The sequence below is a fragment of the Tursiops truncatus genome, chromosome 5 (genome assembly GCF_011762595.2).
Source record: "Tursiops truncatus isolate mTurTru1 chromosome 5, mTurTru1.mat.Y, whole genome shotgun sequence".
Taxonomy (NCBI): domain Eukaryota; kingdom Metazoa; phylum Chordata; class Mammalia; order Artiodactyla; family Delphinidae; genus Tursiops; species Tursiops truncatus.
The window spans coordinates 97,788,828-97,912,965 of record NC_047038.1 but is presented as its reverse complement, the minus strand read 5'-3'; the positions used below and the strand labels follow the sequence as shown (position 1 = coordinate 97,912,965).

Below are 124,138 nucleotides of genomic sequence, written 5' to 3'. Positions count from 1 at the left end.
CCATTTTCTTTAATTTTGGGGGGTTTTCCTCTCTTATGTTTCCCACTTAGAGAAGTTCCTTTAGCATTTGTTGTAGAGCTGGTTTGGTGGTGCTGAATTCTCTTAGCTTTTGCTTGTCTGTAAAGCTTTTGATTTCTCCATCAAATCTGAATGAGATCTTTGCTGGGTAGAGTAATCTTGGTGGTAGTTTCTGCCATTTCATCACTTTAAGTATATCATGCCACTCCCTTCTGTCTTGTAGAGTTTCTGCTGAGAAATCAGCTGTTAACCTTATGGGAGTTCCCTTGTATGTTATTTGTCATTTTTCCCTTGCTGCTTTCAATAATTTTTCTTTGTCTTTAATTTTTGCCAATTTGATTACTGTGTGTCTCGGCATGTTTCTCCTTGGGTTTATCCTGTATGGGACTCGCTGTTCTTCCTGGACTTAGGTGGCTATTTCCTTTCCCATGTTTTCATTAAGTTAAGTTTTCAACTATAATCTCTTCAAATATTTTCTCTGGTCCTTTCTCTCTCTCTTCAACTCTGGGACCCCTATAATGCGAATGTTGTTGTGTTTAATGTTTTCCCAGAGGTCTCTTAGGCTGTCTTCATTTCTTTTCATTCTTTTTTCTTTAGTCTGTTCTGCAGCAGTGAATTCCACCATTCTGTCTTCCCGGTCACTTATCCTTTCTTCTGCCTCAGTTATTCTGCTATTGATTCCTTCTAGTGTAGTTTTTATTTCAGTTATTGTATTGCTCATCTCTGTTTGTTTATTCTTTAATTCTTCTAGGTCTTTGTTAAACATTTCTTGCATCTTCTCGATCTTTGCCTCCATTCTTTTTCCAAGGTCCTGGATCATCTTCACCCTCATTATTCTGAATTCTTTTTCTGGAAGGTTGCCTATCTCCACTTCATTTAGTTGTTTCTCTGGGGTTTTATCTTGTTCCTTCATCTGGTACATAGCTCTGCCTTTTCATCTTGTCTGTCTTTCTGTGAATGTGGTTTTTGTTCCACAGGCTGCAGGATTGTAGTTCTTCTTGCTTCTGCTGTGTGCCCTCTGGTGGATGAGGCTATCTATGAGGCTTTTGCAAGTTTCCTGATGGGAGGGACTGGTGGTGGGTGGAGCTGACTGTTGCTCTGGTGGGCAGAACTCAGTAAAACTTTAATCCACTTTACTGTTGATGGGTGGGGCTGGGTTCTCTCCCTGTTGGTTGTTTGGCCTGAGGCAACCCAACACTGGAGCCTACCTAGGCTCTTTGGTGGGGCTAATGACAGACCCTGGGAGGGCTCACACCAAGGAGTACTTCCCAGAACTTCTGCTGCCAGTGTCCTTGTCCCCACGGTGAAACAGAGCCACCCCCTGCCTCTGCAAGAGACCCTCCAACACTAGCAGGTAGGTCTGGTTCAGTCTCGCCTGGGGTCACTGCTCCTCCCCCCGGGTCCTGATGTGCACACTACTTTGTGTGTGCCCTCCAAGAGTGGAGTCTCTGTTTCCCCCAGTCCTGTCGAAGTCCTGCAATCAATTCCCACTAGGCTTCAAAGTCTGATTCTCTAGGAATTCCTCCTCCTCTTGCCAGACCCCCAGGTTGGGAAGCCTGACGTGGGGCTCAGAACCTTCACTCCAGCGTGTGGACTTCTGTGGTATAAGTGTTCTCCAGTCTGTGGTCATCCACCCACCAGTTATGGGATTTGATTTTACTGTGATTGCACCCCTCCTACCGTCTCATTGTGGCTTCTCTTTTGTCTTTGGATGTGGGGTATCTTTTCTGGTGAGTTCCAGTGTCTTCCTGTCAATGATTGTTCAGCAGCTAGTTGTGATTCTGGTGTTCTCGCAAGAGGGAGTGAGAGCACGTCCTTCTCCACCGTCTTGGTTCCTCCTTCCCCATGTCTTTTTTAATGTGACTAGTTTGAAATCTCCTGGAGGGCCAAGACCTTTGTTACCATCTTTGTATCCACACAGCACCTACCCCAGTTTATCGCACAAAGTAAGAACCTCTGTGAAAACAGAATTCTACTCAAATTAATAATTTAAAGATTCTCTTTAAACACAACTTAAATATTGGCTCTCCCCCCTCCCTTTTCAGATTAATAGTTCAAATGTAGATGACTGGTTAAACTAGAAAAAAAGTAATAACTAGCAATATTTATAAGTACTGAACTGGTTTAAAGTTTTCCTCACCTATCTGAGAGACATCCATTGGAAACTTTGCAAATAGATCCACAGTCTAAGTTCTTTGTGCCTTACCATTATAGACCATTATGATATGGGCACACCTCAGAAATACTGTGGGTTCGGTTCCAGACCACCACAAAAAAGCAATTATTGCAGTAAAGCAAGTCACATGAATTTTTTGGTTTTCCCATGCATATAAAGTTATGTTTACACTCTACTGTAGTCTGTTAGGTCTGCAGTAGCATTATGTCTAAAATAAAACAATGTATATATCTTAATAAAAAATACTTTATTGCTAAAAAGTGCTAACCGTCATCTGAGCCTTTAGTGAGTTGTAATCTTTTTGCAGTAGTAACATCAAAGATCACTGATCACAGATCATCATAACAAATATAATAATAATGAAAAAGTTTGAAATATTGTTAGAATTACCAAAATGTGACATAAAGACACAAAGTGAGCAAATGCTGTTGGAAAAGTGGTGCCGATAAAATTAGAGTAACTTGCCCAAGGTCACGTACTGTTAGTGGCAGAGCAGGGATTCAGACCCAGCCAATCCCAATCTAAAGTCTCTTTACTTAACCAATATACAGTATTGTTTTCGTATAATTTTTCCCATTTTGTCCTTCCTGAATGTCCCTTTCACCTTGCTTGATTTTGTCCCTAGCATGACATCACATTGTCACACCTCACCCCTCCATATGAGGCACAGTATGGCATCCTAATGTCCTGGTAGAATCCTGGGCTGTACTGCACATATTCCATTTATTGCAACTAAAAAGATTGTAAAAGAGCAGCTGGCCCACCTACTGGCTGCTTGGGTACAGCCACTGAGGTGTGCCCCAGAGGTCCATAGTTAAGCCTTCGGTGTTTTAAAATCTAGAAACCCCAGTATGGTTAGTTTGCTCAAGTGAGCAAGTCTCTAAGTGAGCCCTGATTCTTGCTAACCAGTTTATAAGAGACTGATCAATAATCCCAACTTATTAGTTTAAGATTAGAGATGGCAAGTTGGAGGGGTACCTTTACGGAAACTAGAAAACCTGTACCTGCAGTCTGGGACCATCTCCCCCTCCCCCAATCAGTGTCTCTCTAGGTCAATCCAACTGAAAGGCTGTAACCAAGGGTAATGATGGGCGATTAGCCCTGAAAGATATTAAAACGTAAAGAAATTGAAACAGTTCAGCTGTAGAGAAGAAGAGAAAAGTAGATTAGTGGGAACAGAGTGGAGAGTAAAAATAGATTCAAAAACATTTAAGAACTTATATATAATATATAATAAACATGGTTTTTCAGTTTTGATTGATAGAAACTCAGGTATATCTAGCTTAAACAAAAAAGAAAATTTAGTAGCCACATTCTCAAACGATAGCAGTCATAGAACTGGCCTTGGAGCAACTGGAGCCAGAGACTCAGCACCTCAGGACTTGCCACCTCTTCTTTGTCAGGCAACTCTAGACTGACTCAAGAGCTTCAAGATCAAAGCAAAATGAGCTCTCTGCTGCCGTTCCAGGTAGAGAAGCTGCTGGGAGGGATTCTCATTGGTCTAATTGGTCCTTTGCCCACCTCTGTGGCCAGGGTGTAGAGTTTTTGTTTTGTGTTAGTTTTTTCAGAAGCTGGAGGGGAGGGATGATAGGCAGAGAAATCAGTAGCTACTACAGGTGACACTTGAGTCACAGTGGAGAAGTTGGATAACTCAGTGAATGGAATTCAAACAGTGGCTATCTCATGTTTTAGGAAAATATTAAGCTGAATCTCTACCTACCTATGTTCCTAAACCAAGTTAAATTCTAGGTAAATGAAAAGATTTGAATGTGGACTTTTTGATGGTATCATCTGACTGCATGAAGCATCAAGGAGTGTACCCACAGTTCCTTTGTATCAAGCTTCAAGACATTAAAATTTCAGCAAGTCCAGGAAAAAGGAAAAAAATTTTCCTTTTTGTATTTTTTTCAAGCTTGCCCATTTCTAGAATGTTTAATTTCACCAACATCTTTATAATGTCCTGGCTTCTTTGGATTTGCATTATAAGCTTAAATAACCACCACCAAAAAAGAAAAAAGGATTTTTTTTTTTCTATTGGGTACATCAAATTTTGGGTCAAGTTTAAGTGTTTCAAACCCAGCTATCCTCTCAACAAATATCAAAACTGATATTTCTTCAGTCCTTTCAGGAAGGACTAATGTAAGACTCTCCTGGGCTTTCTGCTTCCATTTGTAAGAACCTTCCCACACAAGAATCACTACAGCTTTTTAATTCCACACTGTTTTCCTTACAGCCATCTGAGATACATGTTTTTTACCCTATGTTACAAATGAAGAAAGTGTGGCTTGCCCAGGATCACTCCATTAATAAGAGACAGAGCCTAGGTCACACCTAGGTCATGCTGATAATTCTTTCTCTGATTGTGTTTATTTGCATTATAAGCTACCCTATGTGTGTTTGGAAAGGAGTTGATCAAGATGGCAGACAGCATGTATCAATATAATAGCCCCTCGTCCTGCCTAAAATCCTGTGAAGTGATTAAAAATACAAATTTGCTGTGATGAATTACATGCTTCATTTTTCATTTTAAAATAGTCTTTTGATCCTTTTCTTCAGTAAGTGGTTTCCCAAGTGATATGTGGTCACTTGGAGTAAAACTTAAGATGTGATAATTCTCTTTCAGGAGAATTACATACATCTCTTTCAGGATTTTTGTAATGTATAAAAAATTTGCTATTAGAATTAAAACTACCACTTTAGAGGAAATGAGTGATTTTGCTCCAGCTGAACCAAACGTATTAGATGATTAAACCTCCCCAAAATGATCCATATGCACAGAGAGGGCAGTAGAAGCTTTAGTCTAAGGGCTGCGCTAAAACATGTGAACCTGGCGGCACAAGTTAATACACTGATGGAAGGGGCCTCAAGCCAAGGCATGCAGGCAGCCTCTAGAACCTGAGAAAGGCAAGGGAACAGATTCTCTCCTAGAGCCTCCAGAAAGGAACTCAGCTCTGCTGAAACCAGCTGTTAGCGCGTTGAGACCCTTTGAGACTTCTGATCTCCAGAACTGTAACATAAATTTGTGTTGCTTTTAACCACTAAATGTGTGGTACTTTGTCACAGCAGCAATAGGAAACGAACACATCTGAAAATAGCCTGGAACACAATTGGGGAGCTACCATTCTGCAGGACCCCTTCTGGATCTTAGCATATGAGCAATCTCAGTTAAATGTGTTAGGCCCATTGACAGGATTATTTTGTGTTCCTGAAAACTATAGAAATTAACTGTGGTGAATGCCTACATTTTTTTTAAATAAATATATTTGTTGTATATTTTTGGCTGTGTTGGGTCTTCCGTGCTGTGTGCAGGCTTTCTCTAGCTGCGGCGAGCAGGGGCTACTCTTTGTTGCGGTGCACGGGCTTCTCATTGTGGTGACTTCTCTTGTTGCAGAGCACGGGCTCTAGGTGTGCAGGCTTCAGTAGTTGTGGCACGAAGGCTCTAGAGCTCAGGCTCAGTAGTTGTGGCTCGTGGGCTCTAGAGTGCAGGCTCAGTAGTTGTGGCGCACGGGCTTAGCTGCTCCACAGCATGTGGGATCTTCCCGGACCAGGGCTCGAACCTGTGTCCCCTGCATTGGCAGGTGGATTCTTAACTACTACACCACCAGGGAAGTACCCCTACCATTTTTATTAATTGCATTTTCTCCAGTAAAAAGATTTCTTTTTATTTTTCCCTTCAACAACTTAAGTAAAAAAGTCCTATCCCTAGTTGACTAAAACAAAATGACAACAAAAAAGATCCAATTACCACAGAGATTGGAAGTTTGAATCCCTAACTTCTGAGGAGTTTTGTGAGCCATCTAGTCTATGATATTTCCCCAGACCTTGTTTTCTGTCTTCAAAGGGGCATAAAAGTATGTTATCATGATAAAGAGATATGTATAAAACTAGGAAAATGTAGGCTAACTGCAATGTAAGTATAAAGAACTAGCTATTGTAATGCTGCATGCTAAACGATCCTTCTTTGTAGTTAAATATAGTATTACTGTATGATCACACAGAAAATTGGAAAAAAATCTACAGACAAGACTACTCACTCTACATGAAGTACAATAACACTAGTTTACTTTATAAATGTGTAAGCACTTTGAGAGTCTACTGCCCATCCTAGAAATGATGAAGGAATTCAATATCATTTTGCTGAAATTTGTCAAAGTCATCTGAAAGCTCAATGAAAATATTTACATGCATTTTAGTGAATAGTTTTGATGTGCTTAGCCTGATGCTAGACGCTGGTGGAAAACAAGAGGGAATATTTGGTTCTTGTTGCTTTTAGGAGCAGTAAAGCATAAATACATGAACCATGAGCCACTGATGGTTACATCATGAAGCACAGTGTACAAAAGATAAATGCTTATAGGCACTAGAGACAGAAGTGGGAGGTGATGGGAATGTCTGAGACAGAGGGAGAAGGGTGGGTGGGAGAGGGGAGAACATGATCGACAACAGGAAGGTTCTCTTCTAGCTGAGCTATACAGAGTGAAGGCTGCAAGCACCATCTGTATATTTGCACTCTTAAAGCAGTAATGAGGAACCAAAAAAGCAGCAGCAAATGATTTGTGCTGAGCCATCTCTATGTGCTCATCTGGTTCACCTTGTGATCAATGAAAGGCCCTGGTGAAACACCTGACGGGTGGACACGTGTGACCACAATATGGACAGAGCCATATGGAGATCAAGTTCATAAGCTTGGCCTTGTTAGCACTGTGATCTGTCTGTCTAGTCCTCGCTGCCGAGGACAGATAGAAAATGTAGATCTGAGCTTTGTCAAACATAAGCTGGACACTAGGTAAAGCGTTAAGGATAGACTTTATTCAGTACTAAGTGCAGAGGTGATGGGCGTTTTCAAGGAAGAATGGGGGACAGGAGGGGAAAGAGCGGGCCCTCCAGCAGAGACTGGGTTTATTGATTGGTGCTTATCCAGAGGAGAAGCAAGCTTCTAGTATCTGTATGACAGGAGGTAGTGGTGTAAGTCAGAGCAAGCCCCCCAGAGCCTACTAAACGGGAATGGGGGCTGTGCAGAGGCCTGTCTATTACCAGGTTTGGGCTGGAACAAACAGTAATCCTCCTGGCAGTTTTCTCAGGCAGACAGTTTAAGGGGGGAGTAGAGTCATCCTAGGGGTGCAGCCTTGAGCTGTTAGGAGCTATGTTAGTGTTTGTTCAAATCTTTTAGTGGGGGCTTGGGACTGGGCGGGGAGTGGGGGGACGGAATCATTTGTGCTGAGAGGCTTCAGTTTTTCTAGGCCAGAGTTAAGGCCTGGTCGAAAAGAGGGCTCAGATGAGCCTGTTTAAAGTTTGGTCAAGAAGAGAATCTTTATCACTTTCCAAGGTTTGTTCCACATGCACCACTTAGCTCACTTTAAAACATGCCATCACTAAGATTGATATTTGGTTTCCTTCAATCTACGTTATGAAACCTAGACCTTGGTCTTTAATATTAGTTCTTGGTTCTTTTTCTCAGCGTGATCACAGAGGAGTAGGAAGGGGGTTTTGCATGAGTTATTCCAGCTCTTCACATAGCTCTTAAGTTCACCTTTCAGAACTCCTGCAGCAGAAGGAAGCCTTCAGAAATTGGAGCGACCTTGAAAAGCTTTGTCTGCCAACCACTTGGGTTTGAGCAGGTGCGGTCCAGAATGACCTCAAGGGGGCTTGAACTTTTATAGGCAACAGGCTGCACTTTAGTTGTTCCAGCCTGTGCAGATGTACTAAATCAAAATTAAATGTTAATGATGGTGGTGTCTGTGCCACTCTGCTGGGGAAACTAAAATGCAGAGAAACGAGGCTCTAACAGCTGTCAGTAATTGGGTCATAGCCTTCCCCTGTGCCCTGGCTTCCTAGATTTACGCCGGCACCTACTATCGTTAATGGCCCCGCTGCCAAAAAGACTCACCTTTGCCAAGATGTTCACTGGAGGAACACGTGTTCTTGCAGGAGAAGCTGAAAGTTCTTGAGAGAAGCACATAAGGAGGACATGAATCCACACATAGAAAAAGGTGAGCATGATGTGCTGCCTCACCAAATGGTCCCACATGCAGAAGAACAAGCTCGGCTGTGGCTGCGTCTGCCCTTCTGTTACCAAGGGCACTGCGTACTTCCGGTGGAGACTGACTTGTGGTGACCTTTTTGTTATCTTTTCCTGCGAAATGAGCAGATTCTAGCAGATGCTGCTGAAACCTCTTTCTTGTCAATTCAGCAGAGAGAAAGCATCTTTCCCATTATTTATTCCAAATGCATACTTGGCATGTTCCTGATTCATAATGGCTAGTGGTTTCATTCATACACAGTGGTCAATTGGGTTCCTGTGTCTGAGGCAGGCCACCAAGCAGGCTAAGATCAAGGCATCCCATCCCAGATTTCTGCTCCTCCACAGTGAACTTCAGTGATCTCTGTTGAATGAGAAGCTTGAATTCTACTCCTGGAAACAGGTGCCCTGACTGGCCTCTGCTGGAACTGTAGGGAATTGTTCTGAGACAGCCTGGGACCTGGGACCCTTTGCTGCAGTGCTGCAGTGCTTGGACCTGGACACACCTCTCCTTGAGCAACAAAATACAAAGAAACTCTATGGGACTAAAAGCAACTGCATGCATGCCAAATTCTGGACCCAAAAAATGCAAAGAGACCAAAAAACCCAACTGCCGCTTTTGAAGAGCCTGGAGCAAAAACAGGGTGTTGGGAGCAAAAGCAAGGTACTTCTCATGCCCCCTGCACACAACACCACCTAAGGGGTGGGTAAAACACCTAAGCCACCCCTCTGGCCTGACCCCTGGACACACCCCTACTCACACCCCATATAAGAAACAAGCTTGCCTCACCCCTCCCCCAGGGAGCTAGCAAGCAAGGGAAACTGTTGTTTGTTCTCGCTCCCCACTGCTGCAGCAGGGGCCCCACTAAAGCCTCGCCTGAATGTCTTGTCCAGCCTCTTATCAATTTCTATTGATTGGGGAAGGCCAAGAACCCTGGTTGGTAACAGTTCCATAGGTAACTCAAATTGTTTGGAAAAGAATGAACTCTATTCCTTTTTTCTGGGGCCACTTGTCACATCCATACTGTGAGTTAAGAGGCTTCCAAGTGTTATTTGGGTATTTTATTTAAGCACGTCAATTTGATGTTACTTATAAACCAACATAAAATTATATTGATAGTTTTCATGCATGGTGGAGGTCTCTCAAATGCAAAGAAACATGGACTGGCTGGCAAAGAAAGTGACAACTGAGCTGTTTGGCCATTGTGTCTGTCCATAACTATGAGTAAGGAAGACAGACAGAAAGGAAAGATGGAGTCCAGAGGGCTAAGGGGGAATAAACAGGCCCAGCTTCCGGAATCTGAACACTGCTGAAAATTTCCCTCTAATCTTACTGTGGAAACCAGAAGGCCATCAATTTAAGAGACATGTCGATCACAGAGTTTGGTACCTGCTGAAGTTGCTTTACACAATCTGTACTTTCTACTGAGGGGCAGCTGTGTGCTGCAGGGGATGTAAAGGTGAATCTGATAGGATCTTGTCCTTAAGAAACATGTAGCTCAGTAGCAGAGAGAAGCCATCTGTGTAAATAACTATTACAAAAGTGATTAGGAGAGGAACTTCAGAGCAGAGATAGAAGCACACTTCTGAGCTAGATTAGAAGAGGATGTTAAGAACCCAAGCTCTTCCACCTCCACCTCCCTGATTCATTTGGGAAAAGAGGAAAGCATGGAGAGTCTGTGAGTGCTGTGTGCCACCTGCTTACTGAATCCATGTCTTTGATGGCTCACATAAACAAACAATTCAGAAGATGCCTTCAGGCATGGCTAGATCCAGGACTCAATATTTCTCCCCAGGATACTGTCTCCTTTTATCTTAATTCTGCTTTCCCCTGAATTGCTTCCATTCTCAGTCAGGCTCATCCTCACAGCTAAGAAAAAGAATTCCTCTTTCACACTTTTTCATGGTGGCTAGAAGGATAAGCAATTGACTAGGCCTTGGATACGAGACAACCCCTAAAGCTACAATGGTTTGGGTCATAACCCCCCTCCCTGGACTAACTGAGAAAGACAATTAAGGTGTTGTTTTTACTTTAATTAAAAAAAAAAAAGAGGTTGACTCTGGGCTGGTCAGAGATGTCTTCCACTAAGAGGACTGACTCTAAGTTCCTCTAAGAATTGCAGTGCTCAGCCCACAGCAAACATTACTGCAACATGAATCAGACAGGTGTGGCTCATGGAGTGAGAGCAGAAGGCTTCAATTGGCATCCCAGCCCAGTCTGGGCTCAACTATCTGGGCTGTGTGTCTTGATAATTTGTCTAGGCCAGGACTTTTCAATGGAGGATGGTTTTCATCCCCACGCCACCTGGGACATTTGCCACTGTCTGGAGACATTTTTAGTTGTCATAGGTTGGAGGGAGGGGATGTCCTACTGGCATCTAGTGGGTAGAGGCCACGGATGGATGCTGCTAAACATTCTAGAGTGCACAGGACAGTTCCTACCACAAAAAATTATCTGGCCCCCCAAATGTTAATAGTGCCACACTTTAAAAACCCTGGTCCGGGCAATCAGAAAAGAGTGTATTTCTTCTGTTTTGCCAAGAAAGGAAAAACTATAAACCAGAATTACTGAATTATTTATTTATTTAATTTTGCTCATTACTGGATGTAAATTGAGTTGGTAAATTACCCCATAGTATGTGTGAAGGCAAATAAGAGGCTTAATTCTTGCTGGAAAGACCCCCCCTACTTTTCCCTTTTCTTTAAAAATTTCTTGCTTTGTTGTTGCAGTTTATCTTATGACAGGGTTTCCGAAAGCAAGCTCATCACTCGAGATGAACTGTGCCGAAGCACAGCAGTAGAGGGCTGCCGCTCGCTCAGGCAAAACAGCGCCATCTGTCCTGCAGTGGTAGCTTTTATTTAAGCATTATCTATGTTTACATCTTAAGACTTAGTTTTCTTAACATTCCAGAAATGCCAAAGCAGCAACATATGCTTTTATTTATTATACAAGCAACAATGGGCTTTCTTGAAGACATGCCGGTGCTTCGTCCTTGAGCTCATAAGCAGCACAAGGACATCTCCTTGTGTTCCCATCATTCTGATTATACTAAAGTAGCACACGGACGTTTCCTTGTATTCTGATTATACTGAGGTCATTTCATCGATCAGTGCCCAAAGTATCCAGGACTGCCTGCAGTCCTGGCTTATTCGCCCGCCCTCGGTTTGCCAAGGGGTGCCAGCCCCTTGCCTTGCAGAGGGGTTCTGGTCTATTGGTCACGTCTCCTTTCCATGTCCTCAGTTTTTCCACTACACTTTGTATGTAAATCCTTTTAATGGCTAAGATAAACCTCTTCTTGGTCTCACAACTCGGGAGTATTTCCCAAGAACCTGGGAGCCATATCTAAGAAAGTTGCATCAAGGAAGATATCACCCCATCTCCCACTTTCCCAGGAGGAGGTGGGCCTAACGTCAGCTGTCCCCGACTGCAAACTGCAAACCCAACCTAACACCCTGGGCTGCACCCTCTCTGCTGTGAATGTGAGGTGACTTTCGGTCTCCATCTCTTAGCGGATGGCCCGACATGTGAATCGCATTCTGGTTGATGCTTATTCAATAATAACAATTGTTTTCTTCCTTTTCTTTGTAGACGGATTTTCTGGGCTGTGAAGATATTTTGCTTTTAATTATATTTCCCCAATAAATGCCAATTGATTAGTGAGATTAAAGGGCAAACTATTTAAAACTCAGACATGTGGACGTACACATTTCTCCGTGGTTTTCTAATAAGGATATTTCACACCAATTCATTGTGATTTTCTTTTCATCTTGATTCAATTCAAGATTAAGTTCTCTGTTGTTTAAATGTTCTTATAAGCTGTCCTTAACCGAATTATAATGTTAGTATTATTTTCAAATAACTTATATGTGGTCTTACAATCACCTTTGTTTCAAAAGGAAGTTTTACTGTTTCATATTCCTTTCCAAGAAATCATTCTATTCATTTCTTTTTAAAATTTCTCCTTTTCTTTATTAATAGGAACTATACTTAATAAAAATAATTCCCATAGCTGAGCTCTAGAAAGAAGTAGTGATTAGCTGGCGTATTTTTTTGCAAAAAAAAAAATAAAAAGTTAAATGAGCTCTAGTTTCAGATTTGGGAGGTAAATGTTGAACCTCTGCATAGACTGCAAAATCCCAGAGGAAATGACTTTACCTTCTACTACTAATGTAACTATCCAAAGAGTGAGGAGTGCTGAATATGCAGTAAATGCTTAAAAAACAATGTCAAATCTGGGTAGAAGGTAAAACAAAAACAAAACAAAACAACAACAAAAAACCAGCAAACAAGAGTGATCTAGAGGACATTGCCTATCTTACATGTTTAATCATTTATTTTTGTTTTTATTTATTTATAAAATTTTACTATCATTTTTTTTTTTTTGGCTGCATCACGAAGCATGTGGGATCTTATTTCCCTGACCAGGGATCGAACCCGTGCCCCCTACAGTGGAATCACGGAGTCTTAACCACTGGCCCACCAGGGAAGTCCCGATCACTTACTTTTGTTTTTTAAATATTTATTGTGGAGAAAATAGCTTTTCAAAATTATAATACTAATATTCATTGCTGAAAATTTAGAAAATAAAGCCCAAAAAAGGAAATTTAAAAATGGTCTCATCCAGAAATAACTCATGCTGGTATGTATTCTTTTCTTTTTCCCTTGCAAGCATCTACATTTTAACACTGTTAGTGAATGTGCTGCCTATTAGTCCTGTGTAAAGGAGAGAGGTGTCACTGTGGACATCTGTGGTTCAGACATGGTCCAGCCCATCATCAAAAAATCTAGAAACAATAAATGCTGGAGAGGGTGTAGAGAAAAGGGAACCCTCTTGCACTGTTGGTGGGAATGTAAATTGATACAGCCACTATGGAGAACAGTATGGAGTTTCCTTAAAAAACTAAAAATAGAACTACCATACGACCCAGCAATCCCACTACTGGGCATATACCCTGAGAAAAACCATAATGCAAAAAGAGTCATGTACCACAATGTTCATTGCAGTTCTATTTACAATGGCCAGGACATGGAAGCAACCTAAGTGTCCATCGACAGATGAATGGATAAAGAAGATGTGGCACATATATACAATGCAATATTACTCAGCCATAAAAAGAAACAAAATTGAGTTATTTGTAGTGAGGTGGATGGACCTAGTGTCTGTCATACAGAGTGAAGTAAGTCAGAAAGGGAAAAACAAATGCCGTATGCTAACACATATATATGGAATCTAAAAGAAAAAGAAAAAAAAATGGTTCTGAAGAACCTAGCGGCAGGACAGGAATAAAGACGCAGACATAGAGAATGGACTTGAGGACATGGTGAGGGGGAAGGGTAAGCTGGGACGAAGTGAGAGAGTGGCATGGACATATATACACTACCAAATGTAAAATAGATAGCTAGTGGGAAGCAGCCGCATAGCACAGGGAGATCAGTTCCGTGCTTTGCGACCACCTAGAGGGGTGGGATAGGGAGGGTGGGAGGGAGATGCAAGAGGGAGGAGATATGGGGATATACATATATGTATAGCTGATTCACTTTGTTATAAAGTAGAAACGAACGCACCATTTTAAAGCAATTATACTCCAATAAAGATGTTAAAAAAAAGACATTATCTAGCAGTTGCTAGAAGCTGATGAGAGTAATAATGATCACACTTATTTTGGCAGAATCGTCCATCCTTGTTAAGATAATATGCTGGGATGTTTGCATTTATACATAGTCAAGCCACACAGCCACAAATGAAAAAATAGCTCTTTTCCAAAGCCTTTATAGGGAAGGAAAAAGTTTTTTTCACTACCCTCTTATGTTTAGTGCCTGGGGCTTGTGAATTAAACTGACAGACAATTAACAGGAGAAAAAAGGTTTATTGGTATACACACAGAAGCCAATAAAAGAAGCAGCTGGCTAGTTAAGTGGTTAAAGTTAGAGGCTTGTATATCTAACAGATTCTATGGGAAGAACAAATATATTTCTTTAGGACAGACAAATGGATTTTTAGGAGAAAAATCAAATGGGAGATAAGAAAGTTTGTGCTGTTTGTTTATGCAGCCAAAGAAAGATTTTAGGGCAGCCTCATTTCTCAGACGTTTCTTCTTTTAGTCAGATAAGGGGAAGCTTGGAGAAGGCTTCTTTCTACATCTGTTAAATCTCAAATGTCTTCAGCCTAAAATAATCTTTAGAACGACTCTGAGCATTCTGAGTGGGTCCCCACACCTTCAGAAATGGAAAAGCAGCAAAAGGATGTACGCCAACCCTTTCTGAATCATGGCACTGGGCTGGGTTCTTTACTCACAGAAGTTCTACCCGGTTGGATTTGATTAATCCCATTTTACAAAATAGCAAACTAGAGACTAAGAGAAGTTAAGTAATGGGCCCAATGATCTGAGCCAAAGTGTAATATTAGAGGGTCTTAGAACCATTCTTCTTCTATTCAACAAACATTTGGTGAGTGAATCCTATGTGGCAGGTTTCATACTGGTGCTGAGGATGCAAATAATAAATTATTCCTGCCTTCAAGGCATTGCAGTGTAAGAGGAAATCAAAGCAGAGTGAAGATTATTGTACAGTGTACCAGGTGCTGTGCTAGAGACGGGTACCCTGCACACACAGGCAGGTGCTGTAGTAACACGGAGGAGGAACACCTGTACCTGTCAGCTGGCTGACAGCCTTCTGGCTGAATCTGGCCTTCATGTGCATCTTATTTGACCTATACAGTTGTTACAGGTTGAACTGTGTCCTCCAAAAAGATATGCTAAAGTCCTAACTGCAGTACCTCAGAATGTGACCTCATCTGGAAATAGGTTATTGCAGAAGTAACTAGTTAAGACGAGGTCATAGTGGAGAAGGCTGGGCCCTAAGTCCAGTATCACTGATGTCCTCATAAGAAGATGATGTGACGACACAGGGGGAGAACGCTGTGACAGAGGCGTTGGAGTGATGCGTCTGAAATCCAAGGATTGCCCTGCTACACCTTGAGTTCTGACTTCTAGCCTCCAGAATTGTGAGAATAAATTTATGGTGGTTTAAGCCATGCAGTCTGGGGTACTCAGTTACAGCAGCCCTAGGAAACGAATACAACAGTGTAACATTTAAAAAATAATAGTTTGGGGATTCCCTGGCGGTCCAGCAGTTAGGGCTCGGCGCTTTCAATGCCACGCTGGGGTTCAATCCCTGGTCAGGGAATTAAAATCTCGCAAACCGCCTGGCGAGGCCAATAATAATAATAATAATAAATAATAGTTTGATGACGTTGGTGTTGATGCTTCTTCCTCACACCTGGTCTCCTCTTCCCGTGGAAGGAGGGAGCACTGAAATTCTAACATTCCTGAATACTCCTGCCTTCTCCACCCCTTACTCACTCTTCCCCCTGCTGAGTTTGGCATAAGGAACAGGGCTGGGATCCCATATCTGTCTTCTCTCAGTTTCCTCTTTGGCATGATCCTGCCCTCAGGGAGCCTCCATCCTGTTCAGCTCTTGCAGGCTGTGAATGGTATCAGGCTGACCTCCCTTTGGAGGTGGGTCTTTTGTAGGGTTCTCCAGAAGCAGAACCTCAGTTGCGAATTCACGTACAATTGCTGTATGGGGGCAACGCTCTCAGGAGAGGCAGAGTGAGGGGAGCCGGGCAGGAGAGGGGAATAAAGCGAGGCAAGCATGTGGTCTCCACTGGAGCCTAGCTCAGTCTAATCCCACAGAGCAGCTCGGGAGCACAGATGGCAACACAGGATTCGTCGTTTTGAGGCCGTTTGTACCCTCCTTCATCAGCCAGTCACTGGACAGCTCAGGGGCAGGTGAGAGGATAGCAGAGCCTCCTGGGCAGGCTGAGGCAGCCCTATGTGGCCGAGGGCAATGCTCTGGTGAAGGCAGCAAGTGTGGGGTGTTATCGGCCACCACTGCCAGCAAGCAGGGGGCGGGCGCACCTGATGGCAAAGCGGATCTGGGTCCCACAGCCATCTCCACCACAGGAAGCCTTTTGCAGTCCGGGCAGCTTCTGCCTGAGTGAGCAAATATGTGTAACTGGGGGAAATAAAATGGAAAAACCAGAACCAGGAGCAGCCCCTTCCTCCTGCGCGTCCCTCCCGTGTGTCTTTTCTTGACAAAGCCTAACAATGCACACTCTGCAAACGAGAAGTGATGCAAGGGTCGAGCCCATTATCACAGAACAGATAACTGTAGCTTTCGAGCTGATGGGCAGTAAATTGATAACTCACACACACACTAAGATCACATTTGGACACTAAACCTTCCTGGGCTTTTCTTCTTTTTCTCCATCCCTTTTCTTTTAAAATTTATTTATTTATTTATTTATTTTTGGCTGCATTGCGTCTTTGTTGCTGCACGCGGGCTTTCTCTAGTTGAGGTGAGCGGGGGCTACTCTTCGTTGTGGTGCACGGGCTCTAGAGCGCAGCCTCAGTAATTATGACACACGGGCTTAGTTGCTTTGTGGCATGTGGGATCTTCCCAGACCAGGGCTCGAACCCGTGCCCCCTGCATTGGCAGGCGGATTCTTAACCACTGCGCCACTAGGGAAGCCCTCTCTGTTCTTTCTGAGTGTTTATAATATTTACCCTCAAATTCACAAAAGAGCCTGCGTTACCTCGCCTTTTTGCTCAGGCCTGCAGTGCTGGCAGGATGGGCCAGTGTTGCAGTCTTCCCACTGCTAGGAAGCTCTGAGCCACCCAAAGGAGCAGAAGTGGCACGGTAAACAGTACAAGGAAACCGTCTGGCACAGCCCTGAAAGCCAGGCCCTTTGGAGGTGCTGGGAAAAGTAGGGTTGAAGCCAAACAGCCAAATTCTACCAGACCTAACAGTGATGGCTGCTTGAACTGTATTGAAGAAAACAAAGAAGTTAGGTTGCTGTGTTTGGTCTCAAAGGCCGCGATGTTGATGGCTTTCCTGGAGTCTAAGGCTGTCAAAGTAGCCAATGTCTCTTTTGGCCTTAAACAAAGCCCAAAGATAGTAAATTTTGATGATGCAAACATGGGAGTAATACATTCTCGTAAAAATATATTTATATTTTATATTAAAATATATTTGAAAATAGATTTTCTAAAACTAGCAAAAGAAAATAGAATAACACTATATTCTCCAAATAATGTCTTTTTCATAGTCATAAAGAGAAACTAGTGTCATTATTATCCCCAGAAGATATAGAGGAGACAATGCGAAGCACCAGAGAAGGGTTTTTTTTTTAACATCCTCTTGCTTGTCTGTGTTGATTGACCTCCAAACTCAATTGCAAATACTGCACTCAGTCTTTAACTTATGACTTTAGAGCTGAGTGAACCTGTCAGTCTCGGCGCTCATTTGTATTCCTGAACCTTGCAAAAAAAATCCAAACTGCTCATTGGTATTACATACTTCCTATTTCTAGATACTAGGAGATAGATTTACATTACCTGTATAGCTGGCTTTTTAAAATGTTTTCATTGTGCACTTACATGTATCAGAAAAGCTATTCATTTTTTTCCAGGGACCAATAGAAAAATGTACTGAAAATCAGCAAATGGAGTGATTTTAGAAATTATTATTATTATATTCTTCCATTTCTGGGAACATTAATATTTAGAAGATTAATGGTAATTAATGAAAACCATAATACAGTATATTTAATGAAAGATGTCACTGATGTTATTCTATTTATTTCTGTCTACTTTTGTGAATGAAACAAATGTTTTAAAATGTCCGTTTAAAAAGAATATGTAAATATACATGTATGACTGAATCACTTTGCTGTACACTGGAAACATTGTAAATCACCTATACTTCAATTAAAAAAAACGTTTGTTGATCTGATGGTATAGATAAGTCTGGTGAGTAAACTAGGGAACATTGAGGAGTCTTTGGACACCAGTGACGTCTCGGTAGCTGCGTTAAATGGCCTGTTCTCAGTCCTCATTCTGTTTGACCTCTTTGAAATGCCTGAGTCTGTCAAGCAGTCCCATTGTCTTATTTATTTATTCTCAGGCTTTGTAAAGACGCCGATTCTTTTCTCTGTGCGCTACTCCATACCTTCTATTTGTGACTTTTTACCCTCTGAGCTGGTGCACACCAGATAGAACTCACTCTCCCCCTCTTCACTATAATCGTAGGATTACAATGCCTCTTGCTGGTCCTAAGTTCCAAATTCCTAGCCCCAAATTACCTTTGCCCAAAGGTCTCCATGAACACCCAATGAAACTCTCCTATCCATCTACAAGCCTGCAGCCAGGGCTCTTAGACAGCTGGTCCACAAATCAGAAAACCTGGACTCAAACCTCAGATTCACTCACTCCTTGTGTGAGCTCGAGGGTGTCACCTTACCCCTCTGAAACTCAGTTTCCAAATCTGTGAAATGGGGATTTCTACCGTGCCTTGTATGAAGGTCATGTGAGATTACACACATAAAAGCACGTTGTGAAAAAACAACTGTTCTTCATCAAGGCCTTACCGAAATGTAGGTATTTTTGAGGCTATTTTACACTTATTGTTTCATTTGATCTAACAACAACTCTGTAAGATACATATTCTTATTTTACAAAATGAGAGAAATTGGGGCTTAGAATGCTTAAGTGTCTTGCTCAAGGCTGCAAAGCTAGTACCAGGGCTGAGATGAAAACTTGTGCTTAGTTCCAAAGCCCACCCCCAAGCAACAGTCAGGGTTCTTGGTTGCAGGTAACAGAAACTGACACTGACTATTATAACAGAAGGATAGTGGGGGGTTACGATATTGGCTTCAGGCCTGAGGACCAGACTTGGAAAATTAGCTGGAACCAAGGCAGCTCTGGGGAACAAAAAAGAAAGTATATAAAGTCATCTTTTAGCCGCAACAATTGGGAGAGACACTGTGACACCAGACACTGTTGCCACCTCAGCAGAACATCACTGCAGTTGCAAAGAACAGCTGCTTGTTCCAGATTCAAAGTCCCAGGTCAGCATCAGATGGAGGGAGCCTGGAACATATGACCTGGTCCTGGTTGCAAAGGGATGGGAGAGAGGTATCCTCCCATTTCAGCTGCCCCTGTCAGAAGGAGGGCACTGTGACATGTCAGGCAGGGACTCCCTCAGTTTCTGCACATGCCCCCTGCCTGACACACACACACACACACACACACACAAACGTACACACATGTACATGCACACTCCCTTTCCTCTCCTCCCTCCTCAAAGAGGGTGAAGTATTTTCTCTCTTGTCCACTGTCTCCATCTCTCCTCTGATTTCAACCTCTCCACTCTGCTTGTTTTCAATCCCCACACAAAAGAATTCAAAGCTCTCCAGTCCCCACTGAAGAGATGCACAGGATGGAGTTGCTGGTTTCCACTCTAAATTCATGATCACCAACCTCAAATGGTCTCAGCCCTGCCCAGAAATCACACTGCATTTCTCTGATCAACTCCCTCTTGCACTCAACAGAACGGCTATTTCAAGCCTCCGTACCCATCAGATCTCTGAAGGTTGTAAGGATGCATCGCCCTCCAGGACAATGGGGAAAAAAATCCATCCTACCTGTCTCAGATGTCAAGAGCAAATGGTTCCACCAACCCCAGCAGCTAGCAGTGAAGTGAGGTGGAGTCTGGACCCCAGGGGGGCAGCAGAGGAGACCAGGCAAGGAGGGAAGTAGGGCCACTTGCAAATGACCATCCTCAGCTGCCTCCAGACAGACAGAGGGATGTGCCGACTGAAAACATAAAGAAGCATTCTGCCATTCATTCTGATGAAGGTTTGAACCTATATACAGGTCTTGGGTGCAAAACAACAGAGTTACATAAAAATACAACTTTATTTATTATTTATTTTACTATTCATTTGTTATTATTATTTATTTAGTTATTATTACTCAACTGAGTAAAGGAAGGCATATTCAGAAGGTGATGGTGGGATAATTAGTTAAAAATTTAGAGGAATAACAACTAGGTTCTCACTTGAATAAGCTCAAGATACTTTAAAGTTATATAAATAAACGGAACAAAAAATAAACTGTAATTGAAGAATTGGAGGAAAGATGGGCATATTTGACTACATAAAATGTTTTATCCCTTACATGGAAGAATAAAATTAGATTTGGAAAAAAATGTATTTGGTATGAAAAATGCTGAGAGCAAAATAGTTTAGTTGGCAAAGGATTTGTTATGGACTGAATTGTGTCCGGCTAAACTCAAATGTTGAAGCCCTAACTCCTCCTCAGAATATGACTGTATTTGGAGATAGAGTCTTTGAAAAGGTAATTAAGGTAAAATGAGGCCATTAGGATGGACTTTCATCCAACATGAGTGGTGTTTTTATAAGAAGAGGAGATTAGGACACAGACATACAAAGGGAAGGACACCTGAAGGCACAGGGAGAAGACAGCCAGCGGTCTACAAGCCAAGGAGAGAGGCCTCAATAGAAACCATCACTGTCAACACCTTGATCTTGGGCTTCTAGCCTCCAGAATAGTGAGAAAATATACTTCTGTTGTTTAAGCCACCCAGTCTGTTGTACTTTTTTACAACAGCCCTAGCAAACTAACGCATACACGTACAGGTATTTTACAGAAAATAATACAATTAATAAAAGTATGCAAAGCCAGAATGGAAATCTTCACAAAAGAGATGACTTTTGACTTTGGTTCTGAAAAATAAAGGGGAATTGTTGACACCCAATGAGCTTGTAATCATTATTCAGAGTTGGTCTGCTTGTTTTTAAAGAAAAACACTTCATATTTTGCCAAAAAAATGTGTAAATCTGAAGCACCAAACTTAAGGCTGTAATTTTGTATCAGTGAAATAAACACAAGCAACACACTAATTTAAGCCTTATTCAAACAGGAATGCAGGTCAGATACAATCTAGAAGCTGTCTGTATTGCTTTGCTAGGGTTTTGTGGTGAGATAATTTTAGGGTAACAGATGACAAAGAGATTAGGTGTATTGAATCAATTTGCACTGAATTACTGTTGCTGCAGCATTTTTACCAAGTTCAGCCCTGGGTCTGCAGCTGTCTCAGAGGCATGGATGTCGTGGACATCGACGCAGCATAGCCTGACTGCCTTGTAGTGTGATCGTGAAAGCTCCAGAGGTGGGAAAACAAAAACCATGCTTTGCTTCCTAGACTTCTTTGCAACTAGGGTCCTAGACATGAAAGAGGTTACACCATAAAATGCATGCGCACCTCTACTGTTACTACTACCTGCGTGACCAGGAGATGCTTACTCTCTCTACCTCAGCTTCCTTGTCTGTAAAATAGAAATAACAGCATCTACCTCTAGGTTTGTTATGAGAACTAGTGAATTAAATCCTATAAACTGCTTAGTCTGGCACATAGTATCAATAAATGTTAGCTCTATTATCATCTTTGTTGTGGTTATTTTGAAGGTGGAAGTGCAGTGCAGGCCACCTTCCTGCTATGTAACTGACTTTCTCTGCCAAGTACTGCCCTGGGTTTTCTACAGCCTGGGTCTGGTGTCCATCATTAGCTTCCTAGGTGTCCTGAGGCAGTTGGTCATGGATCAAGGCAGGGGAAGTGTGTCCTTGAAGTCAATGGGTCCTGCTTCAGCCTCTGATTCCCTGGTGGGCCAATTCTGCAACATGCTTTTGAGATTCATTGCAGAGGCCCAGCGTAGTGTACATGGAGTGGCATCTGTTTCCCACAACTGAATCTTGAGTGATCTACCCACGGGAGCCCCTTTCTCAGTCTCCCTTTTCCCATTTACAGTTGTGAAAATGAACAGGAAAACTGGCTTAGGAGAAGGTGTCACAGAGCTGTGTTAGTTTGGGTAAAGCCCAGCCTGAAACCCGGTGTCCTGCTCAATGCTTTTCTGCTGGATCAGACTCCAAGGATGGTTGGAGCTGATCCAAGGTGGGTTGCTGATCACGCCCCACCTCCCCATGGAGCCGACAGCAGAGAAGGGGAAGGAAGGGAACTTATATTTATTGACAGTCCCTCTGTGTTGGACACTCCTCTAGAAGCAAAAGACCATTCTTATTCATCTTGTATCCCTAATACTGGCACAATCTATTATATGCTCATCAAATGTCTGTTAAAGGTCTGAACTGAGCTGTTGAACAGGGTGTATTACAGAATTCACACATATTTACTTTAAGCTGAGAATGGAAATCCTTACACAGTAGAACCTAATTAAACTGGTGAAACCGTGACACCTCTTTCATTTAAGATTGAATTAACCAAATAAGTTAATTTTACAATGATATTCAGATTCTGTGACTACTATTTAGTAAGTGACTTTTCTTTCTTTCTTTTTTATTTATTTATTTATTTATTTATTTTTGGCTGCGTTGGGTCTTGGTTGCGGCAAGCGGGGACTACGCTTCATTGCGGTGCACGGGCTTCTCATTGCGGTGGCTTCTCTTGTTCCGGAGCACAGGCTCTAGAGCGCAGGCTCAGTAGTTGTGGCTCATGGGCTCAGTAGTTGTGGCTCATGGGCTCTAGAGCATAGGCTCAGTAGCTGTGGTGCACGGGTTTAGTTGCTCCGCGGCATGTGTGATCTTCTGGCACTAGGGCTCGAATCCGTGTCCCCTGCATTGGCAGATGGACTCTTAACCACTGTGCCACCAAGGAAGTCCCAGTAAGTGGCCTTTATTTCTTAGTCAAAGTTCTTTGTGTTACAAGTAAGAGAAACCCAAGCAGAGTAATGTAGGGTGAATGGGGGGGGATTTGTTATAAAATGCAGGGTCACTTTACAGACTCCAAGGACGGGATGTGCCCTCAGGTTCATAAGGGACGGAACCAGGGGCTAGAAAGCTATCAGACAGCTGCTCTGTGTCTCTCCCATGCTGCATAGCGCATATCTACCTTTGCTTTGCTCAGCACTTCTGCATCTCTCTCTCTCTCTCACTCTGCAGACAGAGTCCTTGGTCTCTACAGATGTGTGGTGCAGGATGGTTGCCCCACAGCCATAGCTTCAGAACCTCGTTCCTAGGACCTCTCGTCTGCAGGCCAGTAGACACTTTCCTGGCTCTCTAAGTCTTAATTTCCCAGAATGACCACGTTTAGTTTACATTCCCATCCTTGGTCAATCAACTGTGGCGGGAAACAGTGGCCATCACACAGGACAAATTTACTGCACAGAATCAACGCTGTGGATGGGTGGGAGGAGAAGCTCTTGGAGGATGGAGAGCAGATAAACACACTGTCGTATGTACATGACAATGTCCCAGGGAACAAGGACTTTGTAGCTTTAATGTGGAATTGATGTAACTCTTAAACTGCCCGCATATAGGAATATCATGCTTCACTTTTAAAAAATGATACTCTTTGCATATGAATGTGTATTCACATACAGCAACTTAAAATGACCCAGATTAGCTCTGTGGCTTTAATATTTCTCTTATCCAAGCAGTGTGGTATGGCTACTCTGAGAATAGTTATCAAAGTAAGTAGAAAGTTAACTAATGAGATAAATAGAAACAGAATCCTAGATGTTGCTGGGTGGCTAAATCATGCTCAGGATGCAAATTAGGCCATGTGGAAGGGGCCTCCATTTATTCAGGCCACCAGGGCACCATTTGAGGAATTATTATTCTGAGAAGTGAGGGTAAATAGGACCCTAGTGACTGAAAAATTTGAGGCTGCTTCCAAAAGCTCTAATTTGCACCCAGGGAGTACAAAGAAGAATCTGGGTAGAATAAATAGCTAGATTAATAAGCAGAAAAATAAGCAAAAGCAGACAGTCTGGGCCAAGGTGGAAGTCATATTTGAGAGATCGGATAATGATGGAAAGATTTAAAGTGTGTTTTGTGGGAGGGTGACCATACAAATTGATTGATACGAGGCTTTGATATTGGGGTGTCATTATCTAGCACATATGCCTTCATAGATACATGTTTGAGCTTAGGACTAAGCCCCCAGAATGGCAAGTCTGAGATCTGGGTAAAAGGAGCAGGCTCTTATTCTCACTGTGTTCCCGGCATCCCCCGCTTTATACAACCTGTTCTCCTCACCACTCAACTAAAGCAAGTTTCCTCCACTGTGGCAATATATATTGTCAACACGTTTTTTTTTTTTTTAATGTCCTCATGGGTAGTTTCTGTGCACAGAAAGGTATTTTCATTTAAAAAATTAGTATCTCATTTATTTAAAACCTGATTATTTCCTAAGCTTTTAAGAAGTCACAGTTTGTTTTTGAATTTTATTTATTTATTTATTTATACAGCAGGTTCTTATTAGTTATCCATTTTATACATATTAGCGTATATATGTCAATCCCAATCTCCCGATTCACCACACAAGAAGTCACAGTTTTTTTAAAACATATAATTCTCTTTATATTTCTAGACAATTTTAACACTCACCTTAAAGATGGATTTTTAAAGGGAGTAGATTCCCTTAAATATTTCCAACTATATTTATACTTTTAACATATTGGATTTACCTTTCACGTACTGTTTAAACAAACAAAACCTTCCTATGTTCTTAGGTGAGTTAAAATCTAATAAATTAAATTTATATAACACCTCAACTTAAAATCAGGAGCTAAATCAGTTGCTCAGTTATACATTTAATTGGGAGTTACAAAGCTAAAATACTAAGAAAAGAGGCCAAATTCCCTTAAACACTTAAATATCAAATATGTACAATTTCTTTAACCCAAAGATATTCATGTATAGGTGTGATTTTCCTAAACTCCTATACTTAATGCTTTCTGAGCTTGAGAGGTGCTTACCCACCAAGGAAAAGAAGATGTCATTCCACACTCTTAGGGAATTATCTTCTCAGATGCTTGAGAGGTTGCAGAACAACCAGAAGTTGCAACCTGACCAGCTTTTCTTACAATCCCAGCCTAGGCTGAGTTCCCATCTGTAATCACTGTGGTGTTTTATGCCATAATTTAAGGAAGGGGTGATGAACAACAGGGCTGAATTATCCATTAAGCTGAGTGGCACAGTGTCTAGGACCTACAATACTTTTAGGTGCCCACAAATATATTCTAATTTTAATATCTTTTAAAATCAGAAGAAAAATATTAGTATAACAGTAATGAATATATATCAAATCAAGCGTGGATTATATTCATCTTTATTCCAATGCAGTAGTAAAATACAAATTTTAATATCTTTTTTCCATAAAGGCAAAAGTGCCCAGAGTCTATGAAGTCATAATGGCACTCTAGTCACTTAGCACACTTCCCTGTGTGTGAGTTCTATCAGGACCTAATTCTTAAATCAATCTGCAGAACTCTGACATCCCACCTAGATGGGCCCCTCATGCCAAATGCATTTTGCATTTCCTTGGCTCTTCAGATATATGTGTCTGAATTCTCAGAATTCTGTGTTCTTTTTAAAATTTTACTACCTTGAAGGGCATACAACCCTTACATATATTAAAACGCTATACAGTTAACAAACTTTTGGGCAATCATTTCATAAAGGAAGCTATTCAAATGGCAAATAAGCACATAAATAACATAATTAGTCATCAGAGAAATGAAAATTGAAACCACAGTGAGATAGGATTATACGCCCTGTATGGGCATATAATGGGTACAATTTTTTAAATTGACAACACTAAATGTTGGCGAGGGCATGGAACAACCAGGACTCCCAAACATTGTTTAAGGGAGTGTGAAATGGTACAGTCTCTTGGGAAAAAAGTTTTGGCAGTTTCATAATGACCCTATGACCCAACAATTTCACTCCTGGCTATGTACCCTAGAGAAATGCAAATATATGTCCACAAAAAGACTAAGATAATGTCCTAAGCAGCTTTACTCATAATAGCCCCAAATAGGCAACAACCTAAAATGCCCATCAATAGAAAAATGGATAAACAAGCTGTGGTATATTCACACAGTAGAAACTGCTTAGGGCTTCCCTGGTGGCGCAGTAATTGAGAGTCCGCCTGCCGATGCAGGGGACGTGGGTTCGTGCCCCGGTCCGGGAGGATCCCACATGCCGCGGAGCGGCTAGGCCCGTGAGCCATGGCCGCTGAGCCTGCGCGTCCGGAGCCTGTGCTCCGCAATGGGAGAGGCCACAACACTGAGATGCCCGCATACAGAAAAGAAGAAAAAAAAAAGAAACTGCTTAGAAAAAAAAATGAATAAATTCTGATACATGCAACAACCTGAATTAATTTAAAAAACATTATGCTGAGTGAAAGGAGTATTACACAAGAGTATATAATGTATGATTCTAGTGATTCTTTTTTTAGTTCTAGAGCAGGCTAAACTAATATTTGATGAATATAGTCAGAGCAGTGATTGCCTTTGGGGATGGGAGAAGGGATTTACGGGGGAAGAGTTTGAAGGAACTTTCTGGAGTGATAGAGATTTGGGTTCATGCATTGTCAAAACTCATCAAATGTTACACTTAGAATTAGTGCATTTCACCTGTTAAAAAACAAAATTCAACTGAGTAAATTTTAAAGATCTTATTGGCTTTATTCAATGATTCATGAATCAGGCAGCATCCAATCTAGCAGACAGAAAGGAGCTCCGAGGAGCTGTACAAAATGAAAGACTTTTATAGGCAGAAGGGAGTGGGAACAAGGAAGTTATACTAGGCAAAAAAGCAGGTTGGTTACTGCAAGATCACTTTTCTTTAGGGGATGGCAGGGGTCTAGCAGGCCGATTACCTAACTAGTGCTGATCAAGTGATTCCTGATTGACTGGTTGAAGATTCCGTTTCTGGGAGATGCTGAAACTATATCTATCTCGGTTTAGTGACATGGGTTTTAGCCTAAATGACTCCATTTGAGGACTGTTGTTTTTAACATATTGTATGTAAATTTTTCCTAAAAATGAAAAAGCCATAAACAAATATTGAACTATAGGTAATAATATGCATATTGAAGTCTTTAAAGTATACTATCTGCAGCTTACATTGCAATATCAAAAAAATAAGATGACGGACAAAGAATTTAAGTAGACTTTTCTTCAAAGAAAATATACAAGTGCCTAATAAGAACATGAAAAGATGTTCAGCATCATTTTTCAATAGGGAAATGCAAATGAAAACCACGATAAAATATCACTTCACACCTCCTAGGATAAGTATAATGAAAAAAAAAAGACAGACAATAACAAGTATTTGCAAGTATGTGGAAAAATTAGAACCCTCATGTATTGCTGTTGGAAATGTAATGTGGTACAGTCACCATGGAAAAACATTCTTCAAAATATTAAACACAGAGTTATCATACGACTCAGCAATTCCACTCCTAAGGTATATACTTAAGAAAATTGAAAACATATGTCCATACAAAAACTTGTACATGAATGTTCACAGGAGCACTATACATAATAGCTAAAAAATGGAAAAAACATAAATGTCTGTCAACCAATAAATGGATAAATACAGGTGGTATATATCCATACAATGGAATATCATTCAGCCATAAAAAGAACAACATACTGAGTCATGCAACAACAATGAAGAACCTTGGAAACACCGTGCTAAGTGAAAGGAGCCAGTCTCAAAAGGCGACAGATTGTGATTCCTTTTGTATGAAATGTCCAGAATAGGCAAATCCATAGAGACAGGAAGTAGATAGCAACATAGAGTGACTGCTTCATGGGTATAAGATTTCTTTTAGGGGTGATGAAAATGTTTTGGAATTAGATAGTGATGATGGTTGCACAACATTGTGAATATATTAAAAACCACTGAATTGTACACTTTAAAAGGGTGAATTTATAATATGAGAATTGTACCTCAGTGAGAAAAATAAAATGGATTGATGGATGGGATAGAGGGATGGTTAGATGGATAGATACGCGATAGAACAAACATAGCAAAATGTTAATAGTAGAATTTAGGTGGTGGCTATGAGTGTTCACTGTATGATTCTTTCAACTTTTCTTTATATTTGCAGCTTTTATAACAAAATGATGAAAAAAACCCCGAATGATCAATTTATTCAACTTTTAAGATGATTTTACCAACATATATCAAGGACATTTTAAAAAATAAAAAAACAGAGTATAAATAGATGATAGGTGATAGATAGATACCACAAACCTTAGACCCAGCAAGTCTGTTCAGCAACTTAATCTAAGGAAATAATCATATCTTAACTGAAAAAAATGTATGTGGAAAGAAGTTTCCCAAAGTGTTGTTTATCATAGCAAAACACTTGGAAATATCCTAAACAAATACTGTGACAGAAATGAATCTCAGAGCACAAACTGAGGTGTGCCTTAAGTATAAAACTTTAAACATAGTACTGACATATATACACTACCAAATGTAAAATGGATGGCTAGTGGGAAGCTGCTGCATAGCACAGGGAGATCAGCTCGATGCTTTGTGATGACCTAGAGGGCTGGGATAGGGAGGGTGGGAGGGAGGCTCAAGAGGGAGGGATATGGGGATATATGCATACATATAGCTGACTCACTTTGTTATACATCAGAAAATAACACAACATTGTAAAGCAATTATACCCCAATAAAGATTTAAAAAAAGAACATGGGAGAATAGAGTTCCACCTTAAAAAAAACACAAAAAACTTTAAACACATTTTCTATGACAACTTAATTTTTGTTTTGAGCCCATTCCATAGGAAGGGTAGACACAATCTCAGTCAATTAAGAACTTTCCCTCTTCAGGTGTGGAGAAAAGAGAATCCTCCTACACTGTTGGTGGGAATGTAAATTGGTGCAGCAGCTATGGAGAACAGTATGGAGATTCCTCGAAAAACTAAAAATAGAGTTACCATATGATCCAGCAATCCCACTCCTGCGCATATATCCAAACAAAACTATAATTCAAAAAATACATGCACCCCTATGTTCATAGCAGCACTATTTACAACAGCCAAGATGTGGAAGCAACCTAAATGTCCACTGACAGATGAATGGATAAAGATGTGGTGGGACATCCCAAGTGGTCCAGTGGTTAAGACTCGTGCTTCCAATGCAGGGAGTGCAGGTTTGATCCCTGGTAGGGAACTAATATCCCACATGCCACGCGGCCAAAAAACAAAACAAAAAAATAATACTCATAGAATAAATGGCATTTTTTAAAAAAGATGTGGTACAGTGGAATATTACTCAGCCATAAAAAGAATGAAATAATGCCATTTGCAGCTACATGGATGGACCTAGAGATCATCATACTAAGCAAAGCAAGTCAGAAAGAGGAAGACAAATACGATATGATATCACTTATCCATGGAATCTAAAATATGACATGAATGAACATATCTATGAAACAGAAACAGACTCACAGACACAGGAAACAGACTTGAGGTTGGTAGGGTGGGGTAGGGTGAGGGGGAGGGAGTTTGGGGTGAGCAGATGCAGACTATTATATAGAGAATGGATAAACAGCAAGGTCCTATTGTATAGCAGAGGGAATTATATTCAAAATCTTGTAATAAACCATAATGGAAAAGAAAAATAAAAAAAGAATTTTCCCTCTTCTGTAGGATTATTCTGAGTTTGGGGATGCTTGCACAGTGCCAAGGTGTGGTATTTGGAGGGAGCAGGCAAGTGATGGATGGGACTGAGGTTCTGGGCATCCGTCCACTCTGGTGTCAGCTGGAACGTCTACTGGCCCATCTGCCTCTTGGTCATCAGCAAGCCCTTTCTGACAATTACAGGTTCATCAGTATTTTGAAATACTTACTATGAAAAGTTAAATTATATCTAAAAATCTATTCACTTTATCACAGGAAATTTCAACATTATCTTTGTCATGAAAGAAAAGGAATTGCTGTAAGATTCTCGTAATAGAATTACAACTAGTAAAAAAAATTTTTTTTTTATTATATACTGTGTGAGTAAAGTTTTTCTCAAGAATTTGAAGAGATCATCATTTAAAGCTTTTGACCAAGATGGTGGTCAGCCATTTCAAGCACAACATTGGATGTTAAAAATTTCTGTTCATGGAATCAAGCTCAAGTCTTTTGTTAAGAAAATAGAAGAGACAGTATTTGGAAGTTGTGTACAAATCAAATATTTAAGACGCATAAGCTCTGTATTTTACTTTTCTTATCATAATTATATAATATACAAAATGGAATGATTTTTCACCAAGTATATATAGACTCCCTCCAAAGCACTAGCTTTCCCTAGAGTGCCCTACAAATGCTGTAGTTTCCTGTGTATGTCAAAACAAGTACGAGGTTGGGCAGCTGCACTACGGTGACATGTTACCTCTGATGCACATCATATAAGCTCCTTAGAGGATTTAGGCATATGGTTTTAGAAATGAAAGCTTTTTTTCTTTCTTCTTTTTTTTTTTTTTGCCTTGTCACATCCCTACCATGGGGCAAAGAGCCTGCCTGGTTCCTTGTTCTAAAGGGAAGACTAGAAAGAAAAAACAAAACAAAACATATAGAGGGTGGTAAAAGGGTACAAACTTTCAACTATAAGATGAATAAAGTCTGAGGATCTATAGTGGTGATTATAGTTGATAACACTGTAGGGTATGCTTGAAATTTGCTTAGAGAGTGGAAATTAAATGTTTTCTCTCTCACACACACAAAATAAACACCTGAGGTGATAGAGGTATTAATTAACTAGAGTGGGAAATCCTTTCACAGTGCAAACATGTATCAAATCACTATGATGTACACTTTACTTCTGGCCACGATGCGCAGCTTGCGGGATCTTAGTTCCCCAACCAGGGATTGAACCCACACCCTCGGCAGTGAAAGCGCGGAATCCTAACCACTGGACAACCAAGGAATTCCCATGACATACACTTTATTTTTTTTAATATTATTTATTTATTTATTTATTTATTGTTTTGGCTGTGTTGGGTCTTTGTTGTTGTGCATGGGCTTTCTCTAGTTGCGATGAGCCGGAGGTTACTCTTCATTGCGGTGCACGGGCTTCTCATAGTGGAGGCTTGTTTTTGTTGCAGAGCACAGGCTCTAGGCACGCAGGCCTCAATAGCTGTGGCACTCAGGGACTCAGTAGTTGTGGCTCGCGAGCTCTAGAGCACAGGATCAGTAGTTGTGGCACACGGGCTTAGTTGGCACATTTAATGTTGTCCCAGAGGTCTCTGAGACTGTCCTCAATTCTTTTCATTCTGTTTTCTTTATTCTGCTCTGCAGTAGTTATTTCCACCATTTTGTCTTCCAGGTCACTTATCCGTTCTTCTGCCTCAGTTATTCTACAATTGATTCCCTCTAGAGAATTTTTTTTTTTTTTTTTTGGTGGTTTGCGGGCCTCTCACTGTTGTGGCCTCTCCCATTGCAGAGCACAGGCTCCGGATGTGCAGGCTCAGCAGCCATGGCTCACGGGTCTAGCTGCTCCGCGGCATGTGGGATCCTCCCAGACTGGGGCACGAACCCATGTTCCCTGCATCGGCAGGCAGACTCTCAACCACTGCGCCACAAGGGAAGCCCCCCTCCAGAGAATTTTTAATTTCATTTATTTCGTTTTTCATCATTGTTTGCTCTTTAATTCTTCTAGGTCCTTGTTAAACATTTCTTGCATTTTCTCCATTCTATTTCCAAGATTTTGGATCATGTTTACTATCATTACTCTGGATGCTTTTTCAGGTAGACTGCGTATTTCCTCTTCATTTGTTTGGTCTGGTGGGTTTTTACCTTGCTCCTTCATCTGCTGTGTATTTCTCTGTCTTCTTACTTCTCTTAACTTACTGTGTTTGGGGTCTCCTTTTCACAGGCTACAGGTTCATAGTTTCCTTTTTTTTCTTTGGTGTCTGCCCCCAGTGCACAAGTTTGGTTCATGTGTTGTGTAGGCTTCCTGGTGGAGGGGACTGGTGCCTGTGTTCTGGTGGATGAGGCTGGATCTTGTCTTTCTGGTGGGCAGGACCGCATCTGGTGGTGTGTTTTGGGGTGTCTGTGAACTTATTATGATTTTAGACAGCCTCTGCTAGTGGGTGGGTTTGTGTTCCTGTCTTGGTAGTTGTTCGGCATGGGGAGTCCACCACTGGTGCTTGCTGGTCGTTGAGTGAGCTGGGTGTTAGCATTGAGATGGAGGTCTCTGGGAGAGCTCTTACTGATTGATATTATGAGGGGCTGGGAGATCTCTGGTGGACCAATGTGCTGAACTTGGCTCTCCCACCTCAGAGGCTCAGGCCTGCCACTGGGCCAGAGCACAAAGACCAGTCTCCCAGCTTGGAAGTGGTGTTACTAGGGTTTGAACTGCTGCCTCTTCTAAGTCCAGCTCTTAGGCTCTGACAATACCCAGAAGAGCATGAGTCAGGAAATACAAACACTTATGTTCACTCTATCACCTTAAGAGCTGGGACAATTACTCCATATCTCCAGCCTCTGGTTTCCTTAAATCTTTTTTTTGTTTGTTTGTTTTCCTTTGTGCTTCATCTAGTTTCACTTGCTCATAGGGTGCTGCATGCAGAGGCCTCCACCTGGTACTTCAGACCAGAGTTCTGAGTGTGAAACTTTGCTCCCAGATGCTGCATTTTGGGCACTAGATACTAAATAGCCTCAGTCAGATTTTCAATTTTGCCCAAAGAGAATTTGTTGAGACCAACATTTGTGGCTAGTTTCCTAAGTCTCAACAGATAGACACACACAAAAACACTCCTGATTAGCTGCCTTCTGAGGATAAAGTGCTGAGCCATGGTCACCCTGAGTAATCTTCAGACAAAGCAATCCATGAAGGGAAGGGCTTTTAAAAAAACAGCTTCTTGTAAAAGTCAGTGGCAAAACATTTTGAAGACTATCACAGAAGTCCAAAGAATGTGCCTGGGAGTCTTAGCAAACTTGGTAGCCCTTCATTGTTCTACGGGAGATACAGCAATGCCCACGTAGGAGGGAGAGGGAGGCAGACGTGGCGGGGAGGCCCCAATAATTTATAATTGTGTAAAGGGTTCCTACGAGCAAAAACTTTGAGTACCACTTCCAAAGTTTCATTCTGCCACACATCTAGTATGGCAGAAAACTCTGCAACCACTGAAATGGAGCATGGAAACATATCTATTGAATGAAAAGATATCTTCTTTATTGTTAAATGGGTATGGTGTGATCCCATATTTAATTAAAATAAATGTGTGTGTGTGTGTGTGTGTGTGTGTGTGTGTGTATACCCATAGCGAAAAATGTATGGAAGGATACATGTCTATTAATGCTAATTATTTCTAGGTTATAAGATTATGAAGATATTTATTTTCTTTATTCCTTTTCTTTATATACTAATTTGAAACATTTTACTGTGGTAAAAAACACATAACATACAATTCACCATTTCAACCTCTTCAAGTGTACAGTCCAGTAGTGCTAAGTATATTCACATTGCTGTGAACCAGACCTCTAGATATTTTACACCTTGCAAATCTGAAACTCTATACTCAATAAACAAAAACTCCCTGTTCCCCCCAGCCCCCAGACACTGGCAACCACCATTCTACTTCCTGTTCCTATGAATCTGACTAATTTAGGAACCTCATAAAAGTGGAATTATAGAATATTTGGTTTTTGTGTGCGTGATTGGCTTATTTTACATAGCATAATATCACTTAGGTTCATCTATGTTATAGCATGTGACAGGATTTCCTTCCTTTTTAAGACAATAACATTTTATTGTATGTATATACCACATTTGTTTACATATTTATTCACTAATAGACATTTGAGTTGCTTCTAAACATACTAATTTTTTAAAGAACATGAATTCACTTTATAAATAGAAATAAAATAAGGCTATATCCATTTTGGAAAAAGACAACACATTCTCCCTCAAAAAGCACAGGTAACAAAGAGAAGGAAAGGGAGGTGTAAAGGTCTTTAACTTAGCTGATCAGCCTATTGTGCAAGACTCCTGGGAATTTAGTCAACTATGAAGGAAAAGAAAAGATTGTCCATAATCTTGTCAATGAAAAATTAAGCAGTCGATCTAAGCAAGAAATGGAATATTTTATTTGAGTCAAATTTGAGGATTATAACTCAGGAAAAACATCTCAGAAAGCTCTGAGAACTTTAGAAGTCAAGGCAGAGTTACATTAATTTTTTGAGACCAAGGGCTGTACATCAAATGACATATTATTGACAGTTCACACAGTCCAGATCTAAGCGTCATCGTGACCCCTTACATGATCAGGAAGGAATGTTGTCTTTTAAGGTGTTGTCTTATTGGTGCTGGGAGGATGTTGCTCTTTTATGGTTGAGCAGGTATTTCTGCCTACGGGAGAGGTTTGCTCACTGCATAATGCAGATACACAGTGCACAGTGCGGGGAGAGAAGAGGGCAAAGGGCAGAGAACATTTTTTATATTTAAATTTTTCTTGTCTTGCCATAAAATATGAACTTTACTTCACAATCTCAATATTCCTGAAGAAGAAATAAGGGCTTAGACAGCTTCTTGACACATAAAATATAGAAATCTACCTAGAAGCTTAGGATTTCCCAGGCGGTCCAGTGGTTAAGACTTCGCCTTCCAGTGCAGGGGGTGTGGGTTTGATCCCTGGTTGAGGAACTAAGATCCCACATGCCTCGCTGCCAAAAAGCCAAAACATAAAAACAATATTGTAACAAATTCAATAAAGACTTTAAAAATAGTCCACATCAAAAAAGGAAAATCTTAAAAAAAAAAGAAATCTACCTAGAACCTGCAATTTACTCTAATTTGACCTTTCACTCTGAATACAGGAGTCTACCTTTCCCACTATCTCCCCCACACTCTCTCCTCTCCAATTTAATACAAGAAATCTCATCTAGACCGTCTCTGACTTTCTCACAGGCTGCACGTGTATGATCAAGAGGTCTGAGAGTTTACCGTACCATAAGGGGGATGCTGTCCCCAGAGAGCTAAAACCATTGTAAAATCCTTCATTGCACCTCACCTTTTAGACAACCTGATGGTGTATTTCTAGCATTCTTTTTTTAAATGTCCATACAAACCTTTTCAAAGCTTTTTATTATGGACAATTTCAAATATATACAAAAGATAAAGAACAAAATGCCCCTCTATTTCATTTCTCTGTTGCTGCATAACCCCAAATTTTATGATAGAAATCAAGAACCATTTTACCATGTTCATGGATTCTAAAGGTCAGGAATTTGGACAGCACAGAGCAGAGATGGCTTATTTCTGCTTCACAATGTCTGGTGCCTCAAGTGAAAAGAACAGAATGGTTGGTGTGATTTGAATCACCAAGGATGGAATCATCTGGAGGTTTCTTCACTCACAGATCCGTCCAGGTGCTGGGGTGACTTCGAGGCTGAATTTAGGTGAGGTTGTCGACTGGAGCATCTGTACATGGCCTCTCCATTTGACTTGGGCTCCTCATAATATGGCAACTGGGTTTCCAGATGGAACATCCTGAGAGGGAGTGTCTGGAGAGCAAGTGTACCAAGGGAATCAGGTGGGAGCCATGTGGCTTTTATGACCTAGCCTTTGAAGTCACCTTGTGTCATTCCTCTTATGCCATATTGATCAAAGTCATTATAAGCCTGCCTAATTTTCAAAGAGAAGAAACATAGATCCCCACCTTTCTATGGGAGGTTGGATAGGTCAAATTACAGAAGGATATGTGGTTTGGGAAATACTGTTTCCATATTTAGAAAATAAAATCACATACCCATCACCCAGCATCAATAATCATTCACTCACAGTCAATCTTTTTTTTTTTAATTATTCTTTGTCCTTGATTTTATCTTATTTTTTAAAATATTTATTTATTTATTTTGCCTGTGCTGGGTCTTAATTGTGGCACGCAGGTTCATAGTTGCAACATGCGAACTCTTAGTTGTGGCATGCATACGGGATCTAGATCTCTGACCCTGGGTCCCCTGCATTGGGAGTGCAGAGTCTTACCCACTGAACCACCAGGGAAGTCCCATCACTCTTGTTTCATCCATACCCAAACCCACTTCCCTCCTCCTGCTGAGTTTATTTTGAAGCAAATCCCAAACATCATATCACTGTACCCATAAACACCTTCAGTGTATATCTCTAAAACATAAAGATTCTTGAAAAACAGCCACAATGCCATTATCCCACCTTAAAAAAATTAACAATAACTTGTCTTGTATCATTAAATATTCAGTCTGTGTTTCCCTAGTTGCCTCATAAATTTTTTAAAACAAAGTTTGTTTGTTTGAGTTGGGATTGGAATCAGGTTATTTCTAGCATTTTTTGAATAGAGTCTTTAATATAAATTTTTCCTTCAGAACTGAATGCACATTTGGCCTGAGTATGTCTGAAGAGCTTCAGATTGAGGATAAAAATTTGTATCTAGGTGCAGCCCCTGTGGGACACAGTGTGGGGATTCCTCAGAAAACTAGAAATAGAATTACCATATGATCCAGCAATCCCACTCCTGGGCATATATCCAGACAAAACTATAATTCAAAAAGATACATGCACCCCTATGTTCATAGCAGCACTATTCACAATAGCCAAAACATGGAAACAACTTAAATGTCCATCAACAGATGCATGGATAAAGAAGATGTGGTATATATACACAATGGAACACTACTCAGCCATAAAAAAGAACAAAGTAATACCATTTGTAGCAACATGGATACAACTAGAGATTATCATACTAAGTGAAGTAAGTCAGAAAGAGAAAGACAAATACCATATAATATCACTCATATGTGGAATCTAAAATATGACAGAAATGAACCTATATATGAAACAGAAACAGAATTGTGGACATAGGGAACAGACTGGTACTTGCCAAAGGGGAGGGGGTTGGGGGAGGGATGGAGTAGGAGGGTGGGGTTAGCAGATGTAAGCTTTTATATACAGAATGGATAAATAACAAGGTCCTACTGTATAGCACAGAGAACTATATCCAATATCCTATGACAAACCATAATGGAAAAGAATATATTAAAAAAAAGAAACTATATAAATATATATGCATTACTGAATCACTTTGTTGTACATCAGTAATTAACACAACATTGTAAATCAACTATACTTCAATTTAAAAAATGCAAAAAAAAAAAAAAGATTTTTCTCTATCAGCACACCTAACGATTTCCCACCTGGTTGCAAATGAAGTAAGTTAATGAGATGCATGCTTCTCAGCAATAGTATTTTCCATTTTCTATTCTTTTTATGAAATAATGACAAAATCTAATGCAATATTCAAATAATTGCACAATCATGCCCGAACCAACTATTCAATGGAAGTTGTAGAAGCCATTGCCCGCCCAGCTCATGGAGCATTCCAACATGCACTTTGGCCACAATCTGGACGCAAACAGTAGCCATTACAATGCCTAAGTCACCAGCACTAAATCAGTTCCATCACAAGGACAGTTTCCTACACAGGCCACCTTCCTTATTAACTGTTTATCTGGAGTCAACAAAGCAGGAAATACTTTCACCCCACTTCATAGCACTTATTTCTTGAGAGGGCCCCAAACTACCTGAAGCCTGGACCCAAGTCAAGAACATAGTAGAGAGTCTGTCTTACATATAGTATGGGGGTAGGACACCTCCTCCCTATCTCCCAACCATTTACTTATTTCCAATGCATTTGCTGGAAATTTCCTTCTTTGCCCATATTTGTATTGTTTATACTGTTTATAGAACCTGGAGATAATAATAAATAATGTCCACTTCACTCACTTCATTGTGCTTTTTTTGGCATAAGTATAATTAACAGGGTCTTCCAGGGCCTTCACCATCCCAGAGACAGGTGACCAAAATTGGGCTGTCAGCTTTCCTCTGGGGATCTTTGAATACTCCTTCAGCCTACACCACAGTAACCTACCTGGTTACTGTGTGTGACCATTGGGACTTATAAATCCTTATTCTAGGGACACTTCCTGCTTTCTCTGACACCCCTAGGCTCACTTCCTGGCCCCAAGTACCTACTTTCCTACAGACACAGAGTGAAATACATATTTATAAGGTATACATAGACATAAACTTAATAGAAAAAAACTGGGAACCCAGTCTAGAGCTATAGAGAAATGCACATCCATGTTCTATGAACAGACATACACACAAGAGAGGAAACAGAACATCTATAGTTTACTTTTTAAAATGTAAATCTGGGACTTCCCTGGTGGTGCAGTGGTTGGGAATCCACCTGCCAATGCAGGGGACATGGGTTCAAGCCCTGGTCCGGGAAGATCCCACATGCTATGGAGCAACTAAGCCTGTGCACCACAACTACTGAGCCTGCGCTCTAGAGCCCGCGAGCCACAACTACTGAACCCGTGCGCCTAGAGCCCGTGCTCCACAACAAGAGAAACTACCGCAATGATAAGCCCACACACCACAACGAAGAGTGGCCCCCACTCGCCGCAACTAGAGAAAGCCCACACGCAGCAACGAAGACCCAACGTGGCCAAAAAAATTTTTTAATAAAAAAATAAAATGAAATATAAATCTGATCATATCACATCCCCTCTCTGCCTGCTGAAAGCTTGAAGCCCTTCCAGAGCTTCAACCCCATCACTGCAAGGATATTGCAAGACCCTGCAATGCCAGTCCCCTCGCTCTCTCTGTCCAGCTTCCCTAGACTTCTCTTAACCTCTTCCTTCCTGGCTCCCTCATCCTTGCACATGCCATCCCCTTGGCCTTGAATGCTTCCCAGCCCCCAACTTTGCGAAGTTGTTTACTCATCTTTCAGCTCTCGACTTGTTTTATCTCCATTGGAACTCTCCCACCCACACAAATTCAAATCTTCCAACATACCCGTGTAAGCCACCATGATCATCTTTGAAACATCTGTCACACTTGCAATTTCACTTCTGTGTGATTTTTATGTTTTAATACCATCTGCCTCCCCAGGGAGACTGAGAGCTGCAGAGTGCAGGGACCCCTCCTGCTTGCTACTTCCTGCTGCCCAGCCCACTGCTTGACACATGATAGGCACCCAATATATTTTTGAATGATTAGATGAATAAACAAATATGTGAAAGCACCTTGAAGAGTAACATATGCTCAGTGCATGTTAACTTCCTTCTTTCCAGTCTCTAGCATATATTTGCTTTTAGTTTCCCCTTGTTTTAGAGTATAGTTTGATCGTCGAAAAATTAAAAGTAAAACTTTAGTAAGTCTTAACCCAATAACTGAAAACAACATATTATCTGTGTACTATTTACACAGTCTGAAGGGAGCCACAAATGCCTGAGAGATTGCCATCACTAAGGGATTTCTACATTAGGAAAATCTTAATTTTCTAGACAGACAAGTGAAAAGATTATTATTTTCTGAAGACGCCCTGCAGTCAGCTGTTGTCTTACAAGTGTTTGTAGTCGTTGACCTGGTAAACTTTCTGTGAGTCCCTTTTAGGCTTTTAGTTCGATGCCACTACTGAAAGTCAATCCAAGGCCACATGGAAATGATGCTACATCATAACTATTAAATGATTCGCATGCACTGGTCATAGTTCATTTAAAGGTTTTTACTTCTAAATCATTATTGTCACATAATTTGTGAGTCACTAAATCTGGGAGATAATAGTGGAAAACCTCTGGACCTAGAATCAGAAAGCTGGGTCCAAATCTACTTTACAAGATTATTATGAAGATTAAATGAGTAATAATAATAACTCATCTGTTGAACACGTACTTCATACTGCATATGGAGCTAGATGTGTTACATATATTAGGTTAAATGAGTCTTAAAAGAAGCACTGTGAAATATGTATTATTACACCCAGTTTCCAAATGAGGAAGCTGAGGCTCTGGGAAGTTGAAAAACTGGCCCAAGCTTCCACACCCTTCCAAGCTGCAGGCCTCAGATGCATGTAAAAGGGCTCTAGCTAGGATGTGTGTAAGCTGGACTTGCCATAAAAATATAAGGTATCTAATTATAAAGTCTCTCTGAAATGACAAGTTCTTTTAATATTACCACATAGCCTCCCTTCTATGTGCCTGTATATTCTTATCTGGCGCAGTGAATCAAACCAGCTTAGATCCAGGAGCTGGGAACTCATCTGATCTCAGCCATCATTTATGCAAGTCGCTTTTCTTCACTTCCTCATTTATGTTTTCTCAGTTTCCATATTAGTAACTCACATGGGGACCGCACTGACCCACATCTCACCATGTCACAAGGATTTACTATTTAGAAAACTTGCCATATCAGTTTTCAAAATCGCCCAAATATTCCAAAGAAATTGGTGTGATTTGCCCCATGACAACAGGGGCATGGGTGGAGTGGGGTAGGTTGTATGAACAAAGGCAGAAAAGGAGCCCAGGCATCTGCTTTTCCATCTTCATGTCTGTGGCCATATGATCCCCTGGTAGCTTGGTGTTTATATATGAATTTTTTTCTTATGTGTAATTGTAGGCTAGAAACCTGATTCAGATTGCACAGTTGCTAAGTAATGGATACATACACACAAAATCTCCAAACTGTAACCTTCTCAATTAACTATACATTTAACTTTTAATGGGAATTCTCTGGAATTCTGCAGTGGTTAGGACTCAGCACTTTCACTGCCGGGACCCGGGTTCGATCTCTAGTCAGGGACTTTGGGGGACTTTGGGGGACCTAAGATCACACGAGCCACGCAGCACGGGGGAAAATCTTTTAAATTGCTTAAGAATAGACAGATCTATGAAAATTAGACATAAATCTCAAAACAATCCATTTTTATTTATTACTTTATTGGTGGTACAATCTAAGCAGAAAAATCTAAGGGTTTTGGTGTCATTTGCTTACTCAATATTGACTGGATGCCTACTAAGTGCCAAGCACGGTGCTGTGAGCTTCGAGACAAGACAAACCCCATCTCTGCTTTCACAGAGTTTATAATCCAGGAGGTGAGGCCAACGTGGAACAATACAATACTAACAAATGTGGTAAGTTCTAGCAAGTTCAGGATGCTGTAAGAGTGTGTCATGGGGAGAATTCAGCTGTCTGGAGATTCAGGCAAAGTGTCTTTGAGGAAGTTACGTTTCAGCTGAGACAGACTGCCATCTGCTCCGGGTTGTGTAAATGCATTCCCATCCCAATTCTGACCCTTGGACATGTTAATGTCTCAGAGCTTGGGTCCTCACCTGTAAAATGAGGATAATGCCCACTTGTCAGCGCTGTGGGAGTGAAAGAGAATACAAGGTAAAGCACCTCCTGCGGTATCAGGCATGTAGTAAGCCCGAAGTGCATGGCGCTTGGTGTAATTACATACCAATGTAGGCATCAAAGGGAAACTGAAGAAAAGTTTGGCCAACAGCTAAAGGTAAATGTATGGAGGGGAAACTTGGCAAAGTCCCCAAATTCAAGGGACAGTCGTTACCCCACACTTGTATGGAGGCTGTATGTCCCGAGTTTCAGATATTGGGACACCTAATACTTTAAGGCTCTGCTAAATACTGTTTTCATGAGAAATTGATAAGAAATATTTGGAGTTAATCTCTTTCTAGGTGTATGTTAGCCAATGCTCAGATTTTTTTCCTGGCAAAAGATGCCTGGGAAACAGCAGTCCCGCCAGAGGACACATAGTTAATCAGATTTTGGCAAGCTCAAGGAACAGGCAAGTGTTCAGAAGCCAGATGAGAAGGGAAGCGATAAATGCTCACTGGAGGCTTTAGTTGAGGTCAGAAGACCAGGCGCCACAGGCGAGGACCTGGAAGAGGGCACCACTGGCGTTCTCACCAGCGCTCACCGGACATTGTGCTTCAGGAAGCCGATCCGGGATGCCCAGCGCTCCTCCCCGGGAGCTCCCTCCCCAGGCCTCCCGGGCGCTTGGATCCTAGCCACGTCCTCACCCTTTAAATAGGTGTGGGTGGTTTCTTAAGTGGACGTGACCACCGCCGAGGGGAAAGCGCGCAAGGAGGTGGGAGCGAGCGGGGAGGCGGGGCGGGTGGAGAGGGAGCAGTGGGAGGGGTGAGGAGTGAGAGGGCGGCGGAAAGGAGAGAAGGACGCTGTGGCCGGGCAGGAGGAAGTGCGCCGGGTCTCGACGGTCGCTGCGCACCCCTGGCGGGTGGGGCCGCCAGGTGAGCCCGAGATGCTGCTGAGCTGGAAGCCCGGGCTGCCGCTGCGGCTGCTGCTGCTCCTGGGGCCGCTGTGTCCCTGCTCCCCGGGCGCCCTGGCGGAACTCGCGCCAGCTGAGGACGTCGTGGTGCTGGTTTTCTCCACCGAGCGGCCAGTGCATCTGGTGAGTCCCGCGTTCCTGTCCTTCACCATCGACGCCAATCTGGCCACGGACCCGCGGTTCCTCACCTTCCTGGGGTAAGTGCGGGCCTGCGGGCCCTTGTCCTCTCTCCTGCCCTGCTGACATCACGCCCGCCCTGCCGGCCGCTCTCTTCTCTATACTCTGGGACCTTCTCATCTCTCTCTCTCTCTCTCTCTCTCTCTCTTTTTCTCCCCAGCCCACACCCTGCAGGTCCCCCAACCCTTGTTTTCTGCCTTCATTCATTCAGCAAGTGTTGCCTGAGTGCCAACTAAAGGCCAGGTATTAGGGGAAACTGAGGAAAGAAACTTCCCATCTGCCCCAGAAACTCGCCGGAAGGAGGGGGCCTGGCAAGTGCACCTGGAGGGCTTTGAGCATTTGAATTTGCTGCACCTTGTAGGACAAGTAACACTGTGCGCCAGGCTTCAGTCTCTTAAACTCTGTTAGTAAGGTTAAAGGAAAAAAACAACTTTTTCCTTGGGGGAGGGGTGGGGGAAGGAAAAGGCCACAAAGGAGAATAAGCTTACTTATTCTATAATAAGACTTTTAAAGAGCAGTTTTACGTTCACAGCAAAATTGAGCACAAGGTACACAGATTTCCCATACTACGCTCTTTAAAAAATTTTTTAATATCACATCAGTGAGACCTGGAAGACTATTTCAGTGACTTACAGAGCCTTAATAAAAAGCTCTCTCTCCAAGAGATGTGCAAGATGTGGCGCTGCTTTACTAACTGTAATTTTTTTTCTCACTTGAGAAAGACTGAGCCTAGTGCAGGTTCACTGGCCCCTGCCCATGAGTGCAGGCTGATTCCAAGATAGGGCGCCACAGGGACAGACCCAGGTCATCTAGGCCACTCATCTAGGTCATGAGAGCCTCCAGAGATGACCACACCTCAACCAGCACAAACAACTCGAATCCCGCCATTGCCAAACACCTACAGGCTGGGCTTTCTGTGCCCACACCTTCAGCTGCTATTGCTAATTTCAGTCACTTCCTTTGCAAATAAAAGCAGATAGTCTAAGGTTGCGAGATTGGCAGTGAGACCAGCCTTGGTTCCCAGCTCTGTCCAAACCGGTGGCTTGGTTTTTACAGGTTGCTTGGCAGCTCCAAGCCTCGATTTCTTCAACTGTAGAATGGAACTTCTAAAACCTTCCTGTAGAATTGCTATGAGCATTGGATGAGATAATAAATAAGCACTTAGTGTTTGACAGTGCTCAAAATTTGTTAATTGCTTCTTCCTGGAAATTGGTGAGTATTTGCTAACAATTCATCAGTTCTCTGTGCATTTCTTTCAATGGTAGTTAACCTCTATCTTTCCCCATGTGGCAAGAAAGGAAGAATTTCCTGGTGGAAAGGAGTTCCCACTTTTTCCCCTTTCCCTTATGGAAAGTGAGCTGATATCAGGCAGAAGCTGGCTGAGAGACAGAAGGATTATTCTGGTGAAACACTGAACTAGAGGGCTCCATATCTGAGGACCCCAGGCCTAGCTTGGGATGGGGGTGGGGGGTGGTGGTGATAGGGGAAGAGAGGGTGTGAGGTGCCTTACTGCAAACAGAAAGATTAAGTAAATGACCATTTATTGAATGTGAGAAGTACTTCACGTACTTCTTGAAATGTGAGAACTTAAGCCCTTTTCTGCTGCTGCAGCCAGCATATACCCTACCCCTCCCCAAGGAGGAGAGTTTGGGTATCCCTTCCTGGAGACACAAGTCCAAAATAAAAAACCTACAGTATGACTTTTGGGGTCCAGGCCTGATCACCCTGCAGGCAAGCTAACCAACTTGATAGCAATGCTCCCCATCCCCAAACACACACAGAACTTCCATTCTTCTGAAACACATCTCTTAATTTCCCATAGCACTCTTTCTTCCCCCCGGTCTCCACCTTTTTGTTAAAGGCTGGAGGATAATGAAACCAAAAAAGCATGGCATGCAATCAATAAGACTGTTTGTTTACAAAACACAATGTATTCCTGTTCATATGGGCTTCTCTCCAGGGCTGGCCCCTGACCCCTCCAGGTCCCTTCCCTGAGCAGAAGCTGTTTTCCATGCCTACTCCCCAGAGGCATCCACACAGTTCTCATCTGAGACCTTAAGGACTGCAGCTCAAAGAGGAATGAGCTCCCTCCCCTTCTCACCTGAGACGGAGCTTCTGAATTAGGGTTTGAGGGTCCATCTCCCCAGGATGGCTGTCACAGTGCCCAAAGTGACCTGGCCATCTCAGAAGACAGAATATTTAGCTTCCATCTCAAAAGACAACACAGGGCTTATCATCTATCACAGGAGCGGAGAGTCAGATGGGCATTGTTGTATTTCAGTTCCTCAAGAGTGAAGCTGCTTGGGTGAAGATGGCAAGAGCTGAGCAGATGAAAGCTGAAGTACTAAGAAGGGAAGGATTATAAAAATAGCTGGCACTAATTGAACCGCCGTCATAGGCCAGGCCCTGTTCTAAGCATCTCCTAGGCACTAATTCATTTAGTCCTTGCTACAAAACTGTGAGGTCAGTACTGTTATCATCCCCATTTTTAAAATGAAGAGATTGAGGCCTAGGGAGATTCAACAACTTGCCCATGGTCAGCCAACTATGACATGAAGGAACAGAATTTGAAGCCAGATGCTAATTGTAGACACACGAGTACACAAAAAGAAAATAAAGTAGTTCATATTTTTTAAAGGCAGCAGAGGAGGAATGGTAGAAAAAGATTGTCTGGAAATAAATTGAGACACTGATGTAATGAAAAGAAGCACTGTCTTGAGAACAGGAGAATCATGGCCCATATCGCTACGGTACTTCAAAAGAGGCCTAAGCAAATTCAGTCAGATGGCACGGTTCTGGTTTCCCATGGTGGCAAACAGATGTGTTTTGGGTTTGTTTTTTTTTTCCCCCACATTTGCAGTTAAAGAACATGGAGTACACAGAACTTAAATGCCAATGGTAGAACAATCTAGAATCAGAAAGGAGCATCTTTTCAGTTTGCCCTCTTCCTGGAGGTAACTCATCAACCCAGTCAAAAACTTCCTAAACCCAACTACATGCAGAGCTCCCAAGGGGCCCTGGCCCTCAAAGATGGGAGGACAGAGACCAGCAGGGCTAAACAGAAATAGAATGTGGGCCTCATGAGTAGGCCACATAATGTAATTTAAAGTTTTCTAGTAGCCATATTAAAAAAGGGAAAACAGAAACAGGTAAAATTAATTTTAATAATATATTTTACTAAACACAAAATATCCAAATTACTATCATTCAACATGTAATCAACACAAAATATTAATCAGATATTTTACATTCTTTTTCAAACCAAGTCTTCAAAGTCTGGTGTATGTTTTATATTCCCAGCACATCTCAGTTCAGACTAGGCACATTTCAAGCTGCATGTGGTTACTGCCTTGGCAGTGCAGCCACATTTCAATACAAGCACTGTTCACTAATTCAAGGTAAAAATTAGAGCGCCGAGTCAGTGGTAGAAATCACAGAGCAAAAACGGTGATGCTACACAGCGATTGCAGTGATAATGCAGCTGTGCTTGCATTTCATAAGGATTTGCCTATTTTATTTCAGCAAAGTTCATCCCTTCTTGCCAATTTGATAAATATTTATTATTAATAACTTTCAATAATCAGATTCCTGCATCTTCATGGACAAAGTTGCTTTCCATATTAGAAAAGCACTTATTATCAATGTCAAATGCATGTTTTGATAAGCAATGTTGGAAATAACCTCAGGCCCTCTTTGTGCCTGTTGCTGAGAGAAAGAACCACAGCCAGAGAAACAGAAAACTGAGAACAATCAACAAGCCATAGGCTCATAGTTTCTGACCCCTGAGACTCTGCGCTTCCCCCTGGTTGAGCAGCGCTCACTGTTTCCTTCCTCCACAAAGTCTTTCATTGTGCAGCCTAGAGCCCTTTGCAATGGTAACCCTGCTCCATTTTCCCTGGAGAATATTCTGGCCTCCTCTTTGCCCTAGCTAAAACTTGGCTCTTCTTTTGAAGACCCAAGTGGAGAAGTAGACGCAACTACTTCTCTGAAGTAGCCCTTTGGAGTAGAAGCTGTGCATTCTCCCACACTGCAGCCCTCCCCCATTCCCCAGTGTAGCTTCTAGATAATTGCCCACTGGTTTGAACTCCAGATTGCTGTGGTTCAAATCCCCATTGGCTTGTTACCTTGGGCAAATTACCTAGCCTGCTTTTGTTCAGGTTCCTTGTCTGTAAAATGAGGGTAATAATGACACCTACCTCTTTGGGTTGTTTGGGCATTAAGTGAAATAATCTATGCAAAGTGTGTAAAACACTCAGTTTGGATAACTTGATGCCTGCTAGAGATGACTGTCCTGATCCAGGGTGAGGTTTGCTATCTCCACGTCTGGCTCTCCTCCTACGCTCCTTGCGACCGAACTCTGCTCCCCTCTTATTCACTCCTCATTATTGACTGAAGATCCACATCTATCTCACAGTCTCCTCTGCACTCCCACGTCCCACCATCATCCTAGATGAATTCAAGTCCACTTGAATACTGTCTCTCAGTTTCCTCACACCCACGTTTTCTAATAATCTTCACTCAGTGTTTTACTGGAGCCAGTTTCCACCAGCTGGTGAAATGTGTGCATTTCTTCGCAACTCCATATTCAGTGACATCAACACCATTATCTTGAAATCAGCCTTGATGGGAATATTTACACCATGGAAATTGGCAAATGCAAAAAACAGGGCACTTTTCTGGGGGCGGCGGGCAGCTTCCTAGAACACACCATTTCACTCCATTTCAACCACCTGATGCCATGGCCATGCCTTGACTCTTTCTATCACTAAGAACCTTTCAACATCTGAAATCTTAAAATCTCCAATTCTTGGACTGTACTCCTTACCCTCTTAGCTTTTTTTTACTTTGTGGATCCCACCACAACTATTTTTTAAGTACCTCCACTGAACAGCCTCTTCCTTTTACTTCTTCCATATCTGATTTGGGCTTCTTGATTTATCACATGAATCATTTTTATGATAATATTCCCCAAACTCCTGCCCCATTTTTCTTCTTGCTAAAACCCAAACCTAGCTTAGTCTAACTATATTTTCCCTCTTTGGAATCTATAAGGTGGCCATAAAGTCTGGAAATGGAAAATATTATCTAATCATGTACTGTCATACATATTAATAAGCCACTTATAGGTATTTGCCTCTGCTTCCAGTCTTAGTGGCCACCCTGCATAGCAGGGCTGTTACGCTCTTGGGGGCAGAGGGGAATCTCCCAGTGACATGGATTGATGTCGTGCTGTAAATTCCTGGCCTCCAGACTTACTTGGCCTTTAATGCTACTCCTTAACACTCCTTTTCTGGCCTCTCTCGTTCTCCACTTCCTTCAAAACTCTGATCCCACTTCCACTTCATCACTCTTAGTCTATGACCACATTTCTCTTTCCCAAAGAAAATGAAGTCGCTAGATAGGAACTTCCTTTTCTTCCTGCAGTCGATCCTGCAGACAGCATGGCTACCTCTAGCTTTTTTCCTTTCTCTCTTCTCAGCCCAGTTCTTCTAGGTCTGCTGTGGATCCTGTCCCCTCCCCAAGGACTTTGCTCTAGCAATCATCTAGAGAGATTCTTCTCTCTCCAGTATCTTTAACCTCTCCCTTTTTGTTGGATCCTTCTTCTCAGCATAGAAACATCCTCAAGTCTTTCCCATCTCAAATACCTCCCAGCACGTGTGTCTCTGCATTCACCACCCTCTTTCTCCTCTCCTTTGCAGCCTTTCTTACTAACCATGCCTTCCTTAGTCCATCCTCATGATGTCCCCATCATCGTGTCATAAAATCAATCTCTCCCACATCATCAGTGACCTTTTATTGTGAAATCCAATGACTACCTTTCAATCCTTATCTTATTTGTCTCTATTATGGGTTGAATGTCTGGGTGTCCCCTCCAAATTCATATGCTGAAGTCCTAACCCCTGGTACCTCAGTCTGTGACCTTATTTGGAAATAGTGTCATTACAGACATAACTAGTTAAGAATTGGTCAGAATGGAATGGAGTGGGCCCCAATCCTATATGACTGATGAGCTTATAAAAAGGGGAAATTTGGAGACAGACATACACAGAGAACACCCTGTGCAGATTGGAGTTACACTGCTACAAGGAACTACCCGAAGTTGGGAAAAAGGCCTGGAGCAGATCTTCCCCCAGCACCTGCAGAGGGAGTATGGCCTTGCCAACACCTTGATTTCAGACTTCTAGCCTCCAGAACTATAAGACAATAAACTTCCACTGTTTAAGCCACTCAGTTTGTGGTACTTTGTTACTACAGCCCTAGCAAACCAATACAGTTTCCCAGAAGCATTTGACAAGGTTGACAATGGAAACACTCATCCCTGTGTCACTTCCATTTCTGGGGATTTCCCCAATCTCTCTAACAGTTCTTCTCCACCTCTTCTTCTAGTTTATCTTCAGTGTTGATGTTCCTCAGACTTCTGACCTAGGCCTTCTTTTTTACTTCACATAATCTGAGTGGTTTCACCCACTTCCGTGGCTTGAATTACTGTTCATGCAGTGGTGTGCCAGAAAATGTTTCACGACTGGCTCTCTGGGAGGAGAGGAGACTGATTTATGTTTTTTTCTGATTTCTGTAGTATAAATATCCCCACCATGGCTGACTTCAAACTGCCAACAGTTTAACAGCTGGTTCTCAGAACGAAACAGTTGGCTCTCACAAGCTGGTACGAGTCAGTGCAGGGTGGCTCCAACTCATCTCTGCTTTTGTGTCAGAGATAAGCAACTTATTTTTACACTTAAGGTAAAATAAAAATACCTGCAGACGTTTCTTTCCCCTAACAAACTGTTCCAGAAATGGAATATCTGCAGCTGCTTTTACGTGTTCTTTTGTTATTTCCACGTCGTTGTGGTGGCAGTGCTGATGCCAGTGGATTTTCCCCCCTTTCTTTTCACTGTATATGATAGGAATACTGTACCTTTGATCAATTTTGTTTTTATGAAAAGTTTGCAGCTGTTTTAAATCTGTTTTTTGTCAGAGGGCATCAAAATTGTATCTCAAAACAAGAAAATATTCCATTACAAAGGAGACAAAAAAGTCCTTCATACCAATACTTTGAAACATGTGATTTCCTTTACTTGGCAGGAGCCGTAGCACTGGGTTTTAATTTTGTTCAGAAAACAGTCTTTGTCTGGACCCACTTGCCCTTTCATCAGGCTGGACTTAACTGTTCATTCACTTGACGAATATTTATTAAGCACCAGCTGTGGGCCAGGTACTTATCTAGGTGCTGAGGAGATTCTGATGAGCCATACAGAGTCCCTGCTTTCACAGAGCTTAGCTCAGGGGTGGGGATAGATAGTAAACCAAATCAACAAAAAAGGAAGCTAATTTCAGAGAGTGGTGAACGCTGTGAAGAACATAAAGGCAGGGTAATGTGGTCGAGAGTGACCCGAGGTGGTACAGTCATGCCTTCTGGGAATCAGGCTCTGATCCTCAGGCATCTGAGCAAGGTCGTGCACAGACACACATCTTGTGATACCACAGCTCCTTCCTGCTGCTCACTTACCCTTCCTTTCCCAGACAGTGCCAGTCTCTCCTGTCTCAATTACTTACAGATACCAGTTACACAAATCTAAATGAGCTTCCTCTATCATCAAACACAATCAAAATCAAAATCGAGGACCAGAATCGGTGCCTGGACAAAAGCAGTGGAACAGGGCCATCCCAGAGTGACTCTGGGAAAGTTCCTTGTATCAGTTTTAGGGCCACATCTCTGCACCTGTGGGCTAGGGATTCACTAGTCACTGACTTCTAGACTGAGGACTCTCCATTCTACACCTCGCCTTTATGTGTCTTCTGAGCTCCAGGCACACGTGGCCAAGGGCCTAATGGCAATGTTTTTTGGCTTTTACTGGCATCTCAAATTCTACAGCACTGTGCCCTGCCCCCATCTTCCTCCCTATCTCCAGTCTATCACCTATTCTTCATCTCAGCAAATGATATTACCATCTTCCAGATGCTTCCCAGGGGTGATCTTGGACTCTTCTCCAACATCCAGTTAAACACCAAATCTAGTATTTGTGTCTCCACATGTATCTTGAATTTATCCCTCTCTTCATCCCCACTGTTTTTACCTTACCTCAGCCCATCACTTTCTGTCTACATTAATGTGACCACAGTCTTGGTCCTTCTATTCAGTTATTTACACTGAAGCCTGAGATTCTTTTCTAAAATAAAAGTCTGGTGCGGGCACTCCACTGCTTTAAATCCTTCCATGGCTCCCCACTGCCTTGATATAAAATTGGAGCTCCTGGACATGGTGGCTTACAAGCCCTCCATGATATGGTCCTGCTTGCCTCTCCAGTCTATCTTCTCCCAGCACCTTACTGTCCCCAATCTCTAGGCTCTCGCCACACCTGTCAGCTCTTCGGTGGTGCCATATTCCCTTCTTCTACCTCTGTTGTTTGCACAGACTTTTCTCTACACCTGGAACACTTTCTTCAATCCCACCTCACTATCTTCGATCTGGATAAAATTTTTTCCTTTTGAACATCTAACAGTGAAGACGCTTGCCCCTGGAAAACCTCTAACCACCTCCTACCTCTAGGACAAAGTCTGGGTTAAGATCCCCTTTGTATGTTCTGATAGCATTGTTTTAGAATTGCCTATTTACTTGTTTATATATATATATATATATATATATATATATATATAATCACTGGACTATAAATTATATGAGAACAGCAGCTGCCTGTGGCTTTTTTGCCATTGTAGCCCCAGCAACTAACATAATGCCTGACACAGAGTGCGCCTACAATGAATACTTATTGAATAAATTAATGGATGACTATGTCTCCTTTAAGTAACTCTTGTTTTTTTCACCTATTCTTAAAATGACAGAAACACACACACACACAGAGTCACCTTGTACGAATTAAAATATTATGTGCTTATTGGGCTTCCCTGGTGGCGCAATGGTTGAGAGTCTGCCTGCTGATGCAGGGGATGCGAGTTCGTGCCCAGGTCCGGGAAGATCCCACATGCCCCGGAGCGGCTGGGCCCTTGAGCCATGGCCGCTGAGCCTGCACGTCTGGAGCCTGTGCTCCGCAACAGGAGAGGCCACAACAGTGAGAGGCCCGCGTACCACAAAAAAAAAAAATTATGTGTTTATAGAAAATGTGAAAAATACATAAAATCAATAAGAAAGAGTCTACCATCCATTTCACCACATAATTATGACTCCTGTTATCTCCTTCTATATATATATTATTTTCATTGTTGAAATCATACTATGTCTACAGGTTGTTCCTTTAATAGTAAAAGTTGTGGTTATTTAAAGTGCAGAGTTCCCTGGCATTAAGTGTATTCACATTGTTGTGCAGCCATCACCACCAGCCATCTTAGAACTTTTTCATGTTCCCAAACTGAAACTCTGTACCCATTAAACAATAATGTGCTATTCCCCCTTCCTACAGTTTATTTATTTATTCTTTTGGCCATGCTTGAAGCATATGGGATCTTAGTGCCCCAACCAGGGATTGAACCCGTGCCCCCTGCATTGGAATCTTAACCACTGAATCACCAGGGAAGTCCCTACAGTTTAGTTTTATTTGGGTTCATAGCATAGTGGAAATGGCTTTCTTCTGAATCCTTACTCAGTTCAAGCGAACATTCCCATTTATCTTCAAGAGGTTCTGAGGATTTCCTGGCAGATGCCATCCTTCCCAGAGTTCTTTGGTGCTGTCAGGTAGTTCAGTCAATTCCATGTTGATAACATCCCTGAAGTCTCACTTTGTGCTACGTCTCCTCATGCCAGGACCCACAATAGGTTCAGGGGCCCTCGAAAATGTTTTAATATATAATGTTAACATATTTGTCTTTCCATGAATATCATCACAAAATATAATTAAAAAAATTTTTTTATGGTGGAAGAGGTTCATGAAGGCAAAAGTGCCTAGGTAGTACTGTAAATGCTTTCATGTTACAAACAAAAAAAATGGTGAGGAGGAATCACTGAAGTTTTTAACGCAAGATACTTATCCTTTGGTCAATTTCCACCTTTTAATTTCTCTTTCCTAAGCAAAAATAAAGAAATCTTACAGAAATTTTACATAGCACTATGTATAGTTAAAGCAGGAGCATGCATTGAAATTTTAAATTTTAGGTCCTGTCTTCAGTTCCTAAGATGTCAAGAAATACTGTCAATTAGATAGTCCTCCTGGCATGATTTTCCAATTTGAAATAAACCCAAATGTAAACTAATTAACTGGGCCATTTTGAGAATGCACAGCATTGGTTCCATGTGTTTTAAGAGCTTTCCAGAGAGCACTGAAGCCAGGATCACATATGTGAGGCTTCAGAAATACATGGCAAGTGTCCCCGTTACCTGGGTCTTCTGTTTTTTTAGTTTTGTTCACTTAAATATTCATGACATCTTCATCTCTCTGAGAGAAGGAATTATAAATCATTCTAATTCCATTCTATAGCATTCTGTACCATTCTGAGTGCATAATAGGCACCTATCAGGAGCATTTTGGGCTTGATGACATACGCATTTAGAATTGCTTGAATTGGAAGTGTCCTAGGTGGGTAGGAATTAGAATCTTACATCGTTCTAAGTCATTTGACTTAAATTTAAAAGGAAGGTTTTCCTTGGGGTGGAGGTGGGGCTTGGTTAAGGAGATGAAGAGGACTCCCAATCATTTATGAACTTCTCTGGGAACATAAATTTTTGAAGACAATCTATTTTTCAAAGAAACAGAGTCATCATTCCACTCTCTCACCTCTTTTCCTCCATGAATCACAAAAGGTTATGAATTTTTTGAAAGTACTGAACATTATCCTGCTTGTCAAGTTGAAATATAAGCTCTTGCCCGAGTCAGAGCTCCAAGTTTTCTCAGGTGCCTAGAAGAGCAGTCTTGCAATTAGGAAGATTCCAATTGAGACGATGTCCCTGTTAGAGCGATATTTCTCCCTCCAGGGCCTGTACAGCTATTAGGAAATGGGTCCACCAAGAGAGAAGGGAGTAAATCTGTTTGACTGCATTGTCTTGGAAAAAATAATTTTAATTTCTTGCTTGTCTTTATAACAGTTCTTCAAAGCTTCGTACCTTGGCCAGAGGTTTGTCTCCCGCATACCTGAGATTTGGTGGCACGAAGACGGACTTTCTCATTTTTGATCCCAAGAAGGAACCAACCTTTGAAGAGAGAAGTTACTGGCAATCTCAAGTCAACCAGGGTGAAACTTTAAAGATTAACCATATATCTGAGTTAACTTGATAACTTGAGTCACTCGTGGGCATTCTCAGAGGAGAGCTATTGCTCACATCTAACAATTAATAAGAGATGAAGGGCTCCCAGCGGACCCGTGGAGGCACCTATACAAAAAGAGGAAGCGGTGGGCAGGTTTCCTCCTCCTGATGTTTTCATGAATGTGAGACATTGGGGCAGGGGGGATGGTGTGCTGGACACAACATTGGGGCAGGGGAGAGTTAATTGTGGTGTAAACAGAACAATGATTGTAGCTAAAAGGACAGAGCTGCCTAGAGGGGCCTGTGGGTAGAAATGCACCAAAACAAAAAGAGTATTTCCTGCTCAAGACACAGCACTGATCAAGACCCATTTATTCCAAAAAATGTGGATGAAAGGTGTAATAAGGGGACATGGAGATATGCTCTGCTTCTAAGAATGGATTTCAAGACTTGATTTGTTGGGCAGTGGTTCTCAAACTTTATTGACTAGACATAATCACCTGGGGTGAGTTTGAATATTTGGATTCTTGGGCTCCAAACTTAGGTTACAAGTTTAGCAGGCTCCTCAGGTGATTCTGATATTGGGAGTCTGTGGGCTTCATCTGAGAAACACCCTGGGGCGCCACGAGGATTTGCCCTGTGTCTTTCATAAGTGCTATACAGACATCAAATGGAAGCTAAATCATTATCTTAACAGTTATTAAAGAACCATGTACATCATTGAATTACAATAGTGAATTATGATATATAAAAATGAACAATATTTTATTATTTTATATATTACATATTTCCTTCTGTTTATTTTCTGCAGTTAGGAAGTGTTTAGAACCATTAATAACAGTGCCAATTGATAGAATAGTGATTAGAAAAAAAGAAAAACGCAGGAGAGTTTTCTTAGTGTAACACGTTGGAATATGTTTAGACCTGGCCCTTTCTCACCAGTCATATGCATTCAAAAGGTCCCATAAATTTAGATAGGAAACTGTCCTTTGCTCATCAATTTTCTTCATCCTGTAGGGAGGGGGGATCACTGGGGTTATCCAAGTGCTTCAGAAACATCCTTTGTGAGCACAGGGGTAGATGAGGCACCCGCTGTCAGAGAGCCAGAATGTGCAGCTTCCCAGAAAGGAAGTCAGTGGGGGGTCAGCCAGTCCTGACAGCCGCCCCCAGCAGCCCTGCTGTCTTGTGATAAGGAAGCACAGTCTGCCTGATAGGATAGTGGTGGATTTTCCAAGTACACATGTTGTGGTCTCAGGAGCTTTGATGATACCAAATTTGAAGGAATAAAAGTCAACATTTCCTGTCCTACCATTTGGCAAGAGGAAATCACCATAAAGCAGATATAGTCCATGTAAAACAAATTTCTATGTATGTTGAAAGTGAACCTTAAGAGAACTGAACTATGTTTTTTTCCGGTGGGTTCTCTAGTAATTTCAGGTTTCTGAGGAGCCTTCTGAATTGTTAAATAACTTGAAGTTATGTCCAATGTATCTATGTCCAGTATATGTCCAGTGTTTCTTCAGAAACCTGCCCTTTGGCTGTTTTTTTTTGTGGTAATTGATTAGCCAGCAAATTTGACATGTATAGCAGAATATATCCTTCTCTGATGTTACACTTAACAACCAGAAACTCAATTATCCTGCTTTAGTCACATAAATAGCTAACTAAATAAGTGTATGGGATTTCAACCGTGTCACTGTGAAAATAGATTCTCTAAATTTTTTACTCCATTTGCAGATATTTGCGAATCTGGATCCGTCCCTTCTGATGTGGAGAGGAGGTTGAAGTTGGAATGGCCCTTCCAGGAGCAATTGCTACTCAGAGAACAGTATCAGAAAAAGTTCAGGAACAGTACCTACTCAAGTAAGAAAGGAAAGGTATCCTGCAAGTGTCCCAGCCCCCAAAATATTTGGATGGCTTGAACTTGGGCTTGAATCTAATAAGCCCTATAGCAGTTACGTAAAGCTGCATAATCCTCAAATGTTAGCAAGAGTTAATGGGCAATCTTCAACCCCAAACTTCTGTTTTTTACTTTTCTTCTCCTGACTTTGCCTACTAGCCACAGAGTGAAATATAGAATCATTCATTCACAAGCTAATAATGACCTTTACTGCTCTGAAGAACTAGGAAGTCAAGGAAGACATGGATATACTCCTTGTGTAAAAGTAAAATATGAAAGTGTGAAGAGTAAAACGTGAAACCATTCACACCTCATTGTGCATTCTGTTTCCCCTCCAAGAAGCAGCCACTGCCCTGCCAGTGATGTGTTGTGTATCACTGGCAGGGCAGCTTTCTCATTTTCTTTCCTCTGTGGGTTTGAAAACACAGGACTAGCTCAATTAACCAGGAATTTATTTCCATTCGTGGAAACACTTTTCCAGTGTTTAAATGGGATGATGTCATGCAGGGCTTTACCACAAACAACTGAAACAAGCAATCCTTATCTAACTATGAAATATATTTTTATCCAAAAGTTGATGTTTTATACCCAACTAAGGAATGATGTTGCCCCAGATCTCAGTTAAGAAAGTAACCTGCTTAGATACGCTACAACTGTCTTCTTTTGGCTTTTGAAAAATAAATGATCTTGAAGTTAGTTTGGGTTAGTCAACATTTCTAAGAGTACATTATTGACAGTAAATTATTTCTTTGTAAGATTTTACTATACACTACCTAGATTCCAGTGTGTACATTGGATTTTTTATTTTTATATTTTTTATTTATAAGGTAAGGGAAAAAGTAACACATAAGAAATCAGAAAATATGTTATATGCTAATAGAAAATGTGGTCCTCTAAATTAATTTTTGCATTTTAAAGCAGAGGGCAGAGGGGAGCTATGCTAATGGTTTAATAACATGATCTATGGTTGAACAGAATTTGGCAGGACAGAGCCTTCTCAGATCCCATTAAAGGGATAACAGAAGTCCAAGAGACCCACAGCAGGAAGGCCTTATTTGTAATTAATCATCTGAAATAAGCCTGCTAGGAGAAGACCCTATGGTATTAGGTAATCTATAGCTTTATACTTTTTTTCTTGGTCATCTTAAACATATGCCAATTTACCTTAATTTTTTAAATTAATTATTTATTTTTGGCTGTGTTGGATCTTTGTTGCTGTGCGTGGGCTTTCCCCAGTTGCGGCGAGCTGGGCTACTCTTCGTTGCAGTGGCAGGCTTCTCTTTGTGGTGGCTTCTTTTGTTGTGGAGCACGGGCTCTAGGCACGTGGGCTTCAGTAGTTGTGGCTCATGGGCTTAGTTGCTCTGTGGCATGTGGTATCTTCCCAGACCAGGGCTTGAACCCGTGTCTCCTGCATTGGCAGGTGGATTCTTAACCACTGCACTACCAGGGAAGTCCTAAATTTTTCTTTAAAAATGTTTGCTACCTCACATGATCTTTTTGGAACCAAGATGGTAGGTTTTCAACACCTTTTTCCTGCCTTTGGGATCAGGGCCTTCATAGCTTCTGCACCAGGGGAAAGCCCTTCTTTTACTAACTATGTAGCTGGGTCAGTATAATTCCAGCCGCCCTACTGGCAATGCTAAAATGTATAACAAATACAGATAGATAATTTGTATTTCGAAATATTTGACTTCTGATTTGAAATTTTCTATTTTAATCTGCATGTATTAGAAACATATAGATAGAAATCTATGGGACTTCCCTGGTGGTCCAGTGGTTAAGACTTCGCCTTCCAGTGCAGCGGGTATGGGTTTGATCCCTGGTTGGAGAGCTAAGATCCCACATGCCTCATGGCCAAAAAACCAAAACGTAAAACAGAAGCAATATTGTAACAAATTCAATAAAGACTTTAAAAGTGGTCCACATTAAAAAAGTCTTAAAAAAAATAAATCTACTGCGTTTGGTCTGGGCACCAGCTCATTATAGGGTTATCTAAGAAGCCAATAGGTGTCTCTACACATGGCTCTGCATCCGTGGCTAAGGTTGGTAATGCCTGAGTAACATCGTATGATGCGACATCATATGATGGAAGAGATAGCAAAAGTCTATTGTGTTAATTGCTTAATGGCCTGCACCTTTAAAACAGGTGTCCTAGAAGATATAGGTGAATTTTCTAAGTACAGGACCCATTGGATGGTATGTTTCACTTAAGTAGAAAATGACAAAAACATTTGTCATGAGAATATAGATTCACACTGCAAACCTGTCTGGGCAGGAAAAGGAAGCAATGTTACAGGTATAATGTTGAGTGTGACTACAGAAAGGAGGACTCCCTTATTAAAATAATAATATTTAATAAGCTAATCCTTTTTTCTCCTTCTTTTCCACCTTTCTTCCTCATCATCCCACTCCCACACTGGATGCTGGACACATTTATGTAAACAAAAATGGTATAATAGTCAGTGCCAATGTATAATGTGTCATTTAGATTGTCTTCATTCCAGGGGTCTTTCCACCCTTTCATACGGTAAGAGATAAGAGATTGGATAATGACTGGGAATTGGATAATTATCTGTGAGTTTTCTTATTTTGAGGAGGGAATAGGCTGGGTGGGTTTTATTTTTAAGAGTGGATTTTAACTCAGTAATATACAGCCCTTATTCTAGGAGATGTTACTGTTACAGAGGGCATATAATAGAATTTCAAGCTACTTAAATTCAAAGTGTTTTTGGAAAAATGTGGAAATAGAGGAAGAATAAGGAATGAGCTGAATAAATACTCAAAAATGAAAACATTCTATGTTTCTTGAAAATGCCATAATCCTTGTAGAAGGTCTAGGCAATAATAGTGCTTTATATCTGTAAGAGTTTTTTATGGCTTACAAAGGGTTTTCACATGTGCTATTTCAACTTGGTTTTGTGAGGTAGATGGATGATGGTACTAGTTCCAGGATTGTAGATCTGTAGCCAGGGCTCATGCAGGTAAAGGGATCACTCCTGATCATTCAGTCTATAAGTGGGATAGTGGGGCTGGGAGCTCAGATCTATGATTCCTGATTTAGGACACTTTCTACAACATGATTAGCAGTATATGTCTAAAAGATAACTGTGACTAGGACAGTCACAGGGCCTTTATTACAGGCTCTATTACTGTGGCACTGTCACCAAATAGCTATGTGATATTGGGCAAAGCACTTTATTTCTTTGGGTGTCAGTTTCCTCATAGAAAAATGAGGGTGGAGGTTTGGGGAGGACTCCATAATCCCAAAGTCCCATGCTGTCCTCCACTGTGGCCCTAAGATCCCAGGAACAGGCTAGGACTCAGAGAGCTTTTCAGACCCCAATGTCTGTAACACCTTAATGATAGGCAGCAGGTTTGTGGAAGTGGGTGACACAGCAAATATCAAAAACACCTAAAATAGCTTGCTAGTGTTGTTACCGCCCCTCAGCCGTTATGTGCAGTATTAAACCTAGGGTTTCACTGCTCTGGTAATCCAAGTAGTTCAGGCTGAAGACTTAGAAACAGAGCCACTTTGAAGGAGAAAGGGTGTAAGTTTGCCAGATAGATAGAGATTTTTTTTTTAAACTAGGGAAGTGAATTTCTGTTTAATAGATAACTCTAAATATACATTAAGATCACCAGATCTATGCAGGTAATAACTGATTTAAACACTCAAAAATACTTTCTGCCACTCTCAAAAAGAGATTATAGGCTAGCTAATGGTTAAAAAGCTGAGTTCAAAAGTTCCAAAGCTTTAATAACTCCTTAGTGACTCAATTTTTTTCATAGCACATCTAGCCCAAAAGAAATACCTGAGAGTTTCAATTAAGCTGTTAGGTCCGAACAACCTAATAGTAACAGTTCTCATCATGTCCAACAGATGTTGATGCATTCCCTTGCAAATTTAAAAGATCCTGCAGTGCCCCTGTGAGTAAGGTTGCCTGGTCAAATTTTAATTTCAAATAAACAATAATTTCTTTGCTGTATTTCTCAAATAATACACATGACATACACTAAAAATTATTCATTATTTATCTGAAGTTCAAATTTAGCTAGATGTCCTGTATTTTTATTTGCTAAACCGTACCAGTGAATTCACTCCCCAGAGTGCCTTGGCGCAGAGTTTGGAAACCACAGCCCTAGGCCAATTTTTTAATGTAAAATTCCATTTATTTTGAATTAATGAATTATATACATGAATTTTTCAAAAACTTTAAAAAAATGTAATCAAAGTTACCAAGTTATTTTGTGACTGAGTTTATGAATGGAGATATTTAGATTATGAAGTGTGGGGTTTGTGTTGACTAATGAAAATCTGGCCTGTGCATGTTGAGCCCTGAGCCGTACACTGCAGTTTCCCCAGTTCACCTGAGGTCACTTGAACAAAACCCAAGTGCCAGACCAAAGCCTCTGGTACCTTCCATAGGACTTGATTCAACAGCTGAAGCAAATAAAGTAATATATATATATATTTTTTAATTTGCCAGTCCAATTTTGTTGACACATTCATAATTATAAGCACTCATTGGAATTCCTTCCATTTAACAACAGAAATAGCAATTCATTATGAGGAACAAATCTGGAGGCCTTCATCACTTCGGCACTCTGGTGCTGACCTAACCACGAAATGGTAACATTTTTCTTTTAGGAAGCTCAGTGGATATGCTGTATACTTTTGCCAGTTGCTCAGGACTGGACCTGATCTTTGGTCTAAATGCATTACTACGAACTGCAGATTTGCACTGGAACAGTTCCAATGCTCAGTTACTCCTGGACTACTGCTCTTCCAAGAGTTATAACATTTCTTGGGAACTAGGCAATGGTAAGTGCTCCCCTGCCCCTGCCCGGGGAACATTTCAATAATAAGGAGATTCCCCCACTTTGGCATTATTTGTTCCTATCTATGACCTTCTTTTTAATAATAGCAAACATGCTTTTTGCCTTGGAATATTTGTGTAAGTGCTCAGTGGTGTGAGTTTGGAATTACTTGTGGCAGAAAACTCCTTATGTATCTTAGAACCTATCGTTAATCCCAGTTTATGTTACATTTGAGCACTTCCACAGCTCCCTGATTCCCTTGAGATCTTCAGGGTCACCTAGACCTCTTATGCTTGGCAGGTTGGACTCAAGCAGTTTGCTTTTACCTTTCCAGTCCTTCCTCTGTTCTCAACTTGTCAATCTCAGCAACCCCAACCCAACACTCATAATGGGTTCAAGCTAGAAGTTCTGGTACAGAGTCTTACCTGGGTCAAGCTCTTGATTGTCTCCTTTGTCATTCTTTTATTGTAAGGAACTTATAAACTGTAACTAAAGTGCTAGTGATTAGCCACATTCATTCAAACATATTTACAATGCTTTGTTCACACATCAGCCGATGGAACTGAAGATAAAATGGGAAGTGAGATGTAGTAATATGATGAGCACATACTATATTCCAGGCACTGTTCTGAGCATTTAATAAGTATTAGCTTATTTTATCTTTATAATTGCCCCGAGGTGAACACAATTATGACATTCATTTCATAGATGACAAAAGAGGCACAAAAATTTTAGCTCAATAGCTGTGTGATGCTGGGCAATTATCAGTGAGAGGAATCTTACAGGAGTTAGGATTTGAACCCAGGCAGTCTGGCTCTAGTAGGAGGTCCCTGCTCTCTTGAGACTTCTGTTCTAGAGGTAGGGAGGCAGACCAACCAGAAAGCAAGCAAAGAAGTGATACATGTCTATAGTGGTATGTATTATAATAAAGTCTAGCAGCAGATTTTGGGATTGGGTTACTGAGGATAACTGGCAAGTTGAAGCACTGAAAACAGAATAAAAGGAAGGGTCAAGGCAACCATATCTTAGTTAGATGCTGAACAACTTTACTGCAGCAACTATGTGAATAATAGGTCATCTGAACCCATCCTTACCCATCTCTGTACATCTCACCTTCCCTACTTTTCTACCCTACCCATCCCCAGCTCCTGCTCTTCAGAGTAAGATAAAAGAGTGTCATCATGTGCCCCTCTTCCCCGGGCCCCATTTTGCAAAGGGAAGGTCTGGTTTCCGGGGTGAAGGAGAAGAGTAAGGCAATTTGGGAAGTAGATTGGACACTTTCCATGCCTCCCTCCCCTCCCTTCAGCTTTGCTACTTCCAGACTCACATGCACATATAATTTGCACTTATAATTCTCAGTAAGACTTTTTTTTTTAATAAATTTATTTATTTACTTTTGGCTGTGTTAGGTCTTCGTTGCTCTGCACGGGCTTTCTCTAGTTGCAGCGAGCAGGGGCTACTCTTCTTTGCAGTGTGCGGGCTTCTCATTGTGGTGGCTTCATTTGTTGCAGAGTACAGGCTCTAGGCGTGCAGGCTTCAGTAGTTGTGGCTCGTGGGCTCTAGAGCGCAGGCTCAGTAGTTGTGGCGCACGGGCTTAGTTGCTCCGCGGCATGTGGGATCTTCCTGGACCAGGGCTCGAACCCGTGTCCCTGCATTGGCAGGTGTATTCTTAACCACTGCGCCACTAGGGAAGCCACTAGGGAAGCCCCTCAGGAAGACTTTTAATTACATTGTAGAAATAGGTTTTTAAATGTCTTCTCCCACACAATCTTTTTTTTTAAGTAAATTAGGTTATTAAATACTGAATACAGACTATTTCCTAAATATCCACTAGTTTAATGTCCCAATTATTAATTTCCAACTGTTTTATTACCCCCAATACTTCGTTTATATAACTTATATTTTTATTTTCCTGGAATATCTTCTTTATAACTGGAGATTTTACTTTCCTTGACTTTGGATTCTAAGTTTTTGTAATATGAAAAATGCTCTGTTGCTTTTATATGCTGCTTTTATGTTTGCTTTTAAATAAAAAATTTTCTAGGTAAGCAATTATTTTGTGAATTGCTGTCTTTCAGAACCTAACAGTTTCCGGAAGAAGGCTGGTATTTTCATCGATGGATTGCAGTTAGGAGAAGATTTTATGGAGTTGCATAAACTTCTAGGAAAATCTGCTTTCAAAAATGCAAAACTCTATGGTCCTGATGTTGGCCAGCCTCGAGGAAAGACTGTTAAGATGCTGAAGAGGTAAGAGCTAGAGGAAGCAGAACCACTTTTCTTAAATATAATATTTTCTTTGGTGGAGAATCCTCAATAAACCACCTGTTATTAAACAATTTGTTGCCTGACTAGAAGGTTTACCAAAAGAGGAAACATTGACTGGCTCAGAATACCAAAGATTTGGGGGCAAATGGCACCTGTGATAAAATTTGTATCAGAATTAGGAAGTTTGTGTTGCTTTATCCTAAAGTAGTAACCAGCCTATTTCTAGGGAAGACAAGTGCATTTATTGTTCATATAAAGATTAAGTGATAACATAATAGATTTTTTTTTCTAGTTTCCTGAAGGCTGGGGGAGAAGTGATTGATTCAGTTACATGGCATCAGTAAGTATGTCTCCTACTGTTTATACTGAGAAAGTAAAGCTAGCTTTACTTATTACCGAGTTTTCAAAAAATTGTTTTCATTTAATTGCTAATTGACTTTATAGTTCCCAATAAGAAATGGTCTCAAGCAGCATTGTACTAGGATCTTAACATTAATAAAACAGAAATTTAAACTTGTTTTAAGTAACGTGGTAGTTTCTACAAGATCAAGGCACACTATTGTTTAAGTCATGGAATAGATGTAGCTAATAGTAGCTAAAACTAATATGCTTGCCAAAGAATGGGTAACCCACAAATACCTGCATTTGTGACTATGTTTTCTCAAGACATAATAAGTGGTCCCCTTCCATCTTGTTCTCTCCTTAGTAGAACTTCTGCTTTTTTTTTTTTTTTAATAGCACAGGGGTGGGAAGAAGTAGAAAGGAGGGCAAGGGCGGCCAATTAACTTAAAAGCAGAAAGTAAAGTTTGTTACTTTTTCCTGAATATTTTCTGAATAATTTAGCTACTACTTGAATGGGCGAATTGCTACCAAAGAAGATTTTCTAAACCCTGATGTACTGGACACTTTTATTTCATCTGTGCAAAAAATTTTCCAGGTAATAGTCTTCTTATTCTTTTTAATGTAAAACCAGAGTCCTTATTTTGTAGTCTAGCTAGTCCTAAATTCTACAGGTATATAAATTTACATGTTTTTCCAATTTTAGAGAGCAGGCACTAGGTCTTATTCACCTTCAGTTCCCCTTAGTATCGGGTCTCACCCATGTATGTTGATTGGAGATTAAAAATACTTCCAATGGCCTTTTGGTAGAGTGAACTCTCAGAGTCCATAAGAAAAGAAGGGGATTATTTACATTCCTTCCACACCTAGTATTCCAATAAAAGGTAATTTCCCAAGACCTAAATGACCGTGAAAATATTTTGTAACTATACTGAACGGATGGATCTGGGAATGCAAGGTTTTGAATATTGAATAATCTTCAGCACCATATTTGGTCAGCTTGTTTGCAATTACTGTGGAGACTTTTCTGTTCCATACATAGGCTGTTGAGGAGACCAGACCCCACAAGAAGGTTTGGTTAGGAGAGACCAGCTCTGCATATGGGGGTGGAGCGCCCTTGCTGTCCAACACCTTTGCTGCTGGCTTTATGTGAGTGAATTTGCACTTGTCTCAGGGACCAGATAGCATTCTCCTGTTCTTCTGTTCAGTTGAAATAACTCGTCAGACAAAAATCTGGTCAAAGACAGTTTCCGTGGCTGAGCTCCAAAGTTTGTGCCAGATTTTGCAAGAAAATGATTTACTAAAGTTGGTTGGACATCTTTAACATGTGCCCAAATTAATCACTGTATGAATGAACTGCTTTAGAAGTTTTGTTCCTTAATTATGGCCCATAAATATGTCAAGCATTCCTTTCTCTAAAGAAATACATTGTAAAAGAGTGCATCAAGAGCCTTGACTCTGAGAAGGATTCTGAGTACATGTAGCTCTATTCATAGATTCCCAAGAAGTTTCGAGCCTGAAAGTATGAGGTCGCACCCGAGGGGCTACCAATGAATTTAAAGATTTACTAAATCACCCCCTTATCCAAGCACCACAAACTTGATTGCTTTAAAACCAACTGCTTTACTTACATTTCATAACTCAGTTAACACTCTTAGTCTATAGTTCTACATGCTCATATTGAGCTTTATTCTCTTTCCTCTCCTATCCTCATTCTTTTAAGCCCCGACTAGAGCACACATCCCTTATGCTTGTGGAGGCATGAGGAGGAGAGGAAAGAAAGGAGATGTGTGTTTTGCCACTGACTGAACACGGCGGGGGAGGAAGTGTCCATAAAAGTTTAGGGGTGATTCTACTTATTTCGCATTTTAGTGCTGCTGGCCACCAGCAATCCTTTCTTCAGACCTCACATGGAAATGCGGGTGGGGAGGCGGTGGGTGGAAGTGGGAAGGGCGGGTTTGGATCCCACAGGACGGAGAATAAGTCTATAAGTGTGGGCATTTGTCAACTCTGCTTTGTAGATGTTGTCCTACCCTGATAGGGACTCCTATAGCATATTAATAGTCTTCTAGGATTTGTTATCATGCAGAAGTGTGAGAACATGTGAAGTGAAGGATAGTCTCTACTTCATCTGAATGCCTTATTGATAATACTACTTTTCTGGCTTCCTGTCAATTCCTCCCACACGGAGGAATAAATCAGAATAGTGTATAGTTAAAACCGAGTTATTTTGTTTTCCAAATCTGAAGAAAGCTTGGCCTCACTCTGTTCCAGGTGGCTGGATAAATTGGGCCTGTCAGCCAGAATGGGCATAGAAGTGGTGATGAGGCAAGTGTTCTTTGGAGCTGGAAACTACCATTTAGTGGATGAAAATTTTGAACCTTTGCCTGTAAGTGACCATTATTTTCCTATTATCGTGAGTAGGTTAGAGTATACTAAGGGCCCCCTGTATTAAACTTTTATAAATAGTCAATTCTCTCAATAAATTCAATGCTCTCAATAAGTAGCCAAACCATAGACAGATGAATTAGAAGAAACCTTAGAGATCACTCATTCTAACCTTTTTGTGTCTCAAGAAATTGAGACCCAGAAATAATGTTTTTAATGTGGGTTATTTGGGGCATGTTGTGGGATTTTTTTAAAAAGGAGTAATTTGAAATTTTTTGACTTCAATTTTATAAGATAAATTTGAATCAAATGTTTTGCCAAGTAAATCAAAGTTAAAATTGCCTGTAGTATCCAAAGTTTCAAAATTTTTTGTCATGAAATCATAATTTATTTAACTTAAAATAAGCTAGTACCATGTATTTGTTTAAAAATATCACCATACGATTGGCTATTTTGTTAATAATCTTCAAGATATTTATGAGTAAAGTCTCATTTCCACCCTACCTCCAACTACATCTGGTACTAAATCAGGAAATATAGCCTTTCTATCTAAAAAGCCACCTGGAAGATATATATATCTAAAAGTTGGGATAGCATAGGTATAGCCTGAGAAGTATGACCTTGATTTTTATAGTCTAAAATAGCATTTGAGAATATCTATTTTCTAAGAATAATTCCTAAGGGAATTGCTTGAAATTGTAGGAAAGCTAAGAAAGTCTGCAAAAAGCACATGCCAAAATATAAGCTAGGCTTTTGTGGTTTGTAGATAGATTTCCCCCCAAAATTGCTTTTAGTCTATAGTGGTCCAAATTCATGGAGCACACTGTTCATAACCTAAAAAAATTTTTTAGCAAAATGTCTTTGCACAAAATGGAATCTATCTTCCCCAAGTATATTATGAGTAATTTATAAAATGAGTTAAACCAAACGTGATCATTTCATTAGACAAATATCCAAAATCTACTACTGGCCCCTTCTTAAATGGACATTGAACAAGGAAGAGAAATAAACAGTTTCTTCACAATTTGCTTTGAGTCCAATGCCTAGAAATTAGCCAGCTTATCCTGTCACTCTTTGTAAGTAGTACCAGCTATTTATGATGTTATCTAAAGCTTCTCAGCCAAACATAAACTTTTGGCTTAAGAATTCTTTGTATATGTGCTAAATATACTTCCTCCTCAAGGTGCACAAGTCAGCTAGAAAAACTTGCAAGAGTAAATGGTACCTTTGACATCTGCAGAATCCCAGGGAATTCGCAAAACAGTCCTGGAAGGTGGCAAGGAAGGTATCTTAGATCCATTTTTCAAATGAGGAAGTTCAAATTGAGATGAACTTGTGTGATTTGCTAGAGGTCACACAGCTGTCTCATTGTTACTCTAAAGAATCCTGTACAAATCCTGGCTCTGAGCCTGCTTCCTTTCTACCCCAAGTCATGGAACCATGCTACGTCTCCTTTGAAAACATTTAATTGATTCTCTTCTTGTCTCCAGTAAGAATTTTGAAGTTGAGCAGAGAAACAAAAGCTGTTTGCCTGTTGAGTCTACCTTACCCAAGCTCAAGAAGGAAGGGTTGGGGTATATATATATTGAGTGGATTTAAAAAAAAAAAAAAAACTTTTTATTATGAAAATTTTCAAAGTAGAGAGAAAAGTATATGAAGCCCTAATGTTGTTTAATCCATAATTGTACCCACTCTTTACCTCCCACCTACTGGATTACTTCTAAGCAAATCTCAGGTATACCACTTTATCCATAAGTATTTCAGTATGTATCTCCTTTGTAAAAATATAACAAAATATAATTATCATACTTTAAAATATGAACAATAATTTCTCAGTATCATTAAATATTTAATCAGTGTTTCACATTTTCCTTATTGTCACAAATGGTTTTTTTTTGGTTTTTTTGTTTCTTATTAGTCATCCATTTTATACACATCAGTGTATACCTGTCAATCCCAATCTCCCAATTCATCACACCACCACCCCACCCCCCAGTCACAAAAGTTTTTAATTGTTGGTTTATTCACATCAGAACCCAAACAAGGTCCATATATTGTATTTATTATATCTCTTAAGTCTGTTAATCTTTAAGTTCTCTCTCCCTCTCTTTTTTTTGTCCCTTGGAATTTATTAAGAAACCAGGTAATGTTATATAGTGTTTCCCACATTATGGATTTTGCTAAATTTATTTCTGTGGTATCATTTAGCATGTTCCTCTGTCCCCTGTATTTCCTGTAAACTGGTAGCTAGACCCAGAGGCTTGATTTTTGTGGGGTTTTTTGTTTTGCAAGAATTCTTCATAGGTGATAGTGTGTGCTTCCATCAAGAGACACATAATGTCTGATTGTCTCTTTTCTTGACCTTGATAGCTAGTGATGGTCACTGCCTAATGCACTGCCTTATTGGGCAGGGGTTGGGGGTTTATAAGGTTTCAGAGGAAATTGTTTTAGTCTCTTAAACAGAAGTTTTATTTTTAAAACTTGGCTTTGTGTGTGTGTGTGTGTGTGTGTGTGTGTGTGTGTGTGTATGTGAGTGTGTGTGTCTATATCTAAAAGTTTTGCTTTGAGCTTTGAATTCTTGGATGATTGACAACAAAGAATATTTAGACTGTCTCTGAGCAATGAGTTACATCCTTGAGATTTATCTCCTAGCACTCTGAATTGTGGAAGTGTAGTCGTCCAGTGATAAAAAGCAGCAAACAAGATATTGCCCTCAGATTCGTGGTGGTAATGCAGACCAAAAGATGAATCCTTTTAAAATAGCTCTAGGATAACAGTCACACTCTTTGTAGGATAACTATTTTCTTGACACTGTTTTTGTGAAAGAGTAAGTAAAGATTTATTTTTGCCCCTCTCCTCCCCAATCACTACAACTAGGATTATTGGCTCTCTCTTCTGTTCAAGAAACTGGTGGGCACCAATGTGTTAATGGCAAGTGTGAAAGGTCCAGACAGAAACAAACTTCGAGTATACCTTCATTGCACAAACATCAACCAGTAAGTGTGTAAGATGCCCTTTACCAATCAACAAGTTTTAATTAGTAAGCACACAACTTCCTACTCTAACACACTGTTGTCTTCTATCTATACAGTGGGTCTAAGGTGTGTCATTGTTCTTCATTTCTTTTCATTCTCATAGTGATATGGTGCCAGAGTCTAGCTAAAAAAATGAAAAAAAAAAAAGGTTAAACATAGGCATTTGCAGTCCAGCAAAGATTTGTACAATGATTTAATTATCACAATCCATAATGAAACTATATCCTGAATTTAAATAAATAATGATACAAATGAAGCACATAAAACCAATTTTGTATGAATGATTAATCAATTGAATGGCTATGAATAAAATATGAATATGAACTCATATGAATGAATAATTTCATGAATATACTTATCCCTTTGCATCATATCTGATTAATAAAGAAGAATAATTAAAATGACACCAATAACAACAATAACACTCATGTTTTCAAAAGTTTCAACCCAGTTTCTGGAGTTGAGAGGCCATAGAGACTTTTGTAGTCCAGTACTCTGGCCTTAGGTAGGAAAAATGTTCCTAAGTCTGAGATTTTTCTCTTTTTAGTTTCAGTCTGTCTTTCCTAATAGAATAATATTAAAATGCTAATTCTAGCTACAAAAGCTACATACTGTTTCCAGTTTCAGTGAGTGGAAACTCTGTTTCTGGGTAGTGAGCCCCATTAGGAATAAGTGGGGGAATGGTTTAGGTGGAAAAATTCTGAAAAGTGTCAGTAGATTTAATTTTCTTATTTGTTTCAGTCTTTTCATAAGGTTAGGAAAAGCCTGGGTTTATATGGTTTATATTAGGAATTCACATGAACCCTGAAAATTTCCATTTTACCATTTAACTTCCCTATGTTTGAATGCATATGGGCTGACTGGCTTCCTCACAACGCAGCCTAGCAAAGCAGCAAAGATCTCAAAGTGCTAAAGCCCAGAAAATGGCAGTGTGAACAGCAATATTTTTATCATGTTTTCAAAATAGGACCACATTAGTAGCCTAATATTATCATAAATGGAAGGATACAAAGAGGGCCCATCATCACTATAGATACTAATACTTAGTATTGTCCATGACTATATTTTTAATCAACTATTCAATTGCTTAAATTAGATAAATATTTTTATTGAGTTAATCCATTTGCTTTTAGCCCAAGGTATAAAGAAGGAGATATAACTCTGTATGCCTTAAACCTCCATAATGTCACCAAGCGCTTGCAGTTACCACATCACTTATTTGACAAGCAAGTGGACAAATACCTCATAAAACCTTCAGGACCCAATGGCTTATTTTCCAAGTGAGTAATTTTCTTGGTTCATTTCAAACTTTCACCAAAAGTGAATTTTATTGGTGTTTGTCAGAATACCATGTGTTGATAGGGAGGAAAAAAAAAAAAAAAGTCAACTATTTCAAGTTCTAACAATTCTTAATATTCAGGAAGTTACATATGAATACATGCTAATACAAGTGTGATTCATTCAGAGAGTCCAAAGCGGAAGAATGGGACCACAAACTAGCAGTTATCTCAGGGAAATGTTTTCATTTCAGAGCAACTTGATATATCAAGATCCACTCAATGCATTTAGATTATTTGCTCCAAAAAGACATAATTCTTGGTAACACAGTCACTAAAACAAAAATACCTATATGTAATTGCTATATAAAGGCATAGGAGTTGTTGTAAAATATTATATGGTGCGAGCTGGGTGTGAGTCTCTTATGGTATCAGAGTAGTGTTTTTATTGGTTAGAGTAAGAAAAAAGTGGTCAGAAATGTGCCTTTTAGGTGAATTATTTAAAGTTGGTTCTAATACATTTTAGTTATAAAAGCCTGTCATTGACTATGTCTTACAAAAGCCTGTAATCCAACAGAATACCCAAGAATGACCGTAAGCCTTTAAGAGTTAGGCACACAAACATTGTAAGATTTCTGTCTAATATGTATTGGAAGGAGACTTCCCCCATGGTCCAGTGGTTAAGACTCCATGCTCCCAAATCAGGGGGTACGGGTTCAATCCCTAGTCAGGGAACTAAAAATCCCACAAGCTGTGCGGTGCAGCCAAAAAAATTAATTAATTAAAATAAAAATTCATTGTGTGTTGGAAGGGACTCTTTCCATCATGGCTATTCTCACATTAAAGCATAAAAAATTGAGATTACAAAATTCTTACTACCTCCTCGCATCTTTGCAAATGCTCTATGAGTGATGTTTTCAGTGACAGCCTCAGAACCTGAAAAAGTACCATAAACATGCTTTCTCCAAAGTCCTATCCCCCATAGACAAGCATTATTAACACTGGGTACCATTACTTTTTTTCCCTATCCTTTATTTTACTATAACTGTAATCATACAACCTCTAATAGGAAAAAGTGAAGGGGAACCCACAAGTTTCCCAAAGTATCTTTCCATATATAGCCTTTGTAGTCTTCTAAATGGGCTGCATGTTTTTTTTTTTTTTTTTTTTTGCGTTACGCGGGCCTCTCGCTGTTGTGGCCTCTCCTGTTGCAGAGCACAGGCTCCAGACGCGCAGGCTTAGCAGCCATGGCTCACGGGCCTAGCTGCTCCGCGGCATGTGGGATCTTCCCGGACCGGGGCACGAACCCATGTCCCCTGCATTGGCAGGCGGACTCTCAACCACTGCGCCACCAGGGAAGCCCCGCTGCATGTTTTATAAAATGCCATGGTTTACTTATTTTCCTACTGTTTAAACCTTTTTTTTTCCCCTATTGTAAATAATGTATATTTGGATAACAGATACTTTTCTCTATTTGGGTTTTGACCCTTTTTGAAGTGGCTATTTTTTGCATATTTCTGTCTGAGGCTGATAAGAGAAAAGCTTTTCTGAAGTCGTTGAATAATAGTTGCAGAATTAGAAGTGTTTTAAGAGATCATTTTAGATGGGTATCTAAGGCCATTCAGCTCTGTTTGATTCCTCCTCTGTTGGATCTCGCAGCCTCTGCTGGCGACTGCTCTCTGTGGCAAGGATAAAGTGAGCCTCTAAGCCTTTCATCTGCTGCTCTTAGTTCTATTCTCTAGAACGGAGGATGGAAACTATACCTCATGCCTGTGGACAAGTGGGTTTAGAGGATTTTTTTTTTTCTCTTTTTCTGCTAGGGGAGGTTGGCATACATTCTGTGTTAACTTTTATTTTTAATTAGTTGTCAATGTTGTAAAAATTGACAACTACTGAAGTATCTGGATTTCTAGCTTTTCTTTGAAAATAGGTGCTCTGGCAGCTCTGGGATGTTTTCCCAATTCGATGGAGTTGAACTGGGGTTGTTTACTTTAGACAGGTCGTTCATCTTTCTGTGCTCCTTAGTCCCTACGTGACCCTGCTGTGTCTTAAACCTGTCCTACTGCACTGGCACACGTAACTTCCTTGGCCCTTGAGGACATTTGAGTTTGCTACTGTTAATCTGGAACAATGCTGAATACCTCCTTTTCTCCAGAATAACTCTCAAATATTTGAAGGACAATTGGACTGTCTTCTCTCCAGGCTAAATATGCCCAATTTCTTCAATGATTCTTCTCTTTGCTATATTTACCAGACCCTGTTGCATTCTTATCACATGTTTCATGCTTTATACTTGGAAAATTGGTGAAATTGTGCATAATGTTTTATTACCCTAAGTTCTCTTTGATGAGTATATATTACTTATATTTTTCCCTCTTTAAAATGTTGCAAAAGCATCGCAGATATGTTTAATGAGTGCACAGTCTGCACACTTGCTCACGCTAATGACCTCAGAGGGTTAAATAATAATCACCTTTAAAAAATTATTTTTTACTTGAATAACTTGTATAGTTCCCATAGAAGGCCCTGCATAGTAAGTTTTTAATAAATATTTAAAGTGAATATATGTTAACATAAAAACAGTATTTTATAGTTATCTCAGATAAATTTTGCCCAGCATCGCCAATTTTGCCAAATCTGTTGCTTGCTAATTCCTTCTAGCTCTATTTATCCGAAACGTGACAAGCATGTCTTCTATTTCTTGTCATCATGTTACTGACTTAAAAATATAAAACATGATACTACCCTCAAAAAAAGCCCTACCCTCATTGCCCAGCCTGATGAGGAAATATTCTGCGCACTTTAAGCTTACACTCAGTATATTGATAGCATCCTTTAGCTATATTTATAGGTGATTAAACAGTATAGCCAGATGGATTATCTTGCCCATGCTTCATCATCTTAACCCAGAGCAGTATTAATTTACAATGATCAGACTTACCTTTAAACTCCGTGGCCTCTCCTAAAGCATTTCTGAGACTTTTTTGTGTACCCTTGTAATGGTCTTCAATTTCATGCAGAAGAGGTCTTACTACCACCATCTAGAGGTGTTTTCAAGGCCTATTTTTGTCTGTGGTTTCCTGATGGTGGTCATGGCGTTTCCTCCCACACCCCATCCAGGAACTGCTGTGATATAGGTGCTAAGATAAAGCTTGGGTGCATGTGGGCTGAGTGTAACAGCTATGCAGGCTTATTAGCCTCCAGCACAGCCATGGTTATCTTATCACATCTTTAGGCACAGAGCCCAGAGCTGGGCATTTAACCAAGGTTAAATGGAAACCAGTTTTTCTGCTGACTGATACTTAGGATAGAGTGTGAGAGATCTTTAAAAATGAAAACTTTAGGGGCTTCCCTGGTGGCGCAGTGGTTGAGAGTCCGCCTGCCGATGCAGGGGACATGGGTTCGTGCCCCGGTCCGGGAAGATCCCACATGCCGCGGAGCGGCTGGGCCCGTGAGCCATGGCCGCTGAGCCTGCGCGTCCGGAGCCTGTGCTCCGCAACGGGAGAGGCCACAAGAGTGAGAGCCCCGCGTACCACAAAAAAAAAAAAAGAAAAGAAAACTTTATAATAATGTTAAATTGGAAACAATCAAATGTCTAACATTAGACAATTAAGTAAATAAACTAATATGCTCATACAACTGAATCTTGTGCAGCCATTAAAATGATGTAGTGGATGAATGTTTAATGGTGTGAACAAATGTTAGGATGTGTTACAGGAAAAAGAATCAACTTTTAAGAGACTATATACTGTATGCTCATTTTTGTCTAAATGAAAACACGTATGTACATACATACATAGAAAAGAGATGAATAAATATACATCAAAATCTTAAAAATGGTTATGATGAGTTAACAGGTTGCTTTTGTTATATTTATCTGAATAATAATGATGATGATAGATAATACTTTTACAGTGCTTACTATATACAAGGTACTGTTACATGTATTATATACATGACATAGATAAACTCTGACAGTAATCTAAATTTTCAACAATAAAAAACTTTTTTCATATATAAAAATTTCATAATGTAAAAAGCATTTAAGAAAAAGATAATAGAGATAAAAGCATCATTTGGAATTATGGAAGTAACTATCAGCAGAACTAAAAGCAGACTAAAGCTTTTCTTCATAAGCTCTTGTTTATATGAGATTTATTGCTGTAAGCATGTACTAATTTGACTTAAATAATAATAAATATGCATAAGAAATAATACTTGTCCTTAATTTTTTTTCCATTTTTTGACTCAGTTTTGATTTTAAATTCCAACAGTGAGATGCAAAGAAAACATAATTTTTTTGGAATCTGTGGTTTAGCTAAACAAAATCATTTTTGCTTCACCACAGCAATATACATTCTACCAAAATAGCTTAACAATTTAAGAAAATGAATGCATACCTCCTGGGAAAAGGGGAGTAAGAGGGTTTATGGACATAGTTATAAATGGGAAATTGACTGTCATTTTGTATGTTAAATTCATGAAATTCACACTCCATTCTATATATTTGCTTTATATAAAAATGTTTTCAGTTTCTTACCATCCAAAAAAATGCTGCAGATCCAGAAGTATGTCATCTTCGTTCTTTTTATAACTCCATCATCTTGCCTAGTATGGGTTACATGTGTTCCATTTTCTGTAAAGGGCCAGATAGTAAATATTTGGGGCTTTGCAGGCCATATGGTTTCTGTCACAACTGCTCAACTCTACCAGTGCAGCTTAAAGACCATCTAGGTCAAATATTTAACTGACATAGTGTTCAAATACAAATTATATAATATAAACTGCCACAGAAAAATTTTTTGGTCTTAAAAAGATCTCATGACTTTTATAGAGTAGGTGGAAGACACACAACTTGGCTAACTTGGACGTATCTTTCCCCTTTGCAGATCTGTCCAGCTCAATGGTCAAACTCTGAAGATGGTGGATGACCAAACCCTGCCAGCTTTGACAGAAAAACCTCTCCGCCCAGGAAGTTCACTGGGCCTGCCAGCTCTCTCATATGGATTTTTTGTGATAAGAAATGCCAAAGTTGCTGCTTGCATCTGAAAATGAAAGACATATACTAGCCCAGAGACTGAATTTTTCAAGTGCATTGATAAGAGGAAAGCAAAACTCAGGCTGTAGGAAGGCAAGCAGATGAACTGGTGACTGCTTTAGGGCCACTAGGACACTCTCAGCGCTAGCTTAGCACAGTATTTTGTTCTAAGTAGACCACTGTTAATAGTAATACCTAGTTCCAAACACTATGTTTGTATTCTGCATGTACTATTTTTATTTAAGATTATTAAAAATGTATATAAATACTCCCAATACAGCCAGGGGGCAAGTAAGTGAAGGATATATTATTAGTTTTAAGAAAGTGTTTAGTTGTTTTTATTTTAAAAAAAAAAACAGTTATTAGAAGATTGTCAGATTCTTTCCTCCATATGCTTTCCTCCCATAGGGCTGCTGTCAGAAAAAGTTTACTACCACAACCTTCAAATCATCTATAAAAGAGAGACAATCTTTTTGCAGCTTAACAGAGAGCTAAATTTAGCTGCTGCTTCACTTCCCTCTGTTCTGTTTGTCTCTGTCAGCAATACTGTGTGAGAGGACAGATGGTTAGATGTGATAGCACAAAAAAAAAAAAAAAACGATTAATGGCAATTTGGAAGGAAGGGATTATGTAAACTTCAAATGAAATAAAAACTGACTGTAAGTGAAATTGATTTACCAAGAGGAGAAAATTTAATTCAATACATTGTAAGCATCTGTTAATGTTTACCTTTAATCTACCTTAAATTCTTGTTTTAGTTGGCTGCAAGTAACAGAAATTGATTCTAATGGCTTTGATTGATTCCAATGGCATTGATTCCAATGGCTTAAACCACCACACATTAATAATCCCACATAACAAGAAGTTCAAGTAGGGTGAGCTCCACTGCTCAGTATGTCATCAAGGAATCGGTTTCATTCCATCTCTCTGCTCTGTCACCTTTAGTATTGGCTTCATTCTCAAGCTGGTTTCACTATGGCTGTAGCTATTCCATGGGCCCATTCAGACCTGGCAGCAGCCAGAGAAAGAAGATGAGCAATTTTTTCTGTCTCCTTCATAGACTTTTGAAGGACCCTTTCTCAGAGGTTCTCTCAGCAAAACTCTCCTCATGCCTCCTCGTGTCATGGTCGCATGGCCATTCTCCCCAGTCACTGCCACCATCAATGAGATTCCTCCAATTGTCTCCTAATAATCTTTTGGAATGGAGAGGGTGTTGGGAAGTCTATAACACTGACCACTACTGTTCTGTGCTTTTATCAGTAACAGAATGTATTATTTGCTCCTGTGTCTTAATTCTTAGAAATATAATTCTCCTTATATTTATGCCTGCTATGAATATTGTCATCAATTAAGTACATTTATAAGGAACTAAAGCTGAAACTTAAAGTTTGGATGCTTTAATATCCTTAAATTTTATATGTAAGTAATTTTTATATTTTCACATTTGAAATAAAGTAACTTTTATAACCTCAATATTGCATGATTATTCTTTCTGTTTTTTAATTTATTTACTTATTTTTGGCTGTGTTGGGTCTTCGTTGCTGCGCATTGGCTTTCTCTAGTTGTGGCGAGCAGGGGCCACTCTTCGTTGCGGCACGCGGGCCTCTCACTGCGGCGGCTTCTGTTGTTGTGGAGCACGGGCTCTAGGCGCGCAGGCTTCAGTAGTTGTGGCTCGCGGGCTCTAGAGCGCAGGCTCAGTTGTAGCACGGGCTTAGTTGCTCCGCAGCATGTGGGGTCTTCCCGGACCAGGGATCAAGACCGTGTCCCCTGCATTGGTAGGCGGATTCTTAACCACTGCACCACCAGGGAAGTCCTTGATTATTCTTTCAATAAAGCTTAAGCCTACAGATCCCTTGTTTCCTTCACCACTTTATTTACACCTCCTACCTTTATTTGTCCTTTCAGCCTCCCCCATACCGACTTGACCTTGAAGAAAAGAGATCATCAGGCACAAACACGATTTCCTCCCTCATCATGTAGATTCAATCATGATCAGCGTTCGGTCCTATCTATTTTTCTTTTCCCTAACCCCTCCTTCACTTAATAAATTCAAGGCCCATTTTTTCACTTGTATTATTGTAATAATTTTCTAATTGTTCTTCCTGACTTTGCTTAAAATTCTTAAACTTTGCTTAAAGTTTGCTTAAAAATTAAAATGGCTCTCCATTTCCTATAGCATATAAGGTCCTCCATAACCTGGCACCTGCTGTTTTCTTCAGCCTCAATTCTTGCTACTTTCCCCATGAATTCTGCTCTCCACCCACACATCGGTTGAGCAGTCCAGACACACAGCCTCTTTTACCTTTTGCTCCTGTAACTTCGGTACTGCTCTTTCTGCTCTCCACCTGGACTCTTCTACCTCTCCTCTCTATGTGGCAAACTTTTATGTTTATTAAGACCCAGCTCAAACAGCAGTTTCAATGCCTCCCCTATCATTCAAGTAGCTTTAGTCATATTCTTTGCTCCTATAGCAGTTTGGACATTTACTGTGGCACTTATGATACATCTAAATTGTGTCCATATATCTTTCTAACTTGACTCTAAGCTTAAGAAAGAAGTTCAATATCTTAATCATCTTTGTATTCCCTATGCTTAGCACATTGGCACACAGTAGCCATTCAGATGTTTCCTTAATGACAGAGAAGAACGTTCAAATTTGAAACTAGCTTAGGTAGTTTGATTTTGAGTATACAGAAAAACTGAGTGATGTTTCAAACCTCAAAAAGTATTGCCTGATAACTTCAAAAAATTTTTAAAAATTATCACTAGAAAGTTTTTACTGTGGTGGGTGGTTATATGAAGAACAGGGGCATAGTTATGTGAAGAAAGGAATGCTCTCAGTTGTATATTAATGAATATTAAATGCATTATTAATAAATAGGGTTTTTTTAACTTTTTTAGAGGAAGCTTCTTGCTTGTCACATTAGTGAGACTTTTTGAGCCCATATGATTTCATTAATTTATTTAATCAATCAAATATATTTATTTTCTGCAACTTATTATATTGGCTCAAAATTACATCTGTCTTTTAGTTTGGCCCTTGTGATTCACCTCATCTACACGATAATGGGAATTACCAACTCCTGCTGTGAAACTTGTATGTTCATGGCTTGTCAGTTCTGTAATTGCACCCATTTTCTTTTTTAAAACTTCTGATGTGTCTCATCAACCTATTGAAACACCTCATGGTTGATAAGTCTTTTAATTATCCTTCTAACCAGAATTTTGATGACCAACCAAACTAACATAAATACCAATCTATTTTATCTGATAATGCAGTACAAAATCAAAGCAGTAGTATTCAAAATTAAACGGTAGTAGAATAAATAATTAGTTTCAACTGTAGAAGAAAATATTACCAATGATGTGCAGACCAACTTACGTACTGTGTGCCTTAGAAAAACATAGTGTGAACATTCCCATACTCACTCCATCCCTGGGTCAGAGATTTGTGGTTTTTTTCAAGGATAAGTTACTCCTGTCTTCTCCTTTTGCAATTTTATACCATTCTCAATTCTACAGACTTATGGGTTAGAAAGCCCTAGAGCAAGTTAGATACTTAAATATTTAACAGTATTTTAAAAAAATCTTCCCTATCATTGTCATTAAACGCTGTTTCTTTTTTTATATAAATTTATTTATTTATTATTTATTTTTGACTGAATTGGGTCTTCATTGCATGTGGGCTTTCTCTAGTTGCAGTGAGCAGGGGCTGCTCTTCGTTGGGGTGTGCAGGCTTCTCATAGCAGTGGCTTCTCTTGTTGTGGAGCACGGGCTCTAGGCATGCAGGCTTCAGTAGTTGTGGAGCGTGGGCTCAGTCGTCGTGGCACACAGGCTTAGCTGCTCCGCAGCATGTGGGATCTTCCCGGACCAGGGCTCAAACCCGTGTCCCCTGCATTGGCAGGTAGATTCTTAACCACTGCACTACCAGGGAACTCCAAACACTGTAAGTTTTTATAACACCTTTGATTTAAGTTAAATTTGTTCCTTACTTTTATATATTTGATGATAGTCACTAGTTTTTAAATTGGTTCTTAGGTTACTTTATTAAATGCAACTTAACATATTTATTTCAATTCCCATAGACCTTTGAAAGGACACTAATAAGGCTAGTTTTCTGATTCTGCAGCACTCCAAAATTAATAAGGCAAATTTGCATATTTAACATATTCTTCCTAACCACATTTTAAAAAAATTCTTATATATCTAATAAATCACACACAAATTTAGTAGATCAAGTTCCCTAAGCATTTCAACATCTTAAACAACAAACAACAGTGATAGCAAACCTATATAAATACAATTTGTAGGGCTTCCCTGGTGGTGGGCAGACCTGTTCCGGGAAGATGCCAAATGCCGCGGAGCAACTAAGCCCGTGTGCCACAACCACTGAGCCTGCACTCTAGAGCCCACGAGCCACAACTACTGAGTCCGTGCACCACAACTACTGAAGTCCACGTGCCCTAAAGCCCGTGCTCCGCAACAAGAGAATCCGCCACAATGAGAAGCCCGAGTACCGCAACGAAGAGTAGCCCCCACTCACTGCAACTAGAGCAAGCCGGCGTGCAGCGACGAAGACCCAACGCAGACAAAAATAAATAAATAAAATAAATTTATTTTTTAAAAAATACAATTTGTACAAAAATGTCATTTTCTCATGCCAAAACTACAAATTTACTCCTCTGGCCAGAGTTAATAGAATTACCAATTCAGGTCCGCTACACCAAGTACGGTAACAATTAGCTTTTGATTAGAGGGTCTATAGACAGGATATAGAACCACTAGTGTGTTGGGTTCAACCCCTTCCTATGCTTAAGTATCAGATGTTGGGGGTCATCTAAAGCAAAGGCTGAGACAAGGACTTGGGGTCCAGTAGTTTATTTGGGAGGTGATCTCAGGAAGCAGGTGTGAGACATCAGGGAGAGTGAGATGGAGGAGAAGGAAAAGCCAGTACTTAGGTTTGTTGCTGAATTTGCTGCAATAGGCAATGAGAACTCAGTTCCACCAGTACCACTGAGAAACATGGATGCCTTTCATAATTTTTCTCTTATTATTCTCATATTTCTTAGCAGCTATCATTTTATAATAATTTTCATAAAGAACACCAACTTCACATAAAATAATTTTAAGGCCTGAAGCATTATTGTTATTGATTCTACTATTTAAGCTCCAAAGGTACTTTTACACATTTATTTTTATTATTTATTTTATTAAAAATTTTTTTACTGGAGTATAATTGCTTTACAATGTTGTGTTAGTTTCTGCTGTACAATGAAGTGAATCAGCTATATGTATACATATATCCCCGCCTACTTGGACCTCCCTCCCACCCCTCCCATCCCACCCATCTAGGTCTTCACATAGCACTGAGCTGAGCTGCCTGTGCTTTATAGCAAGTTCCCACTAGCTATCTATTTTAAACATGGTAGTGTATATATGTCAATCCTAACATCCCAATTCGTCCCACCCCTCCTTCCCCACCATGTTCACACGTCCTTTCTATACATCTGCATCTCTATTCCTGCCCTGCAAATAGGTTCATCTGTACCATTTTTCTACATTCCACATATATGCATTAATATACAATATTTATTTTTCTCTTTCTGACTTACTTAACTCTGTATGACAGTCTCTAGATCCATCCACATCTCTACATAAGTCCCAATTTCATTCCTTTTTATGGCTGAGTAATATTCCATTGTATATATGTACCACATCTTTATCCATTCATCTGTTGATGGACATTTAGTTTGTTTCTGTGTCCTGGCTATTGTAAATAGTGCTGCAATGAACATTGGCGTACATGTATCCTTTTGAATTATGGTTTTCTCAGGGTATATGCCCAGTAGTGGAATTGCTGGGTCATATGGTAGTTCTATTTTAAGTTTTTTAAGGAGCCTCCATACTGTTCTCCCTAGTTACTGTATCAATTTACATTCCCACCAACAGTGCCAGAGGGTTCTCTTTTCTCCACACCCTCTCCAGCATTTGTTGTTTGTAAATTTTGTGATGATGGCCATTCTGACCGATGTGAGGTGATACCTCATTACAGGTTTGAGTTGCATTTCTCTAATAATTAGTGATGTTGAGCATCTTTTCATGTGCCTCTTGGCCATCTGTATGTCTTCTTTGGAGAAATGTCTATTTGGGTCTTCTGCCCAATTTTTGATTGGGTTGTTTGTTTTTTAGATATTGAGCTCCATGAGCTATTTGTATATTTTGGAGATTAATCCTTTGTCCATTGCTTTGTTTGCAAATATTTTTCTCCCATTCTGAGGGTCGTCTTTTCATTTTGTTTACAGTTTCCTTTGCTGTGCAAAAGCTTTAAGTTTAATTAGGGCTGATTTGTTTATTTTTATTTTTATTTTCATTACTCTAGGAGGTGGGTCAAAAAAGATCTTGCTATGGTTTATGTCAAAGAGTGTTTTTCCTATGTTTTCCTCTAAGAGTTTTATAGTGTCTGATCTTACATTTAGGTCTTTAATCCATTCTGAGTTTATTTTTGTGTATGGTGTTAGAGAGTGTTCTAGTTTCATTCTTTTACATGTAGCTGTCCAGTTTTCCCAGCACCACTTGCTGAAGAGGCTGTCTTTTCTCCATTGTATATCTTTGCCTCCTTTGTCATAGATTAGTTGACCATAGGTGCATGGGTTTACCTCTGGGCTTTCTATCCTGTACCGTTGATCTATATTACTGTTTTTGTGCCAGTATCATACTGTTTTGATTACTGTAGCTTTGTAGTATAGTTTGAAGTTGGGGAGCCTGATTCCTCCAGCTCCGTTTTTCTTTCTCAAGATTGCTTTGGCTATTCGGGGTCTTTTGTGTTTCATTTTTAAAATTTAACATCCATTTTTGGAGTCAAATTATACTTTTTTGTAAAATGATACTTAAAAAGAAATCTAAAACAGCTCTAGGACTCAGCTCCAAAATCAGATGAAATATAGTAGAGAAGTAAAAATTGTTCTAAAGGTCAACTATTATGATGAATATAGAATTACTTAAAAAATATAAATCCATAAAAATGAATGGTGCATATAGAGTGAAATGTCTGGTTGATTCATCATTTAAACAAATATTTGTGGAATAAAGAAATTTATTCACCATCCACTAGGTGTTATTTTCCTGTATTCGGTGGGTTTCTCCAGAGAGTTATGATTTATTTTAAAGAATTTGCTCATGGGATCATGGAGGCTGGCAAGTCCACAATCTGCAAGGTAAGCCAGCAGGCTGGTGACCCAGGAAAGAGCCATTGCAGTTCAAGTCTGAAGGTCATTTGCTGGCAGAATTCCTTCTCACTTGGGGGAGGTCAGTCTTTTGTTTTATTAGGCATTCAAATGGTTGGACAAGGCTCACCCACATTATGGAGGGCAATTTTCTTTACTCAAAGTCCACCTTTTAAAATGTTATTCTCATCCAAAAACATCCTTATGAAAACATCCAGAATAATATTTGACCAAATATCTGAGCACCATAACTCAGCCAAGTTGACACATAAAATTTACCATCCTGGTTCCTATGGGTAATAAGTTTAAAAAAAATAAAGAGTCCCTTCTCCCAGGTACTCACAATCCAGATTGAGGGATGAGAGTGCTGCAGATATTTTAGAGATAATCCAGTCTCTGCTTTTTTCTAAAGAGTTTACAGCAGTTGAGTGCCTTGCCCAAGAGGCACTATACTGTATGCCTAGCAAGTACCTCAGCAATAAAGTCTAGAGGGGACCCTGAAAGTTGGGGTTCCACTCCACGTGACTGCTTTATTGTCCTATAAATTAAAACAGTGACATTTGAGTACTTCCCTCAGTCTCTTGTACATTTTAATTGGCCCACGTTTTTTTGGGAACCCATCACCTCAGGGCAGGGCCAGCATCATAGATATGATGTATGCAGTCCCTCAAAATCCTCCACTCAGAAAAACCTCGCACTTGGTTTAATGTCCTGCTATTGCCATTTTGAAAGTCTTAATAATTTTTGAACAAGGCACTCTGCATTTTCATTTGCACTGGGCCCCACAAGTTATGTAACTAGTCTATTCTCTGGGTACTGGGTAAAGAAAGAGTCACTGAACCTTCAAACCAGAAGTTCATATCCATCCAGTCTTCCCAGCATCTATATTCTCTGGTAGCTTTACTTCTGATCCCACTCTCTACCAATTTTTTAAACACTTACCTTCGTGCCTCTTTTTTTTTTAATTTTTTAATTTTACGTTATTGATTTTTTCATACGGCAGGTTCTTATTAGTCATCAATTTTATACACATCACTGTATACATGTGAATCCCAATCTCCCAATTCATCCCACGCCCCCTACCCCCCACAGCTTTCCCCCCTTGATTTCCATACATTTGTTGTCTACATCTGTATATCAACTTCTGCCCTGCACACCGGTTCATCTGTACCATTTTTCTACATTCCACATACATGAGTTAATATACGATATTTGTTTTTCTCTTTCTGACTTACTTCACTCTGTATGACACGTCTCTACAAATGACCCAATTTCATTCCTTTTTGTGGCTCAGTAATATTCCATCATATATATATGTACCACATCTTCCTTATCTATTCGTCTGTTGATGGGCACTTAGGTTGCTTCCATGACCTGGCTATTGTAAATAGTGCTGCAATGAACATTGGGGTGCATGTGTCTTTTAGAATTATGGTTTTCTCTGGGTATATGCCCAGTAGTGGGATTGCTGGATCATATGATAATTCTATTTTTAGTATTTTAATGAACCTCCATATTGTTCTCCATAGTGGCTGTTTCAATTTACTTTCCCACCAACAATGCAAGAGGGTTCCCTTTTCTCCACACCCTCTCCAGCATTTGTAGTTTGTAGATTTTCTGATGATGCCCATTCTAACTGCTGTGAGGTGATACCTCATTGTAGTTTTGATTTGCATTTCTCTAATAATTAGTGATGTTGAGCAGCTTTTCTTGTGCTTCTTGGCCATCTGTATGTCTTCTTTGGAGAAATGTCTGTTTAGGTCTTCTGCCCATTTTTGGATTGGGTTGTTCGTTTCTTTAATATTGAGCTGCATGAGCTGTTTATATATTTTGGAGATTAATCCTTTGTCCATTGATTCATTTGCAAATATGTTCTCCCATTCTGAGGGTTGTCTTTTCGTACTTTTTATGGTTTCCTTTGCTGTGCAAAAGTTTTTAAGTTTCATTAGGTCCCCTTTGGTTATTATTGGTTTTATTTCCATTAGTCTAGGAGATGGATCAAAAAAGATCTTGCTGTCAGTTATGTCAAACAGTGCTCTTCCTGTTTGACATAACTTTACCTCCTTTACCTCTAAGAGTTTTATAGTTTCCAGTCTTAAATTTAGATCTCAAATCCATTTTGAGTTTATTTTTGTGTATGGTGTTAGGAAGCATTTTAATTTCATTCTTTTACATGTAGCTGTCCAGTTTTCCCAGCACCACTTATTGAAGAGACTGTCTTTTTTCCATTGTATATCCTTGCCTCCTTTGTCATAGATTAGTTGACCATAGGTGCGTGGGTATATCTCTGGGCTTTCTATCTTATTCCATTTATCTATGTTTCTGTTTTTGTGCTAGTACCATATTGTCTTGATTACTGTAGCTTTGTAGTACAGTCCGAAGTCAGGGAGTCTGATTCCTCCTGCTCCATTATTTTCCCTCAAGACTGTTTTGGCTATTCGGGGTATTTTGTATCTCCATACAAATGTTAAGATTTTTTGTTCTAGTTCCGTAAAAAATGCCATTGGAAATTTGATAGGAATTGCATTGAATCTGTAGATTGTTTTGGGTAATACAGTCATTTTCACAATATTGATTCTTCCAATCCAAGCACATGGGATATCTCTCCATCTGTTGGTATCGTTTTTAATTTCTTTCATCAGTGTCTTACAGTTTTCTGCATACAGGTCTTTTGTCTCCCTAGGTAGGTTTATTCCTAGGTATTTTATTCGTTTCATTGCAATGGTAAATGGGAGTGTTTCCTTAATTTCTCTTCCAGATTTTTCATCATTAGTGTATAGGAATGCAAGAGATTTCTGTGCATTAATTTTCTATCCTGAAATTTTACCAAATTCATTGATTAGCTCTAGTAGTTTTCTGGTGGCATTTTTAGTATTCTCATGTATAGTATCATGTCGTCTGCAAACATTGACAGTTTTAATTCTTCTTTTCCAATGTGTATTCCTTTTATTTTTTTCTTCTCTGATTGCCGTGGCTAGGACTTCCAAAACTATATTGAATAATAGTGGTGAGAGTGGACATCCTTGTCTTGTTCCTGATCTTACAGGAAATGCTTTCAGTTTTTCACCATTGAGAATGATGTTTGCTGTGGGTTTCTCGAATATGGTCTTTATTATGTTGAGGTAGGTTCCCTCTATGCCCACTTTCTGGAGAGTTTTTATCATAAATCAGTGTCGAAATATGTCAAAAGTTTTTTCTGCATCTATGGAGATGATCAGATGGTTCTTATTCTTCAGTTTCTTAATATGGTGTATCACATTGGTTGATTTGCACATATTGAAGAATGCTTGCATTACTGGGATAAATCCCACTTGATCGTGGTGTACGATCCTTTTAATGTGTTTTTGGATTCTGTTTGCTAGTATTTTGTTGAGGATTTTTGTATCTATATTCATCAGCGATATTGGTCTGTAATTTTCTTTTTTTGTAGTATCTTTGTCTGGTTTTGGTATCAGGGTGATGGTGGACTCATTGGATGAGTTTGAGAGTGTTCCTTCCTCTGGAATTTTTTGGAAGAGTTTGAGAAGGATGGGTGTTAGCTCTTCTCTAAATGTTTGATGGAATTCACCTATGAAGCCATCTGGTCCTGGACTTTTGTTTGTTGGAAGATTTTTAATCACAGTTTCAATTTCGTGACTTGTGATTGGTCTGTTCATATTTTCTATTTCTTCCTGGTTCAGTCTTGGAAGGTTATACCTTTCTAAGAATGTGTCCATTTCTTCCAGGTTGTCCATTTTATTGGCATAGAGTTGCTTGTAGTAGTCTCTTAGGATTCTTTGTATTTCTGCGGTGTCTGTTGTAACTTCTCCTTTTTCATTTCCAATTTTATTGATTTGAGTCCTCTCCCTCTTTTTCATGATGAGTCTGGCTAATGGTTTATCAATTTTGTTTATCTTTTCAAAGAACCAGGTTTTAGTTTTATTGATCTTTGCTATTGTTTTCTTTGTTTCTGTTTCATTTATTTCTGCTCTGATCTTGATGATTTCTTTCCTTCTGCTAACTCTGGGTTTTGTTTGTTATTCTTTCTCTAGCTCCTTTAGGTGTAAGGTTAGATTGTTTATTTGAGATTTTTCTTGTTTCTTGAGGTAGGCTTGTATTGCTATAAACTTCCCTCTTACAAATGTTTTTGCTGCATCCCACAGGTTTTGGATCGTCGTGTTTTCATTGTCATTTGTCTCTAGGTACTTTTTTTATTTCCTCTTTGATTTCTTCAGTGATGTCTTGGTTATTTAGTAACACATTGTTTAGTCTCCATGTGTTTGTGTTTTTTACATTTTTTCCCTGTAATTGATTTCTAATCTCATAGTGTTGTGGTCACAAAAGATGCTTGATATGATTTCAATTTTCTTAAGTTTACTGAGGCTTGGTTTGTAATCCAAGGTGTGATCTATCCTGGAGAATGTTCTGTGCACACTGGAGAAGAAAGTGTAATCTGGTGTTTTTGGATGGACTATCCTATAAATATCAATTAAATCTATCTGGTCTATTGTGTCATTTAAAGCTTCTGTTTCCTTATTTATTTTCATTTTGGATGATCTGTCCATTGGTGTAAGTGAGGCGTTAAAATCCCCCACTATTGTTGTGTTACTGTCAATTTCCTCTTTATAGCTGTTAGCAGTTCTCTTATGTATTGAGGTGCTCCATTATGGGTGCATATATATTTATAATTGTTATATATTCTTCTTGTATTGATCCCTTGATCATTATGTAGTGTCCTTCCTTTTTTCTTGTAACATTCTTTTTTTTAAAGTCTATTTTATCTGATATGAGTATTGCTACTCCAGCTTTCTTTGATTTCCATTTGCATGGAATATCTTTTTCCATCCCCTCACTTTCAGTCTGTATATGTCCCTAGGTCTGAAGTGGGTCTCTTGTAGACAACATATATATGGGTCTTGTTTTTGTATCCATTCAGCGAGCCTGTGTCTTTTGGTTGGAGCATTTAATCCATTCATGTTTAAGGTAATTGTCGATATGTATGTTCCTATGACCATTTTCTTAATTGTTTTGGGTTTGTGGTTGTAGCTCCTTTTCTTCTCCTGTGTTTCCCACTTAGATAAGTTTCTTTAGCATTTGTTGTAGAGCTGTTTTGGTGGTGCTGAATTCTTTTAGCTTTTGCTTGTCTGTAAAGCTTTTGATTTATCCATTGAATCTGAATGAGATCCTTGCCAGGTAGAGTAATCTTGGTTGTAGGTGCTTCCCTTTCATCACTTTAAGTATATCATGCCACTCCCTTCAGGCTTGTAGAGTTTCTTCTGAGAAATCAGCTGTTAACCTTATGGGAGTTCCCTTGTATGTTATTTGTTGTTTTTCCCTTGCTGCTTTCAATAAATTTTCTTTGCCTTTAATTTTTGCCAATTTGATTACTATGTGTCGTTGCGTGTTTCTCCTTGGGTTTATCCTGTATGGGACTCACTGTGTTTCCTGGTTTGGGTGGCTATTTCCTTTCCCATGTTAGGGAAGTTTTTGACTATAATCTCTTTAAATATTTTCTTTGTTCCTTTTTCTCTCTCTTCTCCTGCTGGGACCTTTGTAATGAGAATGTTGTTGCGTTTAATGTTGTCCCAGAGGTCTCTTAGGCTGTCTTCATTTCTTTTCATTCTTTTTTCTTTATTATGTTCTGCAGCAGTGAATCCCACCATTCTGTCTTCCCCATCACTTTTCCAATTCTGCCTCAGTTATTCTGCTATTGATTCCTTCTAGTGCAGTTTTCATTTCAGTTATTTATTGTTCATCTCTGTTTGCTTGTTCTTTAATTCTTCTAGGTCTTTGTTAAACATTTCTTGCATCTTCTCGATCTTTGCCTCCATTCTTTTCCCGAGCTCCTGGATCATCTTCACTATCATTATTCTGAATCCTCTTTCTGGAAGGTTGCCTATCTCCACTTCATTTAGTTGTTTTCCTGGGGTTTTATCTCTTTTTCTTCATCTGGTACATAGCCCTGTGCCTTTTCATCTTGTCTATCTTTCTGTGAATGTGGTTTTTGTTCCACAGGCTGCTGTATTTTAATTCTTCTTGCTTCTGCTGTGTGCCCTCTGGGGGATGAGGCTATCTATGAGGCTTTTGCAAGTTTCCTGATGGGAGGGACTGGTGGTGGGTGGAGCTGACTGTTGCTCTGGTGGGCAGAGCTTAGTAAAACTTTAATCTTCTTGACTGCTGATGCTTGGGGCTGTGTTCCCTCCCTGTTGGTTGTTTGGCCTGAGGCAACCCAACACTGGAGTCTACCTCAGCTCTTTGGTGGGGCTAATGACAGACCCTGGGAGAGCTCATGCCAAGGTGTACTTCCCAGAACTTCTGCTGCCAGTTTCCTTGTCCCCACGGTGAGCCACAGCCACCCCCCACCTCTGCAGGAGACCCTCCAACACTAGCAGGTAGGTCTGGTTCAGTCTCCCCTGGGGTCACTGCTCCTTCCCCCGGGTCCTGATGTGCACACTACTTTGTGTGTGCCCTCCAAGAGTGGAGTCTCTGTTTCCCCCAGTCCTGTTTATGTCCTGCAATCAAATCCCACTAGGCTTCAAAGTCTGATTCTCTAGGAATTCCTCCTCCCATTGCCAGACCCCCAGGTTGGGAAGCCTGACGTGGGGTTCAGAACCTTCATTCCAGTGTGTGGATTTTTGTGGTATAAGTGCTGTCCAGTCTGTGCGTCACCCCCCAGCAGTTATGGGATTTGATTTTACTGTGATTGCGCCACTCCTACCATCTCATCGTGGCTTCTCCTTTGTCTTTGGATGTGGGCTATCTTTTTTGGTGAGTTCCAGTGTCTTCCTGTCGATGATTGTCCAGCAGGTAGCTGTGATTCTGGTGTTCTCACAAGAGGGAGTGAGAGCACGTCCTTCTACTCCGCCATCTTGAACCAATCTCAAGCCTTGATAAACTCTTGAACAAGATTCACAGCACTTCCGAGTTGTTGAACATATTGATATGCCAGGAGGGTGGTATACTTTGACTCCATAGGGACAGATGTTCCTGTGCTTGGGACAATTCTGATCCTTGCCCTATGTACCTCTTCAACTGATTGTTCATTTGTATCTTTTATAATAAATTGCAACCGTAAGTGTAGTTCCTTCTTGAGTTCCATGAATCATTCTAGAGAATTATCAAACCTGAGAGAGGGTCATGGGAACCCCTGAATTTGTGATCAGTCAGGCCAAGTGCAGTTAATCTGGAGATCCAATTTGTGGCTGGCATGTGAAGTAGGGGCAGTCTAATGGGACTGAATACTTAACTTATGGGATCTGTGCTAGCTCTAGCCAGTTAGTATCAGAATTGAATTGAATTTTAAGACACCCAGTTGGTATCAGAGGATTGGAGAACTGGGAATTGTTGTTGGGGAAACAACACCCAGCTTAACCTAGAGGTCTAGTTTGGGGTATTACCATTTGTCCTCTACAGAGAGATAAGAGAAATTTTATTGTCCTTTGGGTCAGAGCAATTCATTGGACAAATGGTTACAGATCTGCTCCTCATGGTATGTGAAAAGCAAAGTATTTCTAGGGAAAGCGAACACCAACATTCTTTGTCTTTATACCATATATATCTCTGTATCTCAGGAGGCCAGGGCTTTTTACAGGAGCACTAAGAAATCCAGGAAGATTTATTTTCCTACACCTCAGAACTTTGTATGTGTACTTCGATTAGTACATCCTGCCTCCATCCCTCCTCCCCCTATCCTGTCTTGATCTGGTTAATTTGAGCCGAAACTTCAGATCTCAGATTACACATCACTTCTTCTGGAAAGCTTTCTTGACCTTCCCACTCAAAGTTTGACAAGAATGCTCCTCCTGAGTGCTTGCACAGGGCCCTGGGCCTATATAGCACAGCACTGTCATATAGTATCAAATTCTGTCTGTTGTCCCTCTAGTCTGTGTACCCCTTGAAAATAGGATATTTTCTCCTTAATATACCCTGTGCTAAGTAGAGTGCTTTCAGAAAATAAGAATTCAATAAATATTTTGTTAAATTATTTAGTCTCAGACTTTAAGGAGTTTACAATCAAAATGACAAAAATATACAAATGAGTATAATACAAAGGAAAATTATGTAAATTCTGTAAAACAAATAAAGCTGTATTTGCGTTTATGGAGAGAGAAAAATCTTACATAGTTGAAGTAATAGGGAGAGTAAAGGGACAAAGTAGGTGATTAAATAGTTAATCCCACTAGCGGATCATAAGTAGAAAAAATATGGGACACCCCTGTAAGTTAATGATTACTCAAGAAAGCAGGATTGGGACTTCCCTGGTGGCACAGTGGTTAAGAATCCACCTGCAGAGCAGAACCAAGAAGAACTACAATCCTCAGCCTGTGGAACAGAAACCACATTCACAGAAAGATAGACAAGATGAAAAGGCACAGGGCTATGTACCAGATGAAGAAAAAGAGATAAAAACCCCAGGAAAACAACTAAATGAAGTGGAGATAGGCAACCTTCCAGAAAAAGGATTCAGAATAATGATAGTGAAGATGATCCAGGAGCTCGGGAAAAGAATGGAGGCAAAGATCAAGAAGATGCAAGAAATGTTTAACAAAGACCTAGAAGAATTAAAGAACAAACAAACAGAGATTAACAATAAAATAACTGAAATGAAAAATACACTAGAAGGAATCAATAGCAGAATAACTGAGGCAGAAGAACGGATAAGTGACCTGGAAGACAGAATGGTGTAATTCACTGCCACAGAACAGAATAAAGAAAAAAGAATGAAGACAGCCTAACAGACCTCTGGAACAATAGTAAACACAACATTTACACCTAGGGACACATACAGACAGAAAGCGAGGGGATGGAAAAAGATATTCCATGCAAATGAAAATCAAAAGAAAACTGGAATAGCCATACTCATATCAGATAATATAGACTTTAAAATAAAGAATATTACAAGAGACAAGGAAGAACACTACATAATGATCAAGGGATCAATACAAGAAGAAGATATAACAATTATAAATATATATGCACCCAATATAGGAGCACCTCAATACATAAGGCAACTGCTAACAGCTATAAAAGAGGAAATCAACAGTAACACAATAATAGTGTGGGACTTTAACACCTCACTTACACCAATGGACAGATTGTCCAAACAGAAAATTAATAAGGAAACACAAACTTTAAATGACACAACAGACCAGATAGATTTAATTGATATTTATAGGACAGTCCATCCAAAAACAGAAGATTACACTTTCTTCTCAAGTGTGCATGGAATATTCTCCAGGATAGATCACATCTTGGGTCACAAATAAAGCCTCAGTAAACTTAAGAAAACTGAAATCATATCAAGCATCTTTTGTGACCACAACGCTATGAGATTAGAAATCATTTACAGGGAAAAGAAGGTAAAAAACACAAACACATGGAAGCTAAACAATGCATTACTAAATAACCAAGACATCACTGAAGAAATCAAAGAGGAAATCAGAAAATACCCTGAGACAAATTACAACAAAAACACGATGATCCAAAACCTATGGGATGCAGTAAAAGGAGTTCTAATAGGGAAGTTTATAGCAATACAAGCCTACCTCAAGAAACAAGAAAAATCTCAAATAAACAATCTAACTTTACACCTAAAGGAACTAGAGAAAGAAGAACAAACAAAACCCAGAGTTAGCAGAAGGAAAGAAATCATCAAGATCAGAGCAGAAATAAATGAAATAGAAACAAACAAAACAATAGCAAAGATCAATAAAACTAAAACCTGGTTCTTTGAGAAGATAAACAAAACTGATAAACCATTAGCCAGATTCATCAAGAAAAAGAGAGGACTCAAATCAATAGAATTAGAAATGAAAAAGGAGAAGTTACAATAGACACCACAGAAAAACAAAGCATCCTAAGAGACTACTACAAGCAACTCTATGCCAATAAAATGGACAACCTGGAAGAAATGAACACATTCTTAGAAAGGTATAACCTTCCAAGACTGAACCAGGAAGAAATAGAAAATATGAACAGACCAATCACAAGTCATGAAATTGAAACTGATTAAAAATCTTCCAACAAACAAAAGTCCAGGACCAGACGGCTTCATAGGTGAATTCCATCAAACATTTAGAGAAGAGCTAACACCCATCCTTCTCAAACTCTTCCAAAAAATTCCAGAGGAAGGAACACTCCCATACTCATCCTATGAGGCTACCATCACCCTGATACCAAAACCAGACAAAGATACTACAAAAAAAGAAAAGTACAGACCAATATCACTGATGAATATAGATGCAAAAATCCTCAACAAAATACTAGCAAACAAAATCCAACAACACATTAAAAGGATCATACACCATAATCAAGTGAGCTTTATCTCAGGGATGCAAGGATTCTTCAATATAGGCAAATCAATCAATGTGATACACCATATTAACAAACTGAAGAAGAAAAACCACATGATCATCTCAGTAGATGCAGAAAAAGCTTTTGACAAAATTCAACACCTATTTATGATAAAAAACTCTCCAGAAAGTGGGCATAGAGTGAACCTACCTTAACATAATAAAGGCCATATATGACAAAACCACAGCAAACATCATTCTCAATGGTGAAAAACTGAAAGCATTTCCTGTAAGATCAGGAACGAGACAAGGATGTCCACTCTCGCCACTGTTACTCAATATAGTTTTGGAAGTCCTAGCCATGGCAATCATAGAAGAAAAAGAAATAAGGGAATACAAAATGGAAAAGAAGAAGTAAAACTGTCACTGTTTGCAGATGACATGATACTATACATAAAGAATCCTAAAGATGCCACCAGAACACTACTAGAGCTAATCAATGAATTTGGTAAAGTTGCAGGATAGAAAATTAATGCATAGAAATCTCTTGCATTCCTACACACTAATGATGAAAAATATGAAAGAGAAATTAAGGAAACACTCCCATTTACCATTGCAACAAAAAGAATAAAATACCTAGGAATAAACCTACCTAGGGAGACAAAAGATCTGTATGCAGAAAACTATAAGACACTTATGAAAGAAATTAAAGATGATACCAACAGATGGAGAGATATACCATTTTCCTGGATTAGAAGAATCAGTATTGTGAAAATGACTATACAACCCAAGCTATCTACAGATTCAATGCAATTCCTATCAAACTACCAATGGCATTTTTTACAGAACTAGAACAAAAAAATCTTAAAATTTGTATGGAGACTCAAATGACCCTGAATAGCCAAAGCAGTCTCGAGGGACAAAACTGAGCTGGAGGAATCAGACTCCTTGACTTCAGACTATACTACAAAGCTACAGTAATCAAGACAACATGATATTGGCACAAAAACAGAAATATAGATCAATGGAACAGGATAGAAAGCCAAGAGATAAACCCATGCACCTATGGTCAACTAATCTATGACAAAGGAGGCAAGGATATACAATGGAGAAAAGACAGTCTCTTCAACAAGTGGTCATGGGAAAACTGGACAGCTACATGTAAAACAATGAAATTAGAACACTCCTTAACACCATACACAGCAATAAACTCAAAATGGATTAGAGACCTAAATGTAAGACTGGACGCTATAAAACTCTTAGAGGAAAACATAGGAACAACACTCTTTGACATAAATTACAGCAAGATCTTTTTTGATCCACCTCTTAGAGTTTTTCACAAAAATAGACAAATGGGACCTAAAGAAACTTAAAACTTTTGCAAAGCAAAGGAAACTACAAACAAGACCAAAAGACAACCTCTGCATGGGAGAAAATATTTGCAAATGAATCAATGGACAAAGGATTAATCTCCAAAATATATAAACAGTTCATGCAGTACAATATGAAAAAAACAAACAACCCAATCCAAAAATGGCCAGAAGACCTAAATAGCCATTTCTCCGAAGAAGACATACAGATGGCCAAGAAGCACATGAAAAGCTGCTCAACATCACTTATTATTAGAGAAATGCAAATCAAAACTACAATGAGGTATCACCTCACACCAGTTAGAATGGGCATCATCAGAAAATCTACAAACAAATGCTGGAGAGGGTGTGGAGAAAAGGGAACCCTCTTGCACTGTTGGTGGGAATGTAAATTGACACAGTCACTATGGAGAACAGTATGGAGGTTCGTTAAAAAACTAAAAATAGAATTACCTATGACCCAGCAATCCCACTACTGGGCATATACCCAGAGAAAACCATAATTCAAAAAGACACATGCATGGGGCTTCCCTGGTGGCGCAGTGGTTGAGAGTCCGCCTGCCGATGCAGGGGACACGGGTTCGTGCCCCGGTCCGGGAAGATCCCACATGCCGCGGAGCGGCTGGGCCCATGAGCCATGGCCACTGAGCCTGCACATCTGGAGCCTGTGTTCCACAATGGGAGAGGCCACAGCAGTGAGGGGCCTGCGTAGCGCCAAAAAAATATAGACTTTATGCCCAAGACAACTGAAGGGGATCAACTTCCAAGACTAGAGGTACTTTTCCCCTAATTACTAGAAGTGCCTGACGGAGGACTTCCTGAGCCCTGATGTCAGTCTTCCCCTCCCTCTGACCCTTACAAGCGCTGACCCTTTATTCCAATTTGCAGCCAGACCAGTTCTTGCTCACTGTCAACAGCACTGGGGACCCCTTCTGTACTCTTCCTTTGCGACAATCTCTCGGGCATTAACACCTGGTTGGGAGACTACTTTGGAAGGGATAACATCTAAAGTTGTAAGCACAAATCTTAATTGAACTGCATGGTGGATTTTGATACGATAAGAAAACCTTTGGATGGCTAACTATTGCTCTGGTGAAAGCTGCTATATCTATGGAAATGGCTGCTCCAACAAGGGCTATCTCACAGGTGGGAGCCGTTGCTCCAGCCAAGGCTATTATCCCAGGGGAAAATGCACCCAAGGGTGAGGAGAGACCTCCTTTTATCCCAAGCTACCCAGCGGGCCCATTTTCAGCCTAGTTAGCATCCGCAGCAGCATAAGTTACCAACCAACTGCCCCTACGGTTCTGCCTCCAAGAGAAATTTCTGATAAAAATCAAGGAACAATAAGAGTTCACATGCTTTTTTCAATGTCCTGTCTAAGGCAGAGGATAAGTTGGGAAGTTTTTCTGAGGATTCTGAACTTTTCACAAAGGAGTTTACTGGGTTAATGAGATCTTTTGATCTCACCTGGGGGGATTTACAGATCTTATCCCACTGCTACACCCCTGAGAAAGAACAGCATATAATACTGGCAGCCAGAGCCCATGCTGACCAAGTGGCAGCCCAAGCCCAAAAGGGCCATACAGTACACCAGGTGGGAAACAACACTGTCCCCGAAGCAGTTCCACAATGGAATGGCCAGATAAACTTTATTGACAGGGATTGATGGGACCATATGATTAATTGTTTAAGAGGGTATGAGAAAGCTTACAGTGAAACCCGTCAATTATGAAAAAGTGAAAGAAGACCAACAGGGACCAGATGAAAATCTTACAGTTTTTCAAGGGAGATTAGTGGAAGCTTTTGAAAAGCATACAAATGTGGATCCCTTCTCCCCTGACAGACTGGCCCTTTTGGCTATGCATTTCATAGCCCAGTCTGCCCCAGACATCGGTACAAAATTCAAAAAACAACTGCCGGTCCTCAGACCCCTATGAATGATTTGCTCCAATTGGCTTATTTGGTTTTCAATAAGAGGGATGTGGCCAAAAAGACTGAATGCACCCAGAGAGATAAACGAAAAGCCCAAATGATAACAATGGCTTTGTCCACTCAGAGACCACCAAAGGGGAGGCCAGGTTTTCTAGGCCAATTTGGCCATAGTAGACCACAAGGCCCATGGGTACCTGGACAAAATCAGTGTGCCCTGTGTGGACAGAAGGGACACTATAGGAAAGATTGTGATTGATGTGCCCTTTGCAAACAGCCAGGAAATTGGAAGAGGGAATGCTCCAGATGCCAGAGAGCAACGGGGGCCTCTCATCCTTTGATGGTTTCACAATCAAAGGACTGAGGGGGTCCAAGGCCCAAGATAGCCCTGCCTAAAATTACCATCTACCTAACTAATGCTGAACCTCAGGTGGTCATTGAAGTGGTGGGCCACCTGATAAAATTTCTTACAAACACTGGTGCAACCTTCTCAGTCTTAACATAAAAGACTGGAAGCCTTAACAACCATAAGAAATACAGAAGGGAGTATCAGGAAAGAGACAGGGACACACTTTCCTGGGACCCCTTTTGTGCAACATCAATGGCTGGTCATTTCTATATTCCTGATTATCCTATTTTTTTAATGGAAGAGACATATTAATTAAGTTAGGGTCCGCTCTGTTTCTCAAGGGACAAGGAAGGCACCCTTATCACCAAATGATATTAACAAAAAATAAAGAAGAACAGATTAAATCTATAACTGAGATAAAAGACTCAGTAGACCCTAAAATATGAAACACTGACGTTCTAGGCCTAGCCAAAAACAAACAGATAGAGGCCGTAAGTGACCCTCTTCCAGATTTAGAAACTGTTTGGGAAAAAATGGTTTGGATCTTCAAAATCATGGTTATAATCTCTTTTAATGACTCCTTTAATGCTTAATTTCTTTTAATTTATATCTTTTCGTAGACTCATCCTCTGACGCTTAACATCCAAGAGGGCTTAAAGGATGATGCTAAACAAAGTGGCATTCGTTTACAGTTCTCCCAACAGAGAAGGGACAGTCAGCCAGGTGTTTTACTCCTTCCCCAGGCAGGCCTACTTCCCATCTCAGCAGGAAGCAGTTAATGATCAGTTGTCACCCCTTACTCCCTTTTAAGCATAAAATGGTAAACACCTGGAGGGGGGAATGATAGGGACAGAGTAAAGGGACAAAGCAGGTGATTAAATAGTTAATCAATCCCACTAGGGGATTGTAAGTAGAAAAAATATGGGAGATCCCTGTAAGTTAATGATTACTCAAGAAAGCAGGTTTGCTTAACCACAAAACCAAGCAGGCTTGCTTAGCAACAAAACCAGGCAACAGAAGCATGAGACACGCCCCGAAACAATAAAACAATGGTGGAATGAGACCCACATCCTGCCCAGTGAGCTCAGTAAGTTAATGATCCCTAGGACATGCTCTCTGCACACATAAAAAACAATAATTTATAGAAAGGTGTTCATTGTACAGAGACCTGAAATACTTTTTTACAGTCCTGGCTTGACGATGTAGGGACAAAAAAACTCCCCTGCCAAACCTGGAGGAGGAGCTGATGATGGAAGTATGACGTCTACTCAAAAATGAAGAACAGGGCTTCCCTGGTGGCACAGTGGTTGAGAGTCCGCCTGCCAATGCAGGGGACACGGGTTCGTGCCCTGGTCCAGGAAGATCCCACATGCCGCGGCGCGGCTGGGCCCGTGAGCCACGGCCATTGAGACTGTGCGTCCGGAGCCTGTGCTCCGCAACGGGAGAGGCCGCAACAGTGAGAGGCCCGCGTAGCGCCAAAAAAAAAAAAAAAAAAAAAAGAAGGAGAAGAAGAAAGTGGTCTTTTCCCCCTCCCCACTTTTCCTTTGATTATAAAACTGCAGCCCACTAAGTTCTCGGGATGTGGCACCCTCTCGCCCGCCCGCTTGTAAACCTCACAAGCATCCTATTCTAATAAATCACTTATCTCTCACTTTGCCTCTTGCTGAATTCTTTCTGCATTGAGACATCAAGGACTGGGCTCTTCAGAGCCCCCTGATACCACATCTATCAGTTTCAGGAGGACTGTCTACAATTCCAAAAGTCATGGCAGTGGTTATATGGGCAGATGCTGTTCTCATTTAAGTTTCAGGGTAGAGAGTATGCTCAAACAAAATAACAGACTCAGAAACTCAGCCTTCATCTGCATCTCCCCACAAAATCCAGTTCCAAGGCTCTTTTCCCCACCAAGCACAAAAAGCACTCTGATGGCAAGTCTGATGATTGCTCTACAGTAATGAGCCCACCAAGGGAGCTAGAAGAGGCCCAGCTCCAGAGGCCCAGCTCCCAGCTAGAAGAGGCACTCCCATTGAGGGTGACAATGGCAGGAAAAGGTCTAGGACTAGTACTTCTGCATCAAGCTGCAGAGCAAGGTCTGGCTACTCTGGAAGTTCACATTTTCTCTGTGTCTCCCCTGAGTTCCATTCATCAGAGATAGGACCACATACACTATTCTTATTCCTCATTTTAATCTCCTTAAAATGATGAAAAGCTAAGGAAAAGGTGGGATATTTCCCTCAAATCTATAGAAATACACACTGACAGGCTTCTAAGAAGTATAACTAAGAATCACATCACATAGATAATTTCTACTTTGGGGACAATTTAAGTGCTTGATATGCCTACAGAAACATATTGTTCCAAAGGCCAAGGCAATGTCTACTGAATTTAAGTCTGAGATGTCTTTGTTGAGTTTGAGAATCCAGATGAAAAGACATCGAAACTGTTAAAAGGTAAACTGAGGCATATTAAAAATTTTAAGAGTTTATTTGAACATTTATCTATTCAAACGGTCCAGAACCAAACTGGAAATGGTTAGGAACACACCTTGGACAGGAGCCAGGTAAAAGATATATGAAGAAAGTGTGAAGCAAAGTAAAATAAATTATTTGATTGGCTATAGCTTAAAGCCTAGTTGGCTATTTGTGACTAGTTATCCTTAGCACTCTGATTTCCTAACCTTGAGGCAGTTACAAACTTAGATTTGGGTTTGCTTATTTAGGCTGCCACAGCATAGAATCACATCAGTCTAACGTTCTCCTCATTTAATTAATTTAACAAACATATGGAGGAAGATGGCTGTGTGATCAGGAGGCCCCCTCCAACAATGCTGACCCTTGGCCTAAACCTCTTACCTGTCTCCCAGCCACACAAGACACCCTATGAAGACCCATATCCCCAAAGAGTACTCTTATCCTAGGGCCAGTGCAGCCTCAGGAGCTCTTTATAGTCCTCCCTTGAATCAGGGTTGCAAGAACTCCTGCCTCTCTGTAGCAGATCCCAACCAGAGAAATACTGTAATGTTTATAACTGGGGGAGGATAGGTAGGAAAAGTCCATGCCAGAAGGCTGGATCAGCAAGGGCTGCCACTTTAGAACTTTCCTCATCCCCAGAGGCAGGCATACAAATCTTTAACTGAAGTGCTTATCTGATGTGAGTCTATTTGTTTGGGCTGCAGAAGAGTGGTGTCTCTGGGTTACTGTTTATCACTGCCCTCCAGTTCTGTGTCCTTAAAAGTGAGCTCATCTGTTTCCAACTTCTGAAAGAGTAAGTCGCAAAGTCAGCTGGAACAAGTAAGCTTCAGGATGCTACTGCTCTGTCTCGTCCTTGGAGCATGTTTTTTATTTTCACATAAAATATCCTAAGCTGAGTCTAGGGACCTGACTGAAAACATCTGCCTGTTAGTCTGTCTGTTACTTTAAGAAAGGAAGAAGTTTATGCAGGTAAAGTTTCTATTAGGACTAGAACTGCTATACCTTTAAGTCTCCTTCTGACTCCTATATACATATACATATGTATGTATATATAACATTTATATATGGAATATATATTTATGAATATTTGTATATTTATATAATATTGCCATATAAGAAAAATATTTACTTTTTGTCTCTAGTTCCTGGCACAAAGTTCCTAAAACCCTTGGAATTTCCTGAGTGGTGTCTTTTCTCATTCATAAGGAGCCCCCTTTGAACGCACCAGAGTTTATACTAATGAGGGGACTTTTGTAAAGTCCCAAAGAATGGGGGCTGGTTGCCAGAGGAACCAACCACCTGATTAGTGGGTTGGAACTTTTAGCCCCACTCAGATCTCCAGGGAGGGGAGAAGGACTAGAGATTGAGTTCAGTCACCAATGGCCAATGATTTCATACACCATGCCTATGTAATAAGACCTCCATAAAACCCCAAAAGGACAGGGTTCAGAGAGCTTCAGGGTTGGGAAATAAGTGGAGGTGAGGGGAGAGTGGTGCACGTATAGAAAAGGCATGGAAGCTCTGTGTTCTTTCCCACATACCTTGCCCTATTTATCTGCTCAATCTGGCTGTTCCTGAGTTATGTCCTTTTATAAAAATCTGATAATTAGGTACGTGAAATGTTTTCCTAAGTTCTGTGAGTCACACTGGCAAATTAATCAAACCCAAGGAAGGGGTCTTGGGAACCTCTGATCTATAGCCAGTGTAGGGAAGCAAAACTTCGTCACCCCAAAATGTGTCTCTTTGACATGGAGATCTTTTTTTTTTTTTTTTTTTTGCGGTACGCGGGCTTCTCATCATGGTGGCTTCTCTTGTTGCGGAGCACAGACTCTAGGCACGTAGGCTTCAGTAGTTGCAGCACACAGGCTCAGTAGTTGTGGCTCACGGGTTCTAGAGCACAGGCTCAGTAGTTGTGGCACACGGGCTTAGTTGCTCCACAGCACGGGGGATCTTCCCGGACCACGGCTCAAACCTGTGTCCCCTGCATTGGCAGGCGGATTCCTAACGACTGCGCCACCAAGAAAGTCCCAATAAGCTGGACCTGTGATGGGCTTCTGAAGTGGGGGTCAGCGAGCTTACAGAACTGAGCCTGCAACCTCTGGGCTCTGATGCAAACTCCAGATAGATAGTGACAGAACTGAGTAAAGTTATAGGACACTCAGGGGTCGCAGAGTTTCTTGATGTGTGGAAAATCCACACGTCTGGTGTCACAAGCCAAGTAGTGTTGTAGTAGAATACTGAGAGCAAACGCAAACAGGAGGAAGTGTGTGTTTTCCTTTACAAATATAAAACGAAATTTCCCAGGGCCTTGATCCCTCTGTCTACAACTGAACAGGCTGTGAGCTACTTTTGTAAATTTATTAAGGACCACCCCGTTGCCACCACCACGGGAGACAAGATATCACAGAATCACTGTTGAGGTTTTAAAGAAAGGTGCTGAAAGACTAACCCAATTCCCTAGAATACTAAAATTCAAATGACAGACTTGCCCATAGTCAGTCAGTAAGTGATTAAATGGGATAATACATGTAAAGTGCCTGTAACCGTGTCTGGCACAGAGCGCTATCCATTAGTTGGCTATGATTAACCCCTTCGATCAGATATTCTAGCTGCAGGCTCATAGCATCCCACACACTCGCTGCCTCTGGATTATACGAACTGCTTTGAATTGATAATCAAGTTTAAGGTTTTCACTTGTGTAATGCATGTCTGTTAACTCTGAGTACGATTTTAATGTACATTCTCGGATTTGGCCGCTTGGTGCCCTTTTAGCTTTAAAAAGGAAACACCGCAAATCAGTATTTTGGGTTCAGTAAGTTTTTCTCGGTGTTTTTGTTTTTTTTTTTCCTGTTACAACTGCTACGTATTTTGATAATAGGAACTCCTTTACCTGAAGAACTCCCTTACAGGTCAAGGTGACCACAATCCTTCCCGTTTCACGTTACTCGAAAAGCTCCGACCAACCGGTCATCCTGCTGATGTCACTGCGCATGCCTGCCTGTGACAGGACGCTCGGGAATGACGTCAGGCCCCCGCGGGTCCGCGCTCTCCGGAGCGCCATGCTGGGCGCGTCAGGCACGGGGCTCGTGCGGGCCCTGCGGGCAGGGACGCAGGTGTGGCTGTGGGGCTCGCGCGGCCGCTCCCTCACCTTGCCGCACGCGGCCCGTGGGCTACACGCGGGAGACTGGCGGCCCTCAGCCGGGCGGGGACCGCTCGAGCGGCGGCCGAGCCTGCCTGCGGCGGCGATCGTGAACTCGGCGCCCCGCCCTCTGCAGCCCTACCTGCGCCTCATGAGGTTGGACAAGCCCATAGGTGAGTGTGGACGGATGTGGCGGTCCGGGGGCTGCGGGCGCAGTGGAAGTGAAGTCCGAAAGCCGGGGCTTGGCCGCCAGGTGCCGAATACCGTCAAGACACCCGAACAGGGCTATCTCCGAGGTAACCGGCCGGCTGTCAAGCCTCTCTGAATCCTGAGCACGTGAGCTGGGCAAAAAATTCGCTCATTCCACAGTCCGTGTTTAAGTAGTGAATCGAGCAGAAATTCCGTACCCGTATCTCTGCATTTGCGCAGATTTACAGTGTGGAAACACTTCTACGTTCATTATGTTTCATCCTTCCCATAATCCCAGAGCAAGTAATTGAGACGATAAAGACGCTGAGGAAATTAAGGCTCTTTGGCAGAGCCAGACCAGATGATGCTGAGTTTTTTTTGCTCTTTGCCCTGCACCATCCGTCACACAAAGATTTAATTCATTTGGATGCTGCGGGTACAGCATTTATGGACTACTTATCAGCTCACAGTCGCCTCCTAAGGGAGGATTTTGCTGAACTTCCTATTTAAATTCACCTTTCTCCTCAGTCTCTCTTTACCCCCCATTTTTCTTCATAGCATTCGCCACTAGCCGTATGCATTTATTGGTTGATACACTTCTCCAGTACAGTATAAGCTCCACTTATATGGGACTTTTATATCTAGTGTCTAGAACAGCCTAGCGGTAGTATTGAATGAATTAAGCCTACAGCATTGCGTAGCCTTAGGGCTAGAAAGAGCTATGGAAACTTTGTACTTTCAAAGAACTCCCAGTCTAGTTTAAAAAGACAGAGTATTGTGTGAGTTGGAGAAGATTCGGTTAATAGTATTATGTATGTTAAGAAGATACAAGCCTGCTTGCTTTGGTTCTAAATAAGGTGACTGCAGGATTTTTCAGACAACTTATGAATAGTACTATCAGAATTCATTCAGCAGACATTTTTTGAGCCCTTACTGTATGCCAGGAACAATAAATTGACAGTAGTAGAATTCCAGGTTCAATACTTCTTTACTTAAATTCTTCTTTTGTGGGGTAATTTTATGTTTTTTGTTTTATTTTGTTGAATTTTGATCTTGTTAAAAAGTGGGTTTCGTTGTTTTTCAGAAAGGATTACAACTTCCTACAACCATGTCACAAACTACATTATTTCAGGAGGTTTCAGCAGGTAGCACTCTTTCCACTAAATTGGTGGTATAACTGGTTTTACCACGTTTATGGCTGAAACTGCATTTATGTTTTCTTGAAGACAATGTGTAATTAGTGAATGAATCTTAGACTCAGTTTACACAAGCTCTTTGGTCTGCCCATCACCTCTCAGAATGCTTACTCACTTTATAATCTCCCAGAGAGTTTTTACTTTTTCTCTAATAAGTATATCTTTCTGAAACCTATTGTATCCTCCCACCTCTGCATCTTTCTTCATGGGAGAGAACAGAATGAAAGTGTCATAGGGGAGACCAGAAAATGTTGGTGAGAATCAGGAGGGCAAAAGAACAATAAGAACTCATGGGTGTTTAGAGCTTTAGGTATCCAGAGTGATAGCCTGGAGCCAGACTGCTTGGGTTTGAATCCAGCTCTGCCATGTTTTTGCCTGTGTGGCCCTGGGCAAATTACTGTCTCTATGCTTCAGTTTCTGTGTTTGTTAAATGGGTATAATAGAAGTTGTGCCTATCTCATAGGTTTGTTGTGAGAATCAAAACTATTGTAGGACAGCACCTGGCACAGAGTAAGCACTATGAATTTGTTATTGTTTTCATTATCACCATTATTAATATTGTCTTATAACAACTCTAAGAGGTAGATGATGTTCTTTCCCCTCTTTTGTAGATGAGGAGCGCTGAGGCTTCAAGTTTAATATACTTTAGTGTCTAGTGTCACTTACTAGGAGCAGCCATTGAACCTTCACTGCAGGAACCCTCCTCATCTATAGGGGTGCCCTGCAGATTCCTATCAGTGAATACGGTACCTAAAATGCAGACTTACAGCCAAGGAAATTTTGACACTGACACAAAATGCTATAGGTGGTTACACATCTTTCTCTTTAGAATTCTTTTTTAAATGGAGCCTTCATTTCTACTTGTACCAGGAAAATGCCTGTGAAGTAGTGATCTTTTTTTTCTGTCAGGGCAGGATCAGCTAGCTACTCCTCTGTCCCTCTGAGCTATACTGATATGTCCAGGGAAAAGGAAGTGGTTAAACCCATTGTGTTTTAACCTCTTCGTGCATCTGTTTCCTCATCTGTAAAATAGGAATAATAATAGTGCCTACTTTATAAGGGTGTCTTTGAGGATTAAATGAGTTTGTATATATAAAGCATTTAGAACACTGCTTGACATTTCACAAACATTTAGAAAATGGCATTGTTGTTATTGTTTTAGATGGGACACACTGAATATGAGTCTGCCCAGGACAACCTGAATTCAGGTCTAGACTGGTCATTTCTGATTTTTAGCCTCTCCTTGTCTTGCCTTTTCTGTGTGTTTAAGCCCCTTTTGGAAAAGACTTCCTGAGTTTTTCCTACTCCATCCCCCGTTAACTTGGGTGGCATTGTTTTATGCCTTTATAGCATCGTGTACTTTCCCTGTTGTTGAATTGATCTATTTCAGTGTTATTTATTTAACCGTGTTTCTTCCTTTTGCTTTATAAGCTGTGTGAAGGCAGAAATCAGCCCTCACTTAGTCACCATTGTATTCCCAGTTCCTGGAACAACTCTGGTACAAAATATGTGCTTTATAAATATTTGCAAATGAATAAAGCTTAAATTTAATGAAGCTTAAACATAATCATAATGACTTTATCATTTGACCATTTTTGTACAGGATCTGATTTTTCTTTAGCCACATGTCCTATTTATTCCACTTTTTGAGGAGGAAGAAATTATCCTCTACCCTTCTAAGTTAAGTCTAAGAATTAAGTTGACACGAGACAGATTAATAGGAAAAAATCAAACAAAAATTTAATAGCATGTGTGGGTGAGAGAGACCCAGGAAGACTGAGTAACTCATCAAAATGGCCAAAATACCCTCACCTTAAATATCTTCAGCTAAAGACACAGCAGGATATTGGGGGTAGTGGTTTGGGAATTAAAAGGGGAGGAAGGTAATTCACTGGAGATAGAAAAGTAAATGTTTGGTAAACGGTCGTCTCTGGTCTCTAGGCCCTATCAAGTTTCCCCACCACACCTAGCCCATATTTTTGGCAGATATCTGATGATAGGTCTACTCTGGTAACATTCTTGAAAATGTTCTTGAATCTTCTGTTTCTTAAAAATAATTGGCCTAAATTAATCCTCATGCCAAAGGGACACATTTGTGGGGTGGCACTCTTATATTGCTAATATACACTCTTATATTACGAATAGGAAAGAAAAGCTCAGAATTTATCTAATAGGTACAATATCCAAACATTTGTTGAAAGATTTTCTTTTGAAAATAGGATATCTACTACAGGTCATGTGTGAAGGCTCCTATCCCTACAATTTATTTGGTTTTAGCTTAATTTCATCTAGTTTATGGGCTGAGTACCAAGAACTAATCCCATTTGTGCATGTAGTAGCAAAATATTTTTAAAAAAAAACAGTAGGTTAATCCTTCTTTCCCCCCCAAACCATTTTATTATATTATATTAACAATAAAGAAAGTTTTATTAAAGTTTTTTGAGGAGGTAATACATGCAGATGATACAAAATTTAAAAAGGTATAAGGGTATAGAGTGAAAACTAAGTCTTCCACCCCTTTTTCCCAACCAACCAGTTTTCTTCCCCAAAGGCAACTCTCAGTATCAGTTTCTAATGTTTCCTTCCTGACATAGTTTATGAACATACATTCAAATGTATGTATTTGTTTTATATGTGTATGCCTGTGCGTATACACACACACACACACACACGTATAGGAAAACTCTTCAGCTTACCCTCCGTAGGAACTGGAACATTTGCAACCTCATCAGACATATATGACTATCCAGCTCCCCAGAGTATGTTGTCAGCCTTTGGGTTGTGCCAGTCTGCTAGGTGGAAAATGTTATCTCAATGTAATTTTCATGTGTATTTATCAAAGTTGAGTATCTTTTCATTGGTATAAGAGCCATTTGTATTTTCTATTATGTTTTTTGTCCATTTTTCGATCAGGCTTTTGATCTGTCTTCAGTTTCTGAGAACCCTATATATTAGGGAGAATAGTCCTCTGTTATATGAGTTGCAAGCTTATTTTCCCAGTTTTGTCATGTGTTTTTGACTTTGTGTTCCTTACTTCTTTTGGATACAGCATTTCAAACAAATGAAAACAGCTAACTTAATTTGTACTTTTTTTGTCTTTTTATTTTGCTTAGGAACCTGGCTACTGTACCTGCCATGTACTTGGAGCATTGGTCTGGCAGCTGAACCAGGTTGTTTTCCAGATTGGTACATGTTATCCCTCTTTGGCACTGGAGCTGTTCTGATGCGTGGAGCAGGCTGTACTATTAATGACATGTGGGACCAGGACTACGATAAAAAGGTAGATTCGTCCCAGAAGGGAACAGAGAGGCTCCTCTCAATTCTGCAGAGTAAGATGGTGGCATCACTTTTGAATGCCACATAAAGCAACAGGATCATTTAGCGTCCTCACTGAAATCCAGCGTAAGAAGTGCCAGTATCAGTTGAATAGCTGGTGTTGCAAAGTGCGGTGTGCTTCCTTTCTCAACAGAGGAGCGGCCATGGGGGCAAGGTGTGTACATCATTTTTACAAAACGAATTAGAATTTGGAAGGCCAGAGAAAGGATGTTGGGAGTGAAGGTGAAAATTCCATTCTGAACCTTTGGGTGTCTAAAAGAACTGTCATCCCTTCCTTTGAGATATATGTTGGAGCCATAACTATTCGTATGTAAATCAGATCTTAATTTAAATGAATCAAGGCAGCCCTATTAGCATTTGCTATAATTATTTCTTTTAAAAACATAATTTTATTTTTTTCTCCTTAGAAAAATAATACATGTTTATTCTGAAAAATTCAGACAGTACAAAAATAGAAAGGATAGAAAATGTAAGTCTTCCTTATCACCTCCCCCAAGCCCCCAGAAGAAAACTTCATTTAAAGTCTGATACATCATATGTCTCTAGATTATTTTCTATGCATGTTCTAATGCATGTGTGTAATTATTTCTTTGTTCTTCAATAGACCATTATTTTCTCAAGGGAATGGTCTGTCTTGTTTGCCTTTTATTCCAGCAGCCATACTATAACAAGTATAAAATCATTAAATGCTTGAGTAAATAATCAAGTAAACGTTCAATTTATAAGAAATCCAGGGTGAATTATGTGAAGTAAATAATCATGTGACACTCACATAAAGTGAATAATCTTCCCTGGTTTGCCTTTCATATAAGTCTTAGTTTTCCTTAAGCAAAGCACACCCATAATGATTTTTAGCTTATAGAACAGTGTCACATTAATAATTTTTAAATTCAAAAACATTTATTGAATACCTACTATCTATGAGACACAGTGACAGGTTCTAGGATTGTGTGGATGAAAGACAACATTGCTGACTTCAGTTTAGTAGCTATCAAGAGATGGTGTCCACAGGGCACTTACTGCAGACCACCTACCTTACCTTAGCATAATGCAGAGGGTTAGAGAGAAGTTTTGATGGGGTGAGGTGGGGTAAGGTGACTTTGGAACTATGACAGACTAAGATGGCAAAAAAAGCCTGGACAGGAGGGTGAAGGTCACTCTAGGCAGAGGAAACAGTGGACACAGAGGCATGGCTGTGAGATAAAATATATTATGCTTGACAACTGCAACTATGTGGTTTGTGTGTGGCTGGAGGGTAGGATAGTGGCAGAGTGGCAGGTGATGCATGTTAAGGCATCTCTATGTCTCGCTGACCATTGGGATGCTTTGATCTATGCCAGGAGATGCGTACTTTCTTGTTTTGGGGGTTTGCACATCCTGGTCAGTTTTTCATCTGCATAACCATATTAATGAGGCTTCTGGCCAGTATCACTTCAAAATAACTATTGAACACATTTAGAGCAGCCTAATGTCAAAATCCTGGTTGTGATATTGTACTGTAAAGTTTTGCAAGATGTTACCCTTGGGGAAAACTAAATAAAGGATACATAGGATCTCTATATTTCTTATAATACAGAGATTTTTTTAAAAAAAATTGCATGTGAATCTACAATTATCTCAAAAGAAGTTTAATTAAAAAATAACATAGGGCTTCCCTGGTGGCGCACTGGTTGAGAGTCCGCCTGCCGATGCAGGGGACGCAGGTTCGTGCCCCGGTCTGGGAGGATCCCGCATGCCGCGGAGCGGCTGGGCCCGTGGGCCATGGCCGCTGAGCCTGCGTGTCCGGAGCCCGTGCTCCGCAACGGGAGAGGCCACAGCGGTGAGAGGCCCACGTACCGCAAAAAAAAAAAAATAATAAAAAAAAATAACATAATCAAACCAACCAACATTTTCTACTTCTTTAATTAACGAAATAGAGCCATTTTAGTTTTGTCTTAAGTGATTTTTATACTCACTAGATAAAAGGGAACTGATTAGATATCTTACATCTCCCCTGTGCCATTTTTCTCTGATTAGAGGAATCTACAGTCTGTGGTGACATACAACAAAGCACTTAAATGAGTATTGTATAGCTATGGTTTTGCTAACATGAATTTTAAAATGTTATGAGCATCTCTTTTACAGAATGGGTTAAAAACCTTGGTCAAATTGTAATGCTTACCTTACATTTTCTTAAAGACAGTATGTTTATGGCTGAGGGTTTTGCTTAGTATGTTAGATGACTAAGTAAATTGCTAATACATTAAGTGGTAAGTGAATTGCTATTAGGTTATTTGGGTTAACTGTGTTTTGTTGATGATGTATGTAATCTGCTAGTCATGCGATAAACATTAGGTCCAATAAACATTGAAATAATATCAATGCACAGGTATTAATGATTTGGTTTTGTAAGCTGTGAGCATTCTAGTTTCATAAAAGCCACACAGAATATGTTTTTTGATCATCATATTGCATCGTTTTTATTCTTTTGATGGAGTGCTTGTTTTTCACCTCTTGAGTTTAGGCAGGCAATTACCATTGTACTGGAGGGGCAGTGTAATTTTGTGGTTAGTACTGTGGTTGGTGGGACTGGACTGACTGTGCTACCTTAGTATCTGTGACCTTGGAAAGTTACTGAGCCACTCTGCCTCAGTTTCCTAAAACTTAGAAATGGCAAGAACTTGTGAGTGGCTAAAAGAGAGTTGTTACAAGGATTCAATGATGTGATGCATATATAGCTCTTAGATTATTAGCATTCAAATACTGGCAGGAATAATCATAATATCCTAAATCAAATACAAGAACATAAATATTATTCCCACTTGAAGCTACAGGGACCAAATCAAGGATGAGATATCCAGTTCTGGCACTAAGCAAGATGAGTCATTACAGTTTTTGACAAACTGTTTTATTGCACAGTGAAGCATGCTATAAATTGGGTCAGCAAATTTCTTCTGTAAAGGACCAGATAGTAAATATTTTAGGCTTTGTGGGCCACGCAGTCTTTGTTGCAACTACTGCACTCTGTTACAGTGTGAAAGCAGCCACATACAATATGTAAAAAAATGGGTGTGTCTCTTTCAATAAAATTTTATTTGTGGACACTGAAATTTGAATTTCTTATTTTCATGTGGCACAATACATTACTATTTCTTTGTTTATTTTCAACCACCAAAAAAAGTAAAAACCATCGTTAGCTCATGGTTCCAACCAAAAACAGACAGAAAGCTGGATTTGGCTCACAGGCCATAGTTTGCTAAACCCTTGCTATAAATCATACAAAAATATGTTATATTAATTATAGTTAACATTTATTGCATCAGGCATTGCATTCACTCTGTAAGGTACGTGCTATTATTACGTCTCCCTCTCTTTCTGTTTTTCCTTAAATAGGTAAATAACCTAAGCCTGAGGGAGGTCAAGTAACTTGCCAGAATTCACACAGCCAATAAGTGATGGAATTGAATTCAAATGCTAGGCTCTCTAATCCCAGATCCTGAGTTCTTAACTTCCAGCAATGCTGAAAATTTTTGTTATGCTCTTTATTTGTGGTTGAATTTAGAATAATCACATTTCATGATCTCTTGGAAGGAAAAGAACAATATATATTATTTGTTCACATAATTGCTCTACCTATATTCTTACAGTGAGTTTGCCCTTTATATATGGGTGTAGTTAATATAAGATTACAGCCCCATTCCTACGTAGACTGGCAAAAGCACTCCCACTTTCAAACTCAGATAATCTGTCTTCTTTCTTCATGTCTGATATCTGATTGCAGTGCTTCCCATACTCAAAGCATTTACATGATATCAGCCTTATCTAACATGCTCTGCACTTTCTTCTTTCCTGAGAATTCTTATTATTTTTGTCCCTCTTTGCTCCATGGAAATTGAACATATACTTGCTAAGCTGGATAGGTAATAGTTAGATTACGAAATTGCTTTGTTTTGTTTGTTTGGAGATGGGGATAGGAGATGGAAAGAAAGAGGAATGAATGTTGGGAATTTTTAGTTCTTTTCAATGCTATTTTAAATAGAAGTTTTCATTCATGGTAGTACTTCCAATGTTCACCTTTTATTCATATTTCTGCCTTAGTACTTACCATGGGCCAGTCTCTTGAGTAAATGTTTAAGTAAATGATTGAGCTATTCCCCGATGCTAAGGTATCTGTTTTTATGTTGTTAAGGTTACAAGAACAGCAAGTCGCCCAATAGCTGCTGGAGACATTTCAACTTTTCAATCCTTTGTTTTTCTTGGGGGACAGCTGACCTTGGCACTGGGTGTTCTTCTGTGTCTGAATTACTACAGGTACAGTATATGTGTTTTTCATAATCATGTAAAAAGTCTTTCCTTTGACATAGAAGTACATATAAAATAAAATAGAAATATCTGTATTACAAAGTTGTTTATTACCTAATCAAGCATCTGTAAAGTTAGCAATGTAAGTAAGTCACCACACAATGTAAAGTCAAGAATGCTTTCAGCCAAAGGAATGAAGAGATCAGTGTTTCGTTTATTCTGCACCACCTCCAGTACTTGCACTATGTGTTCCCTAAAGGACTCAAGACACTTTTCCTAGGTTTTCTAGGTGCATGCGTGGGAGTGTGTGTATATACCCATATGTATAATTTTATTTATCCTGGTAGTATCTCTGAAGCGTTAGAGGCAGAAGTGATTATGCTTACTTTGCAAAAAGAGGAACTGGGTCTTTCCCAGAGTCATATTCCTAATCAATGACAGAAGAAAAAAGAACTCATTCTTATACTTCTTAAACAGAGACAAAATTAGACATTTGTGTACCAGATGGCTGCTTACATAGTGCTTCAATAAGACAAAAAGAGGAGTTCAGCAAATAAGCATATTTTATAGAGACTAGACTTAATTGTATATCTTGTTCTGATAGCTTCAGTCAAGTGAAAACACTTTGAAAGGTTATTCCTGGAGGGGTAGTGTTAAGTGAGCTGTGAACTTCCTAAAAACATCTTATCTGACTGTCGTCCTTTCATAGGTACTTTGTGACCTTATCCTCTTCTAGAGAAGTAACCCCTTGTGCATATAGGGAGGGATATCTTGACTCTAATTCTCTGTTAGGACATCTCAGTTTACTAGCTATCTTAATGTTTGAAAGCAAAATTTAGGCAGCAGCACATGGGGAGTATTATGTTGGATACTGGGGCCAGATGCCTTAGGTTTGCTTCCTGGCCCTGCTACTGACTAGCTGTATAACAATTGGCAAATTACTTTCTCTCTTTGACTTTAGTTTTTTCATCTGCAAAAAACCAAGTAGAATAAAACTACCTGCCTCGTAAGGTTGTGGTGAAGGTTATAATGACTTAACATATGTAGAGCAGTTAAAACAGTCCTAATACATGAAAGCAATATATGTGTTAGCTATTCTTATTTTGTTTCATTGTTTGTAACACTTAAGATATTTTCTAATCACCCTTTATGTTAATTAAAGTCCAGGAATAAACGTCTAGGAAGAGAATTTTACAAAAAATACAATTTAGATAAATCATTTCCTCATTAGTGTTGCTATTGTTGTCTTATTTACCGTTTTTTTTTTTTTTTTTGGTGATACGAGGGCCTCTCACTGTTGTGGCCTCTCCTGTTGCGGAGCATGGGCTCCGGATGCGCAGGCTCAGTGGCCATGGCTCACGGGCCCAGCCACGCCGCGGCATGTGGGATCCTCCCGGACCAGGGCACGAACCCATGTCCCCTGCATCGGCAGGCGGACTCTCAACCACTGCGCCACCAGGGAAGCCCCTTATTTACCGATTTTTAAGAGATGGTGATATTAATCTTTTTCATGTTTTTTCTTGATTTCAGTATAGCTCTTGGAGCAGCATCCCTACTTCTTGTCATCACCTACCCGCTAATGAAGAGAATTACATACTGGCCTCAATTAGCTTTGGGTGAGCTTGAAATAACTATAAGTATTTCCTTCGATACCCTCAAGCTATACTTTTATATATAATATCAATCAATGCATGTGTGTGTGTGGGGGGGTGTGTGTGTGTGTGTGTGTGTGTGTGTGTGTGTGTGTGTGTGTGTGTGTGTGTGTGATGTGGCAGAGATAAAATGTTAAGTCAGTCATGAAATTTTCCAAACCAGGAATAGATTTTCATGTTTTAATGGAGGGCAATTAGCTATTTTTATTGGCTAAAAAATCTTGGACATCTGCTAAGATTATCATCATTATTATTTTCTGAAATGCTCTTAAAAATCTAGGTATGTCATGAAGAAAGAAAATTAGCCCCTTGACTTCACCGCTGTCTTTAGGTAGTTGATCTAGATGCCCTGAAGATTTTGGGGATTGGAATAGAAAGCACTCTGAGGCAGGAGAACAAGAGTTGAAGTGTGTGATAGCTTAGCTCCCTTTCTGGGAAGCCTTTCTTAAACTTACCAGAAGAAAGTTAGCCAGTCCCTCCTGGGCTCCCATAGCACTCTAATGTGACACTTACTCATTTCAACAGCAGTAATTCAACAGGAAGATATTGAGAGCCTACCCTCTCTTCCCATTAATAAATTGTAAACACCTAGAAGATAAAGCATTCTTTATATATGGATGGTGCAGCATCTAACATGGTGCTTGGCACATCACAGGTATTCAATATTTGTTGGCAGATAGAGGAAGATAGGTAGGTAAGTCGAAACCTATTGCAAAAATATCTACTCCTAGACTTTTCTGTTCTATTCCTAGAATAGAGTATTAAGAAAACTAGTATTTTTACTTTAAATATTTATTGAAACCCTGACTTTTACTTTGTGCCAGGAATCACACCAGGTACTAGGAAAATAAACATGACTGAAACACATTCATCATCTTGAAGGAGCAAGTCCCTCAGATACCTCAAAGTCAGTGGGTCCCAAACACCTCAGAAACCCTTTTTCTCCTCCTCATTGCCTGTTTCCACTTAGAATCCCTCCTCCTCAGTTGATGAAGTACCTCTCCTCTGTGGCCCCACAGAGCATGCATGTCAATGTACCTGAGGGACTTGCAGGTGGAGATGTCTAGCAGGCAATTCAGTTTCTAGTCTGAAGCTGAGGAAAGTGATTAGGCTTACACATAGATATTTAGGAGTTGTCACCATGTGGAGTTTGTTTACAGTCCTCAGAGAGGGTGGACTTGAAGAACAAGTGTTCCTGTCTAACTGTTGTTTCTGTAACTTAAAGGGGAAATAGAGCAATAATGGAAAAAACAACAGGAGTTTGACTCAGATAGGTCTAAGTTCAAACTCTAGCATCTAATACTATTTATCATTGGTGCCAGTCGTCATACTAGGTAGGATAAATGTTGTTCTCATGAAACCTCCTATTTATCAGGGAGATATTCTTCTTTCTGTTAGCTCTGTTATTTTAATTGTTATTTAACCTTTCTGGTTCTGTTTTCCTTTTTTGTAAAATGTAGCTAATAACTGCCACATGAGAGACTTGAGAAAATTTAAGGGAGAAAACAGCATACACAGAGCCTAATACATAGAAGCATTTAATACATGCTGATGCCTCTCTCCTTCCCTTTGGAATTCTAAAGTACATTTAGACTTTTCTCCTCTTTCTGTTTCACTAATTATAGGGTTGACTTTTAATTGGGGAGCATTACTTGGATGGTCTGCTGTCAAGGGCTCCTGTGATCCATCTGTTTGCCTTCCTCTTTATTTTTCTGGAATTATGTGGACTCTAATATACGATACTATCTATGCTCATCAGGTAAAGAAATATTCTTTTTCATAACTTTGGCTTAACTGTTATCATTTTTTAAGAACTTTAAAAATAAGTACTAAATTAAAGGGAAAGTTTTTTTTCTTTAGGCTTTTAAAAAAAATTGAAGTAACATTATATGTGTCATGTGTACAACATTATATTTCGACTTCTGTATACACTACAGCATACTCAGCATCAAAAGTTTAGTTTCCATCCATCACCATACCATTGACCCCCTTTACCCATTTTGCCCTCCCCCTTCCCCTTTCCCCTCTGGTTACCACTAATCTATTCTGTGTATCTATGTGTTAGTTTTATTTTGTTTGTTCGTTTATTTCTCTCTTTCTTTTAATATTCCACACATAAGTGAAATCATAGTGGTATTTGTCTTTTTCTGTCTGACTTACTTTACTTAGCATAATACCCTCAAGATCCATCTATGTTGTTGCAGTTGGCAAGATTTTATCTTCTTATGGCTGAGTAGTATTCCACTGTATGTATATACCACATGTTTATCCATCCATCTGTTGATGGGCACTCACATTGTTTCCATATCTTGGCTTGTAAATAACACTGCAGTGAACATTGGGGTACATATATATCTTTTTGAATTAGTGTCTTTGTTTTCTTCAGGTAAATATCCAGAAGTGGAATAGCTGAACCATATGGTAGTTCTATTCTTAACTTTTTGAGGAATCTCCTTACTGTTTTTCCGTATTTATATTCCCACCAACAGTGCACAAGGGCTCCTCTTTCTCCACATCCTTGTCAACACTAGTTATATTCCTGTCTTTTAGATAGCCATTCTAACAAGCATGAGATGATATCTCATCGTGGTTTTGGTTCGCATTTCCCTATTAATTAGTGATGTTGAACATCTTTTCACGTGCCTATTGGCCATCTGTATGTCTTCCTTAGAAAATTTCTTCAGGGCATTCTATTCATATCCTCTGCCCATTTTTTAATTGGGTTATTTGTTTTTTGGTTGATGAGTTCTTTATATATTCTGGATATTAACACCTTACCGGATATATGATTTGCCAGTATCTTCTCCCATGTGGTAGATTGTCTTTTCATTTTATTGATGGTTTCCTTTGCTGTGCAGAAGCTTTTTAGTTTGTTGTAGGCTCATTTATTTATTTCTGCTTTTGTTTCCCTTACCTGCGGAGACATATCCAGAAAGATATTGCTAAGACTGATGTCAGGGAGTGTACTGCCTATGTTTTCTTCTGGGAATTTTGTGGTTTCAAGTCTTACATTCAAGTCTTTAATCCTTTTTTTTTTTTTTGTGGTACACGGGCTTCTCACTGCTGTGGCCTCTCCTGTTGCGGAGCACAGGCTCCGGATGCACAGGCCCAGCGGCCATGGCCCATGGGCCCAGCCGCTCCACAGCATGTGGGATCCTCCCGGACCGGGGCACAAACCTGCGTCCCCTGCATCGGCAGGCGGACTCCCAACCACTGCACCACCAGGGAAGCCCCTTTAATCCATTTTGAGTTAATTTTTATGTATGGTATAAGATAGTGGTCTAGTTCCATTTTTTGCATGTGGCTGTCCAGTTTTCCCAGCACTGTTTGTTGAAGAGACTGTCCTTTTTCCATTTTATGTTCTTTGCTCCTTTGTTGTAAATTAATTGTTCATATATGGGTGGGCTTATTTCTGGGCTCTCAATTCTGTTTCCAATGATCTGTGTGTGTCTGTTTTTCTGCCAATACCATGCTGTTTTGATAACGATAGCTTTGTAGTATAATTTGAAATCAGGAAGTATGATACCTCCAGCTTTGTTGTTTTTTCTCAAGATTGCTTTGGCTTTTCAGGGTCTTTCGTGGTTCCATACAAATTTTAGGATTTTTTTGTTCTATTCCTGTGAAAAATGTTGTTGGTATTTTGATAGGGATTGTATTGAATCTGTAGATTGCTTTAGGCAGTATGGATATTTTAATAATTTTAATTCTTCCAAGTCCATGAGCACGGAATATCTTTCCATTTCTGTGTGTCTTCTTCATTTCTTTTAACAATGTCTCATAGTTTTCAGAGTACAGGTCTTTCACCTCCATGGTTAAATTTATTCCTAGGTATTTTGCTGTTGTTGTTGTGATTGTAAATGAGATTATTTTCTTAATTTCTCTCTCTTTGAGCTCACTATTAGTATATAGAAACACAACAGATTTTTGTATATTGATCTTGTACCCTACAGCTTTACTTTATGTGTTTATAATTTCTAATAGGTTTTTGGTGGCCACTTTAGGGTTTTCTGTATATAAAACCATGTCACCTGCAAATAGTGATTGTTTTTCTTCTTCCTTTACAATTTGGGTGTCTTTTATTTCTTTTTCTTGCCTAATTGCTCTAGCTGAGAATTCCAATACTATGTTGAATGAAAGTGGCAAGAGTGGGCATCCTCATCTTGTTTCTGATCTTAGAAGGACTGCTTTCAGTTTTTCACCATTGAGTATGTTTGCTTTGGGTTTGTCATATATGGCCTTTATTATGTTGAGGTACATTCCCTCTGTACCCACTTTGCATGCAGCCTCTGATGTCACATGACTGTGATTACAACATTATATGGAAATGCTTACAAATAAAGTTGCTGGAGGAGACCAGTCAGCCAGATGTGAGTGTATCATCAGGACCTAGCTCTACTTAAACAGGAAGGATTTGATGGGAGAGGCAAGGAATAAACTGAGCCAGAAGTGAAATCTGAATGGATGTGGTTAGGTGGCAAGTGAGCATTTTTCCACATGTGTGATTTTAGCAAGATTGAAACTAAAATGTATAGGAAATTATTGAGATTTGAAAACTCAAGTAAAGAAGAGCTATGTGAAGAATTAGAGTCTGACTTCTAATTTATTAGTAAAAGTATAGTTGAAAGTCAGTATAGGGTCGTAAAAGTACGACGATATGTAGAAATAGGTCTGGAAGATAATTTTAGCAGTAACATTTAACTTTGATTTGGCCTGCACATTCATTTTTGATCAACTGTTTCTGAGTTACTGTCATGTTCTTTAAAAGACAGTTTCTCCTGGAATTAGATGGTAGTGATGGTTGCACAACCTTGTGAATATACTAAAACCACTGAATTACATACTTCAAAATGGTAAACTTTATATGTGAATTAAATCTCAGTAAAATCCAGGCAATTTCTTACTGCTTTCTCATGTTAGGACAAGAGAGATGATGCTCTGATCGGGCTTAAGTCCACGGCACTGCTGTTCCGTGAAGATACCAAGCAGTGGCTCAGTGGCTTCACTGTGGCGATGCTGGGGGCACTGAGCCTGGTGGGAGTGAACATTGGTCAAACTGTGCCCTACTACACTGCTCTGGCTGCTGTAGGGGCCCATCTGGCTCACCAGGTTTGATCTTTTCCATATCTTTCCCTCTTTTTTCTTTGGTGTAAATTATAGAAATTATTTAAACAGGGCTTCCCTGGTGGCGCAGTGGTTGAGAGTCTGCCTGCCGAGGCAGGGGACACGGGTTCGTGCCCCGGTCCAGGAAGATCCCACATGCCGCGGAGCAGCTGGGCCTGTGAGCCATGGCCGCTGAGCCTGCGCGTCCGGAGCCTGTGCTCCGCAACGGGAGAGGCCCGCATACCGCAAAAAAAAAAAAAAAAAACCACTCTCCCCGCAAAAAGAAAACTATTTAAACAAAATGCCCTTTGTGTTTACCAAGCAAGTTAATTCCTTAAACAACTACTTGGCTTGTACTGCCTTGAACTGCCCTTTCCCTGCCCCAATATGTCATATAAGAAAGCTAGCTGTATTATTTTAGAGAAATAATGTAAACCTAAACCTAGATATTTTTTTCCTTCTAATTTTCCTAGAATTATTTCTGATGTGTGTCTAGAGAAATTTGAGCAATGTCTTAAGGTTGTGGGTTGAGTTGAATTACTCTGAAAGCAAACTGGTCAACACAAATGTATTGTTTAAATGTGGGCATCTATTGATGGTTAGCAAACTAATCATTCATATGTTTGAGTCACACTGGCACAGGGACCAAGGCAAGATAAGACACAAAATGGGAAGATGTCAGAGTTCTGCCTACACAGTAGGAAACTGCCAGGATGTTCACCCAGCACCTCAGCCCCACTTGTTTATATGGCAGGTCTACATCACTGACTTCTGTAAAATGAATGAACTAAGTAGAATTTAATTAAATAGGTTGCTTGTAAATGGACTGTATTTTTGCATCAGTATTACTGTTATTTTCTTTGGACAAAATCGAGAAGATGCTAGTAAGCCTGTATTTAGATGATCTATTTTATACAGATCGGTGCATGTGTAAGCAGGACTTGCATAACATGGTATGAAGGAAACTAAAATCTGATGTCCATAAAGTAAACCACATACTATATCACCTTCATTGTTTTCCTCACCAGGAAAGCTAAAAGGTTTGAATTAGTGATTCTCCACATTTCACCATTTTCCTCTTCAGAATTTCTCAGCATCTCCTTTTGGTCATTACTCAGCTCCACGGGAGCTGTTATCATCAGTTGATTGTCTGGTTAGGATAATGGATGTTTAGCAATATTTAAGCGCCTGGATATTAGCAGAGGAAGGCAAAAATTATGGGGATAATCACAAATATAGGAAATATTTGGAACCCACTTTATATTCTGAATTGCCTTTGTGGTCCTCTGCCTAGTCCTTGACACAGTACTTTAACATGGACATAGTCTTCTAGTATTTGGAGAAAGGAAATCATGATAATTTTAAGCCTGCAGGTCACATAATAAAGAATAGTTGAGGGCTTCCGATGCTTAAGTCCAGGGAAGCGTAAAATAGGGACATGAGACTTTCTCAATATATTTGCAGGACAACTGTGGAGAAAAGAGAGTATGTTTGGTCACTACCTGCAGATCTAGGATTTTAGGTGCCCTTCTCTATGTGGGGATGGGAGGGAGATTTTAACATGTATGGGGGTATTTTGGGGTATCATAAATAGACTGGGGAGGGACCACTACAGGCATTTAGTGAGCGAGGGCCAGGTACATTAAATATCTCTTGATGCAGTAGACAGCCCTGCACGGTAGAGAGTTGTCCTGTCCAAATGTAACTTGTTCCTCTGTTGAGAAACATTGCTCTGAAGAATAGAGCTAAACTGGAGGGTAGGAGTTATAGAGAGCAGATTTTAGATCAATCAGTTTAAGGAAGAATTTTCAAAATAGAATTAACAATAGCATGCGTTGCCTCTCAGAGTGTTCGTGCACCCGTCAAGTGCAAGTTTTTAGCTTAGATGATATCCATTGAGAGATATGGTAGATTTTTTCTGCGTTGGAAAACAATCTGGGGTACATTAAAGGCTTCCCATTGCTTAAAATTCTATAACAAAGTGCTGTTATCTTCTTCATATTGATGTGTTTATTTGTGATGCCTAGAAGTCCATACTGAGTTCTAACATGGCATGTATTCTTTTCTTATAGATTTACACTCTGGACATCCACAGACCTGAGGATTGTTGGGATAAATTCACCTCCAACCGAACAATAGGACTAATAATTTTCTTAGGAATTGTCCTTGGGAATTTGTGGAAAGAAAAGGAGACAGATAAAACAAAGAAAAATATAGATAATAGAGTAGAAAATTAGCAAATTAAGTTTATCTGGGGATTTTTAAAACAAACTTTTACAAAATACTCTCAGGTCTTATTACCACATAACTAGATTTGAATAACAGTCTTACAATATATTAATGAATTACAAACCAGTAGATGAAGTTGTAGAGCATTTTTGCCTGGATTTTAGTTCAACTATGTACTAGTCAAATTCTTCCCCATCACAGAAACCAGGAACTCTTCAGGATTTGCGATCACCTGGAGTATTTAAGTTATAATTCTCATCTGCAGTTACAGGAATTACATGAGTTTTGGCACTTTAGAAAAAAACTTGATGTGTGTCTCATCTAAATGACTGTCTTTGTAGGAAAATGGACTCTCTTTTTAGGGCAAAATAAAAGCTGCTACAGGAAGTTGAGGCTTATTGTTCTTTGCGTTGACCTTTACTTACTGCCAAAAGCTGTAATTCAGGAAACCGTTCTGTTTTTTATATTTTAGGAGAATTTAAATCAGTAAATAAATTTTTTTACCTGTTGTACCTGTACATACTGCTGTTTGTTACCAACCCTGACATTTATTTGAGAGGTCTCTGTATACAACCATAGTGACCAGAATGGGCAGACAGTCACTAATGATGATTTTAATTTCTATTTATTTATTTTTTATCTCAGGTGATTGTAATTGATAGGATAGCAGTATGTTGGCTAGGTGTAGTAACTATTTTTTCCTTACCCTCTTCAGAATATTCTCAACACAGCAGCCACAGTGATTTTCTTAAAACCTCTATAAGGTCATGTCATTCTTCTTAGAACCCTCCAGGATCTTCCCAGGTCACTCAGTACAAGCTAAAAGTCTTGTCACCTGCTAAGCCCACCATGATCTGGCCTTGTCTGTGGCTCCTCCACTCACACCCCTCTGCAGCCCTGCTGGCCTCCACACTGCGCCTCAACAGGCTGGACAGACTCAACCGAGGGCCTTTACATGTACAATTTCCTTTGCCTACAGTGCTCTCCTTGAATTATGTCTTAGTCCTTCACTGCAGGTCTTTTCCTAAATGTCACCTTCTCAAAGAGGCTTTTCTTAGCCATTGTTTCTAAAATTTCATTTACAGGGGCTTCCCTGGTGGTACAGTGGTTAGGAATCCGCCTGCCAATGCAGGGGACACGGGTTCCAGCCCTGGTCCGGGAAGATCCCACATGCTGCGGGGCAACTAAGCCCGTGCACCACAACTACTGAGCCTGCACTCTAGAGCCCGGGAGCCACAACTACTAAGCCTGCACTCTAGAGCCCGCGAGCCATAACTACTGAAGCCCACGCGCCTAGAGCCTGTGCTCTGCAACAAGAGAAGCCACCGCAATGAGAAGCCCGTGCACCGTCACGAAGAGTAGCTCCCGCTCGCCGCAACTAGAGAAAGCCCACTTGCAGCAACGAAGACCCAATGCAGCCCAAAATAAATAAATTTTAAAAAATAAATAAAATATATTGAAAAAATTCATTTACAGATACTACCTACACTACCTATATTATTGGGGTTTTTTTTCTCTTCACAACTTATGACTCTCAACCTAAAATATGTCTTACTTGATTTAAGTGGCTGTCATGAACAGTCGGGTGTAGTGTGTTTACTGCTGCCCACAATGGAGATGGGTTATGGGCAGCAGTAAACACAAAATTGCTTAATGATGGTAGTGAGGATGATGTGATGCAGCTGACACAGAGCACTTACACATGCCAGGCACGGATAAATGAGCATAGGAAAATGTATTTAACTGCTTATTCGGCAAACACTAAACCACTGAGTGTGAGTGTTTAGACTTCAGACAGTAGTAGCAGCTGTAATTGTACTCTGCTATAGCAGCAATGAGTTGAAGAGGAGAAGAAATAGAAACTTTGTACCCTATTTTTAGGGAAATACATTTGGTCACTATTTTATCTAATCCTGACACTGTACCAGGACACATAAAATTTAAATCTTTGTTGATTTCTGTTTTCTTACAAATATCATCCAATCCCACCCCCCCGAAAAGATTTACTTAGCAAAATTTACACAATTTTTCTAGAAAATATAGTAATAATAAAAAATAGGGAGTTTAAACAGATGGGGGATATCTTCAACAATGAATGAAGTGAGAACCAGGAAAAAAAATTGGGCTTAGAAAAGGGTTATGCCTCTTAAAAATATACCACTTCTCATAGCAGAAAAATGTTGATCTCTAAATGCCTTTTTTGCAGGTGTAAGGTCTGGAAGAATTTTGACCAGGATAAGTGGCAGAGGAGCAGAGCCAAAAGGAATCTGTTTTTCCCTTATACAGCAGAAACCAACACAACATTGTAAAGCAATTATACTCCAATAAAGATATTAAAAAAAATTATCTTGCTCTCAAAAAGCTGCTTAGGCTTAATTGAATTATTTTAGTTCCTTTTCATTTCTCCCCTCCAGGTAGAAAGGCTGAGAAAGTAATATAAATCGGTAAGGGGCAGTTAAGGGGGAAAAACTGAAATAGATTATTTGCTTCTAAAATCACAGACTTTAAGCAATTCAGGGTTGGAAAGAAGTACATCCGTCATCTGTCTGGTATCAGGGTTGTCTATCTCCTGTGTAGTCATGATGGGAATTATAACAAGATAAGTGAAACTACCACTCCTGTCTTGGGAAGTTTGATCAATGGAGTGGGCCCTTGCCCTAGTTTTCTGCTGTAGAGTCACCGTGAGGTTGTAAAGAGCAAGGATGTGAAAGAACTTTGTAAGCTGAACACTTACCTAATATAAGTTTATGGTGAGGGTGGAGGTGGGGTGGAAGCTATAGGAAATTTAGCTTGCTGTCTGAAAATTGCATCACAAGCGCTGCCTCTCCTGCTTCCTGAACTTTGCTGAATTGCTTTATACCTCTTGCAGATTGTAAAGGCCTCCACAGTTAGGCCCTACGATTTTCCCCAAATCAGGATACACTCTCGCCCTTGGGCTGGTCTCTTCACTGTCAGCACTTCTGCCATCAAGCTAGCAGCTGGTAGGATGACTAGGACCTGGCCTTCAGGGCAAACAGGCCTGTGTGAGAATTCTCCCTGTGATACTTGCCAGCGGGAGACCTCAGACCAGTGATGAACCTCCCTCACAGCCACCACCTCATCTGCCAAGCCTGAGCTGTTGTGAACATTAAACAGAGTTGGTATATGTTAAAGCCTGTGACGGGCTGAATTGTATTGCCCTGAAATTCATATAGTGAAGTCCTAGCCCCCAGTAACTCAGAATGTAACCATATTTGGTGATAAGGTCTTTAAAGAGGTTATTAAGTTAAAATGAGGTCATTAGGGTGCGCCCTAAATCATTACATGTCCTTATAAGAGGAAATTTGGACACACAAAGAGACACTTGTACACAGAGAGATGACTGTGTGAATGCACAGGGAGAATATTGCCATCTACAAGCCAAGGAAAGAGGCTTCAGGAGAAACCAACCCTTCCAACACCTTGATCTCAGACTTCTGGCCTACAGAACTGTGAGAATATGAATGTGTTTTTTAACCACTCTGTCTGTGGTGTTTTGTTATGGCAGCCCAAGCAAACTTAATATGAAGCTGTACTGTAGTACTGAACTGCGCAGAAAAGATACTCTACCAATGCAGTTTACTAGAAAGTGTTCCCTTTTCTACCCCAACTCTGCTTTTTTGTCTCAAAGCACAAGTTTTAGCCCTTACAGTGTTCATAACAGTGGTAGGCTGAATACAACCTTCCAAAGATGTCCCTGTCCTAATGCCAGAGTCAGCAAATATATTTCCTTATATGGAAAGGGGCTTTGCAGATGTAATTGAGAAGGACCTTGAGAAAGGGAAATTATCCTGGTTTATCTGGGTGGGTGCAGTGTAATCACAAAGATCTTTACAAGAGGGAGGAAAGAAGGTCAAAGTCAGTAGTAGCAGATGTGATGACAGAAGCAAGAGGTTAGAGTGAGGCAAGAAAGGGTTTGCAAGCCAAGAAACGCAGGTGGCCTTTAGAAGCTGAAAAAGACAAGGACACAGATTCTCCCCTCTGAGCCCCTAGAGGGAACCAGCCCTGCTGACACCTTGACTTTAGCCCAGTGAGACTGAGTTTGGACTTCTGACCTCCAGAATAGCAAGATCATAAATTTGTGTGGTTTTAAGTCACTAAATTTGTGGTAATTTGTTGCAGCATCAACAAGGAAACTAAAACAACTATTTGAGCTCTATTGAGCTGTCCTCTGAACCGCCAGAGCTCCTCATTGGCATCAGTAGAGCAGTGGTTAAGAATGCAAGTCCAGGTGACAGCTTGCCTGGGTTTGAATCTCTCTTTTAACACCTGCCAGTTACCTGATCTCCCTGTGGTTCTGTTTCTCAAATGGGGCTAATAATAGTACCCTTCTCATGGATTTAAAAATGATCTGTCTCGGGCTTCCCTGGTGGCGCAGTGGTTGAGAGTCCGCCTGCCAATGCAGGGGACACGGGTTCGTGCCCCGGTCCGGGAAGATCCCATGTGCCGCGGAGCGGCTGGGCCCGTGAGCCATGGCCGCTGAGCCTGTGCGCCCGGAGCCTGTGCTCCGCAATGGGAGAGACCACGACAGTGAGAGGCCTGCGTACAGAAAAAAAATAAAATGAAAAAAAGAATGAGTTTACGTCTCTGACATAACATAATAAATACTCAATGAATATTTTAAATAAATTCACTTGAAAACAAGAAAGTTTTTTTTGGCTGTGCAGCTTGTTCTTAGTTCTCTGACCAGGGATTGAACCCAGGCCCTCGGCAGTGAAAGCACGGAGTCCTAACCACTGGACCGCCAGGGAATTCCTGAAAACAATAAAGTTTTTAACACAAATTAATTAATTACTAACTGAAAATTGTTAAGATCTCATGATGTGCAAAAGAACGTAGGGAAAAGGTATGCAGTTTCATAATTTCTCCCCATCCCTGCCTTCGGGTTTCTGAGTGCCTCGGTTTTATTCCTGGCTGGTGTTTATTTTGTGTACAGG

General features: G+C 40.2%; 2 protein-coding genes and 1 long non-coding RNA gene across 5 annotated transcripts; 2 read left to right on the top strand and 1 right to left on the bottom strand.

The window, feature by feature from the left end:
* The first annotated feature begins 41,886 nt into the window (after nt 1-41,886).
* On the top strand, nt 41,887-75,921 carry HPSE (heparanase). Of its 3 annotated transcripts, XM_004327542.4 has the most exons (12): nt 41,888-42,217; nt 53,230-53,375; nt 55,126-55,251; nt 59,937-60,110; nt 62,185-62,353; nt 62,664-62,711; nt 63,215-63,308; nt 63,753-63,859; nt 64,985-65,099; nt 67,976-68,094; nt 69,267-69,413; nt 74,300-75,921. In XM_004327542.4, exons 1-12 carry the CDS (start codon nt 41,994-41,996, stop codon nt 74,457-74,459), a joined length of 1,629 nt encoding a protein of 542 aa, XP_004327590.1. In that variant the 5' UTR covers nt 41,888-41,993; the 3' UTR covers nt 74,460-75,921. The 3 variants fall into 3 exon arrangements, with proteins under 3 accessions (XP_004327591.1, XP_004327590.1, XP_004327592.1); XM_004327543.4 differs by lacking the exon at nt 59,937-60,110 and having other exon boundaries at nt 41,887-42,217; XM_004327544.4 differs by lacking the exons at nt 63,753-63,859; nt 64,985-65,099.
* LOC141278805 (uncharacterized) lies at nt 68,088-101,087 on the bottom strand. The gene is made up of 3 exons (XR_012332094.1): nt 100,952-101,087; nt 73,951-74,046; nt 68,088-68,257 (listed from the first exon to the last, which is right to left on the bottom strand). It is a non-coding gene; the product is annotated as an uncharacterized lncRNA (long non-coding RNA).
* COQ2 (coenzyme Q2, polyprenyltransferase) lies at nt 101,037-119,692 on the top strand. The gene is made up of 7 exons (XM_019932850.2): nt 101,037-101,373; nt 105,699-105,865; nt 110,090-110,211; nt 111,733-111,818; nt 113,480-113,613; nt 116,772-116,960; nt 119,027-119,692. Exons 1-7 carry the CDS (start codon nt 101,040-101,042, stop codon nt 119,189-119,191), a joined length of 1,197 nt encoding a protein of 398 aa, XP_019788409.1. The 5' UTR covers nt 101,037-101,039; the 3' UTR covers nt 119,192-119,692.
* The last annotated feature ends 4,446 nt before the right edge of the window (nt 119,693-124,138 follow it).

Bases quoted from the DNA above. Each gene is read 5' to 3' on its own strand.
- HPSE (XM_004327542.4), top strand. From the start codon at position 41,994: ATGCTGCTGAGCTGGAAGCCCGGGCTGCCGCTGCGGCTGCTGCTGCTC. The intron at 42,218-53,229 runs GTAAGTGCGGGC...TCTTTATAACAG, and splicing joins CGGTTCCTCACCTTCCTGGG to TTCTTCAAAGCTTCGTACCT. The intron at 55,252-59,936 runs GTAAGAAAGGAA...TTTTTCTTTTAG, and splicing joins CAGGAACAGTACCTACTCAA to GAAGCTCAGTGGATATGCTG.
- COQ2 (XM_019932850.2), top strand. From the start codon at position 101,040: ATGTCACTGCGCATGCCTGCCTGTGACAGGACGCTCGGGAATGACGTC. The intron at 110,212-111,732 runs GTACAGTATATG...TCTTGATTTCAG, and splicing joins CTGTGTCTGAATTACTACAG to TATAGCTCTTGGAGCAGCAT. The intron at 113,614-116,771 runs GTAAAGAAATAT...TTCTCATGTTAG, and splicing joins ATACTATCTATGCTCATCAG to GACAAGAGAGATGATGCTCT.